The 133,568-nt window shown below is 46.6% G+C and overlaps 6 protein-coding genes and 1 long non-coding RNA gene across 11 annotated transcripts; 2 read left to right on the top strand and 5 right to left on the bottom strand.

Moving 5' to 3' along the window:
* Nucleotides 1–36,657: 36,657 nt before the first annotated feature.
* On the bottom strand, nt 36,658–39,939 carry LOC131424180 (uncharacterized). Of its 2 annotated transcripts, none has more exons than XR_009226808.1 (2): nt 39,590–39,939; nt 36,658–38,418 (listed from the first exon to the last, which is right to left on the bottom strand). It is a non-coding gene; the product is annotated as an uncharacterized LOC131424180 (long non-coding RNA). The 2 variants fall into 2 exon arrangements; XR_009226807.1 differs by having other exon boundaries at nt 36,658–37,782.
* Nucleotides 39,940–47,911: 7,972 nt separating this feature from the next.
* On the bottom strand, nt 47,912–60,029 carry Psmd13 (proteasome 26S subunit, non-ATPase 13). Its single transcript, XM_046444662.2, has 13 exons — nt 59,853–60,029; nt 58,211–58,289; nt 54,756–54,790; nt 54,614–54,669; nt 54,389–54,432; nt 54,123–54,209; nt 52,547–52,718; nt 51,537–51,616; nt 51,317–51,442; nt 49,814–49,876; nt 49,148–49,228; nt 48,940–49,056; nt 47,912–48,372 (listed from the first exon to the last, which is right to left on the bottom strand). The coding sequence occupies exons 1-13, from the start codon at nt 59,945–59,947 to the stop codon at nt 48,277–48,279; spliced, it is 1,131 nt and encodes a 376-aa protein (XP_046300618.1). The 5' UTR covers nt 59,948–60,029; the 3' UTR covers nt 47,912–48,276.
* A 47-nt stretch (nt 60,030–60,076) lies between these two features.
* Nucleotides 60,077–75,063, top strand: Sirt3 (sirtuin 3). 3 transcript variants are annotated; one of them, XM_046444665.2, is made up of 7 exons: nt 60,077–60,230; nt 62,619–62,810; nt 62,887–63,119; nt 65,771–65,871; nt 69,953–70,114; nt 72,977–73,186; nt 74,560–75,063. In XM_046444665.2, the coding sequence occupies exons 2-7, from the start codon at nt 62,764–62,766 to the stop codon at nt 74,578–74,580; spliced, it is 774 nt and encodes a 257-aa protein (XP_046300621.1). In that variant the 5' UTR covers nt 60,077–60,230; nt 62,619–62,763; the 3' UTR covers nt 74,581–75,063. The 3 variants fall into 3 exon arrangements, with proteins under 3 accessions (XP_046300621.1, XP_046300620.1, XP_046300619.1); XM_046444663.2 differs by lacking the exon at nt 60,077–60,230 and adding an exon at nt 60,708–60,892; XM_046444664.2 differs by lacking the exons at nt 60,077–60,230; nt 69,953–70,114 and adding an exon at nt 60,706–60,892.
* A 317-nt stretch (nt 75,064–75,380) lies between these two features.
* Ric8a (RIC8 guanine nucleotide exchange factor A) lies at nt 75,381–80,789 on the bottom strand. The gene is made up of 10 exons (XM_046444660.2): nt 80,587–80,789; nt 80,264–80,311; nt 79,587–80,177; nt 79,280–79,371; nt 78,627–78,777; nt 77,610–77,705; nt 77,339–77,483; nt 77,116–77,260; nt 76,627–76,746; nt 75,381–76,306 (listed from the first exon to the last, which is right to left on the bottom strand). Exons 1-10 carry the CDS (start codon nt 80,668–80,670, stop codon nt 76,186–76,188), a joined length of 1,593 nt encoding a protein of 530 aa, XP_046300616.1. The 5' UTR covers nt 80,671–80,789; the 3' UTR covers nt 75,381–76,185.
* Nucleotides 80,790–80,856: 67 nt separating this feature from the next.
* Bet1l (Bet1 golgi vesicular membrane trafficking protein like) lies at nt 80,857–97,310 on the top strand. Of its 2 annotated transcripts, XM_046444666.2 has the most exons (5): nt 80,857–82,054; nt 83,184–83,275; nt 83,565–83,621; nt 83,762–83,861; nt 95,260–97,310. In XM_046444666.2, the coding sequence occupies exons 1-5, from the start codon at nt 82,036–82,038 to the stop codon at nt 95,409–95,411; spliced, it is 420 nt and encodes a 139-aa protein (XP_046300622.1). In that variant the 5' UTR covers nt 80,857–82,035; the 3' UTR covers nt 95,412–97,310. The 2 variants fall into 2 exon arrangements, with proteins under 2 accessions (XP_046300622.1, XP_046300623.1); XM_046444667.2 differs by lacking the exon at nt 95,260–97,310 and having other exon boundaries at nt 83,762–86,284.
* Cimap1a (ciliary microtubule associated protein 1A) lies at nt 87,631–90,139 on the bottom strand. Its single transcript, XM_046444668.1, has 6 exons — nt 90,031–90,139; nt 89,653–89,853; nt 89,139–89,240; nt 88,853–88,980; nt 88,086–88,226; nt 87,631–87,720 (listed from the first exon to the last, which is right to left on the bottom strand). Exons 1-6 carry the CDS (start codon nt 90,137–90,139, stop codon nt 87,631–87,633), a joined length of 771 nt encoding a protein of 256 aa, XP_046300624.1.
* On the bottom strand, nt 91,992–93,156 carry Scgb1c1 (secretoglobin family 1C member 1). Its single transcript, XM_046445756.1, has 3 exons — nt 93,102–93,156; nt 92,466–92,665; nt 91,992–92,024 (listed from the first exon to the last, which is right to left on the bottom strand). The coding sequence occupies exons 1-3, from the start codon at nt 93,154–93,156 to the stop codon at nt 91,992–91,994; spliced, it is 288 nt and encodes a 95-aa protein (XP_046301712.1).
* Nucleotides 97,311–133,568: the final 36,258 nt, after the last annotated feature.

The following is a 133,568-nucleotide window of genomic DNA, read 5'->3' as shown; positions in this document are numbered from 1 at the left end:
TATGGGTAGGTAGTTTTTTAGGAAAGATCTTGGCTGGTCAATTTAAGGGTTCCCATCTCTTTACCATGATTTTGGGGCTCCTCTCTTGTTGTTTCTGTGATTCTTTTTTGTACAATTTTGCAATTGGAGTTGGCTTGGCAGAGGTAAAGTGAGTTGAAGAAAGGGCCACCTATAGGTATAAGCCTGTCTAAGATAATGTTTTACCATAATGTTCTGGCTTTTAAATAGCTTTCTAGATTATTGTACCATGTTGCAGTTGTAGTTGGTCTGTTAAAGGTAAAGTAAGTGGAAGAAATTAGTATAATCAGGACTGTCTGTGTTGAAGGTTCCTGTCAGCCTTGGTTTCAGTGATCCTCTCTTGTCTGTTTTTTTTTTTTTTTTTTAATGTTACTGGCCCTTTAAGATGGCCATGCTGCTTTGATCTGACTGAGCAAAGAGATCCTGGCTGCAGGAGCCATCTATAGGGATAAGCCTGTCTAAGAGAAAGGGTTTTCTATAAGACAATATGGCCTTTAAATGTTTTTTCTGGATTATTATACAATCTTGAAGTTGAAGTTGGTCTGTCAGGGTTAAAGTATGTGAAAGAGATTCTGTATGTATAGGCATTTATGCAGTTTCATGATAAGGGGTCTGAACTGTCAGGAAATAAGTTGAAGGTGCCAAAAGGCACTGTCTCTGGTGTACAAAGATAGCAGAACACCAGAAGAAAGGGTTAAAAAGATTTAAATCTTTCAAATCCAGTGCTGGTACTCCCAGAAGTTTCTCTGCCTGGCTCTAGAGAGACACAGATCATCTCACTGTGGCCAAGGACACCAGCCATAAGCTGGGAAAAAAACCTAGAAAAGCTGCCTGGGTTGTAGAAAAATGCCCAAAGAGAATCTGGCCTCTCCCCTGTCTTCCAGCCCCTTTTGACCCTGGGGAGGGTGGAGGCTTTGGCTACAAATGATATGGCCATATGTTCCAGCACAGTCAGTGTATGACCTGGGGACAAGAATCTCTCCTTTTAAGATCTGACAGGACATCCCATTTGGTTAGGGAATATTCTTGCTATAATAGTATCCCATCAAACTAAATATCTGGGGAGAGAGACTGGCAAAATAAATAACTGCACCCAGAAAATAAAAGACAGAAACTAAGGCCAACCTGTGTTCTGTAGGCAGCTTCTTCAAAGGGATCTTTAAGGAAGTCGAAAGAAGAGGGTGGAAAGAGACTCCTCCATTGCATATCAATATACCTAGCATAAGAAAAAGGCCCCAAAGGAGTCCCTGGGTACAGTTGACAGGGGAGAACTCACCTGAAGTTGATGGCATTGTAATAATGATAATAGAGACAGCTCAGGCTCAAAAATGTACTGTGCTCCAACCTCTTAAATGCAACCTGGGAGATAAAAGATTAAGGTACAGTTTTTGTATACGTTGGATTGTCCAACCCTCTCCAGGGATGAAATTTATTGTGTGAATTAAATGCACAGATAACATTCACAGGGTCTGTTTCAGAATATGAATTTAAGAAAGGGTCCAAAACTAGAAAAGATAAAGGAAAGTTACAGGTATAGAAATATATTTTAGTACAGAATATTAGAAGGTAAAAGAAATGTTTCTGGATGAGAAGATATTTTGTCTAGTAAAGTAATATTCTTGGGCTAAATTCCAGGATGAAAAAGGACAAAACTAAGAATGTAAAGTTGTGAATGTCTAAGTAAGTCACAGAAGGTTTGTGGAAGATAAATCTTTAAAAGTTTGTGTTTAATTAAGTTGGCTATAATTAGCACAGTCAGTTAAAGTTATTTAAACTTTAATGTACTGATGTAAAACAAAGTCTGAAATATTGATCTGCTCTTATCTATCTATGGATAATTATCTTGTATTTGTTAGGTTTTATTACTTGGGGAAGTTAAGTCTTAAAGGAATTAGGGTTTGTACCTGTTCTAAAGTCTTAAATGATGACTTTGTAACTGGTTAAACAAACAACTGTTTTTTACATAACAATATTGTTGACAGCCAAAATACATGTGACTAGGCAAGTGTATGCATCTGAGAACTATATCTGTTTAAACCTTGTCTAAGTGTTATGTAAAAGTTATGAAATGAAAGTTTTTCTGAGTTTACTGGCAGAATAACCAGTAAGTGCTCTTTTATACATTGTATCTGACATACAATGGCCACAATGTCATATGAAGACCTGTCTTATAACTGTTTGCTTTGACTAAGTCAATTTCTGATGATTAGCAATGTTTGTTAAAAGTTATAAGAGATTTAAAGCTATCCTTTGATTTTTGTTAATCCATGCAGACCTGATTATTGTTACCATACACTCTGGATTCTAAATTGTACTTTTTAAAAATTTTTTTATTGTTGGTTGTTCAAAACATTACATAGTTCTTGATATATCATATTTCACACTTTGATTCAAGTGGGTTATGAACTCCCATTTTTACCCCATATACAGATTGCAGAATCACATCAGTTACACATCCATTGATTTACATATTGCCATACTAGTGTCTGTTGTGTTCTGCTGCCTTTCCTATCCTCTACTATCCCCCCTCCCCTCCCCTCCCCTCCCCTCTTCTCTCTCTACCCCCTCTACTGTCATTCATTTCTCCCCCTTGTATTATTTTTCCCTTTCCCCTCACTTCCTCTTGTATGTACTTTTGTATAACCCTGAGGGTCTCCTTCCATTTCCATGCAATTTCCCTTCTCTCTCCCTTTCCCTCCCACCTCTCATCCCTGTTTAATGTTAATCTTCTTCTCATGCTCTTCGTCCCTACTCTGTTCTTATATCAAAGAAGACATTTGGCATTTGTTTTTTAGGGATTGGCTAGCTTCACTTAGCATAATCTGCTCTAATGCCATCCATTTCCCTGCAAATTCTATGATTTTCTAAATTGTACTTTAAAAGCTAAACTTAAATGTAGAGCTTCAGAGAGCACCACGTTGGTGTTCTCCAGACTAAAATTAAGTGTAGCAAAAGTCTCAGGTTTGTATGAAAATAACAAATTTGGTTGGTATTTATTTGTGTATTTGATGTTTTATAGCTGGATAAAATAATGTGCTGTCAATATGTTATACATACAATTTTGTGTTACTCTTCACACTGGAATTGGAATTTAAATGTATTTTTGGAAGGTATTAAGGAGAGCCTGATATATTTAAAAGTGACATTGTAAAAATATGGAAGCATTCTGATGCTTTTTCCACAAAAAGCAAGTTAAAAATACTCTTAGCCTTTCTTTGATTCATGTTTCAGTTGCAATGTTGTATTGTGTTATTTGTGAAGAGTCCTGTCTTACCTGAGATAAGACTCTGCCTCCTACCTTACTTCATGTTACAATGGCTCCAAAATAGGATGGACTTCAGCTCCTTTAAAGTTGTGTTCAGAAGATTGATTTTTGTTGTAAAGATTACTGTGATCTCAAACAGGGAATATATATATTATATAAAATTAAGTAAAGGTTCAAGATTATAAAAGTCATTTTTCTTAGTTCATAGCTAATACACAATTAAATATGTTTTTGCTCTGTTAATTTCATTTTTAAATTTTTCTTGTAAACTTTATAACTGTTGCCTGTTAGTGTTTTGCAGAGGTACTGCTTCTAAAAAACAATAGCAACAACAAAAACAAACCAAACAACTCTGTGTTATTTTTAGATAATAAGCCATCAACTACAGGTCAGAGAGTATATTATGCTGACTTCCACTATTATTACTAACCCCAATTAAAAGAAAGGGATAACTATAAAATTGTAGATATTGATAAGTTATAACCTGTTACTCCCTCTTTAAGACTGGTGAAACTGCTTGTTGGGTGTTTAAAACCAAGAACTTGGAGACCAAAGTCAAAGAAGTAAAAGGGCCAAGAAAAAAGCAACCAAAATTTTGGCTCTTGCCCTATAAGGTCAGCTGGGACCTGGGGAATGGCAGGACTCCTCTCAGGGCCCTGAAACTCTGGGGAGTCACCTCATCTGCTGATCGGGGAGATCAAGAGGACCCTAGGGAACAGGAAGCCAGCCAGTGCACATTCTGCATTGGTGATGGAAATGTCCTGATGTTTCCAGGGGAAGCCATGTAATGGTCAGGCAGGCCATAACCCATTCTGACAAGTGGAACCACTGATAGAGGAATGGTAAAAGAGCCAAGAAGCTCCACACATGTTCCCAAGAGTGATCTCTGAGGAATCTCAGCTGATTCTTAAGAGTAGATAGGAACAAGGTTGGTTTTGAACAACCTTGGTCTTAAACAGCTGGCAGGAGAGTATAGCCTAGAATCACAGTACCACATGGACATTTAAAAGGAAAAACAATGTTTTTTTTTTTTAAATGTAACTTAAGATGTACACTTGTGTCAGCCCTACCAAAAGTAAAGCTGAAGGTTAAAAAGGAAGGATTCTTGTGTGAGAGTGACTAATAATAATGATCACAAGAGTTGCAAATTTGTCCTGAGTTAATTTGAATCTGATTTCATAGACCTACAAATTTTTCTAACCTTTTACATTGATGAACTTGATCTGTTTGTTACTAATAAGATTGTTTTACTGTCCTCATGGTTTTCAGAGAGGCTGAAATACTAATTGTTTTTGTGCTAACCGTTTACAAAAAAGTAATGCTTTGCTGTGTTTATTCTCTTAGCATGATCTATGCACTATATATGCCTTGTCCAGTCACTTGCCATCTGCCACTGTGGACCTCTGGACTGCTCTGATGCTGAATGCCCTTAACTGTCCACACTCCACCAAATAGAGAACAAGGACTTTGGGTCACTTCTCCCAACTTTGCCCCCTTTCAGTAGGAAGCAGTTTGAAGATGTCATTGTCCATTTTTCCATACAAATGGAAGCTAGAAGTTGACAATGGGGAAATGTAACAGGGGTTCACTTGATGCTATATCCCTTGTGGTTCTGAAACAAACATGTTTTCTTTTTCCCAACCTTCTTCTCCCTGAACTTCTCTTCCCCATCTTCATTTTCCTAACTTTTCCCCTGATCTTCTCTGATCTTCTTTTCCCTAATCTCGTCTTCTCTGAATCACCTCTTTAAAATGCCACCCCCTTCCTGCTGATTGGCAGAATCACAATCTTTGGGACACGAGTCCTCTGTATTTCTCCTTTGCTAGCAAAGCAATAAACCCCTTTCCCCTTTTTCTCAAAAACTGTGTCCTCATTATTGGATTGACATTGGGGACAAGTGTTAGTTAGGTCAATTTGAGGTGGCTAAGGGAACAAAGCACCAGGCAATCTGGGCATGCGAGAGAACAACCAATCAGGCACTGACAGACAAGCAGTGATGGTGCCTCATAACCACCTGTCAATGAGCAGGGTCTCCTGACAAATCCTGGAAGGACACAGGTCTCAGCAAGATCCCCAACCAGTCCCAGAAGGACAAGATACTCTAAAAACCTCCCTTTCCTGTCCCAAGCCCTCCCTTCCTGCCCTAAGCCCAATAAAATTCCAATTAGGCTGAGCCTGGGACCAATTCCCCTGGACCTACTCTGTTGGACTGGAGGGTCTCGCCTGGGAGTGAATCTCAATAAAGCCTTGTTCAGCTGCCTCCTTTTGATCACCAGCACCTGACCTTACAACAAGGACCAAGCTTTTGGTAACAAACCCACTAATAGCTGAGGTAAGGAAGCATAACAAGCAAGATTTGTTTAAGTAAGCAATAGAGGATGGACTCCCCAAAGCCCATGGAAAGGGCATGACTGGCCTTTTTACAGCCCTCAGTGCTTTCCTGTTCATCAATCACTGTCTTTACTCCTTCTTCACACCTGGTAGAAAAACCACCAAAACTTACTGTTTTTACTTCTGGATAAAATTATCTTCAGCAGTTATCTTTCTAAGTTTGATAAAAATGTAATGGATTCACTGAATGCTTTGACTGTATCCCTTGTCATTTTAAAACTTACATGTTTTTTTTTCCCCCAACCTTCTCCTCCCTGATCTTCTTTTCTCTGATCTTCTTTACTCTGATATTCTTCCTGATCCCTTTCCCTAATCTTATTTCTCTGAATCATTTCTACAATCCTGCTTCCTGCTCCCCTTGATGGGCAGAATCACAGACTCGGACAGGAGTTCCCTGTGTTTCTCTTTTGCTAGAAAAGCAATAAAATTCCTTCCTTTTTCTTAAAACTTTGTCTTCATTTTTGGATTGGTGTCAAGGATGAAGACTGAGCTTTCAGTTATAAGTTGAATTCAAACATTTGTCAGTTTCCCATTCTCCACCATTTCTTCTCCTCCCTCTCAGGATGCACACCTGCTTTTTTTTAAACTTCAAAAGCAGATGTTGGCTCATTTCTTCTCAGTGCCTCCAGACTCATGTCATTCCTGCTCACAGCCCATTTTCTCATTACTGACCCTCATCATTCTTACCTATGCTGATTGTCTGACCTTTCCTCATATCAACAGCATGAATAACAAAAGCAAAAAGATCTGTTGCACTCCAAGAGTCAAGACCCTTTGTGTATCAAGGACACTGTCAAGAATTTTGAAAGGCAACCACAGACTGGGAGAAACATTCACAGGTCACATATCAGATGAGTGATGAATATCTAACCTATGTGAAGAACTGCTCAATTTAAAACAAAAAACCACAAACAACCAGTTTAAAAACAGGCAAAGGATTTGAAGACACTTCTGTAAAGAAAATTTATGAACCACCCAAGAGTACATGAGAAGCATGGCTGTTCTTAGTCAGGAGGGAATGCAGATGAAGACACCATCCCCACAAGGATGGCTAGAGACTTGGCTACCTGTGACTGGGCATGTGGGAGGGGCCCAGGAAGGAGGATCACACATTTAAGGCCAGCCTGGGAAACCTAGCAAGACCCTGTTTCAAGGTGAAAAATAAAAAGGGCTGGGATGTGGTTCTGTAGGAGGTGCTTGCCTAGCATGTGTGAGGCCCTGGGTTCCATCCCAGCACCACAACAAGTAGAAAAATAAGTAAATAGTCAACCAACAGCAAAAATAGAAAAAGCAATGATGACAAATGCTCCCATTCTGCTGGTGAGAACATGGAATAATGCAGCCTCTGTAGAAAGCAGAACTGGAACTAGGGGCCAGGCAGGCCCTGTGCATCCTCAGTGCTGCTCACAGCAGGGGAGCTGGGATGCGCAGGGTCACATGCCCACCCACAAATCAACCAGTGTGGGCTCCATGCATATGGAACATGTTCAGCCACAAAAGGAAGATAGTTCTGGTACATGCCACAGCCCAGAGGGAGCTTGAAGACCACATGCCAAGTGAATTGAGCCTCACAGCAGAGCACGCAGAGCCGGGGAGGCAGAAGATAGATGTGACACATCAGTGAACCACACATGGAATGCACAGTGTCTAAAACAAAGCAGAACAGAGAGGGAGCAGACGGGGATGGCAGTCACTCAGGACAGGCTTTCTGGGGATGTAACTGGAAGCTTGGTCCTCATCCTTGATACCAATCCAATAATGAAGACAAGGTCTTGAGAAAAGGGAAAAATGGTTATTTCTTTGCTAGCAAAGGAGAAACATAGGGGAATCGTGTCCCAAAGGCTGTGATTCTACCCATCAGGAGGAACAGGGGTGTTTTAGAGAAGTGATTTGGAGAAAATAAGATTAGGAAGGAAAGAACAGGGAGGAGAAGGTCAGGGAAAAAGAAGATCAGAGAGAAGGTTGGGAAAAAGAAGAAAACATAAGTTTCAAAGCCACAAGTGATCTAGTCAAAGCATCAAGTGAACCCCTGTTAGAGGGAGAGGCCAGCAAGGGGCCTGCCTCTTGATGGGCCAGGGTGGTTGCAGGTGCAGGAGCTGGAGAGAGAGCTGAGGACAGTCTGAGCCCCTGGGAGTCTGGAGTGGATCAGGAGGAGAGAGGTGTTCTGAGGGGAGACACAGCATGCATGTGGGTGGTGGGTCAGATGTGACAGGTAAGAGGGGAGAGGGTTGAGGCCAGGGGAGGGGAAGGTGGGGAGCGGGCTTTGCAGCAAACCTTTGCACCCAGCCTGAGCCTGCACAGCCTACTCACCAGTAAGATGGGGATGGGGAATATTGCCCCTTTTCCCTCAACCACTCCAGCCAGAAGGGGGACAGGTGAGAACTTCAGTGGGTCACACCTCTGATGTCCTCATAGAATCTGAGGTGAGGGGATGTGGATGGACAAAGCCAGCTTGACCTTTCACTGCCATTCACAGGGGAGTGGCTTGCTATGCCAACCCCAGCAGCATCACCTGCACAAGGTGGAAACACCCTCCCTCAGGGGAAATTCCTCACCAGCCCATGCATGACCAGTGCCCAGGGCAGCCGAGTGAAGATGCTCCTGCCCTGCCCTGCCCACACATCCTACCCCTGCAGACACCTCGCCAGCTTTCACTCTGTTGTGTCACTTGACTCAACCAATCAGGGTAACTCCAAGTGAATTTGGGGACTAAATAAAGACACAGACACAGAAAGTACCCTTTCTTTGGGTTCAATGACCACTCTTCAGTGCAGCTCCCAAAGGGGGGGAGCAAGGCAGGCAAGAAAGAGAGTGAGGAGCATGTGCTGAACCCATTTATTGGGGAGAAGCCATTCAAATGAGGCAAGGGGTCAGGTTTCCGGGGGTCGAATCTACTGTCAGCAAGTTGACTGACATCTAGGAAGGTACACCCATCTCATGGGCTTTGTGGGGACCATAGGCAGAGCAAGGGAAAAAATGCTTATGTTGCCCACCCAAACAGAGATGCCATGTCAGTTCAGTCCACCCTGTGCACTCAGTGCTCATAGTTCACACACACACACAGCCCATGGCTGGCTTGCCACATCTCCACATTCTCATTGCTCAAGGCTAAGCTTCCTATGTGGCAGCTCCTGACACTACTCCACTCCCTGTTCTCTCCTACTTCCATTCCTCCTCACCACCAAATGTTCTTATCACTGGCACCCCTGACCTGCACTGCTACTGCCCATGGCTTGTACCCTGAGGCTTCCAGGATCCACCTCTCTTGTCTCTCGTGTGTCTGACCGACTCTAGCAGGGTCTTCCCATCTCACTCCTCCAGGCTCCCACCTCTCCCTACCGCACCCCTCACCATCACACTCGACTCTGGCTCTAAATTCTGCCTCTACACTGCTGACTTCCAGGTTCCGGTTTCCACCTGACTTCCACTCTCCTGTAGGCAGCCACCGGCCCCACAGCTCCATCTGCTGGTACAGAGGCAAAGTCCTGGTCTTTCTCCCCCAGGTGTGCTTCACCAGCAGCCTTTTCCATCTCAGACTGGCAGCTTAGGCCTTTCAGTTGCTTGGGCCCAAAACTGTAGCATCACCTTGAGTTTCTCCTCTCCCCACAAAATCTACTCTGTCACAGCATTCTATTTGTTCTATCCTCTAAAGATCTGAAATCACATTACTTTCACAGTATGGCCCTGGTCCAAGTCCCAAATTGTAGCTGCTTCACCTGATGCTTACAGTGGTCTCTGCAGGTGCATGGTGGCAACAGAGGCTGCAGGTGTGCAGACTAACCTAGCCCAGCCCCATAGCTTGCTGGTGTGCAAACTAGCCCATCCCAGCCCAAGAGCCTGCAGGTGTGCAGACTAACTCAGCCCAACCCCAGAGCCTGCAGGTGTGCAGACTAACTCATAGGGCCTAAGAAGGCTGGTGGAGCTCAGCCACACTGCTTCTCCTGAGCCTGCTTAGTTGTGACCTAGGAGAGCCATGGGTCCCTTCTGTTCTTCTTCTGCTCTTGACTTTCCACCTGATTCTCCTCCCAGGTGACACATGGCTCTTGCCTCTTTTCCTTCAAAGCTTTGCTCAGTGCCACCTGGGCATTGAGGAGGGTGGCCACCTGTAAACTTGCTGCTGTCCCAATCCCCACAGAAGGTACTGAGAAACTGATGTAACTCCATTTTTGAAAATAAATAAATAAGAGCAGCTTCTACTTCAAGGCCTGTCCTAAGGAAGGGGGCATGACCCTTGTCCTTGGAAAAACCCACAGTGCACTCCTCAGCACCTACCCACCCTGCTGAGTTGTTTGTCTGCAAATAACACCTGGTGCCAGGTGTCCCTGACTAAGTTAGGCTAGGTGAGGACCATAGCAATCCCCAATCAGCATGAGACAGGGAAAATACCTGGGATGCCAGATGACCCCCCAGTAGTTTATGGTGGTTGATAACATGTTGGAAAACCATGTAGTTCAGCATGTACACCCCTCATGGCCTAAACCAATCAGTTCAAAAGAATCCCTCTCTTGTACTAACTAATCACCCCTACCCAACTTGTTCCCACCAGTGAATGTGCTAATCAATGTTAAGAGTTGTTGTTTGACTTTCCCATGGTATGGAATGATTTGCTGTGTGGTGTTGTGATGCGTAGAGTATCCCCCCAAAACCTATAAATTCTCACTGAACAAAGGACCGGGACTCACTCCCTGGGACCTCTGTGTCAGAAACAGTTGTGACTCCAGGCTCGAGCTTGCAGTAAAGACTCTTGTGTGATTGCATCAGATTCGGCACCTGGAGGTCTATTGGGGTCCCATGAATCTGGCATTACATCTGGGGGCTCGTCCGGGATCCCCAAGACCCCAGGCCCCTGAACTGAAGAGTCTAACACCGGTGAGTCTTGTTTGTTATTTGTGTGTCTATTGTATGCTTTGTTCTGACTATGGCCCGTAGAATCTGTATTCTGGGCTGGCTACTGGCCTTGCCATAGGGTCACCAGCTGGGCTCCTGGGAGACATCCCAGACCCCAATCTGAGGGGATTACTCCCCCAATCTGTTCATCCAATTTTAGGGGAAGACAGGTCGCTCCCGCTGCTGCCTAGTATGCTTCTCCTGCTTCTCTGTAAGGGATCAAAAGTCAATAGAACCACCAGATTTTCTGTTCTCACCTCTTGCACCCTTATGAGCTGCATTTTAAAGAACTTTGATAAACTTTACTCCCCTTTGTTAAATGGGATTAGGAAAGCAATGTTTTCTTCCCCTAGCTGGCTGACTTGATTGCACCCACTGTAGAGGGAAATGCCTGCTGATATCTCCCTTTTTCTTTTTCTCAAAACCCTGTCCTCATTATTAAATTGGCATTAATTGGCTTCAAGCACAGGAACAGAACTTTCAGTCACAAATTTTGACACCCAGATGGGACTCTAGAGGAGCCCTGCTCTCCTTTCTTGGGGAAGCCTAGCACTCCAAACAACTGCATGCAGAAGATTAACTTTTTGAGAGCTAACTACTGGAAAGTTGGGAGAATATGGAACATGCCTGGTGCCTGGGGTTGGACCAAACCAGAGGAGCTAATCCTGAGTAAAAGGAGGGACTGAGGGACTCCCAGCAGCTGCCAAAGCCCTTTTTCTTCAGGGAACTCCCGCCTTCCTTCCCTGCACTGTAAGGATTATGCTACCTCTGTCTACTTAAAAAAAAAAAGGATGGGGGACACTTAATGCAGTAAAGTCACCACTCCAAGACCCTTGATTTTACACTTCTGGTTGCCCCTCTGTGAGAACATCTGGTCTATTCATAGGGACATCTATGGTGCCACTGGTGTAGGAGTCATAATTAAATGGGAGTTGGAAACTTGGGGAGATTTTTCTCTTATCTGCTCTGTTTTAAAGGTTCCTGTCTGTCGGCCATAGTTTGGAGCTCCTTTCTGTCTGTCTGTCATTGTGTCTTTGTTTGTATCTGTTTCTGGCCCTTTAAGACATGGGCAATAATACGTTGATATTATAGGTTGTTTCTTGGGAATGATCTTTGCTGAATGTGTGTCTAAAAGATGATGTTATATTGTAACAATCTGGTATCTGAATGGGTTTTTGAAGCATTGCACAATCTTGCAGTTAAAAATTGGGTTTAGGTAATTGTTTAGTTTATGATTTCAGATAATTCATGCCACAGAACTTAAATACTTAGGATGGAAAACTAAAGAACTCTACTTCCAAGTTGGCAAGTAACTCCCAATCATTCAGTTTTTCACCAATTTTTGAATTGGGTAGCCTGGGAAGATGGCACTGTGTGTACCAGTGCATTAATTTGGACAAGGATAGTAAATCATAATATGGTATCTGCTCTCCTCAGTGTATAGGGCTTGAGAAAGAAAAGTGTTGGATTGGGAGTTGGTCTGGATTTTTAAAATGATGTTGAATAGCAACAGTCTTAGAAATTTTTAAAGCTTAATTTTGGATATAGATGGTGGTGTGTGGTTCTCTTTGGAACTTAATACTACTATAGAAACTTCAGAGCAAAGGAAGTGGCTTAATGATCCTGAAGGGATTTCTTCTGATGGTAGCTTTTATATCACCAAGTAAGATCCTATTTTCAGTTTTGTGTGAACAAGTTTTTCTAGTGTAGGAAAAAATTTTTCCTTTGGCAAAACAAGATGTAAAGGTATGAAATTTTGTGAATTGTATCTTAAACTTGTATCATAATTTTCAACATCCAAACCTGAAAATTATGACTTAAGTTTAAAATGCCTTAGGCCTGAGGTGTCTGCTCAGAACAGCAGCTTTTCCTGCTCCTTCCAGACCTCAGCCAGGATTTACGTTGAAATTAAAATGGGGGCTGGGGACATAGCTCAGTTGGTAGAGTGCTTGCCTAGCATGCACAAGACCCTGGGTTCAATCCCCAGCACCACACACACACACAAAAATCTTTAGGGGCTGGGGATGTGGCTCAAGTGGTAGCGTGCTCACCTGGCATGTGTGCGGCCCGGGTTCGGTCCTCAGCACCACATACAAACAAAGATGTTGTGTCTGCTGAAAACTAAAAAAAAAAAAAAACATTAAAAAATTCTCTCTCTCACTCTCTCTTAAAAAAAAAAAAAAAGAAATTAAAATGGAAGAAGCCTGTGAGCTCAGAAGGAGACTGATCTGAGGCCCAAGGAGAAAAAAAAAAAAAAAAGAGTAAAGGTGGGTTTAGGTAATTGTTTAGTTTATGATTTCAGATACTCAAACTTTTTAAAACCAAACTAGATTAAACCAAAAAGTAAATTGTATGGTATTTACTAACTACTGGTCAGTCATTTTTTCTAGGACTCTTGCTTTTTCTTAGATTCTGCATTTTTTGAGCTCATGATTTTGATCCTACAGACCTAGGTTAATGTTTTTCTGATCAGTTCTATTTTTGCTCAACTGTGGAGTTTTTAAACATTGCATTGGAGATTTCACCTGAGAAAGCCACAAGGCCTTTACTATTGTGTCATGTGTGTCCACTTGTGTTATGTGTTGTATGTCTGTATGTGCGCATGTCCATATATCATGCACATGATATGAAAATTGGCAGATATATGAGGAATGCTCATGAAATTTTTTAAAAAATGGATCCAAATATCTTTGATTCACGTGATTTAAATGGTTCAATTTAAATTGGGTAAACAGATGAAAATAAAGATGTCTTTAAAATTAAGCTTACAAGTTTTTCTAAGTGTTCAAAAAAAAAAAAACCCTAATAAAATATGAAATGTCTCATATGCTTTGGTTCTAGGACTTTTCTTCAACAAGGAAAAAATGGCTAACACTGTTAAATACACTTGTCTGATGTTTTGATAAAATAAGTAAAGTAAATTTGACATGGGATTACTCATTTATGAGTACTTTTGTTAGATATCTAATTGATTTGTAGATTTGATATGGGATTACTCATTTATGAGTACTTTTGTTAGATATCTGATTGATTTACAAGGTTAAAATGCTAAATGTTAAATATACTGTTAAGTACTCTCAACTCCTTGAATTTCATTGGGTAACATTATTGATGTTTTCGTAAGTTGATAAATGAAAAAAAAGGTTTAAATTTGCTTTGTCATCACTGATACTTAGATGTTGTGTTTTCATGAAATGGTAAACTGATGTGATTCTATATACAAGGGTTTGTAGAAGATTTCTATATACAAAGGCCCAAAAGTTTCAACTGTTCCAATTAAGAGTACTGTAAGTAAAATCAAGTATTTATTTTTATTAAAATGAAATAATCTGCCTAAATTCAGAAGTTATCAAAGACTGTTTCAAAATGTGAAGAGAAAAGGAGGTTAACAGATGGAAAGGAGAAATCAGAAGATTCTAGGTATGGAAATCATATTTAATAAAAGAGAAAAAAAGTGTTCCTGGATAAGAAAGTCTTAAAGGAAATTAGAAGGTTTAAGTAAGTGATAAAAAAGGGTCTGTGTAAGTTTGTCTTTACAATCAGTCATATGTTAAAAGGACAAAGATTTCTTAAAACATTAGTTTACCCATAACATTGTGTTTTATTAAGTTTTGTTTCTTGTTTCTAGAGCAAGTAATCTTAAAGGAATTAAACAGCTGGTTAAACAAGAACTGTTATTTTAGAGAATTGTGCTATGTTATGTCTTTAAAAACTAAACTTGGTTAATATAAAAACATCAATGAGGGGGCTGGGGTTGTGGCTCAGCGGTAGAGTGCTAATTTTTTTTTTTTTGAGAGAGAGAGAGAGAGAGAGAACCTTTTTTAATATTTATTTTCTAGTTTTCGGCGGACACAACATCCTTGTTTGTATATGGTGCTGAGGATCGAACCCGGGGCAGCACGCATGCCAGGCGAGCGAGCTACCACTTGAGCCACATCCCCAGCCCCTAGAGTGCTCATCTTGCATGTGTGGGACCCTTGGTTCAATCCTTAGCACCACGTAAAAAATAATTGAGTGAAATAAAGGTATTGTATCCAAGTATAAAATAAACATTAAAAAATCTATGTAATTGTGGTGCTATTAATGTGTTCATATCTTCCAGGTATACAAGTCTGTAAGGTAGAAGCTTTAAAAGAGCATTATATCAAGCTGGTGTTCTAAAGTTGTATGGTAATTTTAGGCTTAAAAGAAAAACATATTGGAGATTTATTTATACCATTTGATGTTCTGTAACTGGACCTGTTATCAATAAGATATGTAAAGTTTTATGTTACTTTATAAACTGGGGGTACAATTTAAATGTATTTTTAAGTTAATGAGAGCCTAATCTGTATAAAGGTTAATATTGTAAAACACAAAAGTACTTTGCTGCTTTTCACAAAATGTTAAAAACTTTCAGCCTTTCTTTAATTCATGTTTTAGATGTGATCATATTGTGTTAGCTAATATTCATGTGAATTGAGTAACAATTTATGTAAACTTTGTAAAATAATATTTAAAAAACAAAGATCAGCTTCAGAACTACAGCACTTTACTTAAGATTTATGAAGAGCCCCACCTTACCTGAGATAAGGCTCTGTGTCCCATCTTACTACATGTGAGAATGACTATGAAAGAAATAGGCCAGATTTCAGTACATTTAAAGTTGTGTCCAAAAGTTGGTTTTTGTCAAGATTACTAGGATCTCAAACAGGGGATATAATGTACAACTCTGCCAAAGTTCAAGGTATATATTACATGAACTAAATATGTTTTTACTCTTCTTAATTTTATTTTGTAGCTTTCTTATAAATGGTCTGAAGATTGCCTGTTAATGTTTTGCAGAGGTACTGCTTTAAGAACACAAAACCTGGGTTAATTTAAGATAATAAGTTATCACCTACAGGATAGAGAGATAGTCATTAAAGCCCAGTACTCTGGTGAGATTGATTTGCTGGATATTTAAGGTTAAGATTTAAAAATTAAAGTTAAATTAAAAGGGCCAAGAAAATCAATATTTGGCTCTTGCCCTGTGAGTCAGTCTGAATCCAGGGAACAGGGGACTTCTGTAAGGAGCTTTGCAACTCTGGGCCACATAACCTCCTGATCAGGGAGATTAATGAGGCCACTGGAGAACAGAAAGCCAATCATTGCATTTGCTATGAAGAGGAGGGTCATCAGAGAAGGGAGACATCCCTGATGCTTCCGAGGGAAGCCACATGGTCAAGCAAGACCTGGACCCATCCTAGCACAAATGGCACTAGCAGAACTGAGAAGCTGCTCTCAAGTTCCCCCAGGATTCCCATGGAAACTTGGCTGACTGTTAACAATAGATAGAAACAAAAGTCAGTTTGACTGCTTCATCTTAAACACTTAGCAAAGATAGTTAAAACCAAAACACAGCTATTCCTGGGCATTTTAAATAATAATAATAATAGTTAAATTAACTTAAGTTTTACACCTTGTGTTAGCCCCCCCCCCCCCAGAATAAGACTAGAGGCTACAAAAGAGATTCTTAGGCAAGAATGCCTGATAACTATCAAAAGAAACTATCAAGAGGAACTGCCAGAGTAAGTTTTTAGTTTAAGGCCTACAGATATTCCTAACCTACACAGGTAGGCATGGTGTTTACTAGTATGATTTTCCAGTCCTGAATAACAGAATTAAAGGTTTCTCTATTAGACACAGAGGTCATACTAGTAAAAGGATTTTGCAAGATCAGATGACATTAAATTATTAAACTGTATTTTATGGGGAAGGACATCTGTAACACTAAAAGTTAAATGTTATGTTTACATTCCTGATAACTGGGGATGTTAAAGCCTGGTGAGGGAACTTTTATATAGTGACATGTTCAGCTGCTGCAACATTTATTCAGTACTCATGGTTTTGTTTCTCTCATAGAAACACCCATCCCCAGATGACTTTACAACCTGTTCTTCCCCAACCAGATTTCAAACCAAACTGACTTCTAAAAGGGAACTCACATCCCCCACGTCGTCCCCTACGTCCTTGAGCCCCCTCAAGTTCAACACCCCCTTTCAGCTCTGAAGTAGCCAGAATGAACCATTGCCCCTTCTTCTTAAAGCAATAAGGAGTTCCTAAAATTAGAGGGGGGAATGAAGCCAGAAATAGATAGACAGTGTAGATAGGTAAATCGAGTCAGGAGGCCAATTTTGAGTGAGTAGGGAAGTTGAAAACTGTCCCCTGAGGGTTACTGTTTACTCTAAAATTACCCTAGTGTCAACCTTAATAGGACCACTCATGAACAAGCTAGTGGCTTCCGTCAAGGACAGAGTAAACACAGTTCAGATGATGGTTCTGCATACCCACTATCAAGCCCTAGACCCAGAAGGAAAATCCTACCAAGTCGTAGGGCCTGCTCAGATAAACCTCCAACTGAGTGAACCATGATTGGTCCCCAAGTTTCCAGACAAAGGGGGGAATGAGAAACTGATGTGACATCCATTTTTGAAAATAAATAAATAACAGCAGCTTCTCCCTCAAAGCCTGTCCTAAGGAAGGGGGCATGACCCTTGTCCTTGGAAAAACCCACAGAGCACTCCTAAGCACATAACCCCCCCCCCCCACTGAGTTGTGTCTGCAAATAACAGGAGAGACCTGTAGCACCAGGTGTCGCCTGACTCAGTTAGGCTAGGTGAGGATGAAAAACCAGCCTCTAACTCAGAGCAAAGCCTGTCCAAGGAAGGGACATGACCTTAGTCCTTGGAAAAACCCACAGAGCACTCCTAAGCACATTCCCACCCTGCTACATTGTTTATCTACAAAAAACAGGAGAGATCTGCTGCGCCAGGTGTCCCTGACTCAGTCAGGCTAGGTGGGGATCCATAGCAGCCCCCTAAGAGCCACCAATCAGCATGAGACAGGGAAATACCTGAGATGCCAGATGACCCTCCCAGTAGTTTATGGTGATTGATAACACGTTGGGAAACCATGTAGTTCAGCATGAACACCCCTCTTGGCTTAAACCAATCAGTTCAAATGAATACCCCTTTTGTACTGACCAATCACCCCTACCCAACTTGTTCCTGCCAGTGAATGTGCTAATCATGTTTTAGAGTTGTTATTTGATTTTCCCACGGTGTGTGATGATTTGCTATGATGTATGTGAAGTCCATGCCCTCTCCAAAGAATGTATAAAACTGCTGCAAACCCTGGGCTCGGGGCCTCTCAGCATCACCAGTTGCTGTGTGTGCATGTGGAGGACCAAGCTAGCTCGCAATAAACACCTCTTTGCTGCTTACATGGATCTTGGGTCTCTGGTGGTCTTTGGGGGTCCTGAATTCGAGCATAACAAGGACCCATAGCAACCCCCTAGCAACCACCAATCATCATGAGACAGGGAAAATACTTGGGATTCCAGATGACCCCCTAGTAGTTTATGGTGGTTGATAACATGTTGGAAAACCCTGTAGTTCAGCACGTACACCCCTCGGGGCTTAAACCAATCAGTTCAAAGGAATCCCCCTCTTGTACTAACCAATCACTCTACCCAACTTGTTCCTGCCAGTGAATGTGCTAATCAATGTTAAGAGTTCTTGTTTGACTTTCCTGCAGTATGGAATGATTTGCTGTGTGATGTTGTGTGATGCATAAAGCATCCCCCCCAAAACCTATAAATTCTCACTGAACAAAGGACTGGGACTCACTTCCTGGGACTGCTGTGTCAGAAACGGTTGAGTCCAGGCTCGCTCGAGCTTGCAGTAAAGACTCTTGTGTGATTGCATCAGATTCGGCACCTGGAGGTCTATTGGGGTCCCATGAATCTGGTATTACAGTACTGCAATTCTGTGCTTCATGTCTGCAGCCCTCTGTGGAATTCCAGGAGCTGAGACTTAACTGCCTCTAGCAGAGTGCCTGACACTCGGTGGGCATATGGTGCCTGCTTTTGCATGGACTAGGGGTACTCAATAGGAAGGGATGAGGAATGGAAGCATTATTTTCAATCTTATAAGCAATAGTTGAATGTGTTGATTTAAAGAAATCCTAATAATACAAATACATATGAAATAAAAATGAAAGTGGTCCATTCCTCTTTCAGCTATTATTCTTTCAACAAATTACCATTGTTACTGTTAGACCAGGATGCAAGAAAAGACCACTGACTCCAATTAAAATCAAATTAAAGCAAGCTTATTATTTCAACCAGCTGGGCTGCCTCTCCCAACAAAAACCATGGGAACAAGACAGCAGCCGCAGCTTTCCTGCAGCCCAGCTTTATAGCCCAGAAATTTACACAAAGGGGTGTTACAGATAACAAAACTCTGATGAGCATAACACAAATGGCAGTTTACATTTTTGCTGGCCCTAACATCAGAAGGTCATTAGAGCCTCAGAAAGGGTCCTTATCTGGCCAGGGAAGGCCAAGATTTGTGAGGTGTCACTACAGTTTCAGAGAGGGCTGCTATCTGGTCAGAGAGCCAGGCATGGGTGAGTTCAAGGCACGGGCAGGCATTCCAAGCAGGTTCAGAATTTGCAGTAATTTAAAGTAAAGCCAAAATTAGCTTTTCATGGCTTTGTGGCAAGATGCCTCCCAATTTTAAGAGAAAAACAGGTGAGGTCTATCAGTTACTAACTTGCTGTGAGGCCGGGATGTTGCTCAGTGGTTAGCACTGAAAGGAAAGCAAGGAACCAGAAGATGAGAAATGAAAGACGGAAACCAGGCAGAGAAACATATGAGAGTTTATTTGTGAGAGCTGACAAATAGAGGCAATACAGGTTTGGGTTCCATGACTTTTGTGGGGCAGGCTCAGAGATTAGAGCTAGGCGGGTCCTAAATGTGGGTGGTTAAGGGTGGGGTTGGTATGAGGGAGTGGTGATATACCTTTGGGCAGGAAAGAATGCAGACTGTGAAGTGTTGGGTTGGTATGAGGGGGTGGTGAGCCTTTCTCACTTAAGATGGACATCCAGATGCTAAGCAAGGACCTTATAAGCACTTGTCTGTCATGAGTAGGACACTGGGTTCTGCCCTGGCACCACAAAAACATGACAAAAATAATAATGTGGTATGACACGGTTACCACTGTTTACAGGTGACGAGTCCTTGCTTCCCTGAATGCTGAATTATAACACCAAAGAAGCACACCGAGGCAAATTTAGAGTGGAAAGTAGAAGCTTTATTAAAGGATAGCAGAAAAGACTTCTCCCTGGAGGAAGAAGGGGACCCAAGAGATGGAATCCATGGAAGGGCGAGGTCTTCCCTCTTTTATAGCTAAGGTCTACTTTCAGCTTTCCCGCATTCCTGTCCTTTGTTCTCTGTTGTTAAGAGTCTGTAAACAAGTCAAAATAACACCTGGCATTTTGCCAGGGGAATGTTAGAGTTTGTAAACAAGTCTGGACGGTGCCTGGCAAAATGCCAGAGGGAGTGGTTTGAGAAGTAACAAAAGCAAGCCATTAAGTGTGGAGATTCCTGATTGGTTGACTGATGTATCTAGTTTATGTTAATTAGATAAGCTGTGTGGAATGTATAAATACCGCTCCTGTCCTACAATAAACGGCTCCCACTCCTGCTGTATCTACTTACACAAGTTGTTCATCACCCCCCCCCCCCCCCCCCCCCCGTTATTTTGCTGCAGCCGGACTGTGGCACTCTGTTATCTTGCAGTGATGGAATGTAGATGGGAAGGCCCAAAGGGTGGGAGACAGGTGGGCTGAAGGAGTAATCTGGGCAGGAAGGGCTTTTGGATTAGCATCTCCATGTTTGCTGCAAGCTGCTTCAGTAACATTTCCTTGGGATGGGCTCCAGGCCATGGGGACATTTTCAATTCCCCAAAGTGCTGCTCTGGTTTCCTGGACTCCATTTTCTATAATGGCCCACATTCTTGATTTAACTCAATATTAGACCCAATTTACCTATGTTATGCTCGAATTCAAGACCCCCAAAAGACTACCAGAGACCAAGATCGATGTAAGCAGCAAAGAGGTGTTTATTGCGAGCTAGCTCGGTCCTCCGTGCTCACACACAGCAACTGGTGACACTGAGAGGCCCCAAGCCCAGGGTTTGCAGCAGTTTTATACATTCTTTGGAGAAGGCAGGGACCCCCACATACATCATAGCATTTCTTAGCAAATCATCACACACCACGGGAAAATCATAAAACAACTCTAAAACATGATTAGCACACCTCCAATCCCTGAAGTGGCAGGAACTCTCAGCCAATGAAGAAGTAACAGCTCACTCGCCTTGCTCCTCCTCATCCTGTGTTAAGCCCATAAATATTAACACCCTGTTCGTGCTCTCTCTCTTACTCTTACTCTCCTTCTCCCTCTCGATCTCTTACTCTTACTCTCCTCCTCTCCTCTCTCTCTCCACCCCCTCTCTTCTCTTCTTCTTCTTCTTCTTCTTCTTCTTCTTCTTCTTCTTCTCTCACTCTCTCTCACTCTCTCTCTCTCACTCTCTCTCACTCTCTCTCTCTCTCACTCTTACTCTCCTCCTCTCCTCTCTCTCTCCACCCCCTCTCTTCTCTTCTTCTTCTTCTTCTTCTTCTTCTCTCACTCTCTCTCACTCTCTCTCTCTCACTCTTACTCTCCTCCTCTCCTCTCTCTCTCCACCCCCTCTCTTCTCTTCTTCTTCTTCTTCTCTCTCTCTCTCTCTCTCGCCCCGCCCTTCTCTTCTGCGACTGGCCCCTATGGTCCTGCTAATAAAATCTCGGACAGGTAAATGGTTGTTTTGGCTTGTTGAGTTTACGGAGCTTTTTCCACCCTTCTCTACAGGGGCCATCTGGAATTTCAGATATTTTGATATCTTGGCCTATCTTAGGTGATCACCATCTGTGGCTTTCCTGAGAACTGTTTCCTCAGAGCTTTTCTGTGGTATTTTCCTGACTTTGGGACTGCAGTAGGTCAGGGGTTAAGTTTCAGAGCAAAATGAGGTCCCAAGTAGAATGAGGTTGCTTAGGTCTTTCAAGTGCAGTTGAGGCCCACTGTGAACTGCCCACTGCCTGACCTCCAACACTCATGGCCTGGCTCTGTTGTTTGGACTTCACCTTGTGGACTTACCCGGGGTGTGTCCTCTTGGGTCTAGCTCTTCTTTTTGGCACCTGACCATGAGATCTGGGTCAACCTGTGCTTTGATGTAGAAATGCACATGTCATTCATCCACTGTGTTTCAATGGACAGTGGACATTTGTCCCAGTTGTGGCAACTCTGTGGCTAGGGATGGTCTTGACCTTGTCATCTGAGTATGGTCCTGGGCTGAGAGTCTGGCTGTCCCAGGCGTGGCTCAGCTTCCCCACAAAGCTGCTCTGTTCCTCACTGCAGGCTCCTGTCAGCAGCTGGGTTTTCCAGCTTAACCCCAGGCATCAAAGGACTAGGTGGCCAGAAACCATCAACACAAGCTCAATACAAGAGCAAACCTGAGACTTCAGCAAACCTGAGACCCAGTCCTTTGATGCCTGGGTTATCTGAAACTCACCCACCACCTAGTGTGACATACACCTTTTTTTTTTTCTTACCTATTTATTGGAATGATTTATTTTTCATTAGTAAATATTGAGAATATTTTCTCTTACCTGGGTTTTTCCTGGCATTCTCTTGCTGGAGAAGTTTAGAAAGTAGATGCTTCTAGATGAATGAAATGCAATGTATCAATCTTTGCCTTTCTCATCTTGTTTAAATTTTTTTCTCTATCCCAAGGCCATGAAGACAAGGCCCTACTGCTTTAGAAAGCTTGGTTCTTGTCCCTGATGCCAATCCAATAACAAGGACATGGTTTTGAGAAAAAGGAAAAAGATTTATTGCTTTGCTGGCAAAGGAGAAACACAGGGGACTCCAGTCCCAGAGGCTATGATTCTGCCCATCAGCAGGAATGGAGGTTGGGGGGGTGAGGGGAATGGGGGGATGGGGGGCTTTTAAAGAGGTGACTCAAAGTCTGCATTTAAAGATGTGACTCAAAGGCTGGGTTCTCTGTTGGAGTTGTGATTCACTTGTTAATCTGGGAGATAGTCATTGCTGAGATCTTCTGGTGCCATCCCCAAAGTCTGGATTACTTGGTTCCTATGATGGGTGTGTGTTCAAGGACAGACAACTCTTTCTAGGATGTAGAAGAAAGGTAATCCTGTTTTCCCTGAGATTAGGGAGGGGGAGAGGTTAGGGAGGAGCTGGGAGAGAGGAAGAGAAAGAAATGCATCCTTTTAAGAATAAATAGCAATGCTGGCATGGTGGTGCATGCCTGTAGTCCCAGTGGCTAGGGAGTCTACAGCAGAAGGATCCTGAGTTCAAAGCCAGCCTTGGCAATGTAGTGAGGCTCTCAGCAACTTAGTGAGACCCTGTCTCAAAATAAAACATAAAAAATGCTGAGGATATGGCTCAGTTGTTAAGTGCCCCTGGTTCAATCCCTGGTACAAAAAAAAAAAAAAAAGTCTCAGTGGAGCACTGTTACTTTATTTTCTAGATGCCTCATTGCCTTGGATTTCGACATGCAGCTGGTGTTTGCACAAAGTGGGAGGTAGACCTTCAACTAGCAAACCCAGCTCCCTGCCAGGAAAGCCCCACTCCCTGGGGCTGCCTCTCGAAACATGTTTTTGAAATGCCAGATTCATGGGACCCCAGTAGACCTCCAGGAGTCAAATCTGATGCAATCACACAAGGGTCTTTATTGCAACCTCAAGCCTAGACTCACAACCATTTCCAATGCAGCAGTCCTGAGGGTGAGTCCTGACCCTTAGTTCAGTGAGGATTTATAGGTTTTTTGGGGGATACTCTATGCGTCACAACATCACACAGCAAATCATTTCACACCACAGGAAAATCAAACAACAACTCTTAACATTGGTTAGCACATTCATTGGTGGGAACAAGTCGGGTAAGAGTGATTGGTTAGTTCAAGTGGAGGATAGTTTGAACTGATTGGTTTAGGCCACAGGGGTTATAAGAGTGTATATGCTAAACTTGCAGGGTTGCCTTATCATGTTATCAATCATCAAAACTACTGTGAGGGTCACCTGGTATTTCAGGTATCTTCCCTGTCTCACTCTGATTGGTGGTTGCTAGGGGGTTGCTATGGGTCTTCAGGGTCAGGCATTAGGCCCCCAAACATTCTTTGGTGTTTCCAGGAACTAGCATCACTGAATCAGGGACACCTGGCTCTGCAAATATCTCCTGTTATTTACAAACAAACAACTCAGCAGAGTGGCTACTGCCTAGGAATGCTCTATGGGTTTTTCCAAGGGCAAGGGTCATGCCCCCACCCTCTGGAGAGGCCTTAAGGTTGAAGCTGGTTTCTCAAAAATGGAGTCTCATCAATTTCCCATTTTCTGTTTTGAGGCAGGTCTCTTTGTCTTGTGTGGTGGCCATGCTATCCAGCTGCACAGTTTTGCAAATCTAAAAGAGCAGTTCTCCAACTTGATTCTTTCTTAAACTATTTTTATATATCAATTTTGGGAATGTTGTGAACAGAACACAGGGCCTCACAAGGCAAGTGCCCTACCATGAAACCGTGGCCCCGGCCCAACATCATTCTTTCCATGTTGGACTTGGTTATCCTCATCCTTTGCATCTGTCTTTGTCTGAGAATCAGCTTTTGGACTCCCTAACTGAAGAACCTTTTGGAATGTGGCTGCTGTTGCTCTGCAGCTGGGGTCAGCCTGGAGCTCGCAGTGCTGTGTACCTGTCCTTTGTTGGGCATGACTCATTCTCCAGCGACCTCTCCACCTTCTGTCCAGAGTGTTCAGGTTTTTCATAAAAGTGTGTACGTCTTATGCTTGCTATTTCTTTTTAAAATTTTGTTTTAATTAGTTATACATGGCAATAGTGATACATGCATTTTGACACATCATACATAAGTGTGGTATAACTTCTCATCCTTCTGGTTGTACATGGTGTAGAATCACATCCGTCATGTAGTCATACATGCACATAGAGTCATAATGTCTGATTCATGCTACTCTCCTTCCTATCTCCAACCCCTTCCCCTCCCTTCACTCCCCTCTGCCTAATGCAAAGTACCCCTGTTTTCCCCTAGTCCCCCCACATTGTGAATTAGCATTTGCATAGCAGAGAAAACATTTGGCCTTTGGCTTTTTGAGATTGGCTTATTTCGATTAGCATGATATTCTCCAGCTCCATCCATTTACCTGCAAATGCCATAATTTCATTCTTCTTTAAAGCTGAGTAATATTCCATTGTGTATACATACCACATTTTCTTTATCCATTCATCTGCTGAAGGGCACCTAGGTTGGTTCCATAGCTTAGCTATTGTGTACAGAACTGCTATAAACATTGATGTAGCTGCATCACTGTAGTATGCTGATTTTAAGTCCTTTGGGTATAAACCAATGAGTGAGATAGCTGGGCCAATGGTGGTTCCATTTCAAGTTTTCTTAGGAATCTCCATACTGATTTCCATAGTGGTTGGCACCAATTTGCAGTCCCACCAACATTGTATGAGTATAACTTTTCCCCCACATCCTTACCAACATTTATTGTTGATCATATTCTTGATAATTGTCATTCTGACTGGAGTGAGATGGAACCTCAGTGTAGTTTTCATTTGCATTTCTCTTAATTCCTAGTATTAGATATGACAAACCCCAAAATAGTGTGGCCTGATAAGAGGGAGTGAGAAAGAAAGAAACACATTGATAACATTGATCCTTTCCCAGTACATTCTTTCCCAGTGACAAAACAATCCCTGGGGAAGAGATACCCACCAAACATAGAATGTCATCTCTGACTAACCCTTTCCCAGATACTAACTTCTGACCCCATTTCATCCAGTGAAAACAGATCTCAGTTCAATCAATTACTGCATGTATCACTACCACCATTGTTGCTGCCTCTGATTACACTTCTGTCAGCCTAAGATCACCTAGAGCTTTTCTTTCTGGGAGTTGCTGCCACAGAAGAAACAGCTCCCCGGATGTAACTGAAGCCAACACTTCTGCTGACTCCTAGAGATCGCCTGGTGAAGCTACCCTCACAGCTGCAGTTGTAGCTGTCACTGCAGCCACTGATGCTGCTGACCCACTGCCTGCTGCCAACAACCACTGCTACTATGGCTGCTACTGTGGCCTAGAGAACTGCTCTAGGGGAATCTCCAGGTTTGGTTGCACATGGCTGCACCCATTTTGGGACAACAGTTAGGACTGGGGCCTGGGTGCTAGCAGGTTTCCCACCACAAGAACCTCTGTCTGGGGACTTCAGGTGGGACCTGAGGTCCAGTGTGGGGGTGCCTACAGGTTTGGAGGAGACTGAGGTCTTCCTGCTGAGAGTGCTGGTGGCCCTTGTCTTGATGCTGCATCTTGGGGTTGCTCCTTTGCATGAGTGTATCCCTGGTGGTCTCTCTGCAAGCAGGGGCAGCACTGAGATCTTGGGACTGCAGCGTGGCTGATCCTGAGATGTCTGAAGCCCAGATTGGTGGGATAAAGACTGGGTTTGTGAGGGCTCGTCTGGGTTTGGCGATGCCAAGAGATGTCAGAGACAGAACTGAGAAACTGTTGAACACTAACAGAGACAGTTCAACTTTCCAGAAAGATTTATTTTACTTTTTGATTCACTAATCTCTCTACCATATGTAGAACAGGATGTCTTTTATGCATCGGTGTGTGGAGGACAATGATATATGAATGGTGTTTTCTTGTATTCTTATGTCTTTAATTTTTTCTCTTTGTATTCTTCTTTTCTTTTGTCTATTTTCTTTCCAACTTTTCTCTAACCAACAGCCAATCTCTGTCGGCTCCTCTTCCACTCTTCCTGTGAATTTTTACTTCTAGCTTCTCTCTTCCTCCCTCATGAGTGTTTCATACTATACTACCTCTGCTCTCTCATCCAACACTTGAAGTTGTATATTATTGTAACAAATATTCTGTTTGTACTATAGATAGTTATTGAACTCATCATTTTGGTTTAATGTGAATAAAACAGTAGACACCTTAGTGGGAACTATTAGGTTTAAGGCTATGTATTGTGTACATTGGGTACTTTTAATATTGGTCTCACCAGTAAAGGTGAAGCTCTAGAAACCTTCAGGGAAGCTATAGGTCTACAGGGTAGAATTTAGCCTGCTTTAGATTCATACTTTTAGATGGGAAAACATACTAACAACATGAAAAGTCAAGGGAATAAAGCACCCCAAACAAACCAAGATGCTTCAACAACAGAAGCCACTGATAACACAGTAGAATAAATGTCCAAGAAGGAGTTCATATTGTATATAGTTAAATTGATATGTGAAGTAAAGGATAGCATAAGGAGTGAAATCAAAGAAAAAATAGGGCTGGGGTTGTGGCTCAGTGGTGGAGTGCTCACCTAGCATGTACAGAGCTCTGGGTTCAATCCTCAGCACCACATAAAAATGGATGGGTAAAATAAAGGTATTGTGTCTAACTACAACTAAAAAATTTAAAAAAAAGAAAAAGAAAAAGAAAAAATACAGGATGTAAAAGACCACTTTAATAAAGAGTTAGAAATTGTGAAAAAAATAAGCAGAAATCCTTGAAATGAAGGAATCAGTAAACCACATTATAAATTCAATAGAAAGCATCACCAACAGACTAGACCACTTGGAAGACAAAACCTCAGACAATGAAGACAAAATATTAATCTTGAAAGTAGAGTTAAACATGTGGAGAAGATGAAAAGAAAACATGAACAGAGCATCCAAGAATTATGGGATAACATGAAAAAGCCAAATTTAAGAGTTATCAGAATAGATAAAGGAGCAGAGATACAAACCAAAGGAATGCATAATCTTTTCAATGATATAGTAGCAGAGAAAATTTCCCAAACCTGAAGAGTGGAATGGAAAATCAAATACAAGAGGCTAACAGAACCCCAAATGTACAAAATTACAGCAGACCCACAACAAAACATAATGAGAATGACTAACACACAAAATAAAGATAAAATATTAAAGGCTGTGAGAGAAAAAAAATCAAATTACACATAAAGGAAAACCAGTTTGGATCTCAACTGATTTCTCAGCCCAGACCCTCAAAGCTAGGAGATCCTATAATAATATATTTCAAGCTCTGAAGAAAATGGATGCCAATCAAGAATTTTATATCCAGCAAAATTAAGTTTCAGATTTGAAGATGAAATTAAAATTTTCCATGATAAAAAAATAATAATTCACAACTAGAAAGCCTACACAACAGAGCATTCTCAACAAAATATTCCATGAGGATAAAGTGAAAAAAAGGTGAAGACCAGCAAAGGAGGATCTACACTAAAGGGACATTCAATGAAATGAGAAATTAAGACAAATCAAAAGCCAGAAATAAGTCAAAATGACAGGGAATGCAAATCATATCTCAATAATAAACTTGAATGTTAATGACCTAAACTCATCAATCAAAAGACATAGACTGGCAGATTGGATTAAAAAGCAAGACCCAACAATATGCTGTCATCAAGAGACTCACCTTGTGGGCAAAGTCATCCACAGGCTGAAGGTGAAAGGATGGGAAAAAACTCATTACTCATATGGATTGCATAAACAATCAGGTTTTTCATTCTTGCTTCAGATGAAGTAGACTTCAAACCAAAGTTAATCAGAAGAGAAAAAAAAAGGTCATTTCATACTTATTTAGGGAAGTATATATAAGCAGGACAAAACAATACAAATATTTATGCCCCAAACAATGGAGCATCTATGTACATCAAACAAACTCTTCTCAATTTCAAGAGTCAAATAGACCACAATACAATAATATTGGGTGACTTTAACACATCACTCTCAGTACTAAACAGATCTTCCAACAAAAACTAAATAATAAAGCTATAAAATTAAATAATACAATTAATAATTTAAACTCAACAGACATATATAGAATATTTCATTCATCATGAACAAATATATTTTCTTGTCAGCAGCACATGGCTCCTTCTCTAAAATAGATCATATCATGCTACAAAGCAATTATTAGATAATATCTTGCATTTCTATCATACCTCAATGAAATAAAATTAGAAATCAATGATAAAATAAAAAATGGAAGCTACAGTATCAAATGGAGACTAAATAATACACAATTTAATGATGAATGAATAGTAGATGAAATTAAAAATTCTTAGACATAAATGAGAACACTGACATAACATATCAAAATTTCTGGGACACTATGAAGGCAGTACAAATAGGAAAGTTTATTGCACTTAGCATATTCATTAAAAGAATAAAAAGTCATCAAGTAAATGACCTAACACTCATCTCAAAGCCCTAGAAAAAGAAGAAATCGACACCAAAAGCAGAAGACAGGAAATAATTAAAATCAGAGCTGAAATTAATGAAATTGAAGCAAAAGAAACTACTGAAAATATTGACATAACAAAAATTTGGTTTTTAAAAAATAAATAAATAAAAAAGATAAACCCCTGGCCATGCTAATGAAGAGAAAGAGAGAAAACTCAAATTACTAAAATACAAGATGAAGAATGAAATATCACAATGGATATATCTGAAATACAGAAGATATTTAGAAGCTATTTTGAAAACTTATACTCTAATAAAATAGAAAATCTTGAAGACATCAACAAATTTCTAGAGGTATATGACCTACCCAAACTGAATGAGGAAGTCATACATGACTTAAACACATCAATTTCCAGTAATGAAATAGAAAATGCGGTTGAAAGCCTACCAACCAAGAAAAGCCCAGGACCAGATGGATTCTCAGCCGAGTTCTACAAGACCTTCAAAGAAGAATTAAAAAAATACTCCTCAAAGTATTCCATGAAATAGAAAAGGAGGGAACCCCTCCAAACTCATTCTATGAGGCTAATATCACCCTGATTCCAAAACCAGACAAAGACACATCAAGGAAAGAAAACTTCAGACCAATATCCCTGATGAACATAGATAAAAAATCCTCAATAATATTCTGGCAAATCACATACAAAAGCACATTAAAAATGTAGTGCACTACAATCGAGTGGGATTCATCCCAGGGATGCAAAGTTTGTTCAATATATGGAAATCAATAAACATAATTCATCATATTAATAGACTGAAAGATAAGAATCATATGATCATCTCAATAGATGCAGAAAAAGCATTTCACAAAATACAGCAGCACCCCTTCATGTTCAGCACACTAGAAAAGCTACAGATAGTAGGAATATACCTCAACATTGTAAAAGCTGTATATGCTAAACCCAAGCCCATCATCATTCTAAATGGAGAAAAATTGGGCTGGGGATCATGGCTCAGTGGTAGAGTGCTTGCCTAGCATGGGCTGGGTCCCAGGTTCGATCCTCAGCATCACATAAAAATAAAGGCATTGTGTTGTGTCCATATATACCTAAAAAATAAATATTAAAAAAAATAAATGGAGAAAAATTGAAAACATTCCCTCTAAAAACTGGAACAAGACAAGGATGTCCTCTTTTAGCACTTCTATTCAACTTCATCCTTGAAACTCTAGCTAGAGCCTGGGTATGCCATATTTTTATTTTTAAAATTTTCACATATTCTTATATTTTTTTAAAAAACTAAACTCTTTAAATTTGTAAAAGCCATTCTGCACACCCCAGCTACAGAAGTCAGATGTGGGTTGTCTCTGATTCCCAGCTCCTCGCAGCCTCCCAGCCCGGACCTTGAGGGCATGGGAGGCGTTATGTGGCTGAGGAGTAAGTACCCTGCTTTCTAGCTGGGACCATCCATCTTTCCTTTTTTTTTTTGAATTGTAATTATTCATTGCACTAATCACACAAATTGGCTGGATTCCCTGATGCAGTCGTACAGCACACGCGTCCCACCCTCATGCAGGTGACATTCCCCCTCCACTTACAGTGGTCTTTGTAGTGCTTTTGCTTGGCTTCGCTGTTTTAGTTTTGTTTTGTTTTCAGCTTCCATGTGTGAGAGGAAACAAGGGATATTTGTCTCGCTGTGACTGACTTACTCCACTGGGTGTGATGTCCTCAGTCCCACCTAGCTTTGCAGACAGCATGTCCATCCACACCAGAGATGACGGCACTGAGCGTGCCTAGGTGTAAAGAAAACAAGGAGACAATAGCAAGGTACAGAGGTAGAATGGCTCTCCTTCAAGCTGCCAGCTTTATACAGTAAGTTACATGAGGTCACTGGCATCAGTAGTACATTAGTGTTCATTGTGTCATTAGGCAGGTTACAGAGTTAGCAACATTATGCAGCTTATTTTTCAGTTGCATACTACAGTTGCAATGTGTAAAGTTAGAAGCTTTGTGTAGCTCTCAAGAAAGTCTGCTTTTTAAAGTTACTGTTATGGGGCATGTTCAGGCACAGCCAGCTTGGTGAAACATTGAAGTTATCTAGAAAGCAAGTTCCTTTATTCCTAGAAGCTGTGTGCCTGAGATGAGGTGAAGGCTGATAAGACTCTAGCACAGAGCCTCCTCATGGAAGGCATTGCTACAGCAGCCAGGCAGCCTGTGTCTTTGCACAGAAACTTCCCCAGCCACCAAGCATGCCCCAGTCATAAAGTCATCAGAGACCCCAATCCCAAACACAGAACCCTTAGGCCTGGTAGATGGATCCTTGAATTACATGGCTGTTCTACTTTTAGTTTCCTGTGACACTTGGTGCTGCTTTGCATGATAGGAGGCTAATTTACATTTCCACCAAGGGTGTAAGAGTTCTCTTTCTTACATCCTCACCAGAATTGGTTGGTTTTTGTTTCTGTGGTAGTGGCCACTCCAATTGGGGTGGGATGCTATCTCATTGCAATTTTTAAAAAACTTTATTTTTTAGTTTTAGGTGGACAAAATATCTTTATTTTATTTTTACATGGTGCTGAGGATCAAACTCAGTGCATGCTAGGCAAGCACTAGTGAGCACTCTTATCACTAAGCCACAACTCAGCCCCTCTCATTGCAATTTTGATTTGCATTTTTCTTGATTACTAATGATAGTATTTTTTTCCAAATATGTATTGCCTATTTATATTTCTTATTTTGAGAAATGTCTATTCAGGTCATTCCCCTATTTAAAAAATTGGATTATTTGGTTTTTATTGTTAAGTTCTGGAGCTCTTCCTATATTCTGAATTTTAATCTGTCAGATGAAGAGCTGAACAATAATCTCTCCCATTCTGGGACTGTCTCTTCACTCAACTGATTGTTTCTTTGGCTGTGCAGAAGCTCTTTGGTTTGATATGATTCTGTTTGTCAATGTTTGCTTGTTTCCTGTGTTTATGGAGTCCTATCTAGAAAACCATTCAGGAGGATTGCAAAGATTTGGGTACAGCCTCAGAGTAGCCAGCATTGTCTCTATTTCATTTTTCTTCTGATCTGACCTTTATTCTTTCTTTCCTTCTACTGATTTTGGGTTTGGTTTTGCCTTGCTCTTCTAAAACCTTGGGATACATTACTAGGCTATTTATTTGAGACATTTTTATTTTAATGCAGTGTTTATTGCTATGAACTTCCTGCTAAGTGCTGCTTTTGCTGGGTGCCACAGATTTTGGTATACTGTGTTTCCATTTCAGGTGAGTGTGCTACCACTTGAGCCACATCCCCAGCCCCTGTGCTTCCATTTCAATCCAAGGATTATTATTCTTATATTTTGGCAATGCCGGGGATCAAATGCACAGGGCAAGTGCTCTGCCACTGAGCTAAACCTCAGCCCTTAAGGAGTTTTAAAATTTACCCTCTGACCTGCTGCTCATTCCAACATCCATTGTTCAGTCTTTGTGTATTTGAAGAATTCCTACAGTTTCTCTAGTTGATTCTAGAGTTATTCCATTGTGATCAGGAAAGATACAATAAATTATTTCAATTTTTTAAAATTTGTTAAGAATGATTTTGTGACCTAATATTTGCTCTATTCTAGAAAAAAATTCCTTGTCCTGATGAAACTGTATTCTGCAGATGTTGGGTGTAATATTCTGGAGATATCCATGATCAATAGTGAATTTAACTCTGGTGCTTCTTTGTTTTTGACTGAATTATCTATCTTAAAGACACTGGGATGTTGAAGTCCACTGTGATATTTGTATAAAGGCCTATCTCTCTCTTTAGGTCTAGTGGTGTTTGTGTTATGAAATTGGGTTTGTCAGCGTTCAATAAATACAGACGTGTAATTGTTGCAACTTCTGGGGAATTGATCCTTGCATCATCACATAGTGACTTTCTTTGTCTCTTCTTACTATTTTTGCCTTCAGGTCTATTTTGTAGGATAGCAGTGTAGCTACTTCTGATTGCTTTTGGATTCCATGTGCTTGCAACATCATTTTGCTTTTGCTTCCAGTCTCTGTGTGTCTTTATTGGTGAGGTAGTTTCTTAGACACAACAAATTGTTGGGTTTTGTTTTATAATCCATTCAGCCAGTTTGTGTTTTTTATTTGGAGAATTAAGACCATTGGTATTCAGAGTTATTATGGAAAGGTATAAACTTGTTTCTGCAATTTTGTTGATTCTTAAAAAAATCCTTCTTTGTTTCTTTGAATATTCTTTGTTTCTTTCTCTCTTATTCATCTTTGTAGGTTTGATGGTTTACTATATGATAATCTTATTTTTTCCCTATATCTCATTTCACTCTTCTAGCAAAACTTAGTCTTTTGTGAAGTCTGTGATTACTTTTTCCTCTTCTAGGTGTAGAATTTCCTTAAGCATCTTTTGTAATGGTGGTTAGTGGTCATAAATTCACTTATTTATGCTTATCTGGGAAAGTCTTTTTGTCTTTTCTTCAATTCTGAAGGGTAGGCTTACTGAGTATAATAATCTTCGTTGGCAGTTTTCTTTCAGAACTTGAAAAACATCATTCCATACCCTCTTGGCCTTTGGGGGGCAGGTAAAAATCTTACATTAATCTAATTTGTTTACTTTAAATGTAATTTGGCACTTCTCTCTTGCAGATTTTAACATTCTCTCTTTGTTGTGTACTTTTTATACTTTGATTATGTTATGGAAATGTTCTTTTCTGGTCATGTCTGTTTGGGGCCTCCTATATCTGACTATTCATGTATTTCCCAAAATTTGGGAAATTTTCCATTACTATTTAATTGAATAGTGTTTCCATGCCTTGACCTTTAATTATCCTTCTTTAGGTATGCTGCTTTTACAGATATTTGATCTTTTAATGCGGTCCCAGGGAGTTCGAAAGTTCCTTTCATTCTTTCTGATTTTCCCCTTTATTTCTCTCTTAATGTATTCTCTCAAAGACTTATCCAAGTTCCAATATTCTTTCTTCCACTTATTCTAGAATATTGTTGAGGATTTCAACTGAATTTTTAAATCTGACCTATTAAACTTTTCATTTCCAAGATTTCTGTTTGGTTCTTTTTTATTACCTCTGTCTTTTTGCTGAATTTCTCTTTCATATCTTGCATCATCTTTCATTCAACTGTTTATCTGTATTCTCTTGGGTTTCATTGAGCTTTTTAAAAATCATTGTTTTGAGTTCTTTATCAGGCTTTCCATCCACTTTGATGCCTTTAGAATCTGTTGCTGGCAAGTTATGATCATCATATAGTATCATATGACCTTTGTTTTTCTTGTTTCTTGTGTTTCTCTGTTGATATTTGTGCATCTGTTAGGAGGAATTCTTTTCTGCCTGTATGTGATGGCCTTCTTGGTAAGTGCCTTTCTCCTGACTACATATCCTGGGTTAGTTTTGTTGTGTAATATTGAACTTATTTCCAGCTAGACACTGCAGTATAATCTCCTTATGGCTTCTCTGACCATGATTTGTGGATTTGGACACAGTGTATACCATATTGGATTTCGAGAGACCCACTGCTTCTGCAGATGTCATGAGTTGGGTCACTGTTAATTCAGGCAGGTGTAGTATAGATGGCATAATGTGAAGAGTTCACCCTCTGTAGTTGTTCCTACAATGTGAGTGGTGGTCTCTACCAGGTAATGGGATTTCCAGGGGCTATGTTGACTTTGGGTCTGTTACTTAAAAGCAATTCTGATGCTTATTGTCCAGTTGTGGCAAAGGGCTTAAGCTCTTATATTTTAACTAGATACTGGTGCAGATTTGGGGGGAGACATGGAGGCTGGGAATCACAGCCTCCTCTGTGACCCTCATATCCAGTCTTGTCAGAAATGAGTGATTGAACAGGTGTGAGTAACCAATGTAGCATACTCGTGGAGTGTGATGTTAGCAAAAGTTGTCATTCCTTTCAGCCATCCACTTAGGCGGGCAGTGGCATGTCCTCCGTGGCCCAGAGTGAAAACAGGCAGGGCTTCTGGGCCCCAGCAGTGTGGACTCAGACAGAATGACTCTTCTCAAGATGACTACAGGTGCCAGAAGCCTTGCAGGGGTTGCAATGAACTGCCTTGCTAAGGCCAGCCCTCTGTGTAGTCCACATGACTGCAGCCCAGGACCTCAGCCCCTGCCTCTAGCTGTGCCCACCTAGGGCATGAGTTGATGGCTGGGAGATTTTGTCCCCCTATTAAGTGTCTGCCAAGGTTCAAGTGGCACTGGGCCATGGCTGGATCTGGGCACAGTTACTCTCAGCTGAGCTGCAGACAAGGTCAGAAGCAGAACACTCACCCAGTGTGCATGAGGCCCTGGGCTTGATCCCCAGCACAGTGAAATAAGCAAAAAAATTTTAAAACCCCACAAACAAAAACAAATACAAATTGAGTGTGGTGGTGCACATCTATGATCCCAGAAGCTTGGGAGGCCGAGTGTTGGGAGTCTCCCTGAGAACTCCCCGGGCCTTTCAAACATGGCGGTGGGCAAGTTGCCAGTGGGCAGATAACAAGTTGTTTTGAAAACCTTCTAATGGGCCCTCCCCGTCTTCTGTACTCGTGGACAGTTCATGCCCCCCATGAATCTTATGCAGGGCGGACGTGTGCACCATAGGTGATGACCTGACCTTTACGATGATTGGTCCGAGGAGCTTCCTGGTTTAAGATAAGTGACTCTCACTTTCTATCTAAGCTAGCAGCCATTTGCAATAAACTGCTTCATCTTTGTCACTGCTGTGTGTGTGCAAATCTTGGCCTTTCACCTAGGGAGGAGGATTTCAAGTTAAAGACCAGCAAGACCCAGGGTGTAGCTCAGTGGCAGAGCACCCCTGGTTTCTTTCTCATACTAACAAAACAAAAAACCCACTAGAACCCTGAATCAAAACCACAACCACAACAAAAGGGGAAAAAAGTAAATTAAAAATAAAATAAATGTAAAAAAGAAAATGAAAAAGGATAAAAATAGTATAATTAAAAAAACCTCAACAGAACAAAATAAAGAAAAAAACAAAACTAAGACTCTTCCTCCCCCCACCCCCAGCTTCTGCACTGAGCAAAGCTCCTCTCTGGTCTCTGGCGGTTGCTGGGAGTTTGTACCCCACCCTTCGGCACTGGTGCTGCAGGTGTTCAGGGAGCACCTGCAGGTGGAGAGGTCGGAGGAGTGAGCTGGCATGGGGCCTGGTGGGGCCAGGCGTAGATTCCCTCTGGAGCTTTTCAGGCTGTGCCCTGGGTTTGGGTGAAAGCTGCCACTGAAAAGGTCCCCAGCCACATCTGGGGAGCAAGGGAACCACAGAGTTCTTTACTTGGAAGGGGTGGTGGGATCTGTAGTCCTGGACTGGTTTCCTGGATCCTAGCACCCAGCCAGACCTGACGCATGTGGCCACACCCAGCCTCAGGGGCAGATCCTGTTTGCCAACCGAGGGCAGCGCTTCTGCTCTCCTCCACAGTGCAGCCCTGTTCCCCATCGCACAGAGCTTCCACAGCTCCCATCAGCAACTCCTCGAGGCTAAACCGTGCTGTGAGGCAGCCACCCACTTAGGCGGGCAGTGGCATGTCCTCTGTGGCCCAGAGTGAAAACAGGCAGGGCCTTCTGGCCCCCAGCAGTGTGGACTCAGACAGAATGACCCTTCTCAAGATGACTACAGGTGCCAGAAGCCTTGCAGAAGATGCAGTGAACTGCCTTGCTAAGGCCAGCCCTCTGTGTAGCCCACCTGACTGTGACCTGCTTCTGTGCTTGAACATGCTTTGCCCACTTAATAACCAGTGTTTGATGTCTTTTTACTCTGGAGTACATAGTAGATCTCCTCCTGTTCACTTCCCTATAGATGCCTGTGGCAGAGCTCTGCTACAGGTCACTCGACTGGCTTCCTGTCTATGACAAAGGCACTGCTCCTCCCACTCTACTGTAGAGTGCGAAGGTTGATGTGGCAGAAGGAAGTTGTCGCGACCCCTTGCCCGCAAGGAAGACGCAACTCGGGAATCTTCTTTCAGCAGTTTATTCAGGCCCTTGATATTTCTTCTTCTCCTTCTCGGATGCCCCTCCCAGCCTTAATAAAGCATCTCAAGCCCAAATGCGAAGCTGCCACGTGGAGCTTTCTCATAGGGTGGTGAAAAACCATGCACCAACTCTCCCAAATAAGGAGTTGTTTGTCACAGACCACAGCGGAGCCAGCGCCATCTTGTAATGGCGACCATAGTCTGCAGAAACGGCAGAAGCGGCTCACCACAGTTCCCCCTTTCTTTTTTCTTAAAACAATACAGGCGAGAGTAGAGGTCCTATCCCACTGTGCAGAAGTGGCTGCATAGCATGGCTCAGTCCTAAGGAGGGCCCTTCCCCAGATCTGAGGCCATATCAGCCGACGCCTTTTTTCGTGGGGCGGGGCGTGGATGCGTCTAACCCGCATGCAATAGGACATGCTCTCCTTGAGGTCCACGTCAAGGATCACTCAAGTGCAGTGCCTTGCCTCGCATCCTGTATAGTGATGATGGTGGACGAAGGGGGATAGCTGAGGCTGAACTGTGGCTGTTTATAACGACAAACAAGTTGACAGCACCCTGAAAGAAAGGCATGGACTTTAAGGCGATAGAAAAGCACTAGTGTGGAAACCCATCTGCGTGCAATGGTAACAAGACCTGCAGAGTGCAAGGGCTATCCAGCACTGGGAGAGAATAAGAAAGAGGACATGCCAATCCCAGTGCAATGTGAAACTAACTTGGGGTGCAATGGCCATGCCCAGAAATCACTGTTTAAGATGTGCAAGCCAGATTTGTGGAGAAATGCCATTTTCTAAGGCCGCAAGAGCTTGTATGATCATAGCCTTATCGTGAGCACTGCGGGCCTTAAGGCGACAGAGAAACCACAAACAGAGGAACATACCGAAGCAACATATTGCACCAAAAATGCCTACCCCCACCCACTCTTTGAAGAAGGAAAAAGCAGAAGATATCCAATCGGTGAATTGACCCAAAGTCACGGGATCGACACGGGTACTGTTCAAGACAGCTATCTGGGTTAGTTGAGACTGGATCATGTTTTCTGCTTCCATGGACCAGGTTCCGGATGGATACTCCCCGATGATGTGGGAGGCATTTCTGGAATCATAAAATCTGACAGAGGTTATACATAAATGTGCACGTTGATCAATACAACCCAAATGTACTAGATCAGACAATTCCTCAACTTGAGCTTGAAGTAGATCTATCCTTTGATTAGCAGCCAGAATCCCAGATAAAATGTGTTGATTAATTCTACTTTGAGATTCAAGTATGGTGGATGTTTGTTGAATAACCTGATTAATAGTGGCAGCAGTTTGAACCTGGCTGGCCATGGCTACTCCAGCTGTAACTGCTGCAGCAGCAGATACCGCCATAGCTGTCACTATAGCTGCCGTAATTCCAAAATCTCTATGGGCTCTAATCAGTTCAACAATAGGAAATGACTCTGGATCTGCAGTAACCGGGATCGGGACAAAAGTTGGAATTTTCATAACCACTGCCATAGGCCAGGATCCATTCCAACACTCAGACAAATAACAGGTAATATTAGAGCAATTAAGCATCCCCTGTAATGTATCATTAGCCAAAAGAAACAGGAATGGAGATTGGAGACGGACTGCTGCGGAGGGTAATGTAGCATTAGATAATTGTGAATTATTTGCAGAAATTTTAAGCCTCCTACCTCGCTCCGAGTCTTGGGTACTGCCAGAAACATTAAACAGCCAACTTTGGACTCCTAATATTTCCCTGGGGAAACACAAGCGCGGACTAGACTAGCCCAATCTGAGGGAGTCATGCAAAACCTAATAAGTCCCTCCACCTGAGTGAGAGTGAAAGCGGCATCTATGCCATAAGTGCGGACAGATTCTGCCAAGGTTTTAATTATCTTAAAGTCTAAAGGCTCATGATATCTTCCCCTGTTATTGTCCTGAAATACAGGGTATGCAAGTCCCATATCTGTATTAACTGTCCTCCAAACTTGTGCATGAAAAGATCTCCCGGAACCTTGGCTCCCCCCCACCTACGGAGGTGGGGCAATCGGCACCATATCTTCTTCTAGATATTCTACCTCCTCCTCCTCAGAGTTTTGTTGACCGATGTTAACTCCCTTCCCCTTCTTACAGTAGGCCTGCGTGCCCTGTGTCTCCTTTTTCTTCTTTTTCATTTTTATCTTATGTAGTTGTTGTAACAATATATCAAGGTCCTCAGAACTCTCTGAGTCGCTTGTGTTCTCAGGCGTTTTTAATTCGGTCAAGTCTGGGTAGAGCCTTCTCCTATTTTTATCTTCAGGCTCTTTTGCCTTCTCACTACTGTTACTTTTAATACTCTCTGCCACTTCACTACATGATCCTTCAGATTTTTCCTCATGCAGTTGCTCAAGAATAGCTTGACCCTCACTCACAGCTTCCTGGCATTTACCATCTGTTATACATCCTCTAACTAACTTCCAAAGTGGAATAACGCCACCCTCTAAGGTGCCTTGCTCACGAGCGAAATCTAGATCTTTGCCTAATTTATCCCAACTAGGTACAGTAAGGCTGCCCGAAAATGCAAACCACGGTGCAGCGATATCTATCTTCTGTAAAAATCTCTGTAAAGTACTATGTTTCACTTCCAGGCCCTTGGAACGTAACAGGCCATCTAGGGCCAGGAGAAGCGGACTTGAAGATGCAGCACCCATGACACAACAACAAAAGAAGCACAAAAAACAAAAGCGAAATGACACAACAAAAGAAACACAGAAAACAAAAGCGAAAGTACACAGTGCAGCTGCAATAAAATGTAATGCTCTCTCTTTCTTTACAGAGGAGCTGCCCCGCTTTGGTCGTGGATCCCACTTACCTGGGACTAACCCCGCTTTGGTCGTGGATCCCACTTACCTGGGACTAACCCCGCTTTGATCGCGGATCCCACTTACCTGGGACTAACCGGTGCACCACCCCTGACTGCTGAAAGTTCTGGTTCCCGGGTCTCGGCACCACTTGTCGCGACCCCTTGCCCCGCAAGGAAGACGCAACTCGGGAATCTTCTTTCAGCAGTTTATTCAGGCCCTTGATATTTCTTCTTCTCCTTCTCGGATGCCCCTCCCAGCCTTAATAAAGCATCTCAAGCCCCAATGCGAAGCTGCCACGTGGAGCTTTCTCATAGGGTGGTGAAAAACCATGCACCAACTCTCCCAAATAAGGAGTTGTTTGTCACAGACCACAGCGGAGCCAGCGCCATCTTGTAATGGCGACCATAGTCTGCAGAAACGGCAGAAGCGGCTCACCACAGGAAGTCACCCACTTCACTTCAGTCACAGTCAGACAGCTAACCTGACAGTAGGAGAGCGTGGAATGAGCCCAGCTGTGTGCCTGGGAAGACAGTGGCAGTCTCTGCCACTCACTCACATTTCCCACTAGTTATCTTTCTGCTACGAATTTGCATGGTAGATAAATGATAGATGATGAATAAGACAGGTAGACATTACAGAGACAGGTGATAGGAAGATAGATGGTTGATGGTAGGTTGATAGATGACGGAAAAATACAAAAATAGAGAACAGATGATGAATAGATAATAGATGAATGGATAGATAAACAATAGAGAGATGCTATCGATAGATGATAAACAGATGTATGATAGGCAGGTAGGTAGGTAGGTACATAGACACACACACACACTGCTCCAGGAAACCACTTCACCAAAGGGGGTCTGCAGCTCTTTCGCCTTTGGTCACTCGGACTCCACCATTTCCCAAGTCACTTAGCTGCCGAGACTGAGTGGTCCCAGATCACTGCTGTCCCTTCAGTGAGATGGTCTCATACACGTGTAACTCTGTCAGATCCTTTCATTGTGTTGCATTCCATCCTAGGAGTCCCTGTCCTCAGCAACATTTTACTCTGTGAAGCTGTCAGGCGCACAATGTCTTTACCCACCTAGTGTCCAGATTTGTGTTTCTTGTACTTTCACCAATAACAGGGATCAGGTCTGGGGCAGGAAATATATAAGGCAAGTTTGGAGTGTTTTATATGCCAGAAAGTAAGAAAGAGTTCAAAATAAACAAGTTAAAAACACTCTACAGATATGAGGATACACCAAGGGGTGCAGATCTGAAAGGAAGAGCTTCCAACACCCAGAGCCAGGACAATTTGAGCAACAAAATAAGGCCGAGTTGATTAGAGCCCAATTAAGTATGAAATAAGTGCCAAGAGTCCATGCAACACAAATGAATGAATAAATAATGATAATGAGGGAGACATACCGTCTCCTTGCACAGGAACCCACATGAACCGTGCAGACATCCCTGCAAGGAGGCACCACACAGATCTGCACCTCGGGTGAGAGCTATTCCCTCTCACCTGCACAGCAATTCCCTCCCAAGAGCACAGTTCCAGAAGGGCACAGGGTGGGCCGAGTGGAAACACTGTCCTGTCTTCACAACTTTTCTAAAGGAAAAGAAAATGTTTTTGAAAAACCCAGAGAGTTTGAGGCAGAATGGAGACTCTCTTGCTTGTCTTGAGTTAGCCAATAGTACGTGAAGCCTCTCTGACAGGACCATGGGGCAATTTTCTGGGTGGCCCCCAGGAGCAGGAGAGTCCCACCAACAGCAGCCATAGCACCTCAGTCTTTCAACCCTAGAGATTCTTCCATCAGGCAGACCTTGGAAGAGGACCTGAGCCTGAAGGGAAGTGTGGCCTGACCAATGCCTTGCAGTCAGCTGGTGAAACCTGAGCATGGGACCCAGCTGGTGGGTACCAAGACTCTGACCAGCAGAAACACTGGGATAATGAATGTGCTGCTCCTGGCTGCTGAGTCTGTGATGCCTTGTCACACAGCAGACCAGGAGCGGTGGTGGGCCTGGGTTCTCTGGTAGACACCAGGGAATGTGCCTTTGATCACAGAGATATGTCTGGGTCACAGTAGGCATCACCTAACATAGCAGATGTCAGAGAAAAGAACCCTGAGGTGGGGAGAAGGCACATAGCCGACCAGGCCCATCCAGCTCGTCCTGGGGTTCTCAAGGTGTCTGCTGGGCAGAGTGGCCCTGCTGCTGGGATCTGTCTGCCCTCCTTCATCCAGGCACACTCAGCATGTACCTGTGGAACCTGCCCTGGGTGCCCCTGGTGCAGAGGGGACCACCACCCTGCATATGTTCCCTGGCAAAACTGTGAGGCCCCCTCAACCTGCAGAAAACCCTGGGAGATCTGAGTGGACATCATGGGCACAGGACACCACCCTGTGTCCAAACTTGGAACCACAAAGCAGCTGGAGAAAGCTACAGCAGAAGGTGGGGGCGTGGCAGAAAAGAAAAGAAAAGCGTTTCCCTGTGCTGCTCCAGTGACCACACTCTGAGAACCGGCATTCTGTTGAAGATAGACATCCAGTGAAGAGGAAGCATAGTAGATGTTATTTCTATTGCAAAGGTGAAAAGTCAGAAGAGCTTGTCTTCTTTGATGCCTGGGTTTCGCCTACTGTGTCAGGAGTTTTCAGAGAAGCAAACCAGCAGAGTGTGTGCGTGAGTTTGTGCGTATGTGCATGTGCATGTGCGTGTGTGAGAGGATGGGTATGCATGAGTGAGAATGTCTGTGAGTATATAAAGGAGACCCTGCAAGTGCTCAGTGCATGTGCATCCTTTCTGGGGCCCCTGCTGCAAGGGCCACACCCCCACCTTCTGCAGCAGCTTTCTCCAGCTGCTTTGTGGTTCCAAGTTTGGACACAGGGTGGTGCCCTGTGCCCATGATGTCCACTCAGATCTCCCAGGGTTTTCTGCAGGTTGAGGGGGGCCTCACAGTTTTGCCAGGGAACATGTGCAAGGTGGTGGTCCCCTCTGCACCAGGGGCATGTCCAGGGCAGTTTCCACAGGTACATGCTGAGTGTGCCTGGATGAAGGAGGGGAGACAGATCCCAGCAGCAGGGCCACTCTGCCCAGCAGACACCTTGAGAACCCCAGGACGAGCTGGATGGGCCTGGTCGGCTATGTGCCTTCTCCCCACCTCAGCTTCCCTGGCTGCTACACGGGACCTTCATCCTCACCCTGTAGCCTACTTGGCTGACTTCCCCTTCTCCTGGACACATTGTTTTCCTTCAAGTAAAAGGTAGGCCTGGGAAAGGAGGGGGTCCAGGTCTTGGGGTGAAGGAGGGAGAAGCTGCGACATGATCCCCATCTGTGGCAGCCCTGAGCAGAGGGCAGCAGGGTTCTGGGTGTTTGGTTAGCACAAGTGGCTCAAATTGGGCTCTAAAAGCAGGTTAGGGTGAGGCCCAGTGCTCACAGCTGTAGGTCTAAGGTCCAGGAGCTGAGTGACTAGAGGAGTGAGGAAGGCCTACCAGGTAGTGCCTGGAAAGTTCTGGAAGTTCATAGAGGTCAGGAGGCCTGATAAGGGGCTGGAGTTTCCTGTGAAGCCCTCCTGGCAGCATCTTCTCCTTGCACTGCCCCTTGGCCTGGCCCTCACTGGGGCCTCACCCACACAAGGCTGGGCTGACGATGCCCCGGGGTGCAGTGAGCATCTCCACTGCCCACACCCAACCCAGCTGAGGTCCAGGAGGGCAGAAATGGAACTCCACCCCTACCCCCAGAGGCAGTCCTTATCTGTGAAAGAAGAAATACCTCTGCTGGGAGAATGATCCTCTGCACAAATGCTCAGGTACTGAGCCTTATCCTTAGCTGGACCCCAAGACTATAATTAAAGGCTCACGAGGAAGGGATTATCACAGAGGAGGGGCAGAGCCCTCTACGACCTGAGGCTGGCAGCAGAAGCCCAGTGCTACCAGAGATAACATTCAGGACACTCTCCCTTCTTGGCCTCCAGGGACTAGTCCCTTCCTGAGAAGCAAAGTCCCAGGAAGACTATCTGGCTTGGGTCCTGGGAGGCAGGAGGAGAGCCTTGGAAGGAGCCCCACATTTAGAGTGCGATGTGATTTCTGGGGAGGAGCAAAAATAATGCTCCCTGTCACCATCATTCTAAATAAACTGACAAGGGCATGACTGTCTTCAGGAAGGGTAGTTACCATGCCCAAGTCTGGGGGAGCTGGTGATGGCCATGGATGAGGCTGATGTCCCCTAATCTGGTCTGGAAACAACCAGAGTACCCTCTTGCCGGGTTTCTGTTCTCGCGACTAAAGGGCTCAGAGGTCACCCCAGTTAAACTGGGCTAACTGGGCTGCATGAAATAACCACACAAGAGACACAATACCTTTTTCTTTGGGGTCACTGTGACGGCTCCTCTGACCTAAGGGTCCGCAGAGAGAGAGCAAGAGCATGCGCTGACCCCTTTTATTGAGGAGAAGCTATTCAAATGAGGCAAGGGGTCAGGTTTCAGGGGGCTGAGTATCTTCATGATGTCCACTGTCAGCAGGTTGATTGACACCTGTGTAGGCCACACCCAAGGGCACAGTACGAGAAGGGGACACACGCAAGGCACTTCCATGGAAGATTCTATCCTAACCAGGGCAAGGGGTTATATTACAAAGGAACAGGTGAGCGTAGCTTCACCCATGGGGCTGTAGCAAGATACACCCATGCACGAGACACCGACCACATTTCTGTGACTGAGCGCCTCAGCACCCAGCCGGGGAGTGTGACCCAGTCACGTGTAAGGTTGGTCTCCCACACCCTCTGGGATGTGGCCTTTATTACCATCATGACAATATCCTGCACCATTGATGGTGGAGCATCTTCCCTTCACGTTCTCTCATGCCTGACTCAGCTTCGCATCTCCTGAATCTAGCACAGTGCCTGGCTCATGATGGAAACATCATACATCCTTATATCAACTTTTCCAATTGTCCACCCATCCACTAATCCTTCTATCCATCCACACATTCATTCATCCATCCATCTACACATTCACTCATCCATCCACTCATCCATCTACATTCACTCATCCATCCACAATTCACACATTTCACTCATCCATCCATCTATCTGCCCACCCACCCGTCTATCCACTTACCCACCAACCCACTCCATCTATCCCCTTATCCATCTATCCCGATGCCCCAACTGTCCCACACTGACTGAAAACTCAGCTAAGCCATATTCTGCTGCTCTGGGCCCCAAACATTCAGTGGTGGACACACAGCCTCACAGGGCTTCTGCTCTAGGTAGGAAGCAGACAGTGAGCAAGATGTTATCGAGGAGATGTCATCTGAACCAAGTCTCATGATCTGTTGAGACACATGAGACCACGACGCACCAGTATGGAGATGGAAGTGTGCTGTGTGGGAAATGGCAGTGGAGCCCGTTGGGGGATGTGGAGCAGAGGCAGTGACAAGACGTGGTGCTGGGGGAGGAGCTGGGGTGGAAGAAATGTTTGAAGTGGGACTTGGGGAGGGTGAGGAACCAGTACCCTGGGCTGTGTGCTGCTGGTAGGCAGGACCTGGAGTGTAAGCTCCAGGGGGCACTGAGGCTGCTGCTTAGACATTTTGTCTGCACATTTGAAGTGGGTGAGGGAGGAGAGAGTGCCCTGCAGGGCCTTAGAAATGGGACCATAAAGTGGGGTTTGAGCACGTACTAACAGATTCCAGACATCATGATTAATGAGGAGCAGCTGGGGGTGTTGAGGCTATCTGGACTATGGCCAGGTGAGGTTGGAGAGGTGGATAGAGAGACTGAGAGAAGCCTGGTGCCACTGGAGGTCGGGCAGGGGCTGGAGGAGGGAGGGAAACCAGCAGCCAAGAACTATGCTGGGGAACTGAACTTGCACTTCATGGTAATTGTGGGGAGGCAGTGTAGACAGGCCCCCAGGGCAGCAGTGGGGTTAGCACTGACAGAGACTGTATCAGTGGTATACTGGTACTGTTTGCAGTGCAAAGGAATGGACAACCACTATCTGCAGAAGCAAGGAGCAAGCCTGGGAAGCTATGGAGCCTGCTCAGTGGCCTGTGCACTGGGACTGGACAGCCCAGCATGTTCAGCCCTGGGTGCCTTAACTGGGCACAGCAGTCTGGGGTCAGACAGTGTCCCGGCCCATAGCTGGCACTCAGAAAGTGTCTACTCCTCACCCTGTTCCTCTGCTGTGCGGTCAGTGCCTGCTCTCCTGGAATATAAGAAGGGGAGGCTGGGCCCCATGAGGAATCCACAGGTTGGAGAATTTTACAGAAACTCTGCACGGTACTGAGGGGCTGGCACCCTAAGGGCTAAGATTCACCTTTAGCCATCAGTTTCTCCTCCTTGCATTCTTAAGCCTGACTCCTCTGGACCTTCTCTATCACTGAGGTCCTCCTTTTCCTCAAATAAGTGACAGTTCTCTCTAGAAAGGTCTACATCTATCCACACTGTTAAGGGCTCACAGCCTTTTGGTGTCATGCGGGGACAGCACACCAGGCCAGGCCTCTCCCAGTCCTACTCTCTGCCAAGCCCTGTGACAGGAGGGGACAGCTGCAGTTCCTTCCAGCTATAAAAAGACCTGACACCAAGTGAGCAGAGGACGTTCAGCCCTCGGGACACCTAGCTGACTTGGGAAGGAACTCGGCCCCAGAACCATGCTGAGGTTGCCCCCTATCACACAGCTGCTCCAAGCCCCCCTCAGATGCTGGGCAGTTCCCAAGGCCCACATCTCTGCCAAGCCGGCCAGAACACCTACCTCTCCTATGGTAAGTGACCTCTAAGACAGCAGTAGGTCATTCTGAGGACTTGGCCCATTTCCTAGGTTTGGGGGCAAAAACACAAGTCCAGGCTATTAATGGGGAGGCGACCATGGTGCTGGATGTCAGTGCTTCTGTCAAGACAATTGTCTTGAATGCCAGGAAAGGGGTCCTAAAGCCATTTCCTGCAGGACAGCCTCCCAAAGTGGCTGCCGAGTTCAGTGGTGGGCCAGGCTCCCTTTCTCAGGCAGGCCTCTCACTTTTTGGCAAAGGCCAGTGGTCAGAGGACACTCAATGCTGTGCGGACCTTGCTGTCTGTGAAAGGGGAAGAGCTGGGATGCTGACGGTCAAGGAGAGTACAGGTGAAAGCCAAAATGTACGTTAACACTTTTGACTCCAGAGCAGTGTTTTAAGAATAAATAAGTCAAGGTTTACAGGGTCACCTGCTCAAGGTCATGTAGCTAAGACCTGAGTCCAGGCTGCATATGCCTTTAAGCCTCCGGGGGTGAAAGTCAACAGGAGGGACTCTAACCCCGCCCTCAATCTAGCTTTAGAAAGATAGAGGGGTGGGAGGCCTGACCCTGGCTTTTTCAGGGGGGAACTGAAAGTGAAATTTGGTCGGGGCTCTCTTAAGTTCAGCCAGTGAGAAGGCGTGGCTCCAGGTGGGGTCCCTCTGCACAAATGGGGCACAGGCATGCACAGACACACAGGTGCAGCCGGTGGAAGCTGACCTCCCCACCAGGCTTCTGAACGGAATTATCCTTCATGGAAAGGCCTGTACTTATTTGCAAGCAGTTTAAATCTCAGTTGTTTCTGCCATTCCATACAGCAGGGCACCCTGCATGTGGGGCCACAGGTATTGGAGGGGAGTGTGTACTGCTGTCCTTCTGTGGAGAGCAGCCAGGGTCTTGGGCCCAGAGCCCAGGGCTTTCCTCCTGGTCTTCAAGGCTGCCCTCAGGGACAACAGCAGAAGTCAGTACAGGGTACACATGAACAGCCTGAAGGCATGTGGGAGAAACCCAGTTGGCCCAAGTCAGAGGGAGTGGAGTGGGGCGGGGCAGTGGCAGGCAGACAGTCTCCTTCAGTGACCAGGCCTCATGGGCTCATGTGCTTTCCTCCACCAGGAGCAGGCTGTGGGGATCTCGACCATGTTTGTGAGCTTCCTGGTTCCAGCAGGCTGGGTTTTGTCCCATCTGGAGAGTTACAAGAAGAGCTCTGTAGCATGAAGACCCTGTGGCCACCTGGGCAGTCCTAGAAAAGCACATTAAACTCCTTCTTCTACCTTCTGTTCACACTGACTCTTCTATGTACCCATGTCCAGCCCGGGCACTGCAGGGAGACTCCTGCAGACACCCAACACTGGACTGTCTGGGAGCTGGCTCAATGTCAACAATGGGGCATGCTGGGGTACAGAAGTGGCCGGCTACCAGTGAGGAAAGGTGGCACTGGTGTGGAAACCTATGTCTGAGAGGAATCCTGAGTGGGCTTGAGGAGGGAATGGACACCCTTGTGTCTCTCCCGATGACAAAGAGAACTTACTTGCTTGGTAGCCAAGAGCAAGGCTCTGCCCCAGTCCCCTGTATGGGGCAGGACGGGAGCCAAGACCACATCCCCACCAAGCCCTCCCTAGTTTCTGCTCAGGCTTGTCCTGGAAGGCAAGACCAAGAAGCATAAGCAGGGTAAAGTGAAGGCGTTTATTACAGAAACATCCTGAACGCACTGGAAAAAATGCACACATGGGTGGATGGGACAGAGACCCACCTTGGGGTGTTTGCAGACTTGAGAGCTTTCCCACTCACTTTTGCCCTCCCTCCTGAGGCCTGGAGACCCCTACCCCACTGCAGGTTAAGACACCCCCACCTAAGAGCCTTCCCCTGTGGCTGGGCTCCCATAAATGACAGTCCACCATTTTTACAGTGAGTAGTCCCTATTCCCAACAGGATCCAAATCCACACCCCAATTCAATGCAGATCTTTGCTGCCAGCTTCAGGGCCACAGAAGTGCCTCCCAGGTGAGGTGGGGCCACAGGGCACCAGGGTGCTAGGTGAGGATGTCATGGGCCTGGTGCTCCACTAGCATCTCCATGCTCTTCACATCTGTGCACCAGAATTCCAGGCGGTCCTTCATTCCCTTGATCTGAGGGCAAATCAGGGCCACATGAGCATTAAGATATGCAGGACCCACAGGCCAAATGGGGCAGGTCTAACCTCTAACTCATTCTTGGGGCAGAACTGAGGGTATCAGAGCTGAGGTGGGGGTGTGCAATGGGATCACCCAGGTCAATTCTTATCACAAGAATATTTTAAAAACTTGCATTAAAGAAAACAGGCAAGAAAAGAGGAAATCCACAGGATTAAACTTCCAGCAAATATGAATAAGATGGATTTGTGCTCAGATCATGAAACCAGGAACATGTTTGATCAGAGCACCAATTTTAAGATTAAAAGACTTTTTTAAGATTAAAAGGCTTTATCAATACAACCAACACCGTTGTCACAATAAGCTTCTAAGTGTAGAGTCAGACCCTAGGCTTGCATCAACTGGGTTCTAAGAAAAGGCTTCAGTCCCCACAGCAATAATCCATTCCCCAAACCACGTGTACCGTGACGCCTTCTTCCTAAGTGACTTCCGTCCCCATAAAACCAAGACAGCACAGACATAACCCAACCCAACAAAGGCAAACCAGGGGCTCAGTGGCTTCACCTGCTGCAAATCCAGCACGCGGGGTTGCACCCAGGTCATGTGCACTCGCTTGTCCACCTCGTCTATGCTGCCCCTCACCAGCCCCACCGAGAGTGCCTTCATCACCAGCAGCTCCACCTGTGTGGGAGGGCTCCTGTCAGATACCCAGTGCCCTGCTCTGACAGGTGGCAGCTCTGCTGCTGTGATACCCCAAGCCTAAGAACTGTACCTCATTCACTGTGATTTTAGCATTTTTGGCAATTTCTTCAAAAGTGAGCTGTCTGTGGTTGGCAGGTCGTGTGAAAGTCATCTGAAAAAAAAAAAAAAAAGCTGATTAACTACTTAAAATTGTTTTTCCAAACAAAAATGGGCTGAGATCTGATAGGATCTGATAGGTACATACATTTTAAAAACACAGATCATCTTCTGAGTACCCCATACAATAAAATTTTCTTAATGTGTCATATGTCTTACTACTAGGAACAAACTTTCAGCGCTTAATAATAAGGTTAAAGGTGAAAATAAGCTTTGCAGGAATTTTCAACAATAGCCACTACTTATTTCTTGAACAGGTAATTGAAGCCATCATGTATCCCAAGACCAGGGGACACTGTGGGGAACCAAAAACAGAACCTCCATCTCCTGAGGAAGTTCACGTTCTGGTGGGGAAGGACAGACAAGCACTAGACCCGAGAGGATGTGCCATATCATCAGGAGGAAGGGGCAGCTCTTTCAGCTCAGACTACCCAGAAGGGGAGACCTGTCTGAGGGGTTGTCCCAGCTATGGGAAGACGAGGAGTGGGGCAATGAGGAAGAAACACCACACAGGAGATGGGAGACTCACTGCTCACTGACCGAGGTCTTGAAGCACAACAGTGGCTTTGGTGCCACTTACCTCCATCAGGCACAAGAGCTGGATCTTCCTCAGAAGCTGTGCCTCATTGGCTGCTAAGTCAGGCTGTGAAGCACAGAAAGAGGAGCTGACTCTCATGTCTGTGCTCACCAAGTGACCTTACCTGGGTTCTCAATTTTTTTCTTTCTACACGGTGGATGGAAAAAAGCTGCGGGGAAGATCCAAACATGTACACTGCAGACTGCTGAGGCTCATTAACAGTCAAGTGACCTGAAGTCTCCCTTTCTTATGAAATCTAAGACTGACTGATAGGCTGTTTCTCTAGAGAAGTGATCTGTAAGAGTTATGTACTGATGTTACAACACTAGAAGGCCTTTCAAGACTCGTGGCACAAGGCACTGCTAGTAGAGGACAAAGGACTTATCCTGGGCAGCCCTGGTAGCACTGCCTGCTTATGAGCACAGTGCAAGTGCAGTCTGAGGAGAACCCCGAGTCTTGGAGTTCACACAGATCAAAGAGCAAGTGATCAATTTATAATGAAAGACTGGCTTGCAAGGAACCGAGAACACTTTCTGCAATACCCATGCAGTGTGTGGGCTCTCCACAGAGGTGAAGCGAAGGTGAAGCCAGCCAGGGAGAGTGGACAGGTGGCTTAAACCACATGAGTGGCAGCTCACACCCTGGCACAGGAACTGGACAGGCACAGGGAGCGTGCACCTCTGAGTATCTTTTCTTCTAAATTGCTATGGCTAGCCAGCTTCCTCCCTCCTCACTTTTTTAAAGAGAAGTTCTTGTTATGTTGCCCAGGCTGGTCTCAAAGACCTGGGCTCAAGTGATCCCCCTGCCTCAGCCCACCATGCCTGGCTATGGCTCCCTTTCTGAGTGGTACATTTTTTGCTGAGACAGTGATGTGTCACCAGGAACAGCCAGGCCTGACGCTTCTGCCTCTTCATAGCACCTTAACAACCCTACCCCATTGCATACAACTGGTGTAAGTTGTTGTAAACTTTGCGAAAATTTAAAGTTTCAGAAAAGTACAAAAACAAGACAACTATGATTCCCATGACAGTTAACATTTTAGTAATACCTGCGTCTAACATTAGAGTCCCTACCACCCAGAGCCCATCCCTACCACCTAGATGCCCACTCCTAGAGCTCTTCTCCCCACCACCACACCTCCTCCTACTCCATCACCTGTCTGCTCACACTTAATCTGTCAGCAAAGTGCTCAGTTCTTCCTATGTCTTTCCACCCACCCCATGGTCACAAAGAGCACAGCACTTCTGCTGGGAGGGTTCTGACACCCACTCCACTCAGCAGAGATGAAAAGTGTATTGTGTTCTGTTCCCCCACACACCCTCTACCTTTCCTTAGTGCAGTCACTGCCCATGAGACGCCTTGTTCTGTGTGAGGCCAGGCCTGCCACGGTTCCTCCATGCCCAGGGTCGCCTGGGTGCCTGCAGTGTGTGGGGAAGATGCTAGCCCAACACTCTTGGACAGTGGGCATGTGAGACAACAAGCAGGGCCAGAAGCCTATGGACCCACCTGCTGGCCCCAGGCAGTCTTCAGAGTCTGGAACCTGTCTACATCACCACTGTTAAAGGCATAGAGAGTGTCGATCAGCCACTGCCGGTCTGTGCTCCTCAGGGACTCCAGCACAGGGTGCATGAGCTGTGGGGACAGACAGTACAGGTGGTAGAAGGCCAGTTCCTCCCTGCGCCCCTTCCCAACCCATGCCAAGGAATCAGTGCCTGGATCAACTTACGAGCTCTCCAAAGTTAAAAACCCCCTCTCCAAGAAGTCCTGCAAGTCCCAGTGTGAAGGCTCTCTCCTGCTGCTCAGACACTATGGCAACAAACCCAAGTCAACAAACACTAGTCCAGTTCGGCATTAAAAAGCACATATAACAAAAAGTAAAGAAGCCATTCTTGGTAATGGTAACCTCACAAAGCATTCGTATGGTTGATTCTTCTAAAGTGCTGGACTGACCTGATTACATCAGGGATCACAATTACAAGTTTTGTGGAAAGAATGTTCATTTATTACTTTTCCCCTAAATATATGCATCTCTTTGCTCTTCAGTGTGTACAACCTCCTGAAGTAATGAGTTCCTCCAACACTTCGCCTGCTGTGGAGTCACACTGCCACTCCACTGTCTCACATCCCAGTCAGGCAGCCCCTCTCCTCCAAACTATGATTCATTTGCTTGCTGCCCCATGCAGCCCAGTCCTATACCTCTTGACTGCATTAGTTGCTTCTTCAATACACTTTGAGATACAACAATCAAAACTTCATCAACGCATTTAAGAAGTGGTGGTTTCTATACAATGTGGGAAACATCTAAATTATGTAAAAGTTGTCTTTCTAAATTCTCTGGTTACTTATTTCCACACTCAGTCCCTTTAACGACTATAATTCATTCCCATGGATCTGAGATTCAATTTCAGAACAAGGGTCTCAGCGTCAGGGAGTTGAGGTAGTCGTCATCCTGCAGGGGATGAGGAAGTACTTACACTGCTGTACTTCCTATAAGATTTCTGACTTGGACAACAACACACTTGGAGGAGGAGGAGGAGCACAGGGGTTGGGAGGAACCAGCCTTGTCATCTGAATTAAATGCTGCAGGCAAATATGATGTGGAAACTAAAGCATAAAGAAATCTTTCCACCTATTCTTCCCAAAGGGATGAATCCATGTGGGCAAGCTTCCCTGCCATCTTACAGCTGCTACATGAGAACGTGCTCCAGTGTGACATGAACCATAGAGGCCACGTACCTGGCAGATCCTTGATATCGACACAGCCCAGAAACCGCAGGGCATCTTTGTAGTAGGATGCATGGTTTCCGATTGTTTGATAGTATTTACTTGAGAGATCGTAGAAACGACTGTGAACTGATGTCACACCAGGCAGGTTGTTGAGCATTTCTTCAACATCTTCAATTGTTTCCTACACACAAGTAGTAAAGTTGTCTTCTGACTTTAAAGATTTTTAATGTCATATAAAAATGAAAAGCACTAGCCACCAAGGCAAACATGGAGAAATGTAAACCTTCAATTTATACAAAACACAGCAAAAAGTACATAGGTGATATATAAATATTCATATATATTTATTGTATGTGTGTATTTTTCTTTGGTAGTACTGAGGACTGAACACAGGCCTAGGTAAGTGCTTCTACCACTGAATTACCCCCCAAATCCTATATGTCTTGAGACATGGTCTTACTACGTTTCCCAGAACTTGCCTTTTCTCCTGTCTCAGTTACCATGACACCCCAAAGACAACTTATTACTAGGAAAAGACAATTATAGCATGCGTAATCCCACAGGAATTATGACCAGGGAAATATAAAGAACTCTTACAAATTGGTTGGTAGAACACAATAGAAAAATGGACAAAAGACAGAGGCAATTTTACAGAAGTAAAGGCATGAATGGAATGGCTGATAAGCCATCAGTAACCAATCCCTTCACAGGAGACCAGATATGTATGTTGTGAAACTCTTAGACAATGAACTGGTTACATGTATCAACACAGTGACTGAACTCTGACTCAGTGACACTCATCTACCCACTAAGAGAGGATGAAGTAGCAGGACTGAAAGTGTCAGGTTGGGGAGGAGCATATGTGCTGCTTTAGTCCTGAGCTGGCTGGGGCAGGAGAGTGCCCATTACAGTATTCCTTACAGTTCTCTATAGCTTCTGGTGTGTCTTAAGTGCTTTAGAACAAAGTGTAACAAGTATGCATATGGGCTAGGACTGGGAAGCAATGAGAACAATGAGAACATGAACACTTTAATTATTATTGCTAAATTTTCTTTAATGTTATCATTACCAAAACAAAACAAAAAATACACCCAGGCTCTGGTTAAATAAGGTGGACTAACCACATGTGTGGTTTTTGCTGCCACTCTTATTGACACTTGTCCTCCAAATTGCATAAAAGTGAAAATAAGAAAGGCATAAATCCAGACAGGAGACTTCAACAACAATCTAGGGGGCAGAGAGAGAATGGGGGAGCAGCACATGACCTGCAGTGGCGGGGATGCTGCCGTTGGTCATAGTGAACCCAGCTGAGGCCCTGGGAGTCCTGAGAAGAGGGACAAATAGGGGCACAGGGAGTGCTCTTTTGATGACGAGTAGGAGCATCATATCAGCAACTTACTTGTAAATGATTTGGAAAAAGTATGCATGCACTCACAGAAAGATGAGGCAAAGGCAGTAAAAAGCAGTGGGGAATTGGGCCAAAGGCATGAGAGCTTTCGGTGCTACTTTCCCAACTTTTCTGTAACCTCAAAAGCATTTTTAAGTAGACATTCTTAAGTCAGAGACATCTCTTACAGAATCTCACCTTGGTGACCTGCAGGTCCCCAATGTTTAACTTCAAAGCTCCGATTGCTGTTTTACACAGGATCACTGCCTCATCGCTGCTTTTCACCTGAAGATGTTGAAGCACAGTGGAGTCTCAAAAACCAGGACAGCTAACCAACCACAAGGCGAGCCCTACCTGTGCAGTAACCCAACCCACAAGCTGGAAGACAAACGCTTTCTAAGAATATGGACACAAACTGTGAGTCACAAATAGTCCAGAAAGTACTGTTCAGATCCCACATTCACCTTCTCACGGGTCTTTTCCAGAAATGTAAGAGCCACATTAGGATCTAGAAGAAAAAGAACTAAGTCAGAAGATCATCAATAGTATGTTTCTAGCAGCTGAGACACATTTAGGCAGGACAGTCTTTAGGGCTTGATACTGTCTATCCGATTATACTTCAATTAAATTATAGTTGAAGGAACTTTACCATTTGAATCTACTCCATTATGAAATAAAGCGAGGCTTACCAGTCATTTGTCTCACCACATGAAGAATTATTTCTACCAGGGACAAAGGGTTCACCCTAAAATATAAAATACCCCATTTCTGAGTGTCCAGGAGTATCAGTGGACTCATTTGCAAAGTAAAAAAGTGACAAAAAGAGTTTACCTGTGTTCAAATTCACTGATGAAGTTTTCATAAAGCTGTGGAACCAATCGTGGAGAGTAAGTACAGGATGTCTTTCATTGGGCAAAATCAGACTCTAAACACCATTCTTATTAAGTTTTGGGTTTCCAAACCACAATGCTCACCACATGTACTTACTCACAGAATAAGTGCTGCGTACATGTTTGCTGATGGCAGGACACCCACCTTAGAACTTAAGCTCATATACATGACTACCAATGTATTATTAAAAACAAAACAAAACAAAACCCACCACCAGGGTTTCCTTCTGGCTTTGGAAATGAGGACACTGTTCTAAAGACCAATTCCTATATTCTTTCTCCAAGGTACTCCAAGTACAAAAAACTGTCCACCTGGAATGTCCACTAATCCAATAGAACAGAGTTCTTTCAGATTTTAAAAGGCTATAGGCTAGTTATGTCTCATTACTAAATTTCGTAGCCACTCACATACACTGGGTTACATCCTCAAACCCTGGCTAGGCCTGCAGACACAGAATGAGGTAAATCCTGAGCTTTCAGGGGTCTCCTGGGATAGTGGAGAATGAATCAATGACAATAACATGAGTTTAAGAGAAATGGAAAAAGGCATAAAAGAAGGTCAGCCAAATGTGAGGATCCAAAGGCTATTCCCACATGGTGACAATTGGGCTTCAAGGAATGAAGAGCAGTTGCAGAGGTGGATGTTTGGTGAGGCAGAGAACATTCCAGATAGGAACAAATTACACCGAGTTTCAAGAGTACTTCTGAAGGACACAGAGTGGGAGGCACTGAGGATTGGTCTCGGTTCTAAAGGCAAGGTTGAACCAGGGAGGGAAGCAGGACTGAGGACAGAGAGGACTGCAAGGAAGATGACAAGTGATACCAGTTCAGGGCAGAGAGGGGAGCAACAGCTGTGAGGGTGGATAAAGGGTCTGAGAGACGTTTGTCAGTAAGTTGAATCAGACTTGATCAGACGTCAGCTGGTCAGAGAAGTGTCCCCTGGGCTAGTGACCAGAGAAGCAGGAAAAGGGAATGCCCGGTGTGGGCCAAGTAGGGAGAAGGAAGCTTCAGTTTGGATAAGAAGAACCTGAACTTCCTGTTGGATATGCAGGGAGAAAGATGGAAATGTCCCTGTGGCAGTTAGATATTTACATCTGGAACACATCCAGCTAAACAAAGTAACCCGTGTACTACAGGAACAATTTCAAAGACATCATCCTCATTTACATTAAAAATTTAGGACAGAGGCCAGTCTTCAGTGCCTCCCACTCTGTGTCCTTCAGAAGTAGTCTTGAAACACGGTGTAATTTGTTCCTATCTGGAATGTTCTCTTCCACACCAAACATCCACCTCTTCATTCCTTGAAGCCCAGTTGTCACTGTTTTAATTTTCTAACACCTCTAATAATTTTTGGAGTTATTTAAACAAAGAAGTCTACCAAGTCCAGGAACTCAAAATTTCTTCTGGTGACTAAAAATTCATGAACACCATTCATGTTACAATTATGTGGGCTGGTTCTGAACAATTTTTGAGGACTATTTTATCCATGAAAAAAGAAAACAAGTCTGTTGACCTGAATGTCACATTACCTGAGGTTGAACAAATTCTTTGTCATGTGTGTAAAAGTGATTTAAAGATAAGAAAGTAACGGGAGAGGGATGGGAATGGGAAATTCAATAGAATGAATTGGATATAACTTTCCTATGTTCATACATGAAAACACAACCAGTTTAACTCCAAATCATGTATAACCACTCAAGTGGGAAGTAATACTCCATGTATGCGTATGTCAAAATACATCCACCTGTCATGCATAACTAAAAAGAAAAATAACAAAAAAGATAAGAAAGCAAAGCATAGCAATAATTATGAACTATATGTCTTTATAATGTAAAATCATAGAGTGCAAGTATTGAGATCTGTCTTAGGACTTGTTTTTTGGATTGGGGATTTAATGCAGGTGCACTTTACCACTAAGCTATATCCCTAGTCCTTTTTATTTTGAAGATAGGGTCTCAGTTAAGTTGCTAAGGCAGGCTTCAAACGTATGATCCTCCTATTTCAGCCTCTGGAGCTGCTGGAATTACAGACAAGTACAAGCACTCCCAGCTCTTTTTTCATTTTCCACATGATTCAGAAGATGAAATGCTCAGCAAAATCTTCAGGCTCACAGATAACTGAAAATTCCTTGGGTAGAAAAATGTCAAATTGATGGGTATAAAAATTGATAGTGGGGCTGGGGTTGTGGCTCAATGGTAGAGCGCTTGCCTGGGGCGGGTGAGGCACTGGGTTCGATCCTCAGCACCACATAAAAATAAATAAAAATAAAGGCATTGTGTCCACTTACAACTAAAAAAAAAAAGAAAAAAATGATGATAAGGTAGGTGGTAACCTTTACTATGTGCACTATAAAGTAACATATTCAGGAGAAATAAGCTATAATTATAAGCTAGCTATAATATAACAATATCTAACTCAAAATCAGAGAAAGTCATCAAAGAGTAAGCTGTCAGGAAAGACCTCAAAGAGGAGGCTTCATGTGTGAACACACCCATGGGGATTTGTTAGGGATCTGAAGAGGGCTAGGAATAGTGTGTATCCTCTTTATTCCTCCTGTTGAAAAAATTCTAAAAGTGCTCTATTATTGAGGCAGCATGATATTGTGCAGTCCCCCCTCCAACTACCCATTCTCAACTAACGTACAAAAGGTGCCCTGCCTTCTACATTACTCAGGACAGATGTCTGTGTAAGCAGAGTCAGACACGGGTGAGGGAGAGGAGTAAAGGGGTTACCTAGAAAATGACCTACTGCAATATCTCTCTTCTGTTTCCTACTGTGTCCCCTAACTGGTTTTTATTTTCCATTTTTGAGAAAGTTTTCCAAAAGCGGCAATTAAAAAATTTCTTTTTTACCAGGGCACACTATAAGACAGTATTTTGCGCTAGAATTCTGTTTATTTTTTTGAAATTTATTTACTTTTTGAGACAGGGTCTTGCTGTGTTGCCCAGGCTGGCCTTGAATTCAGGATCTTTTTTGATCTTATCCTCCTGAGTTTACAGGCGTATGCCATTGTGCCTGCTGCTGCTGCTTCTTCCTTTTTTTTTTTTGGTTTGGTGGTGCTGGGGATGGAAAGCACATACTTCATGCATTGGGCTACACCAGCCCTGGTTTAGAATTTTAGAAACTGAATGCTCTTCTGTGGCTTATTAGCTGTGACCTATGGAAAATTACTTAACCCCTTATGCCTGCTTCCACAATAAAAAAGAAAAGGAGATAAGAATACTACTTGTCTTTCAACATTGATGTGAAGAGTAGGAATAAATATGCAAACTCCTCACAACATTCCTGGAGACAAAGTTATTTCTGAATATGTGTAGTTCATTATCATTATCATCTATTATTGTGAAAAGTCCTTGAGTATATTCTTATAATATTCATATGACACAAATCACTTACTTTAATGAGACCATCTCCTTGGGCAAAGCATGGATCCTGCACAAAATCAAGCACCTGAAGTGTCAGCTGATGCCATAACCTGGAAAACACAAGGCCCTTCAGATAATCAACCAGTTGAGACCTCTGGAACCTCAGTGTTCCAGCAGATAACAAAGCTGACCAGTCCTGACTGCACAGAAGAACGCTAGTACATATGGTAATAGACCTCAGTTCTTTTCACTCAATGTTTATGTCACATAGAGCTGACTTACTCTAAAACACAGGTTTCCCAGCTATGAAACAGAGAATTTCTGTTTAGACTACTTCAAAAAAATCAGGAGGTTCAACTGGAAACAAGAGTTTTGGAATCAGACAGCTAAACTGAAATCTAGTCTCTCTTATTCATTAGGTGGGTATCTCAAAGAAGTTGAGGAAACCAAGTTTCAATTTCCTCATTCATGAATGGGACATGAAGGAAGAAATAAGCTAATAATATACTTGCAGGACATTGACACATTTCTTAAAAAAAAAAAAAAAAGGCCAATATTTAACAGTACAGATAAAATGCTTTAAAAAATAAAAAGTACTTTGGGCTGGGGTTGTGGCTCAGTGGTAAAGCACTTGCTCAGCATGTGTAAGGCAGTGGGTTTGATTCTCAGCACCACATATAAATAAATGAATAAAATAAAGGTTCAACAACTAAAAAATATAAATATATATAAATACAAATACCACCCACAAAGCAATTTTTTGCCAAATACTAATACTTTTCTCCAAAAAACTGCTATTAGCAGGCTACTGAACAGCATCAAAACATGCTGTGCATGGGCTGGGATGTGGCTCAGTGGCAGAGCCCTTGCCTGGCATGTGTGAAACCCTAAGTTCAATGCCCAACACCATTAATAACAAACAAGACATGCTGTGAAAGATTCTATGCTAAATATCCATCAGGAAGGTTCCTACAGCAGATGTGTTTCCCTATGAGCAAGGTCTAGGCCAAAAGTAACGATTTACTCTACTCATCTAAATAGAGGTTGGTGCTTAGCAACAGAAAATTGTTCTGAAGTTCACCCTGTTTCTGAAGGAATTCAAACTCTGAGCTCTCTGGAGGCACAAAGCCCAGGGTGAAATATTATAGAAAGTAGAAACAATGGGAGAGCGGCAGTGGTTGCACCCTGTGTGATCAGCTGTAGAATCAAAGGAAAACCTCGGCTCATTGGTTTCAGACCATAAGAAAACTAACTGAGGATTCACTCACACTATGGCTTGGCTAAATGCAAGTCTCCAAGAGCTGTTTCCCCACAAGGGTGGCACTCTGGCTCTGAAAGTGTGCTTGTGACTGAATCAAGAGCAAAAGCACAGGCCAGCACCGAACCCCTGTCGTGACACCAGAAGAAGGGAGAGTTCAGAAGCCCCAGTCACAGCGCCGAGGGCAGGAAAGCAGTGAACCCTAGATCCCAGACCCCTACAGCTCTGGCCCTTAGTCCTGGTGGGCTGCCGTCCCTCTTCGTCCCAGGCCGCCACCCTCAGGACTGCACCGACCTTCCCTGGCACAGCCCGTCCACTCTCCCCACACGTCCCGCTTCCTCGGGCCTCCCCGCCTCGGGTCCGAGCGCCCACAGCCTGTCTCGGACAGGCCCTGGCCCCTCGTTTCGGTGCTCACTTCTTCGTGTAGAGCTCCTCCAGACGGTGCCACACGGCTGCCTGGCCGGGCCCGGAGCTCTGGCTCTGCTGTAAGAAGCCCGGTACATCCTTCATGATGGCAGGAAGAAGCCGGGACAGGGAGAGCGCCGAGGTGTCAGGGCCGCGGGGATGGCGGCCGGAAGTGCTCACTCACTTCCGGCCCGGGGGGCGCGGGGCGTGCCAGGAGCGTCGCTGCTGGCTCCAGCGGCGCACTGTCGCCAGGGTAACCACGCTCTGACGCGTTTGGGGCAAAATTCTCTCCTGGGTCTGTCCCGGCTTCCGGCACCAGGCCTTGCTCTTGAGACATTAAAGAGAACGGGCGCCAGCGGCCAACCGGCCCCGACTGGCCGTGCGGATGGTACTGGCACCTTCCTGGGAGTGTCTGGCGGGGACAAGGATGAGTTATCATCTCCGTGGCGGCTGAATGTCTTGTCGCGGCTAGGGCCAGAGGCCAGAGCCCAGCAGACCCGGGAAACAACCCCACCCTCCGTCCACCTCCACCCTAGCGCGCAGGGGCAGGGCGGGCATGAATCTTGGAGTGGAGGAGGAGCGGGAGCTCAGGAGGAGGGTGCTCTAGGCGGGGAACGAGCTCACGGGGATGGGGCTGGGGCGGGGGATGAGCTCACACGGGGTTGTCTCTTTGGGTGGGGCAGGAGCTCGCAGGGACAGGGAAGCGCGTCACGGGGATGGGACTTGGGCCATGACAAGAACTCGCACGGGTCGTGTGCGCGGTGGGGCTCCGGCGCACAGCTAGGCGCTCGGCACGGGGCGGGACTCGAGCTCGCGGGGCCGGAGCTCACCGGGATGGCGCTCGGGGCGGGGCGCGGGCACGTGACCTGCGGACGCCTGCGGAAGGAACATCATGGCGCTGTGGGGCCGGCGGTGGCTGGCCTCTCTCAGATTGTGGGGCCCGGGAGGTGGGCGGCCTGGCCCCGCGCGGGCCCCACAGTCCCGCGCCTGGCGGCCGGTGTGTGCCGGGGCGGATAGCGTCTGTGCTCGCGGCCTGCGGGAGCCAGGCAGGTGCGCCTCCGGGGCCCCGGGTCGCGCGCAGGGCCGCTTGCGTTCTTGACCGCGCGTCTGGTGGTTCCGTCCGCGGCAGTTCGGCCCTTATACTGGTCTGTGGAAGTCCTTCACGTGGATATTTCATAACTGCTTTGATCATTCACGTGTTGAACCAGTGTCTAATCTGTAGCTTTTACAAATGACGCTGTGCCGAATTACTTGGCTGGTACCTTGTTTTTTGGACAAATTCCTAGTATTGGGACTTTAGGTCTAAAAGTATACGCATGCAACGTTTTCATGGCCTTCTTTGCGTAAGGTCGTGCACTTAAAACTGCCGTGTAGGTGACTACACCCAGTAACTGCCCTTTTTGGAATGCCACTCAATCCATCCCAGGGCCCTGCACATGCTAGGCAGGCACTCTGATCCTTACATGGGAAATTGAGCTTACCTATGGAAAAATCTTAAGGTCCGTAGTTGTTACGATATAAACTTAGGTGCTTTGTAATGGGGGGATATTCAAGTAAATAATGGTAAATTCATGTGATACATATTGAAAGGTTAATAAAGAGATTTTCATCAAGGATAACGTTACTGAGCTCTTGTTCTGTACAGGCCCTATTCTGGTGCTGGGGATAGAGCAGGTACCAGGACAGACACTTGCTTCTGTAGAGCCAGTTCTTATTACAGACATTATCTGCAAGACTGGCTGCCATTAAACCAACCTTTGCCACCATGGGTTTTAACACAGAAGCTGTAGGGCTTCCTATGAGAAGCAGACTATTTGCCCAGACTTGCAGTTGGGAATTTCTTTTGCCACTAGATTTTAGATTCTTGGTGAGTTGTCCAGAAGGCTCTAGAAGCCAAGACTGTTGTCTCAGGAGGCCTCCAGGGTTTCTGCAGCTGCAGTGCGTCTTGCCCTGACCTTCAGGTGCTGCTACAGGCTCTGTGTCATTTGTATTGCTTTGTTTTCTTGTCTGCTCAGATGTAGAGTCATTTACAAAGTCCTGTGGCCTCATTGAAGCCTGTGACTTGTTTTTCTGTGTGTTTTGTGCCCTTTACTATGGAAGACCATTCCATACTCCCAATCTTGGCTCTTGGCTTCTGGAGGTGACTTAAGAACTTTCTAGAGCTTTGCAATGAGAACCCTGAGCTGCAGTATACCTTCTGCCTTGCCTGATTGTGTAATTTTAGCTGCTAATCTGAGCTGCCCCCGTCTGCAGACATTAAAGATGAACTCTGTGCAGCACTCTGAACCCCTGTCAGGGCATGGATGTTTCTTTCTGGAATAGTCTTTAGAGAGACCAGCTTTTATCCCAATAATATTTTGATGCAAAACCTGAGAATTACTTTAAACTCACTGTATTTTCATCACTTTCCATGTACCTTAAGGTGTGTAGCTCTGTGGAACATGTGCCCCAGAGCCTTCACAAAGAATACTTTTGGCCTGGCTTGAGTTTCTATGAGGACTTCTGTTCTTAGCACTGCTTTGATAGCTGCACTCACAAATGATGCTTTCCTGATTACACAGTGCCTATTAACTGAAAGTTTTTGCTGCCAAATAGTCTTGATTTCTGATTTGTGACTGCTTTCTGTTTTAGCCAGTGGTCATCCATGGTGAGAAAGTTGGTTGTTTTGGGGAGACTGAAGTGATGTGCATGACCTTTTTGACGGTGGGAAGGGTAGAGTGTGCTCGTTCTTGCTAGTGTGAAGCTGGTTGTCTTTCTATTCTGCATTTGCTCTCAGTATTACAAGTGGACGAAGGGCCATCTCACTGTCTGTGGGTGCTTCAGGCATCTTTGGAAGTGGAGGCAACAGTGAGAAAGAGAAACTGTCCCTGCAGGACATCGCTGAGCTGATCCGGGTGCGAGCCTGTCAGAAGGTGGTGGTCATGGTGGGGGCTGGCATCAGCACACCCAGCGGCATTCCAGATTTCAGGTACCACGGTAACCCTTGCCGAGGCTTCCCCACCCTCTCCTGGTGGGCTCAGAACCTCTTCCTTCTCACTCTGCAGATCTCCAGGGAGCGGCCTCTATAGCAACCTCCAGCAGTACAACATCCCATACCCCGAAGCCATTTTTGAACTGGAATTTTTTTTCCACAACCCCAAGCCCTTTTTCACTTTAGCCAAGGAGCTGTACCCTGGAAACTATAGGCCCAATGCCACTCACTACTTTCTCCGGTTGCTTCATGACAAGGGACTGCTTCTGCGTCTCTACACACAGAACATCGATGGACTTGAGAGAGGTGAGCCTCTGTTTCCTCTCCACGTCACATCTGTGCCTGTTTCCAGGTGGGGCTCCGGCCATTGCCAATACTTCATTTTTGGTGCTGTTTTGAGCCAACTAGACCTCTGTTGGGACCTCCCTGTGGGCCTGTCTTCCTGCAGAGTTGTGAGTTTTGGACAGAACTTAAGTTGACATTGTTTTGCTAATCTGGTATGAATATTTATTTCATTTTTTTCTGTTTTAAGAAATACACGGAGCTGGGCATGGTGGTTAGGTCTGTAATCCCAGCAGTTCAAGAAACTTGAGACAGTATTGCAAATTCAAAGTCAGCTTCAGCAACTTAGTGAGGCCTTAAGCAACTTAGTGAAACTCTGTCTCAAAAAAAAAAAAAAAAAAGGGCTTGGGGTGTGGTTCATTGGTCAGGGCCCCTGGGTTCAATCCCCAATGCGGGGGGGAGGGGAAGAAGAAATCTGTGGAACATACAGAAATAAAAAGTATAAGAAATCCTCTGTCCTCCCACTCAGTTTCCATATCTGACACATGGCCCAGTCCTTGTTTGTCTGTTTCCCCACCTTCTTTCTCACCTCCAGGATGTTTTCAAGCAAATCCATCACATTGTAAATTTTATCTAGAAACAATCTAGAAGGAAATCAATGAGTATCTCTAGAAGATACAGACTGTAAAAAATAACTGGTACTCTCTCGAACCACTAATGGCCCCTCAGTGTTGTCTGGGTCAGGACAGCAGTGATTCACAAGAGGGGACAGGTCAGGCCATGCATCTCAGGGAAGCATCTGGGGGGACCTGGGTTAGGTGTAGTGGGGGCAGCTGCAGGGCAGTCAGTGAGCCAGCAGCAAGGTGCCTGATCCCAAGAGGTATCTCCTTGCTCAGGAGCTGTTTCATGTGAGATGAAATCTCTGGCTTGGACTCACAGAGGCAGCAGCGGCTACACTGTGGAGGCTTTGCTCCCGAGGGTCAGGAGAGCTGGCCTTGTGGGAAGGTGGGAGCCGCCTGGCCATGAGTTTCAGCACTGCAGTTAGGACAGTGATGGGGATGTAGGAAGCACCTGCAGGTGGAAGATTGAACACCTGAGAAACACTGAGGCAAGAATAAAAAGTTTTATTTAAAGGATAGGAGAGATGGGAGCTCCTCTGTAGAGAGGGTGTCCAAAGCTGGTACCCAAGGAGTGAGGGTGTCCTGCCTCTTCTAAAGATTTTAGATTTCCTTTGTTTTCATGCCCCCTTCTCCCATCTTGCTTACCTGATCAAAAGGTGGAGTGATCCAGTAGCAGGTACCGAGCTGCCCAGGGGTACAGGCAGGAAGGGCAATATCCAGTGGGTATTTATTAACTGTGGGAGACCAACCTTACCCGTGACTGAGTCACACTCCCCAGTTGGGTGCTGAGGCGCTTAGTTGCAGAAATGTGGCAGAGCTTTCCCCACCCTTCCTGGGTGCGAGGGTAGGTGTCTCTTGCATGGGTGTGTCTTGCCACAGCCCCATGGGTGAAGCTCCACTCCGCTCCGCTCACGTGTTCCTTGCCCTGAGCCTTTTCCGGCAATTGACAGCTCCTTGCTGGGAGGAACAGTTCCCTGGAGGCAGGTAACTTTGGCAACAGGTTGGAGGAGGGAAAGTACTCTGGAGGTATTAGCATTTTATTTCCTTTAGAATCAGCCACACCAAATCATTCATTGTCATTGTCTACACTGACTGGCCTTTTGCCTGGGCCTTGATACCAGGAACAGAGAAATTCCTAAGGCATTACTTTTTGTCTATTTTTTCACCAAGCAAATTTCTGGAAATGTATCTATACCCTCATTTTTACTTGATGTCTCTAGAATAGGGTGAGTATTGCTAGATATTAGAAACACACACGCATACACACATATATATTAGTTTGTTTTGTAGAATATCAGGGGTACTCTACCATTGAGCTACATCCTCAGTCCCTTTTCTTTTTTATTTTGGGATAAGGTCCTGCTAAATTTTGAGGGTCTTTCTAAGTTCCGAGGCTGGTTTTGAACTTGTGAAACTCCCGCCTCAACATCCTAAGTCATTGGGATCATAGGAATGCACCACTGTGCCCAGCAATATCAGACATAATTTTATCTGAATTTATATCCGATGGATTTTGTTCTGAGTTTGTTTCGTTTTGGTATTGGGGATGGAACCCATGACCTTATGCATGCTAGCCCAGTGTTTTACCACTGAGCAATAATACCCCAGGCCTTTGTACTGAATTTTTTTTTTTTTTTTTTTTTTGGTTCCAGGGATTGAACTCAGGGTCACTTAATCACTGAACCACATCCCCAGCCCTTTTTATTGCATTTTATTTAGAGACATGGTCTCACTGAGTACTTAGGGCCTTGCTAAATTGCTGAGGCTGGCTTTGAACTCATAATCCTCCTGACTCAGCCTCCCGAGCCGCTGGGATTACAGGCGTGTGCCACTGTGCCCAGTGAAGGCTTTGTTTAAATGTGGCTTGGCTCCAGCTGGGAGCCCCTGTGCCTTACTCTGTTGGTGGAGAATCACTATTGGCAATATAGGCAGGGACACCAGGCTTTCCTGAGGGCTGAGATCCCTTCCAGGATGCCGCCACATCCAAAAGTCATGCTTCTGACTTGGTGCTCATGCCAGCCCAAGGCTGCAACGCTTGCTTTGGTTGGATTTCAGTGTCTGGCATCCCCACCGCGAAGCTAGTTGAAGCTCATGGGACCTTTGCTTCAGCCACCTGCACAGTCTGCCGAAGATCCTGCCCCGGGGAGGACTTCTGGGTGAGTTGTTCCACTGATAGTCTCTCTCTTCTGCAATTCATGGGAGTGGAGGTGATCTGGAAAAGTGGTATAATAGCATGAACATATTTTTTCTTTCTTTTGGTACCAGGGATTTAGCCCAAGGGTGCTTAGTGAGAGGTCTCACTAAGATGCTTAGGGACTCGCTCATTTGCTGAGGCTGGCTTTGAATTTGTGATCTTTCTGCCTCAGCCTCCCAAGTCATTGGGATTACAGGTGTGCTCCACTTCACTTGCCCTTTTCTTTACTTTTAATTTAGAAAAATAATACATGCTTATAAACAACTAAGACAGCACAGAATGAATCTCCTTTCAACTAGTTCCTACTGCCCACCTTTAACAATTTGGTGTATGTTTTAGTTAACTTTCTTGTTATTGTAACCAAAGGACTTGACAGCAACAACACAGAAGGAAAAGTTTATTTTGGCTTATGATTTTAAAGAGTGGGTCCATGGTTGGCTAACTCCATAGCTCTGGGACCAGGTGAGGCAGATCATCATGGTAGAAGAGCATGGTGGAGGAAAACAGCTCAGGACTTGACAACCAGGAAGCAGAAAGGGCAATATATAAACCCCTAAGGCATGACTGAAGTGATCTACCTCTTCCAGCCACACCCTACCTGCCTAGTTTACCACCCAGTTAACCCATATTAATGGTTTAATCTGCAGATTAGCTCACACCTCTTATAATAATCTAATCATTTACCCCTGAGCATTCTTGCATTGTCTCACACATGAGCTTTGGGGGGAAAATCATAACAGTATATAATGTCCTAGGACTTCATTTTATTTTTAAATTTTGAGATAGGGTTTCACTAAGTTGCTTAGGACCTCACTAAATTGCTGGGGCTGGCTTTGAACTTGCCTTCCTCCTGCCTCAGCCTCCTGAATTGCTGGATTACAGGCGTGTACCACTGTACCTAACTGTTCTAGGGCTTTAGAGAGATGTGCATACATGAGCACACATGTTTTTTGTCAGTGTCTGCAGTTCTGCCTGCTCTTTTTGGTCTTCGTATTAACTGTAGAGTGTTAGGTTTATTTTCACTATTGAGCATGAAGCAACAGTGATACCTGTGTTAGACCTCTTAGGATTCCTTAGAGAATAGGGTAGAGTGGGGAATATGAGCACAGCAGCTCAGCGAAAGTACGAAGTGCAGGTGAACCATGCACTTGAAGAGGCAGCTGTCTGTTACTGGATCTCACCTCGGCAACAGTAAATAAGTAGAAGATAAATCCCATGCTGTGTGAACACTTTCACATGCTGTCTCGCTCAGGTTCCTGGTTTTCACCCAGGAGTGCAACTGCTGAGTGCCATGTGAACTCTGGGTAACTGTTGGAGGAACTGCCATACTCTTCTCCACAGCACCTGTGCTTTTGTGGAATTTGTTGTTTTATTTTGGGTTGTAAGAGTTCTTTTTATGTTCTAGAAACTAGATCCTTATCAGATACATGATTTGCAAGTATATGGGTTGGTTGTCTTTTTCCCTTTCTTGGTAATATCTTACAATATACTAATGTTTTGGTTGTTTTTTTTTTTTTCTTGGCACCAGGGATTGAACCCAAGGGTGCTTAACCACTGAGCCACATCCTCAGCCTTTTTTATTTTTTATTTTGAGACAAGGTCTCACTGAGTTGCTTAGGGTCTCACTAAATTGCTGAGGCTAGTTTTGAACTTCATCCTCCTGCCTCAGCCTCCCAAGATGCTGGGATTACAGGCATGTGTCACCATGCACAGCTATTCAAATATTTTTAATTTTAGTGGATTCTAGTTTATCTATTTTTCTTTTTTGTGCATGCTTTTGATGTTGTATCTAAAACAAATATTGCTAGTTCCAAGTTCATGAAGTTTTGCCTGTTTTCTGGTTTTTAGCTCTTACATTTAGGTCTTTGATCCATTTTGAGTTAATTTTTATAGATAGTGTGAGGTTGTTTAGCACCATTTGTTGAAGAGACTGTCTTTCCCCATTGAATGGTTTTCACTCTTGTTGAAAACTAGTTGCCCATAAATGTGTGGATTATTTTTGAATTCTCAGTTCTATTCCATTGGTATATTTGTACATCCTTAGGCCAGTACCACACTGTATTGGTTACTGTAACTTTGTGGTAAGTTTTTTTTTTTTTAATATTTTTTTTTAGTGGTAGATGGACACAATATCTTAATTTTATTTATTTTTATGTGGTGCTGAGGATTGAACCCAGTGCCTCATGCTTATGAGACAAGCGCTCTACCACTGAACCACAGCCCCAGCCCAGTGGTAAGTTTTAAAATCAGGAAATGGGAGTCTAGCACATAGTGGAAACTGTAGGTGCATGTTTAATCTTTTCATCAACACATCCATTGAATGACTGGTTTCTTCATCAGTTTAGTCTACTAAGTGCCAGGCATTTGGGGGGGATGCTGTGGATGCAAAAACAAACGGAGAGCCAGGTGCAGGAATAAGCTCTTGCACAGCTATGGGAAGAGAGTGACTGGGGCCCTTCCTGGCAGAGGAGAACTGGAGTGTGGCAGGCCAGGGTGTTTTCTTTTTTTGTGTGTGAGGGGTTACTAGGGATTAAACCCAGAGGTGCTTGACCAATGAGCCACACCCACCAGCCCTTTTATATCTTTATTTTAAGATGGTCATGCTAAGTTGCTGAGGATGGCCTTGACCTGGCGATCCTCCTATCTCAGCCTCTTGAGTCGCTGGGATTAAAGCATGTACATTAGCACTGGATAGATACTGAAGAATTTTAAAGCAGGAAAGGGATGTGAAAGGTTCGCATCTTAGATTAGGTGGGCAGCAGGTTGCATTTCTTGGGTCAGGAGCCTACTATGGGGAGGTGGGTAATGTGGGTAGGAGATAGGGAAGCCTTGGGTCGAGCAGACACAGTGAACAGAATGAGATAGCTACAGGAGGCAGGGCTGTTTGGAGGTGGAGATGGAGGGGTCTAGGAAGATGTCCTGGGCCCGAGTCCAAGGAGGCGCAGGAAGGAGGTGTGGGCGGAAACCACAGACTTGAGAACCATAGTACTGCAGGTAACAGAGACCAGATGAAGCCTTTCTGTAAGAGGGAGAGAAGCTCTGGTAGGTGTTGTAAACTTCAGACGAGCCACAGTGCTGTCAGCATCCCAACCTCCCCAACCCCCGCATGTTTCTTTATGGAACCCCAATATATATGTGTGTGTAGAAAGGCATGGAAGGGGTCCCAGGCCCTCTGGGAGGTGTCCTGGGGGCCAGTGCAGGAAGCCTGACACCTGCAGGGCTGCGGTCGGCCTTGGTCACTTCAGCTCTGACCAGGGCTAAGCATCCTACTGCCTTCCCATTGTGGGGCAGATGCCCACAGAGCACTGTCCAAGGCCTGGGGTCCACCAGGTGTTTTCTTGGCGGCAGCTCAGGTGCAGAGCAGGATGAGACATTCAGCCTGTGAGGGGATTTGTGGATGAAACCAGGTGAGGTCCAGGGTTTGTATTTATTTATTTATGTACTTATTTCTTTATTATTTATATGTGACAGCGGAATGCATTACAATTCTTATTACACATATAGAGCACAATTTTTCACGATTTTTGTATACAAAGTATATTCACACCAATTCTTGTCTTCATACATGTACTTTGGATAATAATGTCCATAACATTCCACCATCATTTTTAACCTTATGCCTCCTGCCTTCCCCTCCCACCCCTGTGCCCTATCTAGAGTTCGTCTATTCCTCCCATGCTCCCTCTTCCTACCCCACTATGAATCAGCCTTCTTATATCAGAGAAAGCATTTGGCATTTGTTTTTTTTTTTTGGGGGGGGGATTGGCTAACTTCGCTTAGCATTATCTTTTCTAACTCCATCCATTTACCTGCAAATGCCATGATTTTATTCTCTTTTATCGCTGAGTAATATTCCATTGTGTATATATGCCAGACCACTCCAACATTTTGGAGGATTACATAAAAACTGTTGGTAATTGCTAAAACTGGGCACTTGGGGTCTGTTGCACTATTCTCAATTTCTGTGCTTGTTTGAAATTTCTTGAGTTTATTCCCTCCTAAAAGGCATCTTCCTTGGTCCTGCCTTCTTTCTGTGTCCCCAGGCCGACGTGATGGCCGACAGGGTGCCCTGCTGCCCAGTCTGCACTGGCATTGTGAAGCCTGATATTGTGTTCTTTGGGGAGCCACTACCCCAGAGGTTCTTGCTTCATGTGGTTGATTTCCCCATGGCAGATCTGCTGCTCATCCTAGGCACCTCCCTGGAGGTTTGTGAAGGGGCTTTGGGGGCATGGGCTGGAGGATAGGGAGGAGGTCGGTGCAGAGGGGTCAGCCCAGGGGATCCAGCTAATGTTGTAGGCCTGGGGAGTAGCTGTGTGAGAGGATGGGGAGAATGGGAGGGCATGTGGTGTGGGGATTCCAAGGGATGGAAGGGGCAGGTGGGGTGTGGCTGGTCAGGGTACAGTGAGGGATGATGCCAGTCCTGAAGATGGCAGAGGGATGGGCACCTGCAGGGTGGGAGGACTGTGGCCTGAGATGGAGAGGCTCCTGGCTCAGCCTGCATCAGGGTTTTGTTGGTTGGGGCAGTTGGGAGTGAGGATGCTGCATTGGGTTCTGTATACCTGTGGTGAGGTGCCTGGGAGATGCCTGCTAGACACATCCAAGAAACTGTCCTCCATCTCAGTTTGAATGATAAGAAATTTCTAAAAGATGTGGAGCAAGAAATGAGACTATGAACTAAGCTAGTGCCTGACTGGGTACACCACCAGTGGCTCCCCAGTGGCCAGAGGCCCAGTGTATGCTGTGGGCATCACTGTTGCTACCTGCTGAACCAGGCCCTGTCCCAGCCCTGTGGACAGTCACAGCATAAATTGAGGAAATTCTGCAGCTTGTTATGTGCAATGGGAAAAATACCAGGTGAGGCAGGAAGGTTGGAGGAGTGGCCTGGTTGCTTGTGAAGGTGTCAGCTGAGGGATCTGGCAGGGTTGTTGCACAGGATGATTCCTGTGGCTGCTTTGCTGTGAATTGGCACAGGGGACAGACCCAGCAGAGGCTCTTGCAGGTGGTGATTGGCTGGCACTGGCAGATAGACAGGTAAAGCCATCAGGAGCCCTTGGAGTCTGGATGTGAAGGCAGAAGGCAGGCCAGAATGGGAGTTGTGGGAGAGCCTGGACTCCCACAGGGCTTCAGGGTTATGGCTTGTATTTTTTGGTAGGCAGGTTTGAGGATCCTCAGGAGATGTATGCATGGGGGTGGAGTCTAGCAGAGACTGAGGTAGGAGCTGGGGTTTGGAGTGAATGGACAGGAGAGCCTGAGGTGCAAACAGATGTGAGCTGGGATGGAGGATGGACATAGGAAAGCCACTCAGAGGTGCCAAAGACTGGGCTGTGGGAGCCATGGTAGTTGGCATATGGGCTGAGCCAGCTGTAAGGTGTGCACACTGGGGCCACTAGCCATCTTTCTATTTGAAGCAAAATGAAAATAGTTGTGTGTGTGTTTTTTTTTTTCTGGTTATAAAAGCACTATCCATACATTATATAAAGGTATAAAAAGCCAAGTGTCATCTTTAATCCCATCAACAACTGTTAGTGTTTTTTGTTTGTTTGTTTTGTGGTGCCAGGGATTGAACCCAGGGCCTTGTGCTTGCAAGGCAAGCACTCTACCAACTGAGCTGTATTTCCATCCCAACTGTGTGTGTTTTGGTCTGTCCTCGTGTGCTGCTGTTCTGTACAGTGCTGTACATCCCGCTCTTTGACTGGCTATGTCCATGTTGGTGTGAGCACGTGGGGCTGTGTGGTAGGTGCTGCAGCTGCCCTGGGAGGGCAAGGTTCCAGCTGAAGCTAGCCTGCCAGTGCGTGCCAGTGTGAGCTGGATCCTCCAGCGGAAGGCACAGGCTTTTCCTTGTCTGCTATGTGAAGAAATATTGATGTGTTGGCTTATGGAGCACTGCTTTGGATCTTCTTGAGCTATGACACAATATATGGTACATAAACCATAAGATCTTTTTTCAGAATCTTAAATATTCTGAATTCTGAAACATATCCATATATAATTTTATAGTGAAAGTGCCTATAGTGAATATCCAAGTGTATACATTTTTACAGTCACAGAAATATTTCTAAAGGGTAAATGTTGATGCATATTCAAGACTCAGTTTCCAGGAAGTACCAATACAGTGCCTTAACAGGGTGCAAGGGGCCATATGCACATATCCTCACCAATACTAAAATTTCCTATCTTTAATTTTTTGCCAGTCTGATCAGTTAAAAGAGGTCTTGCACTTCTGTAATAGTGCAGTTCCTCTATCTCTTGCCCATCTTTCACTGGGTTATAAATTAGCAAAATAAATAAGTTCCTAAATTACATGTTTTTAAATTAGCAAGTAGAAGTATAAATTGTCATGTTGTATATATTGCAGTTTGTTTACGATGATGAGTTTAATATTTTTCTACATAGTGGCTTTATGGAGATACTACTGTGATAGCATTTATACAGTCTGTCATTTTCATTTGTCTTATCTTACTTCAGTTACCATTCCTAAAAAGTCCTTTCCCATCCTTACCTATAGATCCTCAATTTTCTTCATGAACTGCTTTTGTTTACATTTAAATCTTTAATTCATTTGAAACCTTCCCAATGAAAGGCAGGAATTGAGCATTTCCCTCCTAGATACTAAACCACCCTTGTTACCATTTATTTATTTATCTATTTTTTATGTTGTTACTCTTGAGATTGAATTCCATTTGAGAACCAGATGCAGAAGCTGGATGGCATGGTTTACGTCTCTCTAGAGTCAGATGGTGAAGACTGAGGAGGGATCGTAACTCAGCTCCAGGCCTCTCCTGCCAGATGAGAAGATTTGCAGGACAGTGTTGCAGCAGGGCGAGTAGAGAGGTGGACAGGTGGAAGGAAGATGCCCACCACACAGTTGGCAGGAAGGAGGAAGGTGGGGATAGCAAGAGGTGAGGGAGGCCTGGGAGGACAGGACCATCCAGATCAAGCATAGGAGGCTGCTTGAGCTTGATGCATGGTGATCTCTCCTGTCCCTCTAGGTCTCATGGCCATGGTGTTGTGACTTGATGGGCTTGTGGGATGGATACTGTGCTCCTCATGTTTGGGTTATTTTTCAGGTGGAGCCTTTTGCCAGCTTGTCTGAGGCTGTGGGGAGCTCAGTGCCCCGGCTGCTCATCAACCGGGACTTGGTGGGACCCTTTACTTGGCGACCTCGCAGAAGGGATGTGGCTCTGCTGGGGGATGTGATTCACAGTGTAGAAAGGCTGGTGGAACTTCTGGGCTGGACAGAAGAAATGCAGGACCTTGTCCAGCGGGAGACTGGGAAGGTACAGACCACAAAGCTACTGTTGGTCTTATACTGGGCACTAACCTGGGTCCACCACCTCCATTGAGAGGAACAAATGATGCCAAGTACATGCTCCTGAGGCCTCAGAGCTAATGGTGGCTAAGGAGGGATGGTAGTTCCGGTCATTCTAGTCTGTTGCCTTTCCTTCCTAAAACAAAGCAGCCATATTCCCCTCTGAGGCTTGGGATGACTGAGATGACCCATGTATAAAGACTTTAAGAAGCTGAAGTTCTCTGCCCTTTCTGTGGGATGGTGCTCAAACTGGGATTTTTAAAATACTTTTTTTTAGTTGTCAATGAACCTTTATTTTATTATTATTTTTTTATATACAGTGATGAGAATTGAACCCAGTGCCTCACACATGCTAGGCAGGTGCTCTACCTCTGGGCTACAACCTCAGCCCCACCTGGGATGCTTTTAAGAAGTGGTCCATGTGAGTTGTTATCCGTATAGCCTTCCAAGGATAGACAGCCAGAGTGTTGATGCTTTCTAGATGGTTCCTAGGAAAACCATGTAACTTCTAGAGGAGTCAATAGCATTTAAAGCCCAGGTTTAAGGTTACAGACAGGTCTGACACTGCCCAAGGGCAAGCACCTTCTTCTTGCCTCCATTGGCAAAAGCCCCAGCCTCTGGTTGCAGTCTGAGACTTGTTAAGGATGAGACTTAGCACTTGCTCTTTCCACACACATTAGACATCATTACCACTATTATTTATGGCCATTCATTCCAGTTTGGGTCTGAGGGCTGATGTAGGCTGGTGCCATTTCTCATCTCACTATAGATAGGAGTAAAGACCACCACTGTTATAATCACGCTGGCCACTCCATTCAAGAAGCAGAGAACTCAGCAAAAAATGTCATTGAGGCAGGTGCTCCCCTGGCCATCTTGCAGGGCAGTGGAGAGCTGGCATGTCAGCCTGACAGGCTTGTCCTGAAGCCTCTTCCTGGTTTGAGTCCCGTTCCCATATAAAAGGAGACTAATAGCCCTTACTGATTTTTGGAAATGGCCCTACAAGACTTAATCTGTGTGATTTCTTGGTTTCACGGAAAGTTATGAAAAATAGGTCATGATTTCAGGGATTTATTTTTTAATTGCTACCCAAGGAGTCAGATAGTAATGTTTTTGAGCATGTAAGCATCAGTACACCTCAACTGGGAACTTTAAAATCCTCAGAATGGGTCTCCTTTTATCTGCCTTGTTCTGCCAAGCCTGCTGGGACCTCATTTTTTTGCAGAGAAAAGCGCATTTCATGAAATATTTTGCTTGCTTTCAGCAAGGTGTTCAACCCAGGCTTGAGATGTGCTGGCCTGCCTGGGTATATACACTTAATTGATCTCCTCTCTTCTCTTCTAGCTGGATGGACGGGACAGATAGGAGGGTGATGGTTGCCGCATGCATGAGCAATGGCAACAGGAGAGACTCACACCTCATTTCTAGTGAGACCATATGCTTGCAGACATCTTGGTAGGTTCACAAAATTTGGCCAAACCAGGACATGTGACCTGCAGACACAGTGGACATCTGAGGCTGCCCTCAGACTGTATTGCAGGTAGGGTGGTGTTTATACTCAGGAACACCCAGTCACAGATGGAAAGGAACTGCATGGCCTGTTTGCTGTGTCCAGTTCTTCACCGGTAGAAGCTCTTAATACAAAAAGCTTTCTTCTGATGGTGACCTTCTTGAACTGACAGACAACTGGAATCTCAGACCTGATTTGCTTTTACAGTGCCTAGAGCTTAGCAGCCCTCCCGGGGCCCTGGTGATGTACCGGGTCTTCTAGCATGTTGGTATTTGCAGTAGGGTTATTTTTAATTAGAGAAAGTCTGGAGCATGAAATAAATTTTAGTATTTAAACAATGGCATCTTCCTTTTTTGTTTCCCTCAAAGGAACAGCAAGTGTTGACATGACCATGGAAAATAAACCTTGGGGTGTGGGCGTCTCCCTCTCTGGGCAGGGGACAGCACTGTTCTCACCTATTCCTGGATTCATCCTGAGGGGACCTCAGCCCCCTCTCCCACCCAGCACCTGTCTCCCTTCTGGAGGCTCTGTGTTTCCAGGGCAGTACTTCCTGTCCCTGAGCTGTACCTGCCCTGGGCTGGAGCTGACAGGGACAGACTTAACTAAACATGTAAGGGGGTCCCGTGACCTTATTCCTTAATGATGACAAAATATGCATGGTGATCTAGGAAAAGTATTTACTTCTGAAAAGGACAAAGGTGGTTTGTTTGATGGTCCTTTGATATTTTACACATATTCTCTTTCTCTCACACACAGTCTCACCCGAAATACTTCTTTATTCTGTGATGTTTTTGTGGCTCTTAGAAATCTTGAGATTTCAACTTACAGCCTTATGAGGGGCATCTGCCTTCACATAAGTATTTATCATCTAAGTCAGTGGATAGCATTGCGTCAGTTGTCACAACCAGTGAGAGCTCAGATGTGTGGATACTGTAGCGGGTGACTGAGCCAGGGCCAAGAAGAAAGTAGAAGAGGCCATAGCGAGGACAGACAGCAGAGCTTACAGCGCTTACCTGGGTGCTCAGTGTTCCTGACACATTTACATGTTCTAGCAGACTGTTTCCCTTGTGAAAGGCAGCACATGCCCCACACACCAGCTTGTTCAGAATGCCAAGCCCAGACAGCTGCCTTGTGTGCTCCCCTGCTGAGCCCCACCTCCCAAGGCATGCTGGCCTGTGTGTCAAGACAGGCCCTGTCCTCAGCCACCACCCCTGCATCCTCAGCACTTATCAAAGACATGGTTTCATCTGTGGAAGTCAAGACTGAGTTCCCAGGTTTACAGCAGGACAAGACCACTGAGATCCTAAAGATAAGAAGTCAGACCACAGGCGAAGCACTAGCAGAGCTTGGGTAGAAAAGTGTCTCCATGCTGGAGAGGTGGGTGTGGCTTCCCCAGGCTGGGGCCCTAAGGATGCCTCTGGAAGCAGCACCAGTTCTGCGGGGGAGAAGAGCTATTGTCCTCAGTCAGGGTCCGAGTCGGGGTCTGAGGAGAGCTGTCCCTCCATGGTCTCACACATGGCGTCTTGCAGAGATGTGAGGTGACCCCGGGGACTCATCCCCATGGGTTGTATGACTCTGTGCCTGTTGGGGAAAGGTGAGTAGGGCTGGGGAAGAGGCCTGGTGTGCTGGAAGGCCGGGGCCACCCGCGTAGAACCCTGTGTTGACTGGGCTCAGATCTCAGCTGCTGCCCTGGCTTCAAGACCCTGAGCAGTCCCTTCCTTTCCTGGCCTCATTCTCATCACCTGAACACTGGCACAATATCAATCTAACCTCAACTTTGCTCAAGGATTTCCAACATGAGTCACGCAGCCTTTCAGGACCCTAAGCCCTCCTCTGGTCTCACATTGGGATGTGGGTCCATTCTTCTTCTTCCCAAGTGCAGACCCCTCCTCCCAACACACCTGGAGAGCTTGTCAAACATGTTCACCAGCTTCATGGCCTCATGCTCCTTCTGCTCCTCTGTCATGCCCTCCATAGGATTGGGTGGCTTCTCCTCCACCCTCCCTGTCACAGGGTTGATGCTGCATCCCAGAGGGGGAATGGACAATGTGTTAGTAACTCTCCAGGACAAGAGGGGCTACATGGGTAGGTGGACGCCCACCTTCCTGCTCAGGCCTAGAGTGGCAAGATACAGGTTTACCTGGTGGAGGGAGGGGAGCATGCAACCACAGGAGAAAACTCCCTCCAGGAGGAGAAGCTCCTGCCTTGCCCGCTCCCGGTGCCCAAGCCCTCCCTGCATGCTCAGGACAACATTCCTTGGGAACAGGTATCAGATTCCGGAGGGTCTTTCCGTTCCTCATCCTGTCCCACCAACCACAGGAGTCTAGATGGGTGCGGAGCAGGAATGGAGGCGGGGGTGAAGGGAATCCCAAGTGTGTTGGGGTACACACCTGGCCTTGGCTTCCTTGTACTCGTCAGTGTCCGTATCCTCGTCCTCTGAATACTGGCCCTCAGGCCGCCCCCCTGCCATGAGGCCCCTGGCAGCCAAGAGGCCTGCGGCGTTCCCGTAGCCTGTATACTTGATGAATCGGGGCACTGGGGGCCAGGATACAGGTCAGTGGGTGAAGATGGCTGGGGCAGGGCAGGCCTGGGGCTCGGGCTTCCCACACTCACCACTCTCAGAACACAGCACAAAGAGGAATTCGGCAGCTACCCTCTTCACATCCGTGTCCAGGTGTGTCATGAGGCGGACAAGCTTGTTCCGCAGTAGCTCCCCAACCTCAGGCCGGGTCCTCACGTCCCGCAGAGGTGGCAGCACCTGGGGAAGCGGCTGGCACTCAGCCTAGGCTTGGAGCAACCTGAAGTCTGTGACCAGGGTCCCGCCACGCACCCCCCCCCCCCCAACACACACACACACACAAGCTCTGGCTTCTCTGCCAAGTACCTGGGCCTTCAGGAATTTCCTGACTGGACGGTGCATGCGGGCACACTCTGTCAGCACACTCAGCACAGGAGCCACACTCTCCTTTAGCCTGTGGGTCTGCAGAGGGACCTGTCACTGGGCAGTACTCCATCTGACTTGGGGTGAAGGGTGGCAGCTACACATGCCCTGGCTAGTCCTGGAAGCAGAGGCTTGGGAGTCCCCAAGGGCCAGGAGCTGGTGGTAGGTGTCTGTCAGTTTCGAAAGGGATGGGAATAGGCCCAAACTCAGGAAGTTAGTTGAAAGCTTTATGAGTTGGAGCCAACGACTCAATGCTTTAAGTCTAACTTTACCATCTATAAACCAGGGTTGTAAGCAGAACACAAAGTATTCCAATTTGTCTACACACCACTGGCATCCTGCTCTCAGAAAATGGCAGCAAAAAGAAACAACAGAACCTTTACTCTTTGTGCCTCCTGGACAGCGAGCAGGGAGCTCCTATCACTGCCGGCCTCCCTTGTTATCTCCCAGAGCATAACACCAGCAGCTGCAGCAATAAGGACAGGCAGCCACCCTCCTCACTCAGTTCACATGCATGCAAGCATACTCCACCCCAGCAACATGGCTCCCAGAGATCTGGCAATCTTGGTCTGTGGCTCTTTTGCTGGCTTAATGTCTGTAAGCTCTGGTAGGACTAGAGTTCCAGCTGTCTGGATGTCCTGTGGGCTCACCAGGAAATCCCTGGTGAATCTCCTTAAGAGGGACAGCTATGCTTATGACCAAGGGGGCTGCCCATGCACAGGGATATGAGGAGGCTGAGGGTCACAAGCAGGGGCTTCTCAAGATTACTAAAGAGGGAACCACAAAGTGTGACTGCTAGCATCTTGCTAGAACCTGAGAAACTCGACTCCTTGTAGCAGTGGGCAGAAATGAAGCCTTGAATGAATAAGGTTGTCCACATGTAGAAACAATGACCACAGCTGTGCAAACAGCCAAGGTCAGAGCCACTGCAGAGGACTGCCCAGCAGGTACCCTGCCTACCTGGTGCAAACGCTTCTCTAGGAAGGCGAGGAGGACACCAATCACATCCATGTTCACTCCCATGAACTCCAAGGAGCCTTCATGCAGCTCTAGGGCGAGGAGGACGTCCAAACACTTGGGAGGCAAGTTCCCCAGGAGATTCACTGTGTGGCTGGGGACAGATGGAGAGAGGCCTTGACAGGGCTAATCCTAAGTGCAGGTACAATCTCTGGAGGGGCCACAGATGTGAGCCATAGTCCGGGAGCCTGAAGAGCAGTTCTAGGGATCACAGCCAAGGGTAGGGACTGATCTCAGGGGTATGCCCAAGTGTATGGTGGTCCCCAGAGTGGCAATCTGCCCCAACATTTGTGTGCTGAAGTACTGATTGATCTCTGGAAACACAGGCCAATCCAGGCACAGTTCACCAAGACTGCCCTAATACCATGCCAACCTTGGCCACTGCCCAACACCCTGGCCCTAAATTCATGGCTCTTATCCTACTCACACAACAGAAGCACCTGAGGCTCCATGTAAACACAAGGATACCGTCCTGCCCATATAGACTCTAAGGTAGGGTCTGGGCTCCCAGGTGGTTCTGGTCCAGTGACATGGTGGGGGATCGCAATCCAGACATCAGAGCATGTCCCTCCTACCAGGATTGGCCCTGTCCTCACCCGTGGAACTCCTCCGTGCGGTCTCCAGCAGCAGCAACCATCACACAGTGCCGCAGAAGGGTTCCCAGGTACTGGTAAAGGGCAGTGTCTTCCTGACAAAGACAGAAAGTGGCTTCTGTGAGAGAAAGCCCCACTTGTCCCAACTGCTGCACTCCAGGACTATGGCACTAACCATTATACCTTCTCAGCTGCACACCTGGTCCACACCATGCCTGACACCCAGGAACTTGAAGGTACTGTGGAAGGCAGGTCCACAAAATGTCCCAGCTGAGTTAGCAACCACCCATGGGTTCAGGCCACCACTCACCTCGTCCACTTCCCTCTTGATGGAGTCAAAGGTGATATTAAATAGCACCTTGAGGATCTCCATAGCCCGCTCAGTCTCTTGGGGAGGAAGGAGATCAGGTGGGCTCTCTTCTGGGGTCATCCCCAGTGTCAGCTCCAGTGTGTGGGTCAGCAGGTGCACGCCATGCAGCTCCTGAAACAGCTGCTGGCGCACATCAGTGCGGAGTGCTGTTAGTAGGAAGAGGAGCCTTAAATCAAAGAACTGGACATCATGTGGGAAGTTCTTCTTGCTGTACATCCCCACACGCTCTGCTAGCCGCACCACCAGATGGGCCTCTGCTGCCAGTGTCTGTGCCACTGGACTGCTGAGCACGAGGTTGCAGAGGCACTTCAGGGACTCTAGTATGACATCCATATCTGGGGATTCTGGGACAGACCCCTCAGAGGCAGAGATGCCAGCATAGCAAGCTAGTGCATGTAAGCTCTGGCGACTGGTGAATGGGTCCAGGCAGCTGCGGTCCCGGGACAGGATACGGACAGTCTGTAGCCAGGTGACACGGTGCGAGGGTGGCAACCCCTGCTCCAGGACAGTGACCAACAACTCTGCAAGTCTCTGTGGGCAGGAAGAAGAGCGACTCCACTAGGCCCTCTTCCTGGGCAGCCCATCCCTGCACCGTTTCCCCTTGGGCCGGCACCCACCTTCCTGTCCTCCTGTTGGGCCTCGTCAAAGGTGAAGCTCTGGGAGTGCTGCAGAGAGACCCAGTGAAGTCAGATCCACACGCAGGTAGGGCCTGTGTTTCTAGGGCTGGCCTCCCTGCCTCTAATTCTGAGGCAGCAAACACCACTCTGAACAGATGGCAGCGTCCACCCACACGCCCCTCGGCCACAGCACCCCAGACCGGGCTCCCACTCCACCGCCGCACCGCCAAGGGTTCCCTTCCGCACCTAGACACTCCCTGCCCACCGCGCACAGGCAACGGGATCCCTCCCCGGAACGCCCCTCGCCGCCGGCGCCCGCTCACCTCCCGGTTGTACGTTCGTAGAGCTTCCGTAATCACGTCTTCCTTTCCCGTCTCTAGGGCATCCGCAACCGCCCGGGGCTCCATGGTCCCCAGAACCTGCCCCGCAAAGCGCGGGCCCGGCAGAGGCCAGCCGCCGAACCCGCCGGCCCCACCCGAGCCCGGAAGCTCAGCGTCCGCGCGCGACGGACGCCGGGACCGGCTGCGTGGGGCGGGGCCTCCGGCGGCGCGGCTTCAGGTGGCTGGGCCCCGCAGGTGCGGCCGGAGGCACCCGAGACCGCCAGGTTTGGCCTCCAACGCAGCCCGGCCCGGTGACCAGCCGACCCAGGTCCGCGTCGCCCCGGAGCCGAACAGCGACCCCTCCTGTGTGCCCCGGCGTCTGGGGTGCGAGTGTGCAGACGGAGAGGCCCTGAGACCCCGCCCAGCAGGCTATCAAGCGGGGCGTAGGCGGGACTTGGCAGTCCCGGGCCGCTCCCCGCTCAGACTGGAGTCTGCAGTGCGCCTCCCGCGGGAGAGACGCTGGGGCCGCAGGAGGGCGGGACCCGTCGGTCCCTGCCGCCGTGGAGCTCGCGTTCCAGAGGGGAAGACGGGGGAAAGCGAACCAGACGGCGTGAGGCGCTCAGGGGACTAGGACTGTTTTTAAAGGGGTGTCCGGTGGGCTGCAGAGGGCCCGAGGAAGTGCCATTTTTGAGGAGCCAGGACGGCCAGGAAAGGTCTGGAGGAAGGCCCGGCCAAGCCGAAGGAGCGGCAGGTGCGACGTGCGATGGCCTGGGTAGGCCGGGAGAAGGCGGGCAGCGGGAGGGGCGGTCAAGGCGAAAGCCAAGGCTGCCGTGGGCGGCACCCAGGCACCCTGCTAGAAGCGCCCGGTTTAGGGGCTGCTCTGAGCATTAAGTGACACACAGGCTGTGCTCCATTTGGGCACAGCCCCTCACTCTTAGCGAGAGGTCACCGAGCACCGGCTTTGTGCCAGGCTCTCGCGAGCGCCGCTTCCAAGGCTCCTACGCCCCGCACCGGTCCTTCCTTCATTTCTTTCTGTACTTGTCACCGCTGCGTATTACGCCGTGTCTTCGGCACCCATCTCCACTTGACAGAGACGGTACCGGGCTCGGTGGCGCCACGCTCGCACCTGAGTCCCACTCTAACCCACCTGCTAGAACGCGGGCCCGGGCCGTCCCTCCGTCCAGTGCCTACCTGTGAGCTTCTGGCCGGAAGGACCCCGCTGACAGACCTCAGCCGAGCACTAACAGCATCCACCCACCGGAGGTCGTGAGAGCGGACGCCCCCCTTCGTCATTTCCGTTCCCACGCGACACCACCCACAAACCGGAAGACCTGGAGTCAAAGGGGCGTGGCCTACGAGGGGCGGAGCCGGAAGCCTCTCTAGGTGTCGGAGCCACGTCCTGGGCACGGGTGGTCGTCTTGGGGACTAGCTTCGAGACTGGAGCGGGGCGCCATGGCGGACTGGACTCGAGGTGAGCGCACTAGAGCGGGCCGGGGGCCGAGTCTCTGTCTGCCGCCCTCGGTGGAAGGAGTCTGCGCGGGGACTTGGAGGCTGGGCCTTTCAGGCGGCTTGGGGACGGAAGCCGGAGGTGCTTTGTGTCATGTGGGTGAGCTGGAGTCTGGAGGGGTCTTGGCTGGGCCAGTCCTTAGGGGTAGAAGCTGTGGCGGGAAAGGGCCAGGCAAGCTTCCGTGGACTAGGGGCCTAGGGCACCTCCTGTGGTCCCCTCTCAGAGCTCTTATTCTCCCAAAGGAGATGGTGATGCCTGGGCAGTTGTGTCAACTAAAGGGAGTAATGAACATGAAGTGCTTGGCCGGGCCTTGACACCCCTTTATTTGGAGTCTGTACACCCCAGTGATTCCTGGGGCTGCGATTCATGTCGGTTCTTCTTGTCCATTGGACCAGCGGGAATTTGTACTCTGTTTGGGGGAAGGCGGTTCTCACCCTTTTGCATCATCTGGTCCTACCCATCACAGTCAGGTTCCTGCACCCACTGTGTTTTGGGTTTGCAGGAGGCCCTGTGTGGGACGCAAGGTGGGCTCACATCTGCTCACATTTTGGGGCTAGGGGCTTCATTCGTTTTCTCAGGGGTAAAGGTCCTTCCAGATATTCTGGTCTGGTTACTTGTCATTTCCTCTGAGTGTAGTTTGGAGCTCATCCCTGCAGGGTCTTCCTGCCACCTTTCTGGGCGCTCTTTCTTTCTTTTCTGTGCTTCTACCAGATTTTTCTTTGAGAACGGGTCTGACATTCAAAGATGGCAATATCCATGGAGGCAAGTGTTGCAACTTCCTAGCATTTCTGGGATTAACTCAGATTCCTACTCAATATCAGCAAAGGACCGTTGGACCGAGTGTGTTGGGGGTGCCTGCCCACCCTCACCTGGGTGTGCATGCAGGATGTGTGCTTTCGTGACATGTGCTTAACAGCCAGTCTCACACATACATGGTTCAACTACTGGAACTTGGGTTAGGGTTGGACTTTCTCAGCAGACTAAGTTGTCCCAGTCCCCCAAGTGTCTGATTAGGCCAGCATCAATTAGAGTAGAGGGATCAGAGACTACACTCATGAGTGGATACAGCTCCTCAGCCTTTCTCTTCTTTCAGCTCAGAACCCTGGTGCTGTGGAGGAGATTCTAGACCGGGAGAACAAGCGGATGGCTGACAGCCTGGCCTCCAAGGTTACCAGACTCAAATCGGTCAGTGGTGGCCCTTTTTCCCCTCCACCTGGTGGAAGAGTAGGCCTCAGAGGGTGGATAGATGAGCCCAGAGGGATTGGGGGGCAGTCATCCACACTCTTTGTTCCATCTGTCCCTGGCTTGGCTCACCTGAGTGAGGCTCAAGGTGATACCTGGACTTTTCCAGTCTTTGTTGGTGGTACCTTATCTAGCAGAGTGTGGGCAGAGTTCTGGCTGGTTTTAAGGGAGGGTGAGTGCTACATTCTGTGTCTGCCTTGGCCTGATCCTTCCCTTTGTGTTCTTTGACCAGCTGGCCCTAGACATCGATAGGGATGCAGAAGACCAGAACCGGTACCTGGACGGCATGGTAAGGGTCTACAGTATGCACGAGTCACAGCCAGCTCTGTTTCCACATCGTGTTCTACACAATGTCTGTTCTCCAGTGCTGGTGTGGGTGGGTGGTCAAGGTACCGCCTCTGTGTGATCCTGCTGGATCCCCTTCCCCAGGACTCGGATTTCACAAGCATGACTGGCCTGCTCACTGGAAGCATGAAGCGCTTTTCCACGATGGCACGGTCTGGGCGAGACAACCGGAAGCTTCTGTGTGGTATGGCTCTGGGTCTGATCGTGGCCTTCTTCATCCTCTCCTACCTCTTGTCAAGGGCAAGGACGTGAACCAGTGGGAGCCAAGGGCAGCCAGGGTTTTCTTCACCTGGTATCCTGGGCTCTTCAGGACTTAAATCTACAAAATATTCCTTTGAAATTATCATCATGATCAGGAATCTTCTTCCTTTGTGGTGGGAACTGTGACTGCCTCTGACCTGATGAATTCGTTTTGCCTGGTTCCATTTGTGAAGGGGACCCTTTCCTTGCCTAGGGGAAACCAAGGCCCAGCCCCCATCCCTACTCCTGGATGCCAGAGACACCCATTCTGAGCAGAGCAGCTCTGAGTCCTGAATGAGTCTACTCATGGCCAGCCGCTCTTTTCTGAGCCTCCCAGTCCTCAGGGGTCTGATGTCTTAAGGCTTTTCTGTCCTGTGTTGTCTGTGCCTGGATGAGGCTGTGTCTGTGATCTGAAAAGCCCGAGGCTGACACAGGGAGCTGGTATGGCTGAGAACCCCATTTGAGCTGTCTCCTCCAATGAAGGGTCCTAAGCCTGGATATAGTACTTATTTGGACCAGTGTGGGCCAAGAGCCCTGTTCTAAGGACTTTGCTCTCAAGTTCCTGGATGAGATCAGTTCCCCATGAAGATCAGGGGCTGTGGATGCAGGAGTGCATCATAACCTTACCTGGAGGCACTGGGCTGGGAGCCTTCTGGGTCACATAGTTGTATGTCTAGGAGCATAAATGACGTCTTCAGGATTTAGGAGCTCCCTAGTGCCTAAGATGTATCCCCTGGAAAATAATCAAGAAACAGGCCAGTGTGGCTTTACAAAGTCAGGCAGTTCCTTGGGGAGGTCTTCCCTGTAAGCACCCTCCTTATAGGGGTGGAGATCACCTGTTGAGAGACCTTGTGCTATTTGTAGTGAGAACTTTACCCCTCCACTTGCTCTGCCCTACCTTGCCTCCCACAGCCAGTCGCCCTCCCTCCCATAACTTGCTGTGGGGCTGCTCTGAGCTATCATCTTTGTCCCTGACTCTGTAGACTGCCCTTTCCTCCTGTCTTTCCTTGACCCTCACCACTCACTTGGCCAGCTCTAGGCCAATACAAACTGAACTATGGGGCTGGCCAAGCCAGCAGCTACTGAGGGTCCGCACCTTTGTCTTCACATGAAAAGTATCTTTAAGGAATTAGCCCTGCAGCTCAGTGTCATTTTTTGTCTTCATTCTAGTTTGTCTCCCAGTCATTCCCTCTCTTCCCCAGGACTGTTGGCTCACTGTCCCCCCCTAGTGTGCCACATCGTGAGGCCTGTCCGTCCAACCGTCTCTGAGCTCCATGTTGACACAGAACAGCCGTAGCCTGTCCTCTCAGTGTCCTGGCCCTGCCTTACTCTGGCCACAGTCCCAGGCACCTGTCACTTCCTCCTTCTCTATTTAGCAGGTCCTCTTTTATCTACACACCCTCACCACAATCCCCTTTTTTCATCTCCTGGCCCTTCCATTGCACCTGGCTGAGCCCCTAAGCCTCTAGAGGGGGAGGATCTGCTGCCTTTTGTTTTTTCTTTTCCAGCACAAAGTCAGTTCTCACTGCCTCCTTTCTCTGTGTCTTTGTTAATTCCCTGACACTCTCCCAGCTGGGCTGTTCTGGCTTTTGCTTCCTTCTTGGGCATTTCTTCATAGGCCCTGTCACCCTTGTCACCCTCCACAACTTTGGTTTAGCCCTTGGTTCGTCACCAAACATGGTAGCAGTTACCTGTGTTGTGTCGCCACCTGGTCACTACAGGCACTGTAGAGGGCACATCCATATTCCAGCTCTACATCCCCGTCATCCTGGGTCATGCACTGCTGAGAACATGGCCGAACCATGGGAACCACCAGATGCCAGGACACACTTGCCGTGGTCAGGGCCCACTTATCTTGCCTGTGATACTAAGGATTTAGACCTGTATTTCATGATGACCTTCCCCTGAAGAAGTGCTTTTGCTGTCTCCGAGACCCCCCAGTTGGGTTTCTGCCTCAGGTCTTCCTCTATCTCCACAGCTCTTACAGTTCTTCCAGTAGTTTTCAGGTCTGTTTTGTAGTTCCTTTCTAGTTTACTTGTCTGCTCCTTGTTCTTCTCCTTGCATTCTATGAATTTTATGAAATGGGATGGCAGCCCTACTGCCACTGGGTCAGGCCAGTTTCCTGAAGGGTTCTAACCATGGTCCTCCAGCTCAGCCCTGTGTACCTGGCACCTGACCCTATGGGTAAGTGGGTTTTGCTGACTTGGTCTCCAATACCAGTATTCCAGAAACAGTCTTGGGGGTCCGATGTGAGGGGTGAGAGCCCAGTATGGGGGCCCAGTGTGAGAACAAGCTGCCAGGCTATGCCACAATTCAAGCACATCTCAACAATAAAAATGTGGAATAAATAGCTTTGTGAAGAAGGAAGCACATATTCTTTGTTGTTCTTATTTCCTGCGGATCCAAGAGAGTCTTCGAGTTTACCCTGGTCCACAGGCTCTCCCTTCCCTGACTTCTGGGAACCCCTTGTCCTCCTAATTTGCTCCTGCAGGACCACCTGCGGCAGTACAGACATAGACCTACCACTTCCTGCACTGTGTCCCTTCTCTGTCCAAGATTCTGCCTTTCCAGTAGGGAAGATGTTAGTGTTACCTTTTAAGGGATAAGGGGATGCGCATGAAATGCTTGTAATATGCAGCCTGGCATGGACTCAGCTGAGTGAGAGTCAGCAACTATATTGTGCTTTATGTTGTACAGGTGGTGGTATCACAGGTGCATTGGGTAGGGCCACTTGCCCAGCACTGACCTTCCCCAAAGCCCAAGGGAATTCCAGACCCTGCTTCCTGAGGCCTGGCCTCAGGCTGCTGGAAGCCTCTGCAGATCCCTCTCTTGGAGCCCAGCTGAGATGCCAGTGATCTGTTCACATTCTCCTCATGTTAGCTGTTAATGCCTAATAGATGCCCTGAGACTTAGCATCTTAAAATTGCAATAATAGTCTACATTTCTCACTGCCACTGTGGTCAGAATTTGTGGCATCATGGCATGGCTTTCTCCGTTCTGCCAGGATAAGGCCTCAGCTGGTAGATATGGGGCTGGGGCTGTATCCCCTGAATGCTCTCTCAGCTGGTGTGAACTGAGGACCTGGTTGGACTGCTTGCCCTAGATGCTGCATGTGGCATTGTATACATTAAGCTTCCTCTCTTCCTTCTTCCTGACCCTCACCCAGCCCCCTCTAGTCTGCTTGACTACCCATGAGGGGTAGTCAGGCAATACCACTTCTGCTGTGCCTTATTATAATTCAGGGTAGTCCAGATTCAAGGGTAGGGGCTCAGACCCCACTTCTCAGAGGGAGGGCTGTACTGAGGGAGAAAGCTCATGGGAGGGTAGCACAGGTGCTGGGCAAGGTTTAAGGCTCCTGGGCCTTCCTATTTCCCTGGGAAGACTACTGGTCAGGAAGCCAGATGGGCCCTGTGTGGGCCAGCAATGATAGCCCCTAGTTGCCCCTTTCTGGATGAGCTTGATCCTTCCTCCAAGGTAGAACCTTATAAGTGGAATCCGTGATTTATTAAGTAATTCAGGCACAGCAGGAAACAAGATTAGCAAATGGGAAGTTAGCATAGAAAAATATCACTTTCGCAACTGTCCAAACAAGCATGCTCTGCCCCACAGGTCCAGGCCAGCCATGGCCCAACTGATGGAGCTTTCAGTTCACTGTCAGCCCTGCAGATCTCTTGTGGGAGGTGATATGTACAGGCTGACAGGGGTGGCTGGGGCTATTCCATGTCAACAACCAGGGGTGTCATGTAGTCAGAGTGTTTGATGCCGAAGGTGACAATCGGGGCACAAGGCTTGGTCAGGATCACCTAGGAGAAGAAAGGCTGTGAGGAGGATCCTAAACCCTGACTGGGGCTGGGCTGCTGTTCTTCCTGAACCTGGGGCCAAGATAGCCAGGCTCAAGGCCACATTGTCTGTAAACACAGTGCTCAGCATTGACTGGCACAGCATTGGGACGCAGAGCCAGCCAGCTGGAGGAAAGGGCTAGGGCATGGGGTCCTTGTGCCTGGAGGTTTGCCTTTGGGTGAATAGTGGAAATTTACAGGGTCCTGAGGGTACATGGCCTCAGCAGCCCCTGCAGGGTACAGGCCCTTCCCTCCCCCCCCACCCCCCGCCACTCTGGACTGGGTCCCCTGACCCTCACCCAACCCCCTCTAGTCTGCTTGTCCAGGACCTTCTCAGGGCTGTGGGCTCCAGGTCCTGGCTTGAGGGTCTTGTCCCCTGGGGGTTCCACCCGGGCAGCCATGGTGTACTGTGGAGCCTTGAACTTGGTCACCTGCACGTCAGTCTGGCGGTATGCCGCAGGACCTGGGGTCTGGGAGAAGAAGAGGGCTTAGACAGGTTTGGCCGGCCCTAGGCACATGGCCCCAGAGGGCAGGGACAGGTGTCAGGCCCTGAGTCACCAGGGACAGCTCCTAGCTGTCTATCACTATTGGAACAACACCCTACTGCTCATGGAACACCACTGTATGGTGTCACCCCCTCAATTTTAGCTTCACTATGGTAATCTCCCACTGTGTGCCAACCCTGGGCACACCACTGTCATGTGTATGAGGCCCCTTCTCAGGTGGGATGCTGTCCTCTTGAGCTTGAGAGCAGTGGCCTTGGCCTGGTGTGTGCTCCTGATGCTGCTTCACATGCCCACCCTGCCAGCTATTTCCACAGCTGGAACCTCTTCCCCCCAAATAGCTCACGCTTGTTTTTCTCCTTCCTTCCTCTGGGCAACATCCCATAAACCCCTTCTGTGTTCAATGGTGCCACAACCTCCCATGCTGGGGCCCTGGTCCCTCCTCACTACTAAGTGTAGCCCCAGCATGTGACAAGCCATAGAGGGCAAAGGGGGCATGGGGCCTCAGCAGAGCTCCACTGGTGGGCCCTGGGTGTTGAGAGGAAGGACCAGGCAGTTCACGGGGCCTGTGCTCTGCCCTCAGCTGGTGTGACCCTTGCCTTGTGCAGATCGTCGCTGAAGCTGGCCAGCTTGCTCCGGCCCTTGATGGAATAGGAGGGCTGGGAGACCTTGCCCACCGTGCGTGGCCCCATCACCACAGGCAGCATGTATGCAGCAGGGCCTGTGGGATGGATGAGGAGAAGCCTCAGACCAGAATGTGGCCTACTAGCTCCTTTCCGGGCCTTCTCCACCCTAAGAGAGCAGCTCTTGGGCTGTTCGTTTGCCCCCTTCTGGGACCCAACTCCAGTCAGACAGGTTATTGTGGGGGCTGCTGCAGACCTGGGGTGCTGTCCACTCGGAAGGTCTTGGTTCGGGCAGAGATGGAGTGGCTGGGTGCTGAGTCGAACACATGCTTGGTAGATTTCTCTGGAAAGTAGTCACCTGGGGGACAGTGGAAGGAGGTACACGAACAAAAAGGATGTGGATACCCCCAGCTGTGGCACTCAAGGAGTGTGCCCCAGCATTCCAGGCATGAGGTCTTTGGGCCCCCATGTGGGTGATGAATGAGGTTGGTCAGGAGTGTCCAGCATGAAAATACTGACTTTGGGGTTGTTTTTGAGCCGGGGGAGTAAGGTCTGATGTGGACCTGGCCCCAAGACTCCAAATGAGGGCCAAACTGGAGGTTTTTGTTTCCTCACACCAGATGGTGCCTGGCCCACTGCAGAAAGGGCACAGGAAAGGTGAGGCCCACTGAGTTAGTGCATACCCTGGCCTCAGCACTAGGCTACCAACATTGGCCACCCAGCAGGGAAGGTAAGGGCTCAGGTCAGGAGTCCAAGGTGGGGTCACTCACCTGGGCCAGGTGTTAGCATTGTTTTGGTGTGGTAGCGCCCCAGGATGGAGTAGGCAGGGCCAAGGTCCTTGCCAGTCCTCAGTATCTTAGGGTTCACACTGTAGCGGGGCCCTGGGGAACAGTTCTCTGCCAGGAGCATGGGGGCCCCACAGAAGCTGTAGGCCGGAGCACGCTGCTTGGTGGGTGTGTGCTTCATGAAGCCTGTGGGCACAGTGGCTCTGAACAGCCTGGAGCCACAAACCCCTCCTCCCCACTGGGAGTCAGGGACTAAGCCCTGGGCCACTGAGGTCACCCAAGCCCACCCCAGGCCATCCCAGGCCTTGCTCCTGGCTCTTCCCCCTGCGCCCCCCCCCCCCCCCAAAGCTCTCAGATTCTTACCCGTGGTGGGTGGAATCAGGTACTTGGGTCCAGGGCTGCTGTAGAGGGCCATGATGGGCCCCCTGGGGCGATGGGGTCTCCAGGTGCCTACCCATACCTCCTCTGTCATAGCTGCCTCTGTCCATGGATAAGAGGGTGACCAGGTGCTGGGGAGGCCCTGGCCCATCTCACCCTAGCTTCCTATGTCCCCACTTCTGGTCTTGCTGTCACTAATGGGACAGAACCACAGGCCTCCTCTGTAGGGTTTTGAGCAATTATGGGCAGTGGGAGCTTTCTGCTTGGTGTAGTGTAATGAGCTCACACCTCCAAGGTAAGGAGTTTTGGACTCTGGTGCAAGCCCAGAGGAGCTATCTATTCTGTCCCATGACGGACTCTAAGGGGGCCTGGGCAAGTTCTTCCTACTCAGAGGATCCTGGGTGGGACCCAACAATGAGCTGTGGACACTGGTGGGCAGCTTTCTGGCTGACGCTGTGCAGTGGGCAGGGAGGGGCCTGCTTGGGAGACCTCACCTCTTTGCAGGAGCAGGCTCAGAGCAACCTGTGACCCAGCCTCCTCACAGGTAGTCCTGTCCCCCTGGCCTCAATGCCAGGCAGTTCCCAAAAAAGGAGCATGGAGAGAAAGACCTCCCTCTCTTCCACAGGGCTTCAAGAATTGGGGAAGGGTCCGAGCTCTTGAGCTCTGGAATGTGGCTCTGTGGGATGGGGTGTTCTAGATCACAATGTATGTGATGGAGACAATGGCCTTTACCCGGGCCCCTTGTTAGGCCCCTACCTCCCCAGGAACCCCACCCTCCCCAGGCCCCATCCTTGCCAGGGACCCTCAACCTTCAAAAGGCCCCATCCTCACCCTGGATTCCCCAACCAGGCCCAAGCTTCACCTGGAACCCCATGGTCCTACCCTTGCCAGACCCCACCTTTCCCTCCCTGGGATCCCAGCACCTTCATAAGACCCCACCTTTGCCAGGCTCCACCCTTACTAGGGACCTCACCCTCTCCAGGCCTGAACTCCGGTATCTGGGACAGGTGCATAGGGGTGGGACAGGGCAAGTGAGATCACATGGTCCACAGCCTGGGTGGCCAAGGAGCCAGCTTGATGATCCCACTCAGCATTGCCCCCACTAGAATCCACTGAGCTATGGAAAAGGTGCTGGAAGGTTCTGGCTGTTGGGGGTCCTGGATCTCAGCTTAGGATCTGTGTTGATCATAGTGGGCAAGAGCTAGTACACTGCTGTTCTGCAGGCTGACCTTCAGACCCTGGGGGCCTGTAGCCCTTGTTGCATTCCACCAGTGTGCATGTGGCTGCCATCCAGGGTCTCAAGCTCAGAGTAGCCCTGAGTGCTTTCTCTGTTCCTGCCCTGGCCTTCCACTGCAGAGCATCTCCCTTCTGCAGGCCACTTGTGTCCACATGACTGCCTGCCTGTGTTCTGTGCTGTTTCCTGCCTAGGTGATGTCTACCTGGGTCAAGTCTCCGCCCTGTGCCCTTGCTCTCGTGCATCCCTCTGGATGGGGTTCCTTTCATGTCTGTGCTCCTGCGGGTGACTGCTCTTGTCTATGTTGGCCAGGTCCCCAAGTGTACATTTTTATTTTGTTACTGGGAATTGAGCCCAGGGGCACCATACCACTGAGCTACATCTGTAGCCCTTTTTATTTTTCGTTTTGAGATAGGATCTTGCTAAGTTGCCTAGGGCCTTGAGCTTGTGATTATACTACCTCAGGTTCCCAAATCTCAGGGATTACAGGCATGTGCCACTGTGCCTGGCCCGAGTATACTCTTGATGTGCCCTTTCGTATGTCCCTGAGTGGGGGGAGAGACGAGGAACCAGAGCTTGGGCTGCAGGAGGCTTTATTGATTTAGTGGTTCAAGGGTAAATTTATTCATGGTAAAGAAGCAGTGGGGCAGCATGCATGTGGCTACTTTTGTGGCTGGTCCTGTGGCTGTCAGGAGCCCTGTCTGAGGTCCACTTAGGCGTCATCCTGGCTGCCCAGCACTTGCACCTGGAAGGCAGATGAGTATGGACTGGAAAGCCAGTGACTAGTGACTGCAGAGCCAGAGCTCTCTGCAGCAGACAGACCCATCTCTGGGGGAGAAGGGCTCTGGCACATTGCAGCCCACCCCTCCCTGCAGCTGGGAGGTGTTGTGTGCATGCAGGTTGTGCGTGTGCATTGTGTGTGTGCACCTGTGTGTCTGAGCATGTATGTGCACAAGCCATTGTGGGGCTTATCCCACAGGCTGTGAGGGAGCAGGTCTAAGGGACCTAGGGGTTTGTTTCTCTGTGGGCTGGGGAGTATGGGACGTCCACCTCAGCTGAGGCAGGTTAGGGTATCTGTGGGGGTGGGCTCCAGGGTACTGTGTTGGGCTGGCAATCACAGGCCATGCCTTGGGTGGGTTTTGGGACTGCAGATGTTTAGAGAATGGGATACCCCCAGCCCCAGTACCAGTAGCTTGACTAGCTCCGCCTTGTGCATGGGCTGTAGGTTGTCAATGCAGGACTTGAGCTCTGTCAGTGCTTCTTTGGCATCCTCGTTGACATTGTACTTGCCCAGGGGCCCCTCATAGAGCTCCTCTGCGGTTCCCACCAGCAGGGTTTGCAGGAAGTCCATGAAAAACTCATTGTTGTCCTCCCCTGTCGTCAGCCCTGTGTTGCGAAGGGAGACGATGCCAGGACAGAGCCTACAAGTTCTGTGTCTTCTGCCCTTCCGTATATCTTCCTCCATGATGCCCCCAGCCCCACCTGCCACAGATGCGCCCCCCCGCCCCCATATCAGCTTCTCCTATTTCCACTCCCGGGAAGGAAAGTCAACACCCGACATAGGGGTCGCCTGATGTACAGCTGGTCTGAACTGGTGCTCAGCAGGTCAGGGTCAGGTTGGATTGGGCTGCAGGGGGTGACATTGGGCATGATGGTGACATGAGCTGGGGTGGTCTGAATGGAGGCTTGGTTTCAGCAGGAAACTTCTGTGGGTGGTCTGTGCTGGAGGCAGGCACTATCCATGGTGAGGGAACTGATGTTGGGATTTTAGCTTCCCAGGCACCCCGCCCCCCAAATGTGCTGGAAGTGTGGCCACACTCACCGCAGATGAAGGACAAGGTGAGGACCACCAGCAGGAGTGTGCTGCTCCCCTTCATGGCCACAGTCTCCGGAGCTGCCTTGGTAGATTCCAGGTTTTTATGCCTTAGCTGGTGGCACCTTGCCCAGGGGTTGGCCGACCTGTCCATCAGGACCTGGCAGGTAAGCTTGGGCCAGGCATGTCCTCATCCTCCACCAGGTGCTAAGCAGCACCAGCCTGGGTAATTGGTGAAGGGCTGTTGGCAAATAGTGCAGCGAGGGGGTGAGCCTAGGTGAGGGAGGCCCTGTGTGGGGGTCAGTGAGGAAGGGCAGTGGAGCCTGATGCCCAAGTGGTCCTGAGGATGCTGGTGGTGGGGCCCAGACCTTTCTTGAGAGTTGTGATTCCCTTTACCCCTCTACTCAATGTGCTGTGTGGCCCCTTCCGTACTTGGGGAAGGGCAGGGGCCGGGACCTCCCTACTATTCAAATGGAGTGGCAGGCAGGAGAAAGTCCTGGCATGTGAGGACACAGGGTTGGGGGGCTTCCTGCAATGAGGGGACCTGGCCATAGAGTCCAGGGAAAGGAAGGTGGCCTGAGAAGTGACAAGGAGCCACCCGTAGGGGCTGGTCAGAGCAGGAAATGAGGAAGAGCTGTAGTCTGGTAACATATCTTCCCTCTATGGCCAGGTCAGCCAGGGCAGATAGTCCCAGCACCTGCCACTGTGGGAAGGGGCTCAGCTCCCGGGGCCACGAGCTGAACTGTCCCAGGGCAGTCATTCTTCAGATGAGAGTCCAGACACTCCCACTGTGGCCTGGCGCCTCTCCTCCTGTCCCCTGCTGCCACCTGGTGGTTCATGGCTCCTTCTGGAACCCTGCACACTCCCCTGCAGGAGCGCTGGTTTCAAAGCCTGCCCAGCCCCTGCAGACCCCTCTTTCAGAACCTAACTCCACCCCCCACCCACACACATTGTATTGTCAGAGCAAAGCCCTTTGTGCCCACGTCCTTGTTTGGGCCTGTCACTGTGGCATCCTTCATCATCCTGCTCTTCATTATAAACCGGTCAAAGCGAGTGAGAACTTTAACATCAAGATGGAGCCTCCAGGGATACTGAGCAAGATTCTGGGGCCTTTGCCTGGCTAGGAGATACTCAGGGCCACGTGGAGGGAATAGCTACCCGTGGCTCCCGGAGGGCTCATCCCTCTGTGCAGATGTGGCTGCTGCCCTCCAACTTGTGGGAAGGGGGCACAAGGAAGCCGAGCTGCGCGGAGTGCCTCCCAGGCCCAGAGGCATCCTCACTGAGGGAAGTGAGTTATGACATGTGAGGGTTCCCAGAACCATGTTATTCTGTGTGTGTTTAATGACTCTGGAAGGGAACGGAACCAGCAGCAGCAGCAGCAGCACAGGGTTTATTGAGCTGGACTTTTCCCAGGTGTGTGGAATAGGATCGGCTTCAAGAGAGTGGATTCTTTCTGTCTGATTCTGGATCTTCTACTACTTTTGTATTTTATTTAGAGATAGGGTCTCACTGAGTTGCTTAGCCCCTCACTTTTGCTGAGGCTGGCTTAGAACTCGTGATCCTCCTGCCTTAGTTTCCCAAGCTACTGGGATTATAGGCATGTGCCACTGCACCTAGCTCTAGGAGTCTGTGGTTTTCTAATCAAGTCCTGTCATCTGAGGATGGATGGCCACACAGGCGATGGTTAACACCCACGGGATCTGCTGACAGTAAGTCTTGGGAGTCCCAGTGCAGGCATAGATCAGCCATGCCTGTCACTTGCAAAGGAAGACCAGCAGTGGCCCATGTACTGAGTTTGTCACCCATAGCCGGGTGTGGTGGTGTACACCTGTAATTCCAGTGACTTGGGAGGCTGAAGCAGGAGGATCACAAGTTCAAGGCCAGCCTCAGCAACTTAGTAAGACTCTTGGCAATCTAGCAAAAACTCTCTAAAAAAATATAAAGGACAGAGGGTGTAGCTTACTGGTAGGCACCCCTTGGTTCAATCCTCATTCCAAAAAAAGAAAAAGGAAAAAGGGTGAATGTGTCATCATAGGAAAAGCTTCACATGAGCCCATCCTGTTTTTGGAGCTTGTTTGTTTGTACAGCCTTTGTTCTCCATGATGGGAGTTCTTGGATTTTTCACCTATTTTTATAGCCACAGAGCATTTGTTCTTCCTCTGCCTAGATGCTGTGTGTGCTGCTGCCTTTCAGATATTGAGGCCAATATCTGATGAAGACAGGCTTGACCTGCAGAGCAAGACTGACATTCACAAGGTGGAAGACAGGAAGAACAACCACATTGGTACATGGTGCAGCATTACAGGAGCCCTTCCCTGACATCAGGAATGACTGCAGTGACATGCTCAGAAATCTGGCCCTCATCAACTCCCTCAAGGCACTGACCTGGTAGTGTGCCTGACCTCAGTGTGGGGCTGCAGACCCCAGCTCTTATTGTCCCCCAGACCTAACATCTCTTTCTGTAATCCTTAACAATGCCCCTCTGCTACTCTCCACTGAAATCCAAAAGTAATATAATCTGAATCCATAATTGAAAACAATCAGGACACTTTCCAAACTGCTGTGAAGGGAAGTAGTAACAGAGAGTGTTCTGACATGCAAACACCCAGGCAGAGCTGCAGTGTGTACTGCACCATGGCCACAGTGTGGCCACAGTGGGTGGTTGTCATTGTCTCTCAGATAATGGCACTGGCAGGGTTTCCAGGGTGGAGAGCAGCCCTAGTGGAATCCTGAACAAAATACCCACCTCTCAGTTTGCATGAAAGCTGCATTCCTAGAAAGTCCAGAATAAGTCAAGATTGCAGATTTGCTGTTTATACATAAAATGAGCCTAAGTCCTCAGCATATATGAGGCTGGCAAGATCAGTTTGTGGTCAGAACACCCAACCTGTGCCGCAGCCATACAGGCCTAGCCCTGCTGAACTCTGAGTCTGTGCCCACAGGAGCACTTGAGGACATGGGGAGGAAGAAAGAGCACTGACTTGGGAGATGGCAGCAGTGTCTGTGCAAAACAGACACCTGGCAAGACTCTCCACAGAAGGTGCAGGAGATGAGCAAGATGCAGGCGAAGTTTGGAAACTGCAAAAAGGAAAAACGAGTCCTGTTGTGAGTTCCTGTTGAGTTCCTCTTTCCTCCCAAGTGGGGCTCAGCCCTTAGGGCAGGCAAAGAGGTGTGGGGAGGCTGGAGTCTCCTTCCTTTTACTATTCTGAGGCTGTGGGTGGGTTCTGAGGAAGATGAGGCCCTCATCTTCCATGTATCCCATTGACTGGCCTGGGTGGGCCCAGCTGCTGGAGTCTTCAAGCCAGTTGTTTCTGGCCAAGGGTCCTGTGATACGTGGGTGCATGTGTTCTGTCTCCCACTCTCTGTGCTCTCTTCAGTGCACAACAGCACATTTAAAGGTTACCAGAGAGCTGTGAGGCCTGCCAGTGGGCACATGAGGTGCTGAAGCAGTGGTTCATCAAGGTGAGCGAGGATTGAGGCCCTGGCTAGCCTCTGGGTTTGGAATCCGAGGTCCTCCTGTTCCTCAGTCCATGCAGCTTTTATAAGGAGAAACCTGTGGTGCATTATTTAGGAGGCCCAGGGCTTCGTGGGGAGCAGGCTCTTTGATGGGGAGTGGAACCTGTAGGCCTGTCTCTGTCACTTGGTGACAGACCCAGACACAGGCCTGGGGGATGGTTGCAGTACTTGGAGGCCCCCTATGTGTGGTTTAGGGCTGGACAGTCAGTGATGGGGAACATGTAGGGCTGTGGATGCCAGGGACATGTCTGGCCTTTGTGGGTGTCACAGGATTGAGATCCGAACAGAGCTCTGTTTTAGTCAGCTTTTTTGCTGCTATGACTAAAGGGCCCTACCAGCACAAGTGTAAAGAAAGAAAGATTTATTTGGAAGCATATGGTTTCAGAGATCTTAGTCCATAGAAGGCCGGTTCCTCGGGGCTTGAAGTGAAGCTGAACAACATGGTGGGAGAGGGTGGCGGAGGGAAATAGCTCACATCATGGTGATCAGGAAGCAGAGAGAGACTGCACTCTCCAGATACAAAATATATATACCCCATAGCCATGCCCCCAATAAACCACTCCCTGCAGTGACCACTTAGTTTAATCCCATTGGGGATTAATTCGCTGATTAGATTAAGGCTATAACCCAATCATTTCTTCTCCAAACCTTGCATTGTCTCACGTGTGTGCTTTTTAAAAAAGATTTATTTATTAGTTGTAATTGGACATAATATCTTTATTTTATTTATTTATATGTGGTGCTGGGGATCGAACCCAGGGCCTCACATGTGCTAGGCGAGCGCTCTACCGCTGAGCGCTCTACCCCAGCCCTATGTGTGAGCTTTTGGGGGAACTTGAAACCATAACAAGCTTGAAACATCCACTCATTCATGTAGCAGTGCTCTGCTAGGACTGTCTCGGATGTGGATGGAGACAGTAGTAAATAAAGTAAACGAGTCCTTGGTACCCATGGGCCAACTGGGAAGCAGAAGACAGTGAGTCAGCTGAAGAATCAGGAGGCTGGAGCCTGCAACAGAACCTCCGCTCCTCTGTCACTTGCCTATAAGGCTTCTGGCACTGGGCGGGTCCCTCTGCCCCCTCCACCTGGCTGGTGGAGTCAGTAATGGCTGATACAGGACAAGCGGTGTTTGGCTAACACAGGAATCCTGGCCAGCCAGGGTGACTGGTGACTTCTAGGCCCATGGCTGGACCCTAGCAGCCCAGGTGTGGCTGCCCTGGGGCCCTTGAAGATAGACACAGCATTGCCTCCCAGACATGAATACTGTTCCTGAAGTCCATGGCAGGACAGCAAGGGGAGGCCACTTCATCCAGGGAAATATCCTTCCAGTGCAGGGGCTCCTGGCTCTACTGCTGATGCCCAGCTGACTATAGAGGCAGACATGGGGCAGAGGCTGTCTGTGGTACTTCATCCTGGGAAGTACCGCAGCTTTTCTAAGTTTGACTGAATATTAATACCTTCTGCCTACCACAAAAACTTTAGGCCCAAAGGATTAGCTTTGTGTCAAGGCACCTAATCTCTATTTAAAACATTCCAGCCTGGTGTGCTTCACCACCTATCCTGACCTGAGGCTAAAGCTCTGAGCATTGTAGGGGCCCCTCTGAACTGCTTGGGAAGCACCCAGGTGTTGGAGTTGCAGGCCTGAGTGCAACAGGCACTGAAGCCTGGTGTGTTATAGGGATGGTTGGAACCATGAAGGGATGCTGGCATGGAGGACCAGATCAGAGAGCTCAGATGCCACAGGTGAAGAAAGGCCAGAGAGAGCTAGAAGGGTTGGTGCAGAATGAGAGGGGCAGAGGGTGCATGAGCTAGGTCCAAGTATAGTTGGTCCAAGAGGCCAACTATACAGGACACATACCCGATTGAGGAGGGGCTAGGAGGGTCCAACATGACCTGTGCACACTACTGGCCAAGTAGAACAGGTGTTCACTCACTGGGGAGTAGTGGGCTGTGGTACCTGTGGGACTGGGTCACCTGGGATAGGCCTGATCTTGCACCTGGGATGGTGCAGCCACACAGGAGGGGACTTGTCAGGGCTGGCAGTAGCATGGCTCTGGGATGGAGGCTCATCTGTGTCCACTCACAGGACCCCAGAGGGAGCCTCAGACCACCTCCACCCCTGTCACCTCAGCCAAAAGACCTGTCACAAACTCGGCCTGTTCCCTCAGGATGTTCTGGAATTGACAAGTAGTACCATCAAGGACCTACAGTATGAGCTGGCCTGGTTCTGCCAGGTATGGACCCTGCCTCCCTGTCTGCTCGCTCAGGGCTGTCACCCCCTGTGACAAGGTTACGTGGGAGACCAGCCTGTCGTCTCCAAGGCACCAGCTGTCGGAACCGCCCTCTGACAGAGGTAGTGAAGCGCATTAGACCAGCTAGTGCCTCCTGGGCTGAGCGAGAGGGTAAGTATCGCGACGCGGCCTGCCACCCAACCTGGCCCACGATCACACTGAGTCGGGAGATGAGTCAACCATGAAGGTGCAACAATCTCAACTTTATTGTGTCAGGGACAAGGTTATATAGTGATAGAAGGAGTAAGAAGAGACAGTAGCGAAAACCAATAAGGAGCAGTTACGGTCACTGTCACTAAGGGGCCTAGGCAGATTTCAGATTAAACCATTAGGCGGGACTAAGGTCAAAAGCCCGTGAACGCCAATCCAGCCAGGTCACGTAGATGGAAATGCTAACCCATGAGGCCGCCTCAGCCAACACCCAATAATGGCCGCGGTTCCAAGGGAGGTAAAAGGTCCCAACACAGGCCACACCCTGGCATCTGGCTTCAGCCTGTAGACAGCCTGACAGCTGTCTCTGAGGACCCACTAGCTTCCTAGTCATACCCCATCAAATGAGGCAGGTAGACTGTCCCCATGTGAGGAGGCAGATATGGCATAAGGGAATCTGCACCTGCCCAGGATTGCTTGCCCTGCCATGTGGTCTGGGGCACATTGCTGGCCACTGCCCTGGAATCCCTTATAGGCTTCCTGGGGCTCTGCCCCTGCTGTTTCCTCATCTGTCTCTCACTCTCATCCCAAGGTGCTGACCTGGCCTCTCAGGCAGTCGGAGGGTCCTCTCTGCTCTCCCAGATTAATGGCCATTGCCCTTGGCATGGGACGCCAGGGGTCTAATCTTTACTGACTTCTTTGAACTTGATGAAAGGTGCATGTTCCATGCTGAACGTCCCATCAGCAGACTCTGATACCTGAACCCTGGGCCATAGTGAGGATAGCTGCCCTTTTGAGCATTTGCTGAGTCAGGCAAGGTCTGAAGCGTGTCACACACATCAATTGATTGAGCTTTTATAACCACCCAGTGAGATATGAACCTTTTAAAAATGTGCATTTTCTAGAGCAGGAAGCAGAGACCCCTGGCATGGGTGCTGGGAAGGTACTTGTTTGTGTTGGCCCCGCCAGCACTGTCTCCTGGACTTTGTCTCTTGGGACAGAGCAAGGGTGACCAGGACCCTTTCTCAGACAGGCTCTTCCCCTGATGAAGATACAGAGTTCCTGGGAGTTGTAGGATGCTGTGCCCATTGGGAGCAGCTCTGCAGATGGACTACTAATGATGTTGACTTTGTGAGTTGCAGTTGAGTAAACGTGAGGTCCAAAGGTTCAGGGTCTGGGTGCGGGGCTATTCCTTCCCTGTTCAGCCCTTCGTAGAAGCTGGGGAATGAGGGGCCCAGTCCTGTATGAGTGAACACAGTGCTGCTCTGGCCAGCATTCCTCTGGTGGGTTATATAGCACCGTTTTCACCCCGCAATTAGGTGTAGGCACTTTCCTGCCTAATTGCTGTGGGATGCACTTTAGGTCCAGCTGGTATGAAGAATGCAAGTGTTTTGAGGTGATGAGGCAAAACTTCAGGAAGCTTGATGAAGGATTGGCCCACTCCTTGTGGTCCTTCTATCTGGTTGGAAATAGGCTACCATGTAGAAATACAGCTATTGACCCAGAAAGCCATGTGCAGTATAATGTATGAAAAACACAAGTTAGAAAAAAGCATGAGTAGTATTGTCTATTTTACATTTTGTATAAAAGAAGCTTGTGAATAAACATTTAAGCATAGAGAAAATCTAGAAAAATACGTCAAATACAAAGTGACTTTCAGTGAACGATGGGAGATTTTCCCCTTTTTATCTCTGTATTGATTTTCTAAATAGGCAGTGCAGCAGTGTCCCTAGAAACTGCCTCAATATCTGCTCAGCCACATATGCACCAGGCTGTGTCTGAGGCCATGAGGGTCAGACCCAGGAGGGCTGGGGAAGGGTGGCTGTGCATCGGATCTCGGCAACCCATCTTCTCCTCAGCTGCACAGACCCGGGTGGCCACTGCCCTGGGCTCTGGAGGCAGGCCTGGTGAAACCAGGTACCTATAAGCTGTCCTTTGACACCAAGGGCTACTGGAAGAGGAGGAGGCAGGAAAGCTACCCATATGTAGAGGTGAGTGCTGTGGCTGTTGGAGAGTCTGAAGCCCCTGACTCACTGACCTGCAGGCCAGGTCCTTGACCAGGCCTCAAAGCAGACTGGTCCCACCTCTCAGGGCTGCTTTGAGCTCCCACAAGAAAGGGGTCCTAGGACCTCAGGCATCATGAGACTGCATAGCTGCCTCAGGTCAGGGCTTGGGGGAGGTGGGCTGGGGCTGACTCATCCCCTTTTTAAAGACTGGTTTTCATATGCCCAGATTCCAGCTCACTGGGCCTTGCCTTCCTGTCCCCCTGTTCACCTGGAGCTAGTTAAGGCACCTCACCTTCATATCCAGCATGCCAGGGAAGGATTCATCCCCATCCTCAGCCCTCAGGAAGGTTGCAGTGTCACATTTCTCACGAGTAAACCATTCAGGGTCACTCCAGGGGAACTGGGCTGCACGAAATAATCACACAAGAGACAGAGACACCTTTTTCTTTGGGTCCTGTGATGGCTTCTCTGACCTTAAGGGTCAGAAAGAGAGAGAGAGAGAGAGAGAGAGAGCGCGAGCGAGCATGTGCTGAACCCTTTAATTGAGGAGAAGCCATTTAAATGAGGCAAGGGGTCAGGTTTCAGGGGGTTGAGTCTAGTTTCTTGACTGACATCAAGGAAGGCCACACCCAAAGGCAGAGCAAGAGAAGGGGACACCAAAGGATATTTCCATGGAACATTCTATTCCAAACAGAGCAAAGGGGTAGTATTACGAAAGAATAGGTGAGTGTAGCTCAACCTCACAGGTGACACGCCTGCGCCTGAAGACACTTGTACTTCCTGGGCTGGGACAACACCCAAGTCACCGCAAAATGTAGTGATTGGTCACAGCCTCTTGCTTCAGGACTGGAAGGCGTGGGTCATTTAGAGTGGCTCCCCAAATTGCAGTCTACCACTGGGCTCCAGCAGACCCTGCTCCACTGTCCGAGCTGCTTTCCCAGGGAGCCCTAGGGCCAGGCAGCTCCTGTGCGGACCCTCACTCTCTTCTGGTGCCTTCAGTGCTTCTCTCAGGTTGTTTGCACCATCACAAAGGAGACCCAGAAGTTCCATGTGCCTCTGCTGCTGAGCCTGTGGTACTACACCACCTATTGAGGGTCAAGCCTGGCTGGAGGGGGAATATGGTTCCTGCCCACACGATGTATGCATAAAAAGAGCAGAAATTAAGTGCTCACTGTGCTGCCAGAGCCGGGGAGACCATGAGCCTTTAGATGCCACATCAGGTCTTCCCTCACCAGCCCTGTCAGGCCATGGCATGGAGGCAAGGAGAAACGCTGCTCCTGCCCCCACAGGCCTCAGCATACTCTGACCTGACACATCCCCTGGCACTATCCTGGGATGCTCACAACTGCTAAGACAGGTACTTTGACTGTCCTGTGTTTTCACATGAGGAAACTGAGGCTCAGAGTCAGCAGGGTGGGGCCAGGCTGGAATCTGGGGGCCTCAGGGGCTGAGGGGCTGGTGAGTGCAGGTGCACAGCAGTCGGCTCTGCCCTCCAGCTCTCAGTGTCTGCACTCCTTGGCTGCAGGGATCTTTCTCAGAGTGGAACTCAGCAAGGACTGGTGCTGGGGAAGCAGATGCGCTGGGGTCTGTGCTGGCCCCAGGACCTGCCTCCTACCTTTTCCTCAGCTCTGTCTACTGCTGGCTGATGTTTTCAAGCTGCGAAGAATGGAGGCAGAGGCTGTGCGCCAGGAGCCCAAAGGCAGTGTCTAGCCTGTGTATGGTCCATGGACTGCCCTCAGGCTCCAGACCACTGCTCTGGATCATAAGAGGGGCAGGGTAAGCTCACAAAGACTTGTGCAGTCAGGCCCAACCCTGTATACACACCTCTGTGAGGAGGGTAAACAGCCCAACTGCACTGAGGGAAGGCTGAGTACAAGGGTCATTAGAATTGCTAAATTGCAGGACAGAGGGCCAGGTTGTAAACCAGGCTGGCCTGTGTCCCCCACATGGTGGACCCCCACTCTCCCTTCCCTGGCTTCTCAGTTCCAGTCTATCAGTGGCCTTGTTCTCCCAGAACCAAGCTCTCCATTTGCATCCCTGGTTTATTGTAAGGGGGTGGGTCTCAGAGTTTAGACCACTGGGCAGATGAAGGAGCAAGAACCCTAGAGGGTACAGGGCTGTTCTCCTTACCTCAGGGGAGTTTGGGTGTACTGCTAGAGGGCAACACCCAGTCTGGGTGTACTGCTGGAGTGGAGTAGTAGCTCTCGACTCCTGGACTGTGGGATGCCCCTGGGCCACCAGGGCCATGAGGGTGGAGATCACCCTATGTGGCTTCAACAGGCCCCTCAAGTCAGCCTGGCACTCTGTCCTGCTGGCATCTCCCTATGCAGTCCACCCCAGTGTCCACTAGGAGCAGCTGGGCAGTGACCCAAGGCACAGAGCTTCTGAGGCTGCAGAGCGCCTGGCGGGTGGGTACCCACAGGGCTGGGGCTGCAGGTATGCAAGGGGGTGGGGCCTGTGGGCAGGATGGTGGGTGCCCGCGTGTGGGGGTGGGGGTGAGAGAGAATAGGGAGGGGTGTCAGGTGCTGGGAGGGGATGTGCTTTAATTGAAAGTTTACCTTGGAGTGTGCCCTGCTGGAGGGTCTGCAGAATCAATAGGCAGCCACCACAGGACTGGGTCAACACTCCAAAAGGAGCCTTGGAGTCCAGTGTCTGGAAGGCCATCACACTGCTCACCTATAACCCATCACACCTCTGACAGTCCTCAGACCTGGAAAAAGACGAGGGCACTCAAGGTCAGGATTGTGTTTCACTTTGGGGTCAAGTTCACGTTCAAGGTCAAGTTCAGGCCAGAGTTTAAGACAGAAGTCAAAACTTGAGTTCAAAGTCAAGTTCAGGCTTAGTTTAAGGCCAAGTTAAACATCAAGCTTAGGCTCCAATTCCAGGTCAAAAGTCAAGGTGAATCTCAGTGTCAAGTCCATGGTCAAGTTCAAGGGGAAGGTAAAGTTCAAACTCAGATTTGAATTAAGATTAGGGTCAGTTTTGGGATTCAAGTTTGGATTCTGCTATCTAGAGTCCTCAGGATCCTGCAGCTCCCTGAGGCCTATTTGAGGAGGGTTGGGTGGATATAAAATAGGAATTTGGGGATACAGAAAAAGAAAGATATGCTGAATCTCAATAGAAAAGCACCCATTACCTTGGAAATGCAGGAGATGCCCATGAGCCTTTAGAATGCAAAACAAGCGACTCCTGCAGCCCAGACCAGGGCCTTAGCCCTTGTCCTTGCCTGCCAAAAAGTAATTCTCGTCCAATCCCCAATTGCTGCTAACCCCAATCCAAGGGGTTGCTGTCTTTCTCTGGAGATGTCCTGAACTCCCTCTCAAATGTGTATTCCTTGCTTTACCCCAAAGCTTTCCCCTCTCAAGACGGCCTGTATTCTCCCTTGAATGTGCATCTGCTTCCCTAAATAAATCTCTGTGTCTCTGACTAGTGTCGGCTAAAATTCTTTCCCATCAGGTACACCAAGGACCCCACTTGTTCTCAGTGGTGAGGGTTGGTTGGGCAGAATGCCAAACTATGTACCCATGATCCTTGGGGACCTGCAGCTCCAAAGTCCTTGTGATAAGGACTGTTCAGGCAGGATGCCAGATTCCACTGCCCAGAATCTTCAGGAGTGCCCTGCAGTTCCCATGGTCCTCTACTGTGAGGGCTGTGTGGCAAAAGACTGGACTGCTTTACTCAGAATCCACAGGGGCCAGCAACTCCCATGAGCCTCTGCAGCAAGGGCTGCATTGGTAGAATGACAGAATAAGACTGCTCAGAATCCCCAGTGCATTCCCTGCACCCCAGGCCTCTGGGGTGGGGGCTGTGTGGCCAGAACATCAAACTGCACTATCGAGAATCCTTGAGGTCCGAGATCCCGGGAGTGCCTGCAACATGAGAGGCACTGGTAGGAGGGACTGCATTACCGGAATCCCCCTGTGCCATGGTGGGAATGGTGGCCTGCAGCCTGCAGTTTCTACTGGGTTGTCACTTCTGCAGGTTCTCCTCACTTTGATGGTGGCCACTTCAACTTCATTTCTTCCTCCCCCAATACTTGAGATTGAACCCAGGGTGCTTTATTACTGAGCTACATCCACGGCCCTTTTAATTTTTTATTTTGAGACAGGGTTTTGCTAAATTGCCCAAATTGGCCTCCTACCTCAGACTCCTATGTAGCTGGGATTACAGGTGTTGATACCATGCACAGTTTGACTTTTTTTTTTTTTTTAAAGATGGACACAATATCTTTATTTATTTTATTCATTTTATGTGGTGCTGAGGATCAAACCCAGTGCTTCACATGTGTGAGGCAAGCGCTGTACTGCTGAGCTATAACCCCAGCCCCTTGACTTGTTGTTTTAAACAGAGCCAGTCCCTGGCAAAGTCACTTTGTCTCAAAGACTACGCTTCCCAGAATCTTCTGCAGTTGCCTCCATTTCTGGCCTGTGTCCCAGCCCCTAGGCATATAGGTGACACGTCAGGTGTTATGTTGCCGCAGTCTGGCTGGGCACACAATCACGAGCCACCACACAGCTTGTAGATTCAAACAGCAATTCTTTATTCCCGAACTCACACCAGCCGTCTACAATCACGTTCTGGGGAAATCCACGTTCTCTGCCCAAATCCACCCCCACTGGGCTTCTGTCTCCCAAAAAATACTGTCTGAATCCCGTGAGAACTCAAGGGGAACTCAGGCAGCAGGATACGCCCTATTCCCAGCAGGAATAATCTTAAACCTGGAACCACCCTAAACCCGGATCCACCTTGGTCCTTGAGCAAGGTCACCTACATGCAATGTCACTGCAAAATGTCCTATTTCCACAAGTCCTTCCACTAAGCAACATGGGGTACACTGGGAAGGAAATTGTCATACCTACTTGGCTAATGGCTCCCAGCATTATGTGTGGAGTGTGGGGGGACATATGGCCATCAGAGACTGGAGTGTTCATAGATCCTCCATGCCTGGTTCCTGGGCTGCAGCAGTGCTTGCTTAGATGAATGTATGTATTATAATCTTTGGAAAGTGGTTTCCTTGACTCCTTTTTCATTTTTCCTGAATTTCCACTTCTGGTGATGTCAAAGATAAATTCAGCTGACATCAGTTAAAGGGGTGGGAACGGATTTTATTCACTAATATAATAGCAACCCTGTGACCTTAAATACTAAGATGATGTTAATACTATAGCATCCAAAAATAGTATAATACTTGCACTGTGGTCTTTAATACTACTGTGATATCCATGCTATAGCAACTAAAGCTAATATAATAGGTGTTCTGCATGTTTAATATTAATATAATATTAATAATCTGGCTTCTGATACAGAAATAACAGATGCCTTATGGCCTTTTATTCTAATATAATATTCTACTATATATTGTAAAACTAAAATAATAGCTGCTCTGTAGGCCTTGAATACTAATATGATATTTATACTATACATTGTAAAATGGATATAATAGTTGTCCTGTAATCATTTGTCAATAATATGATCTCCATATCATAGCATTTAAAACTAGTATAATAGCTAAAATATGGAATTTAATATTAAATTATATCCATATTGTGGCAAATGTATCTAATATCATAGCTCCCCTATGGCATTTTATATTAATCCCTTATCTGTATTATACCATTTAAAACTAATGTAATAGCTACTGTGTAGCCTTTAGTACTGATATGGTATTCATAATATAACATTTAAAATTAATATCATAGCTGTCCTATGTCTTTTCCTAATATCCACAGTATAGCATCTAAAACTGTGGCCTTTAATATTATTATGATATCCATAACATAACACATAAAACTAATATTGTAGGTGATAAATAATAATATAATGACCATGCTGTGATGTCTAAAACTAATGTAATAACTATCCTGTGGCCTTTAATAATATAGGATATTTGTATCATAACATCAAAAATTAGCTTGTTAGCTGCCTTCTTGTCTTTAATACTAAATAATATCCACATAGTAGCATCTAAAAATAATATAATAGCTGCCCTATGATCTTTGACACTAATAAAATATGAATAATATAAAATCTAAAATTCATATAACACATTCCCTGTGGCTTTTAACTCTGAAATAATATTGATACTATAGCATCTGAAACTAATACACTAGCCACCCTGTGGTGATTAATATTAATACCACATCCATATTATATCATCTGAAACTAATATAATATCTACTTGTGACATTTAATACTATATCACATCAATATTCTAGCATCTAAAAGTATATAATATCTGCAATTTGGCCTTTACTATTGATGTAATAATACCCATACTATAGTATCTTATAATAGTTCAGTGGCTGCCCTGTGGTCTGTAATATTAAAAAGATATCCATACTCTAGCATCTAAAACTATATATATAAAACTGTATATATATATGTATATAATAATAGCTGCCCTTAATGTAAATATTATCTCCATATTATAATATGTAAAACTAATACAATAGCTGAACTCTGGTCTTTAATACTAATATGAGTTTCACAGTGAAGCATCTATTATTAAAACTGTATCTGCCCTGTGGCTTTAATACTTATATAATATCCACAGTATAGTATCTTAAACTAATGTAATAGCGTCCCCATGGCCTTCCATACTAATATAATATAATATCCATACTGTTGCATCTGAAACTGATGCCATAGCTGACTTCTGGATTTTATTACTAATGTAATATCCACATTATAGCATGTGAAACTAATAAAATAGCTGCATTTGGCCTTTATTACTAATAGGATATCCCTATGATAGCATATAAAACTGACATAAGAGCTGCCCTGTGGACTTTAATACTAATATAGTATCTATACTACAGCATCCATAACTAATACAATAGCTGTAATGTGGTCTTTAGTGCTAATATCAACAGTGTAGTACCTAATACTAATATAATAGCTGCCCTGTGGCCTTCATACTTATATATATTCTTATTATATTATCTAAAACCAATATGACATTGTCCTTGAGATCTTTTTTTAAAAATTATTTTTATTTGTTGATAGGCCTTTATTTTATTATGGATATGATATTAGTATTGGCAAGCACTCCTACCACTGTACTACAACCCCATTCCCCCATTTTGCCTTTAATATTAACATAACATCCATAATGTGGCCTCCTCAACTAGTACAATAGTTGCCCTGTGGCCTTTAATTGCAACATGATATCTGTACTATAGCATCTAAAGCTAATATAATAGCTGTATTATGACATTTAATATTCATGTAATAGTCATACTATAGCACCTTAAACTGAAACAATACCTTTTCCATTGCCTTTGATATTAATAAAAAAAATTGATACTGTAGCTCTGCCCTCTGGCCTTAAAAATAATATAATATACATATTCTAGCATCTTAAAGTAATATAATAACTTCCCTCTGGCCTTTAATACTATTGTGATATCCAAACTATAGCATCTAAAACGAATTTTATGCTGCCATTTGGCCTATAATTTTCTCTTAATACCCATACTGTGGCCTCTAAAATGGATATAATAGTTTCCCCAAGGCTTTTGATATTAATATAACTCTACAACATAAAACTGTTATAATGGTTGTTTCCTAGCCTTTACTATGATAGCCATATTATAGCATCAAAAACTGATATAATATCTGTCTTATGGCTTTTAATATTAATGTTAATTAATTAAAATATTAATGTTATGTCTATATATGACATCTAAAACTATAATAGCTGTGGTGTGACCTTTAAATAATTTGTGCCCATACTATAGTATCTTATACTAATAAAATTGATTCTTGTGGCCCTTAATACTAATATAATATCAATACTATACCATCTCAAAGTAATAAAATAGCTGCCTGTGGGTTTTGTTATTAATATAATATCCATACTATAGCATCCAAAACTAATCCAAAGTGGCTGTTTGCCCCTTAATATTAACATCATATTCAGAGTGTGTCCTCTAGAAAGGATGTAATAGTTTTCCTTTTGCCTTTAATATTAATATGACATCTATATTTTAGCAAGTGAAACTAATAGCTCCCCTGTGGGATTATTACTAATAATATATTCATACTATTGCAGCTGAAACTGATATAAAACTGCCCAATGGCCTGTAATATAACATAATAGCCATAGCATAGCACCCAAAACTAATAGAGTAGCTGCCCTATGGACTTTAATCTTCATTTTATATCCATATTATAGCATTTAATATAACAACTTCCCTGTGGCCTTTAACACTAATATAATATACATAATATTGCATCTAAAATCAAATAAATAGGTTCTGTGTACTAATATGATATTAGTATGTAATATCTGACACTAATAGCTTCCCTGTGGCTTTTAATGATATGAAATTCATATACTTGTATCTAAAACTAATTTTATAGTTGCCATTTGACCTTCATTTTAGATATAATATTCATACTGTGGCTTCCAGAAAAAATAAAATATTTGTCTTGTGGTTTTTAATGTGATTTTTAATTAATATGATATCCAATCTTTGGCTTCCAAACCTGATATAATAGCTGCCCTGTGGCCTTTATTAATAACCAAATATCATAATAATGTCTAAAACTCATATGATAGGTGACTTGTAGCCTTTAATGCTCTTATAACATCTGTTTTATTGTGTCTGAAACTAATAACTGTCCTTTTGCCTTCAATATTAATTTTATATCAATATTATAGCAGATAAATCTAACATCATAGCTGCCCTGTATGCTTTAATATTAATTTGTGATCCACAACAGCATCTAAAATTAATATCATAGTTTCCTGTTCCTTTAATATTAATGTAATTTCCATAATACCACATATAAAACTAATAAATAATTGCCTTTCTGAGCTGGGGTTGTGGTTCAGTGGTAGAGTACACTCCTAGCATCTGCAAGGCCCTGGTTTTGATCCTCAGCACCACATAAAAATAAATAAAATAAAGGTATTGTGTCCAACTACAGCTGAAAAATAAATATTAAAAAATTGCCTTTTGGACTTTAATATCCATGGGATATCAATAGCATAGAATGAATATATATATATATATATATATATGTATATATATATATATATATATAATGTACACTGTGGTCTTTGATATTAATATATTGTCCACACTATAGCATCTAAAACTAATATAATAGCTGCCCTGTGTTCTTATTAATATGAGTTTGCTATCCATACTATATAGCATCCAAAATGAATATAATAGCTGCACATGCCTTTAATATTAATAAATTCACACTGTGGGCTCTGACACTTCTATAATATGCTCACTTTGGCCACTGACACTCACATATAATATATTGTGATCTCTGACAGTCACATAATATCCCTACTGTGACCTCTGACACAATATCCTCACTGTGGCCGCTGACACTCACATAACATCATCACTGTGGTATTCATATACTACCTTCACTGTGACCTCTGATACTTAAATAACATACTCACTGAGGCTGCTGTCTCTTATAACTAAAACCTCTGAAACTCACATAATTTCCCCACTGTGGCTTCTGACACTCACATAATATCATGCTTGTGGCCTCTGACCCTCATATAACATCTCCATTTTGTTCTCTGACACTCATTCTGAATGAGGATTCTGGAACTCATTTAATAGCCCCTCTCTCACTAATATAATATCCTCCCCATTGCTTTTGCAACATGTTATCCTCAGTGAGGGCTCTGACACTAATTTAATGTCTTTACTTTGGCCTCAATTACTAATATCTCTCCTGTGGTCTTAATGTGCCCATGTGGCTTCTAATACTAATACAATATCTTCACTGTGGCCTCTAGTACTAACATAGTATGCATACTGTTTCCCAAAATACTACTATAATATTCACAGAGTGGCCTCTAATAGTGATATTATTTACCAGGACGACTTGATAATAATAACATTCAGACAGTGGCCTTCATTCACTTACATAATATCCATACTCTGTTCTCTCATATAAGTGTAATAATCATTCAGTGGCCTCCTATTGCTAATATAACTTCTAAAAAGTAACCTCTAATACTAATGTGTCCTCACAGTGAAGCCAGATTTAAAATTAGGTAGTCAGTGTAGTTAGGTAAATCGGGTCTAATATCGAGTGAAATCTAAAATGGAGGCCGTGCGGAGAATGACTCGGGGAAAACACAGGACAACTCATGGAATGTTAATGAAGTCCCAAAAGGCCCTAGGCCAAAGTCCACCTCAAAGAAACGTTAATGAACAGCCCCCAGCAAAAAGGTGCTGACTCAGAAGTCCTTCCTGACCAGATTACTTTTTGGCCCACCTGTGTCCCACCCCTCGGGCCTTCCAACCTACATTCCATCACCAAACCTATAAAAAGGGAAACACATTTGCCCGCCAACTGGATTCCACCTCTTGGGTCCCCTTCTTCCTCCGGGAGAAGTCTTTTCTGCTGTCCTTTAATAAACTTCTAATTTCTACTCTGACCTTGCCTCGGCGTGCTCTCTGGTGTTATTCTTCAACATTGGGGAAGCAAGGACTCGTCACCGGTCAACAGCGGTAACAACAGTTGCACCTCTTGACAGATTTTCTTACAAGTGCAAAATGATGTCACAGCTTTGACTGAACTGGGTTTTTGAGGGTCAGCCTCTCTAATGACATTTGATGCGTCTGGTTTCTGGCATAGTATCAACATGGTTGTTTGAAAGCAGTTGACTTCCTGATAGTGCTAAGCTTACAGAAACCCTGCAGTGGTGGTACAAAGTGCTCTATATCTTTTCTTTCACATTCCCCAGTGGTAATTTCTCTACCAGATTTGCACCTCCACATGAAACACTGCAGTATATTTTATTCAATGCAGGGCCACTCCTAGGTGACCACCCCATGACCTGTAACTCGGGACATCAGCAGGTTTCTCCATGGTGATCAGCCCTCACTCTCACCACCTGCCCCAACTGAGGGAAATTCTCCTTTCCACTCAGACCTATGTTCTTTCCCTGGAACTCTTTCTAAGCCTGTCCCTCATTTTCATGACTTCAACAGATGGAAAGCACATGCACACATTTTTGTTTGAACACCTCCTTTCAGTTCGTTGCGGGGGGCAATAAATATCATGAGCAGATTTGTTGAATGGTATGATAATTCTATTTTCAACTCTTTGAGGAAACAGCAAACTATTCCACACACAGGCTGCACATTTTATATTATTACAGGTATATATAAACATATAGCAAAAATTTTCTTCAATTTTTTTGGTTGTCATGCCCTAATGAGAAATACACATTTGGTCTCTGCTCTGGTTTCCTTGCAGTTAGCTCCTGATCCTAAAATCTATGAAGCAGAGTGTCTGTTGGATGCCCGTGAGGTGGATGATGGTCTAGGGCTCCTGGGTGCAGTGGAACCAACCCTAAGATTAGAGGGTTGGAACTTGAGAATTCCCACTCATTTGGAGAGGATTGAGGAGCTGAAGGTTCAGCTGATCACAATTGGGCAATGATTTAATGAATCATGGCTATTTCATGAAGCATCCGTACAAAGCAAAAGGACATGATTGAAGGGCACTCTGTTGCTGAAGGTGCGGGGAGGGTGCTGTCTGGAGAGACCGTGAAAGCTACATGCCTTTTACCACTTACCTTTCCCTGTGTGCGTTATCATCTGCCTGTTGAAGCATATTATTTAAGAGATATTTGAAAGATATACTTAATGGTGAATTGGCAAAACTAAGTACACTGCTTTCCTGGCTGCTGTGAGCCACTTCAGCAAGTGACTCAAACAGAAGGAAGTCATGGAACCTCTCATTTGTATCCAAGTTGAACAGGAGTTTAGGTCACTTGGGAACCTGCTGCTTTCAACTGGCATCTGAAGTAGTCTGTCTTGTGGATCTGAGAACTGCTGCCATCTGTGGGTAGGTAGTGTTGGAGTTGATATTAGAATTGGGTCAGGGGTTGCAGTTGGGGAAGGGGTTGGGGCTGGGGTTAGTGAAAGTGTTAGAGGGTTGGGGTCAGAGTTTAGGTTAGGTTTAGGTTTTGATTAGGATAAGCTAATCAGAAGATGATGTTGACCTTACAAAATCGAAAATGAGTAGCTTTAGAAGCCTGGGTTAACAGCAATTCCAGAAGCAGAGGCTGGGTGAACACATAAGTGTGGGTGTACCAGCCTGCCCTGAGCAAACAAAGTGGGACCATGAGGAGAAAAGGAAGGGCTGAGAGGAACGAGAGATCACCAAAGAAACAGAAAAGTTGAGTTTTTCTCTTTTGTGTTGCCTTTCTTCCAGAAAAGAAAAGTTGCAGAAAAGAAAGAAATAAGGAAAGTGAGGGGTGGAAGAGGAATAAAAAAGAGAACAAATGATTTTTTCATATATGAGGATTGAACAGAGGTGCATGATAGTTCACAGCTCCTTCCTCTTTTATGTTTTATTTTGAGACAGGTTCTGTCATTGCTGCCCATGATCACTTTGAATCTGTCATGCTCATATTCTCCAGCTCCGGCCTTCCTAGTCGCTGGGCCATTTTTTTTTTTTTAAATACAAACATGGTTATCAAAGAAATCTGGGCTTCATATTTAAGTGAAACAAACAAATTCAGCATGCCTCTGGTTGTCAATTATGAGATTAGCATTGTAGGGAAACACAGGGTCCTCTGTACCTCAAAGTGCTAACATCCCAGGGATTTGCAGAGGACTCAGGGGTAGAGCCTATCATTGGAATGTGATGCCTGGGATTAGATTCCCAGGATGCAATATAAATGACTGAATAAATGGGAACCAAAAACAAAACCAAATCAAAAATCAAAATGAGGCACAACAAAAATGTTTATGTGATGCTCATAACCGGCAGATTTTTTTTCTAGCAGAGAGGTTAACCGTGGTTGGTGTCAGATGTATCAAAGTGTGTTCAAGAAGACATGAGTCAGATCTTTGTGGAGAAATTTTGTGCATGATCAGGATGAATAAATTAGAAGATAATTTGGACCTTTCATGATCAGAATCAAGTATTGGTGGTCGGCGGTGAAACCAGCAATTCCAGAAGGTGGTACCAGGGCGTGCATTAAGGCAGGTGTAGAAACCTAGCTCGGGGAACACAGCCATGAGTCTGAAGAGAAAAAGAAAGGCTGAGGAGGGTGGAGGATGGGAAAGGCAGCGGAGCACAACAGACACTAGTATGGCAATTTGTAAATCAATGGATGTGTAACTGATGTGATTCTGCAATCTGTGTATGGGGTGAAGGTGGGAGTTCATAACCCACTTGAATCAAAGTGTGGAATATGATACGTCAAGAAATTTGTAATGTTTTGAACAACCCACAATAAAAAATTTAAAAAAAATTGAAAAAAAAAAAGAAAGGCTGAAAGTAATGGAAAGTCATGAAAGAAACCATGGATGAAAAGTCAAGTGTCTCTCTCTTGTTCTGCCTTTCTTTCTGGAATCTTTAAATTGTTGGGGAACATGGAGCCTCCTCTACCTTGAGGTGGTAACTCCCATGGCTGGGTATTAAACTCAGTGTAGAGCCGTTCTCTGGGATGCCTAGAAATGGATTCTCAGGACTGCAGTATAAATTAGTGAATGGATGGATAATGATCAGAAAAAAATATAAAGCAAAGAAAAAAAAACATTTATGGGATGCTAGTAACCTATACAATTTTTTGCTAGTGGAGAATTGAGCTAGAGTTGGTACTGGAAGAAAGGTCTGTGTGACAGCCTGTGATACCAGCAACAGATGTGGCAACCCGTGGTACCTGCAGCAGGAGTGGTGGCCTGTGGTTCCAGCTTTGCCAGAAGCTGAGGCTGAGAGTCATGTGAGTGCAGGTGTAAAGGCCTATGATCAGCCAACCCAGTGGAGAAACTGAGAAGAAAAAGAAGGGGAGAGTCAAGTTTTTCTCTTTCATGCTGCCTTTCAAGAAAGATAAATAATGAAAGAGTAAAAGAAGGACAAAGAGCACAAGATATTTTTTTTGTGGACATGAGGATGGAAACCAGGGGCATGCTACCTCACCGCGCCAGTCTCCTTTTGCTTTTTTTGAAGTTGAATATTTTGTTTTTTATTTTACTACAAAACTGTGGCTTCAGTTCATAAAAACAACACCAGCAAATGCAGTATATTATAAAACCAAGACAGTATTATTCTTCTAACACTGTACAAAGAACACTTTTCTCCATTCCCAGTTTTTTATAATGGGAAGATCTTTAAGTATATTGACCCAAATCCAGTGATGGATGTAAGCAAGTTACAATACTATATAGACTTATAACAAGATTGTCCTTGAATTACATAATTTTATAAGTAGTTTTTACCATGATGATTTTATGAATTCTGAATACCAGAGCCTAAAGCCTACTCTAAAAATCATAAGGAATTGTAAAAGGTGCACATTGTGTTTATCTGCAATTACTGAGAAGTTAAGGGTATCTTCCTCCAGTAGCAGTGTTGAGAATCATTCCTCTTTAAGTCTTTTCTCCCCCACTAACTTAAGACACATATGCTGAAGCTATTCCACGCTAGTTTACTTATAGTGCCATTTTCACTCCTCAATAGATTTTTGCATATTTTTCAAATGCCTCTTTACTCTTTAAGTCATCCAGTTCTGAAGGGTCACTCGGTTTTATCTTCATCAGCCGATAATCTTCATAAAAAGGTTTGTTCACAGTCCTGGGTTTCCTGAAAGTGCCTCTTTAATTTCAGTTACTTCTTCTGTTAGAGGGGAATAGGGTTCACCGGCAGTTTTCACACTTTCCCTGGTGTTTTTTTCAATTTTGTCCCAAGTTCAGGTGGTCTACAGTAAACATCTTCCAGAGATTCCTGTGCACAATTGTTGATTCCCACTGTTCTATTGCCATCTTCTATTGTTATCCACTTATGTATTTCTGTGAACTGGTGCATCAAAGGCAGACTGGGTCCCATGCACAGCCATCAGGACTGAGGCTCCCATGCTTTGCGCAACCCTCAGCACTGTGTCCACAAGGACACTAAAGCTTGTTGCACTGCCTCTTGGCCACTCTTGGCCCTGGCTGTAGTGAGCTCTTTATGAGACAGTCTCATGAGGCTGTCTAGGATCCCTTGCAGCCTGCCATCCTCCCATTCTCCATTCTCAGCTTCCACTGAGATACTCCCCACTGGCCAGAGTATCCTTTGAGTTATCCATGAGAAGAAAACACGCCCAGGCACACAGGAAGCCTGGCTTCCTCTTAGGCTGTCTAAATGAATTCTGCCTGCCTCAGGCCGTCTCTCCTGGTCTTAGTGGTGCTGGGGAAGGCAGCCTTCTGATCCTTGAGCTGCTTACCTCCCAGGGCGGTGAATGGAGTTCAGCGGTGGAACCTCTCCCTGCCACGTGTGATGCCTGGGGTTGGATTCCCAGGACCGTGACACACATGAGTGGATAACAAGCAAGAAACAAGATTAGGCGAAACTAAAATGTTTATGTGATGGTAGTAGCCTGTCAAATTGTTTTTCTAGATGAGAAGTAACTCCAGTTGGTGTCAAAAGAAACCTCAGTATGTTCAGGGGTCAGAAGTCAAACCTTCAATGAGAATTTTCATGCAGGATCAGGAGGAACAAGGTGGTGGATAATTCACATCTTCCCAGTCAGAGACAGTAGGTGAGGAAGTCTGAGGGACATTGTGTTTCAGAGGCTGAGGCTGGGGTTTGGCCTTAGTGCAGGTGTTTTGGCCCAGCTTCTGGCAGCACAGCCAGGACACCTCAGAGACAAAGGGGGTTTGTGAGGAATGGAAAGTCATGGAAGAAACAGGAGGATAAGTCAAGTTTCTCTCACACTGCCTTTCTTCATTGAGAGAGAAAAGAAGGAAAGAGTGGAAGAGAGAAGACAGGGGAAGTGAGTTAATGATAATCAAAGAAATAACATCAGAGAAAGCAGGCATTTATGGGATGCGAATAATGTCTAAAATGTGTCTTTAGGCTGAGAAGTTAACCGCTGCTGCTGGCAGAAGACACATCAAATTGTGTTGAAGGCCACAAGTCAGATATGTGAAGAGAGATTCTATGTGGGATCAGGATGAACAAATTAGAAGATAATTCAGACCTTCCTAAATTAGAAACAGGCAGGTGTGGAGGCCTGAGGTACCAGTGATTCAGACGCTGAGGCTGGTGGGTCTTGTGAGCACACATTCTGGCCTAGTCTGGTTGAACACAGTTGGGATCCTGAAGAGAAAAAGAAGGTTGAGAGGAATGGAGGGTCATGGAAAAAATGAAAACCTGAGTTTTTCTCTCCTTTGCTACCAAGAATATCAGCAGTCCAGATGAGAGAAATAAGGAAAGGAGTGGAGACTGACTTCTAGCTACAAAGGTAAATCTCCAAGTGTCCTGAGAGTCTCTGGACCTGGCAAAATACCCACTATGTTCTGAGTCCTGTTCCAAATTTTGGTTTCACTTTTGTGCTCTGTGAAGCTTTGGGCCAGGTCTACAGGTTCAAAGAGCCTTGCTGAAAGGGCAACGTGTTTGCCCGTTTGTCCAGGTGGGGTTCCAGTAGCTCTAGTGGACCAACAGAGCTGGTCTCTTCCTGGGAGACTGGTATAAATGATACCAACAGCCTTCAGCAACACCCTTGTCTGGTCTGGAAAGGGTGACTCCTATTCAGGCCTGCATGGATGAAGGGTCAGGCTGGACAGAGGTCCCTCTGGGCTTAAAAGAAGCCATGTTTGGAGCCTGGGATGAACCAGAAAACACCTTGAGGGTCCGATGAAGGCCACTTCTAGCTCCCAGGCTAAGGATGAAGACTAGGTGCAGCTGGGTGAATGCCCCCTCACCCTGCTTCGTTACCCTTCAGCTGCTCCTGGGGCAGTATCCCATCCCCAGAAGCAACATCTGCCTCAGAGAACACTGTCCCTGTCAAGGACTAGGACCCCTCCTTCCTTGTCTTAGATGTGGTAAAGGTGGTGGGGGAGCTGAGAATGGGGTTTGGGATTGTGCCACTTATCAGCATGTGCCCCAGGGAAGCCATCTTAATGCTCAGAGCCTGTTTTAATGTCATTAAGAGTGTAAAAAAACTCTCCCAGTACAAGGCTGTTGTGATACTCAGTTGCAATATTCACAATGACTTTTGATTTTCTTCATTTGTGTTTTGAGTACAGTCAAAAGGCCAAGATGCTTACTTCTTCAGGGTTGATTCTTAGTACTTTCCCCAGATGATGTAAAGACTACTTTTGTAAGTCTCTAGTTTTTAGGTGTTCAAAAATGTCACCTACTTACTACATTGTTTTGATGCCTTTGCCAATTCACTGTTCACCTGGTTTTGCTTTTTGTGGTTTCTCTCTCTCTCTCTCTCTCTCTCTCTCTCTCTCTCTCTCTCTCTCTCTCTCTTCCTCTCCCTCCCCCTCCCTCCCCCTCCCTCTCCCTCTACCCAATCCCTCCCTCTCTCTCTCTCTCTCTCTCTCCTGCTCTCACTCTCACTCTCCTTGTGTCTCTCTGAAGAGAAGTGGACCAGAGGGATCAGATCCCACATCACACTGACAGAACAGTCATGCTGCCAGGCAAGGTCCTGGAACCCAGTTGCTCCCACATCAAGCTGACCTGTGTCTGACAGGGACTCAAGCATGGTGGGCCCCTGCTGATCTGTGATCCCTGATGCTGAGCCCGGGTGCAGGATCAGCTCCTCCCGCTGACCCTCTTCTATCCAAGATACATTGCAGCCTATGTTGGGACCTAGTTTTTCTCCAGGAAGCAGGAGAAACAATGTTCCCTCTCCCACACCCAGCCCTGAACATCCCATCTCCTGTCCCCTGGCTCCAGAAAGGTGACATGGAGTTCTCTGAAGCATTAACATCAATTAATCCATCCTTGGGCCCCCTCAAGCTACCCCTCCTGAATCTCTGTCCAGGGGAATCTGTCAATGGCTTTTCATTTTCCTATAGTTCCTGCTGCCTTCTCCTCTATCCCTGAGACATTTTGCATTTGAAAAATTTGAGTGTGGGGTTGGACATGAGCATATCCAGATTATCTATGGGGCAGTCTCAGGCACAGACCCAGGAACTCTCTCCTGGGGACCTGGCACAAAAGAACCGGAGCTGGGGAAGGCTCTCTAGTTACATGCCCAGGCCCTCAAAGTCCCATCCTGGGATTTCCTTGGTGACGCAAAGACCCTCAGATCCTGGGTTTATCTCCCCTCTGATACCCCGTCTGATGACCTGGACCCATATAGAAAATGGGGACCAAGTCAAGGGTGGGTGAGTTTCAGATGAAGCTGGGAATGGATGGGGATTGAGTAGTGAGATTCAATGTAAGGAAGGACTTCCATCAGGGATCAGGCCAGGGACTGCATAACCTGGGGGTGGTAATGGCTGGCTGAGAATAACCCTTTACCCATATGAGTATGTTTCTGTCAGCTTTTGCCGCACTGTGACCAAAAGACCTGAAAAGAACAGTTAATGGAGGAATGGTTTATTTTGGCTCATGGTTTCAGAGGTTCAGTCCATGGTTAGCATGCTCCATAGCTCTGAGCCTCAGGTAAAACACAGTATCATGGTGGAAAGGCATGGTGGAGGAAAGCATCTCAGGACATGACAACAGGAAGCAGAGAGAGAGAGAGTTCTGCTTGCCAGGGACAAAATATAAACCCCCAAGACACACACCCAGTGACCTACCTCCTGCCTACAGTTATCACCCAGTTAATCCATCAGTAGGTCAGTCCACTAATTGGTCAAAGCTCTCATAATCTAATCATTTCACACCTGAAACTTCTGGCCTTGCCTCACACATGAGCTTTTGGGGGACACCTTATATCTAAACTGTAACATACCCAAGATGAATTTTTAAATAACACAGCTCAGGGTACTTTTTGTGGCTATTACTGTGCAAGCAAGTTGGACATACAGGTGGATCCCTAAGGTAGGAAAGCATAATTCCCTGAACAAGTGGAACTGGCCTGTGGACCAGGAGTTCATCAACAGATGGTTCTGGTCCTCATGGGTTTGTGGCTGAGACAGCAACTTGTCAGCTCAAGTCTCACTCCCTCCTTTTCTGTAAGATATCTGCAATGTGCTGGGTATAACCACCTTAGCTGTTCCCATCTAAGACATGCTTCTGGTGTGGTCTCCCAAGTGAGTTTTGAGTAAAGGGCGAGAGATTTCTAGGGAGGAGACAGAAGGCGGCCACAGTCCCTAGTGCTGTCTCTTCTTTCTGGTGCAGGTGGGGAGCACACATGTGACCGCTGAAGCCCTTGTCTTCATGGGCCTTGGGGCACTCCAGAAGGGAAGACGCAGGGTCACCAGAGCAGAGATGTTGTGGGGACCCTATGTGCGACCACCTTGTCCAGTATCAACCTGCTTTGGCTCCTGTGTCTGACCTATTTGATCTCTCTTATTACATTATAACAAATACCACATGCTATACTCAGGGGTGTGGGTTGTGTCACACACTTCAGAACCTCTAAGTGTATGGCTTTTCTCCTGTTTTTCTATCAAAGTGCCTTCCTGCAAACTTTTGTAAATTCAAGAGAAAAATGAGAGCCCAACTGCCAGTCTTCCTTTTCCTGTCTCAACTCACTCTGGTCACCTGCATCTTCCCCTGAATCTATCAGCTGGCTCCTGGAGCACAAGGAGGTACACGTCACACCTGCAGAAAGCAGGCATTGCCTGTCCTTGCTGAGGGTGTGTCCTTCCTCTGGCTTCTCTAGGACACTTGTGCTCTACAGGCTGGGGCCCTACAGAACCATAGCTAAATCTTGAGAATGGCTGCAGCATGGCAGCTGCAGGCACAGGTAGGTAGTAGCTTGAGGTCTGAAATTCAGGTGCAGAAGAATAACAGGCCAGGAGGATGGAGGGAGGACAACAGTCACTGCCCAGGATCCTGCTTCCAGAGATCTCTGAGGCACTCCTCCACTCTGTTTACCTTCAGGAAGGTACCCTCAGTCCACTGAATTGGAGGGCAGTGCTACTGTGAGCATGGACCAACTTATAGCAAGTAATGACTGCTTCAGGCCTGTGGGTCCAGAGATTTCACTGTACCAAGGCCTGTGTCAAGGACTGTCAGAGTGGATGATCTCCATTCAGCCCTGGTCTAGGATTCTGTGATAGTGGACAGTGTCCTCTTGATTCTGTGTTCAGGACTTAGTAACAGTGAAAAGTGTGCACCTGTTCCTGCGTTCAGAACCCAGTCACAGTGGACATTGTGCACCCATCCCAAAGTGTACAAGATTCTCAGTCATAGTGGACTGTGAATACCTGGTCCAGTGCTCAGGATTCTCATCCACAGTGCACAGTATGCACCAGCCCTGTGTGTCCAGGGCTCTCAGTCACAGAGGACCATGTGCACCCAGATTTGTGTTCAGGAATCTCAATCATGTTAAACATGGGCATCCTGTGTGTTCAGGATTGTCAGTCACAGTGGAGAGTGAGCACTCAGTCCTATCTGGCTAAGACTCTCAGTTATAGTGGACTATGTGCACCTGACCCCATATGTCCAGTACAGTGGTCAGGTGTTCAGGATTCTCAGACATTGCAAATAGTGTGCATGCTGCCTTTCATGCCTAGGTTTCTCAGTCCCAGTGAGTAGTGTGCACCCAGCCTTTTGTGTCCAGGACTGTAAGTCACAGGTTTGTGTGCACTCAGATCCATGAGTCCAGGACCCTTAGTCAAAGTGTGAATCCTGCCCCATGTGTCTGAGATTCTTAGACACAGCGGGCAGTGTGTACTCTGTCCTTTGTGTCCAGGATTTCAGTCACAATGGACAGTATGCACCTAGTCCTTTATGTTCTGGACTTTCACTCACAATGGGGGGCTCTACCCAATCCTATATCCAGGACTCTGCTGCAGTGGACAACATTATCCCATTCCTGTGTCCAGGACTCTTAGTCACAGTAGACAGTGTGTACCCAGCCAGATATGTCCAGGATTCTCCAGTATTCTGTCATAGTGCACAGTATTCTGTCATCATACCCACAGGATATCCCCATTGGGGTGCACAGCAGAGTCTATCTCCTCTGGGAGAACTGTTGAGTGGAAGTCCAATCACCCTGATATCTGACTACTCTCCCTGGTGGTGTCTGATCATTTTGGTGGTGCCAGCCCTGTGTGCACACTGGCTGTTGTGAGAGTAAACAGGCCAATTGTCCAGGGTGCTGGCTGATTGCAAGCTTGTCTGGAATTTCTGAGCCAGTGCAATGAGATTCCTCATTCAAAAACAATGTGGACCTGTGTATTTCAATGTCCCCACTGGAGACCTACGCTCTCCCCTCAGCCCCTGAGCTCCAGTTAGTGACCTTGTTTTTACAGCACTCAGCTTCCCCTCTACAATTCTGGTTTGTAGGTTTCCTCAGAACTTAGCCCCTAGGCAGATGAGGGGCAAGATCCCTGAGGGTTTAGGCTTGTCTCCCTTACCTCCAGGGACCACAGATGTCACTGGAGCCTTAATAGCCCTGACCTATATCTTGTGTCCTGCCTTGAAGCTCTTACTCTGGAAAGCATGATGGCCTTTGGCTGGCCAGGGGCCATCCCACCAGGCCACAATAGACCCCTTGAGACAGCACAGCCCCTGATCTGGTCCATTGTGTGATCAAAGCTGGTAGGCTGCCTCCCAGTCCCAACTGGTGTCCCTGTAGTGGGTGCAGCTTCCATCAGTTCCTGCCAGGAGGAGCTGGGTGGATGGTTGGGGCACAGAGCTGTTGGGGCTTCAGATTCTCTGCTGTGAAAATGCAGAATGCGGGCTGAGGATATAGCTCAGTTGGTAGAGTGCTTGCTTTGCATGCACAAGGCCTTGGGTTCAATCCCCAGCACCCCCCCAAAAAAAATCAGCATTATAGGAGCTGGGGATGTGGCTCAAGTGGTAATGTGCTCGCCTGGCATGCATGTGGCCCGGGTTCGATCCTCAGCACCACATACAAAACAAAGATGTTGTGTCCGCCGAAAACTAAAAAATAAATATTTAAAAAAAGAAAAGGCAGAATGCTAGATTACACTACCCAGAATCCTTGGGGGCATGAATCTTCCAGAGGCCATATGGTGAGGGCTGCATGGGCAGAACACTGTCCAGAATCCCTGGGGGTGCCCAGGTGAATATGCTTCATGTGTTTCCTAGGGGCCTCTGTGGTAAGGGTTATGTTGATAGAGCACTGAAGTATACTATCCAGGAGCCTTCGGGGTGAGAATGAAGGAGGAATTAATGGGCAGAATGACAGAATACACTCCCCAGAATCCCTGGGGGTGGTTGTAGATGATGTTAGGACTGCCTTGGTAGAATATCAGAATATACTACCCAGAATCCCCAGGGGTCAGCAGCTTCTGGAGGCCATCAAGGTGAGGACTTCATGGGCAGAACACTGGACTACAACTGCTACTGTCCAGAATCTGTGGGGGTGCCCAGGTGAATTTGCCCCTGTAGCTCCTAGAGGCCTCTGTCGTGAGTGCTATATTGTTAGAGCACTGAGTCATACTACCCAGCTTCCTTAGGGGTGCACAGCTCCTAGGAGCCTTTGGCATGAGGGTGAAAGGAGGTATTGGTGGGCAGAACATACTACATTCCCCACATCCCCTGGGGAGGGCAGAGTCCAGGTGAATGTGGTGAGGGCTGCATTGGTAGAACAACAGTCTGCACTACCTAGAATCTCCAGGGACCCACAGCTCCCCAGAGCCTCTGTAGTGAAGGGAGCGGTGACAGGAGAACTGCATGACCCAGAAACCTCAGGAGCCCACAGGTCCAAGGAGTCTTTGCAGTGAGGTGGAAGTCAGTCACAGGCAGGATGGACTGTGTTACCCAGAATCCCTGGGGTATGGGAAGGGAAGACTTGCAGCCTGCAGCTCTCAGAGGATTCTGGGAGTTTTACTTCTGAGGGTAGATTCTCTTCACCTTGAGAGTGGCCACTGTTGACTGGCTATAATCCTAAAATGGAGACAGTTCTTGGCAAAGTAATTGTCCCAAAGACTACACTTCCCAGAGGCTTCTGTGGCATATTCCATTTCCTGCCTACAGCCCAGTCCTTGAATACACAGATGGCAAGTCCATTGCACCCTGTGGACTAGGCACTCAGCCATGTGCACCTGCTGAATGTGGTTCCTCTGCCTTCCTGCTCCATGGGCTGCTGCTGTGCTTGGAGGGGCTGAGTGCAGAGAGTGGACTTAGGTGGTCTCCTTGACTCCTTTTCCTCCTCTCCCGAATGTCTACTTGCGGTGATGTCACAGATAAGTACAAGACATCAGGTAAAGCAGTAGGAACAGATTTTATTAGGTAACTAATCACGGTAGAGGAGATACCTGAGCTCCATTATAGTCTGTGCAGAGGTAATTTGGATATTTTAAAAGAGAAAGAAGGGATAGGGGAGAGTATGAGCTTGGGAGTCAGTGAAGTAAAAAATAGAGTTGGTCATTGTAAATGCAATTAGGCCAGCTGTGTTGGTGACAATTGTCTAAGAATTCTGTCTTTCCACAGAGATGGGAGAGAGGCCTTCTCCTGCTAGATGATTACATTTCAAGGGAATGGCTCTCAGGTTCTGAGAGAATCCCTTCTGAGTTGCAAGAGATGTATGTTGTCAATTGTAAGTTCTTTCTATTAAATGATTGATGAAAGGGAGGTTGAGGGCCTGTCATCGGGTGTTGATTGGGACATAGTAAGTTTTCCTGGAAGCCTTGAGCTTTCCTCAGACAGTTGTTTTAATGGAGGTGATGGAGATGGTGGAGGTTGGGGTTTTGCACATAAGGCACAAAATATACTGAGACCCTGAGCTCAGGGGATTTGCTCCCAGCAGGGTGTGTGGACTTGGGGAACAGCCATATGCCTACCTTCCTCAGGAAGACTGGGTTCATGCATCCCCAACCAGGAAGGGCCCCCCCGACTCAAGACGGCAGAAGCAGTGGCTGCTCTGCCTTGGGCTGCTATAGGGAGTGCAGTGATCTCAGTGATCCCTGGAAACATGCAGATTCCTGGGTTATATTTGGCCTGTGGCATTTTCTGCAGCCAGAGGGCCAGGAGTCCCAGCAAGGAGATGTCTGTAAGGGAAACACAGTTGGAGTCATGGGCTGTGGGAGGGCATTTTCTTCCTCCCGCTGAACAGGCAGTGTGTTAGTTCTGAAAGTCAAAATCCTCACTCAGCAAGCTGCATCAAGCCCATTTGGGGAAAATAGACTAAAGTTCCTGGAGCTGACACTTGACTGGGACCGGGCCTTCTGAGGAGGGGTGCCTATGCGACTATCAGAGGCCCTGCATGGAAGCAGGGTGTCCCTCTTCAGCCCTGTGGGGAGAGAGACCCACCTTTAGTGTCCTGACAACTAGTCCCTCCCTTCCCCTCTCCCCTTTCTGGGTTTGTCCAGGATTCCTGAGAGGAGGGGTTTGGCCCCCAGCCAAATTACTCTCACTCCCTTAAAGGGCCAGCATGGGCCCAGTGGACACAGGTGAGATGGCTTGACCAAGTGGAACATCCTCTCCTGTGTCTTCCTGAGAGACACTCCCTGCTGGTATTAACAGGGACATCTTGGCTGGATGGCTGATAGGGGGATTGGAGGAGATGTGAGAGGTGGTTTGTCCAGCCCTGGGCTTTCTGGACTCCAGGACTTTGGGAAATTAAAAAGTGGAGATCAAACATTCCAGCTGTAGCACCATCCTTTCAGATCATGGCATGGGATGGTGGGTTCTGTTTCAGCTTAAATGTGCAAAATTATGTTGTAGAAAACAACCAGAACAGTGAATTTCAGAGGTTATGCCTCAGGACTAGGCAGTGGCCCAACTCTCTCTGTAACACCAAACACATAGAATCCAAATTCAGGAGGCAGTTGCTGTCTGTGGAGAGAGACAAAAAAGGTGCAGTACAAGGTCCTCCAAGCTGACCAGACATGGATCTTAGGAGCTGCCTCCAGGTTCTCCCTGGCATGTGTGGCCCTGTTGGGCTCCTGAAGTTGCCTCTAGTCTGGCTGTCCTTCCCCAGGAAGTTCCTGTGGGCAAAGATTCAGACCTGGGTCTTTGTCCCTGCATTCTCCTGAGTTTATCATCTGCATCTACAGTGTTTCCATACCCTTTACCCTACTGTGGGCACAGTGATAAAGGGAAGTTAGGTGGCCCAGGAGTGGACTACAGCAGAGGCCTGGGGGGAGTGCAGAGACCCCAGGGCCTCCATGGCATGAATGTTTTGCAGATCTGTTATTCACTTCACTACAGAAGCACTTTCTGATTCCTTAAGTACTTGGCCATTGTGAGCAGAACTGCTGTGCGTAACCGCATGCTGCATTTACACATACGTTTTCAGACCTATGTTTTTGAGGCAGTTGATCATGAATGTTAGGATCATGAATGTTGAGTCCTATGGTGAGACCACATTTAACTCTGGAAAACTGCCAAGCTCTTTTTTAAAGTGGTGAACTACTGTGCCCTCCAGCAACAATACCTGTGAACTCCTATTTTTCACACAATCAATATTCATCATAAAGATTTTGTCCATTGATAGGCACTTGGTGTCATCTCGGTGTCTTAGTTACATTGTCTTCATGACAAGTGGTGCTTGCATCATTTCCTAGGCTGCTTTGCCATCTGTATATCTTCTCTGGTGAGAGGTCCCCCAAGATCTTCACCCATTTTTAATTGGTGTGTTTGTTTTCTTATTACTAAGTTTCTTACTCTATTTCAGATACAAGTCTTTTTGGTATGTACTTTCCAAATATTTCTTCCAATGTATGGCTTGCCTTTTTCTTTCCTAAGTATAACTTTTTTACAGAGTAAACATCTTATAAGGTTCACATTATCAATTTTCTTTCTGGATTTGTTTTGGAATTGTACTTAAAAATTTATCATGAAACATGTGGTCAGGCATGTTTTCTTCTAGAATTTTTACAGTTTCACACTTAAAATATAAGTCTATGGACTGTTGAAGATTTGTTTGTAATCTGTAGCTCCCCCTTGTCCATTTCCTCATATTGTTTCCAGTTGTCTCATCACCATCTGTGGAGCAGAAATTCCTTTCTCTATCAAAAACCTTTGTCCCTTTATTTAACAAAATACAACAAATATATTTACACCTGATGTTTGAATTTTGATACAACATCTTTTCAACATTTTCTAGGTAGTTTAACACTGTGTGGAAAATGAGTCTATTGAACATGAGTGCGTTTGTGTCTCCATTAATGTCCATTCATCTCTGTCTATTCCTTCACAGCAAAACATTTTCTTCAGTGATTCAGTGGTAGAGCCTTTGCCTGGCACATGTGAGGCACTGGGTTCTATCCTCAGTACCACAAAAAAAAAAAAAAATAAAAGTATTGTGTACATCTGCAACTATGTTTATATTTTAAAAATACATATTTAAGGACATCAATTTGGGGGGGTACTATTATACATGGTAATTCTCTAAATTTTTCTTATTCTAGTTTTCAAAGCTGATTTTTTTTCTATGGATTATTGCTGATACATAGGAAAGAAAAGAATTTATTGGCATAATACTTTGTTTCTTGCTATTTCCATCCTTTCTGATCAAGGCATGGGATTGTGGGCTGTATTTTTGCTTCATTTCTAAAATCATGACCTAGAATATCAAAACAATGACTTCCAGAGCTTCTCTAGGACTGCCACAAGGGGGCAGGGTCAAAACTGAACTGTGAATGGTATCATGCACTGCCCAAGGTGGTGAGCAGGGAGCAACTGGAGCCGCTTTCCTGGCCCCCTAAAAGCTCCCTCTTGCCAGGATTGTGGGTAATGTAGACCCATGGTTTGCCTGCTTATTGTAGAGGACCCAGGAGCCTCTATCTCCTTTAGTATTGTCAGTAATGCAGTCCCTAACTAACCCAAAGGTTAGTTCAAAGGCTAGGGTTAAGGTTAGCAATTTGCCTGCTATCTTCTGGGAATCCTAGCAGTTTCTGCCACTTAGAATTGTGGGTAATGTAGTCCTACGTTTTGCCTGCTCACCAAAGGGGAAGCTGGAGATGCTTCTTGGCATCCTGGGTAAGAGTTCTGAGTATGGGCTGCTCACCTTTTCTAAGAGTCCCATGGAAGCTGAAGGTCATATGCTCACTCTGATAACCTGAGGATTATCAGCTGTGTTAGGGTTAGGGTCAATATTAGGACAAAGGCTAGGGTAGGGTTAACATTTTGCCAGCTGTCTGTTGAGGATCCTGGCTGCTTCTTCCAATTAAGTTTCTCTGTAATGTAGTTCTGAGTTTTGCCCACTAACCCTCTGTCAGGAGTTCCATGGAGGTTGAAAGCCACATGCTTACCCTGATATTCTGAGGATTCTGAGTAGTGTTAGAGTCAGGGCAAAAGTTATGGTAGGTTTAGCATTTGGCAAGTTGTCTGCTGGGATCCTGTGTGCTTCTGCCACTTAGGATTGTGGGTAATGTAGTCTGTGATTACCCAACTCATTGTGGATGATCCTAGGAGATTCTTTCCCCTTGGGAATGTGGACAGTGTTGTCCTGCATTTTGTCTGCTCACTGCTCAGGGAGGGGGAAGCTCTGATGACTTCTATCAGTTAGCATCATAGGGAATGTAGTTATGAGTTTTGCCTTCTCACCTCTGTCAGGAGTCTCATAGAAGCTGAAAGCCATATACCCTGGTGCCCTGAGGATTTTGAGTAGTGTTAGGGTCAGGATTAGGGCTATGGTAGGTTTAGTGTTTGTTTGTTTTGGTACTAGGGATTGAACCCATGGATGCTTAAGCACTGAGCCACATCCCCAACATTTTTATTTTTATTTTAAGTCAGGGTCTTGTTAAGTTGCTTAGGGATTTGCTAAGTTGCTAAGGCCAGCTTTGAACTTGTGATCCTCCAACCTCAACCTCCCAAGCCACTGGGAGTAAAGGTGTGCACCAATGTTTAGCATTTTGCTGATTATCTGCTAGGGTTCTTGGTGGTTTCTGCCACTTACTGTGGGTAATGTAGTCCTATAATTAGCCTACTGACTGTGGGTAATCCTAGGAGATTCTTTCCCTTTAGGAATTTCACCCATTCACTGCAAGGGAGGGCTCTGGTAACTTCTGCCCCTTGGCATCATGGTTAACAGTTCTGAATTTTGTCCACACATCTCTCTAATAGTCACATGGCATTGAAGTTCTCATGCTTGACTTGGTACCCTGAGGATTCTGAGAAGTTAGGGTTAGGGCTAGAATTAGTGCAAGGGCTAGGGTTTAGGTTAATATGTGCCCTTTGCTGACTTCTACATTGGATCCTGGAAGCCTCTGCCACTTCTGATTGTGGGTAGCATAGTCTGTGGTGTGCCTGCTTATTGTGGGGGAATCTTTGGAGCATTGGGTGCTCCCTAGCATGGGGTGTAGGGAGAGTGAAGGGTGAAGAGGGACTGAGGGAAGCTGGGGGCAGGTGTCCACTGTGCTTCTAGGAGAAATTGGGGGTGACATCGAGATAGGAGAGTGAAGCAGTGATAATCAGGCTCAGGGTGGACCACAGGAAATGTTGCTTTGGGGCAAGCTCAGTTCAAGTGGTCAGGGAGGACAGAAGAGTGACACTGGGTGACAGAAGGGAGATCACTGACTTGAAGAGAAGCAGGGTCCAGAAGGCTCTTACCATGTAGTGAATGAGGGGTGATGGTGCCAGCTGCACCTTAGCTGAGCTCTGCACAGGGAACAACTGACCAAGGACCCTCTTTCCCATTGAAGGAGATTTGGGTGAATGAGATGAAGCCTCATTTCTGCAGGATCAGAACAAGACAAGGATGTCTGCTGTTACCCTCAGATTTTGTCATTGTTCCCAAAACCACCAATTGCTGAGTCATTAGAGCCAACCATACCTTTCCCACTCAACCACAACCACTAATGCCAGATGAACCCAAATCATACTCTACAGAGCCAAAATCCCCAGGCCTATAGCATTTTCAACACAGATCTCTTGGAAAAGACACGATTTCAAGGCCACTGGCTGCCAGATGCTGTCATCCCTTCAGAATTGGGGCCATCTCTGCTGCTCTGTTCCCCACCTTCTTTAATTGGCGACCATTGTGTAGAGAGGAAGGCTGAGGCCCAGGGGCGATGAACTTGGCTCAAGTGGCCCATGCTGGCTGGGCTGGATGTTGTGTTGGCCTCCCTATTGAGGTCATGTTGTGCCACATGTGGACTGTGCTCCCTCTTCTCTCCAGTGGGTTGTGGAATTTCTTTGCTTACAGGATTTACCTGCCCATGCAGCAGCAATCAGAGTGTGCCTGGAGAAGGGTCCAGCCCCAGGTAATGAGCTGGCAGAGGTGGGCAGCTTCCTGGTGACAGAGCTCCCACCACACACTTCTGATTTATGTTCCCCAGGTAGGCCCCAAGAGCCAAAGGCCTAGACAAGCATTTCTGCAGGACATGAGGTTGGATATTGACCAATTTATAGACTTTCCATCTCAGAATATGCCTATGAAGTCTTCCTCATGGATTTCTGAAAACTAATAGTTCCTACAGCCTATATCTTTCAAAAATAGCAGTTTTTCTTTCAAATGAAAGAACACCCCAAACATCAAAGCAGATGTGGGCATCCCATCTTTCAGATGGTGTATAGGGCTTATTCCCTCCTGAGATCATTCTTGCCCCAGAAGCCTCTTCCTGGTTTTTAATTTCTCAGATAAAGTCTGCTGCATTTCTGAGCAGCATCAAGATGCTGATTTTATATTCCAAATTGTAGTTCTGAACAGACTTGGGAGGGTCTTGAAAAGTCTAGCTGAGAATCTGCTGTTGATGACATAAAGCTATGACATATTGGAGATGTAGCAGAGATGACCAAGGTCTCTGGGTGGACGGTGTGATGGTATCATCTGGGATCAACTTTAGAGAGATAGGCCAAGACATCAAAGATGGGGGAACAGCTAGGAGACAACAGAAACAGGGTGGACACTGTGGTGGGGTGGTCTGGGGTCCTCTGTGGAGAAATTATGATCAAGGTCTACAGGCTGGGAAAACAGGCTGGAGAAACTGGCTGGGGGTTGCAGAGACAGGGGGTGGGGTAGGGAAATGTTATGTGGTGATCTGGGGTTCTCTGGTGCAGAGGGGATCACCACCAAACTTGTCCTATCTCCATTAGGGGCCACCAGGACTAGGTCCCTGGGATAGAGGGGTCTTCCTAATCCTGGAGCTGAAGATCTGGGGACCCAAGGCAGGTGTTCAGTGAAGACAGAATTAGGGAATATGTGAGGAAGGAGCAGCAGCCCCCACATCACATGCTCTTCTTGCTGAGACAGTCTGATTATTAGAACACAGATGAACTCACTGTTGCCAGGGTGAGACAGATGCCTCAGAGCCACCTGTGTCTCTGTGGGTGGATGGGAGTTTTTTACCTGTCCTTCTATGGATGACATTTGCATGTTGGTGGTTAGGGCATTACAAAGAAGGCTGCTGTGAACATTCCTGTACGAGTGTGCTCTGCGAACTCACCTTCACTTTCCCTGGTGCACATCAGGAGTGTAATGGCTGGCAACATGGAGGCAGGTGTTGACATGAGGCCAGCAGGGGGTGCTCAGAGTGACTTTTTCTGATCTCCTTGAATCATATTTCTGCCAGGGATGGGTGTCCTGTGCCCACAGCAAACTTCCTTCTCAGGACTCACCTGGGGAAATTTCATGGTTGGGGATACCTGGAGTCTATGTCCACAGTGAGGTAACCCTAACCTTCAAGGCCTGCCCTAATTCTCACCCTTGTGGTCCACCAGAGAAGACCATGGCTGTGGACACCTTGGGGCTGACTGTGGTGACAAAAGCTTTTTTCTCCTTGGGACCCACACAGAGAGATGCTGTGGCTGGGGACCTCTGGGGGCCATGTCCACAGTGAGGTAACTCTTACCCTAAACTTGGAACCCACCCAGGAAGGTATCATGGATGCAGGCACCTTGGTGCCATGACTGTTGTGGCAGAGCCTTTTGGAACCCTCACAGGGAGATTACTTGGCTGGGGATATCTGGGGACAATGTGCACCACAAGAAATCTTCCCCTTGGCATCTACATGTGGATTCCACTGTGGTTTTGGGATTACTGAAGTTTATCTGAGGAAAAGGTGGGGGAAAAATGATGAAAAACCTCTTGTCCACTCTCCCATGTGCTGAGGAAGAAGCTCTGAATATTTGGAGAATATTTGTAGTTAATATTTTAGTGGGACTTAATTTATAAAAGTATCCATTGTGAGGCTTTGGCTCTTCATTGTCATAGTATCCTAAAGTACATTTTATGGTGAGAAATACCAGGACACTGAAAGGAGAAACTGAGACACAAACTCAGGATAGTTCAGGGGAGGCCTGGGGTTCCCAGCACATGGCATCTCACATGTTCTTCCGTGATGAGGGCTGTACAGGCAGAATACTGCATTACACTGCTCAGAATACCAGGGCTGTACAGGCAGAATACTACACTATGCTGCTCAGAATACCTGGGGGGAAATGTTCAGACTGCAGCTCTGAGAGTCCTCTGTGGACCATAGTACTGAGAATCTTCAGGGTGCCTGAGCAAGCATGCATCCTGCAGCTTATATATACAGCTGACAGAGGTGTATGTGGGAAAACACTGAACTACATTACCCACAATACTCTGGTGCAAGAGAAGCTCACAAGAGTGCTCCCCATGAGCTAGCAAAATGTGGGACTACATCACCCACAATTCTAAGTGGCTAGAAGCTCTCAGGGTTTTCCACAGAGAACCAGCAAAACATTGGACTACATTACCCACAATCCTCAGGGGGTGGGGATGGGAAGCTCATAGAAATTCCTCCACCAAGAGCTGTAATGTGGGACTACATTACTCAGAAGCCTGTGGTGATAACCCACAGTCATGGGGGGTGGGGGGCAGAAATCATAGGACTCCCCTGCCTCCTATGAGCTGGTAGAACATGGAACTAAATTATTCACAATCCTGTAGTGGCAGAGGCTCCCAGATTCCCCCCAGAGAGCCAGCAAAAACACTGGACTACATTACCTTCAGCCCTCAGGAGCAGAAACTCTCAGGAGCCCCCTTTCTCTCCACCATCACCACCCTATGAGTGGGCAAAATGCTAGACTATCTATAATCCAAGGAGGGGGAAGTGAATTGCACAGAATCAACCCCTCTGAGCCATAAAATACAAGGAACTTAATTACCCACAATCCTAATGGGGCAGAAGTTCCCTGGGTTCCTCACAGGGAACCAGCCAAATACTGGACTACATTACCCACAATCCAAAGGGGGTGGTGGTGGTGGGGGGCAGCCTACAGGAGCACTGCTCCCAATAAATTAATCAAATGCTGGACTACATTACCCATAGCTCTCAGGGTCAGAAACTTTTAGGAGTATTATTTCCACCTCTTATCGTGAATGGGAAAAATTCTAGAATAAATGACCTACAATCCTAAGGAAGATGAAGCCCCAGGATCCCCCATGAAGAGCCAGCAAAGTGCTGAACTACATTACAACAAGAATAGAGTTAGGGTTTGGGTTTTTCTGGCTCTCCTTGGGGGTATCCTGGGTGCTTTCTTACCCTAAGAATTAGGGGTGATGTAGTTCTCCATCTTACCCACACACCTCTGCCTGGAGACCCAAGAAAGCTAAATGCACATGCTTGCCCTTATACCCTGAGGCTTCTGAGCAATTTTAGGGATAGGGATAGGGGTAGAGCTAGGCAAAAATTAGCCACAGAGCAAAGATTAATGAGATTTACAAAGCCTAGAGGTGCTCCTGAATTTCTGCCACTAATGACCATGGGTAGTTTAGTCCCAGGTTTAACCAC

Source organism: Marmota monax, unplaced genomic scaffold (genome assembly GCF_021218885.2).
Source record: "Marmota monax isolate L192 unplaced genomic scaffold, Marmota_monax_Labrador192_F-V1.1 WCK01_AAM20220418_F8-fsc00038, whole genome shotgun sequence".
NCBI classification, from domain to species: Eukaryota; Metazoa; Chordata; class Mammalia; order Rodentia; family Sciuridae; genus Marmota; species Marmota monax.
This window is presented reverse-complemented; position numbering and strand designations above follow the sequence as displayed.

What these genes read in the sequence shown, in the direction of transcription:
- Ric8a (XM_046444660.2), bottom strand. Translation starts at nt 80,670, where the DNA reads ATGGAGCCCCGGGCGGTTGCGGATGCCCTAGAGACGGGAAAGGAAGAC. An exon ending in CCCAACAGGAGGACAGGAAG is followed by an intron (nt 80,178 to 80,263) that starts GTGGGTGCCGGC and finishes TCCTGCCCACAG; the next exon opens with AGACTTGCAGAGTTGTTGGT. An exon ending in TCAAGAGGGAAGTGGACGAG is followed by an intron (nt 79,372 to 79,586) that starts GTGAGTGGTGGC and finishes TGTCTTTGTCAG; the next exon opens with GAAGACACTGCCCTTTACCA.
- Bet1l (XM_046444666.2), top strand. An exon ending in AGGTTACCAGACTCAAATCG is followed by an intron (nt 83,276 to 83,564) that starts GTCAGTGGTGGC and finishes TTCTTTGACCAG; the next exon opens with CTGGCCCTAGACATCGATAG. An exon ending in ACCGGTACCTGGACGGCATG is followed by an intron (nt 83,622 to 83,761) that starts GTAAGGGTCTAC and finishes CCCCTTCCCCAG; the next exon opens with GACTCGGATTTCACAAGCAT.
- Sirt3 (XM_046444663.2), top strand. Translation starts at nt 60,735, where the DNA reads ATGGCGCTGTGGGGCCGGCGGTGGCTGGCCTCTCTCAGATTGTGGGGC. An exon ending in AGCGGCATTCCAGATTTCAG is followed by an intron (nt 62,811 to 62,886) that starts GTACCACGGTAA and finishes CTCACTCTGCAG; the next exon opens with ATCTCCAGGGAGCGGCCTCT. An exon ending in TCCAGCGGGAGACTGGGAAG is followed by an intron (nt 73,187 to 74,559) that starts GTACAGACCACA and finishes CTTCTCTTCTAG; the next exon opens with CTGGATGGACGGGACAGATA.
- Scgb1c1 (XM_046445756.1), bottom strand. Translation starts at nt 93,156, where the DNA reads ATGAAGGGGAGCAGCACACTCCTGCTGGTGGTCCTCACCTTGTCCTTC. An exon ending in CACCTTGTCCTTCATCTGCG is followed by an intron (nt 92,666 to 93,101) that starts GTGAGTGTGGCC and finishes TTCGCAACACAG; the next exon opens with GGCTGACGACAGGGGAGGAC. An exon ending in CGGAGCTAGTCAAGCTACTG is followed by an intron (nt 92,025 to 92,465) that starts GTACTGGGGCTG and finishes TCTGCCTTCCAG; the next exon opens with GTGCAAGTGCTGGGCAGCCA.
- Cimap1a (XM_046444668.1), bottom strand. Translation starts at nt 90,139, where the DNA reads ATGACAGAGGAGGTATGGGTAGGCACCTGGAGACCCCATCGCCCCAGG. An exon ending in CCGAGTGGACAGCACCCCAG is followed by an intron (nt 88,981 to 89,138) that starts GTCTGCAGCAGC and finishes TCCATCCCACAG; the next exon opens with GCCCTGCTGCATACATGCTG. An exon ending in GAGCCCACAGCCCTGAGAAG is followed by an intron (nt 87,721 to 88,085) that starts GTCCTGGACAAG and finishes TTCTTCTCCTAG; the next exon opens with GTGATCCTGACCAAGCCTTG.
- Psmd13 (XM_046444662.2), bottom strand. Translation starts at nt 59,947, where the DNA reads ATGAAGGATGTACCGGGCTTCTTACAGCAGAGCCAGAGCTCCGGGCCC. An exon ending in TGGAAAAGACCCGTGAGAAG is followed by an intron (nt 54,210 to 54,388) that starts GTGAATGTGGGA and finishes CAACATCTTCAG; the next exon opens with GTGAAAAGCAGCGATGAGGC. An exon ending in GGGACCTGCAGGTCACCAAG is followed by an intron (nt 52,719 to 54,122) that starts GTGAGATTCTGT and finishes ACTTGTGTGTAG; the next exon opens with GAAACAATTGAAGATGTTGA.